General features: G+C 42.0%; 3 protein-coding genes across 7 annotated transcripts; all 3 read right to left on the bottom strand.

Moving 5' to 3' along the window:
• Positions 1-29,153: 29,153 nt before the first annotated feature.
• On the bottom strand, positions 29,154-37,585 carry LOC138591017 (retinoblastoma-like protein 2). Its single transcript, XM_069661503.1, has 14 exons — positions 37,276-37,585; positions 34,909-34,979; positions 34,510-34,616; positions 34,133-34,236; positions 33,802-33,939; positions 33,388-33,552; positions 33,164-33,227; positions 32,955-33,040; positions 31,967-32,143; positions 31,695-31,760; positions 31,533-31,593; positions 30,706-30,866; positions 30,431-30,586; positions 29,154-30,288 (listed from the first exon to the last, which is right to left on the bottom strand). The coding sequence occupies exons 2-14, from the start codon at positions 34,971-34,973 to the stop codon at positions 30,091-30,093; spliced, it is 1,548 nt and encodes a 515-aa protein (XP_069517604.1). The 5' UTR covers positions 34,974-34,979; positions 37,276-37,585; the 3' UTR covers positions 29,154-30,090.
• A 1,482-nt stretch (positions 37,586-39,067) lies between these two features.
• Positions 39,068-99,993, bottom strand: chd9 (chromodomain helicase DNA binding protein 9). 3 transcript variants are annotated; one of them, XM_069661272.1, is made up of 38 exons: positions 98,416-99,993; positions 80,943-81,352; positions 68,927-69,032; positions 66,791-66,934; positions 66,076-66,144; positions 65,778-65,833; positions 65,169-65,286; positions 64,771-64,857; positions 64,356-64,493; positions 63,342-63,463; positions 62,098-62,341; positions 59,862-60,038; positions 59,628-59,771; positions 58,333-58,588; positions 57,807-58,017; positions 56,251-56,446; positions 55,838-56,020; positions 54,580-54,765; positions 54,294-54,404; positions 53,930-54,129; positions 53,592-53,791; positions 53,307-53,466; positions 50,348-50,437; positions 49,400-49,503; positions 49,007-49,124; positions 48,777-48,834; positions 48,626-48,674; positions 48,166-48,412; positions 47,869-48,074; positions 46,672-47,547; positions 46,306-46,472; positions 45,835-46,065; positions 44,720-44,897; positions 44,218-44,366; positions 43,877-44,107; positions 43,617-43,766; positions 43,394-43,498; positions 39,068-42,961 (listed from the first exon to the last, which is right to left on the bottom strand). In XM_069661272.1, the coding sequence occupies exons 1-38, from the start codon at positions 99,991-99,993 to the stop codon at positions 41,963-41,965; spliced, it is 9,054 nt and encodes a 3,017-aa protein (XP_069517373.1). In that variant the 3' UTR covers positions 39,068-41,962. The 3 variants fall into 3 exon arrangements, with proteins under 3 accessions (XP_069517373.1, XP_069517388.1, XP_069517380.1); XM_069661287.1 differs by lacking the exon at positions 98,416-99,993 and adding an exon at positions 83,593-84,568 and having other exon boundaries at positions 45,886-46,065; XM_069661279.1 differs by lacking the exon at positions 98,416-99,993 and adding an exon at positions 83,593-84,568.
• A 5,096-nt stretch (positions 99,994-105,089) lies between these two features.
• aktip (akt interacting protein) lies at positions 105,090-110,641 on the bottom strand. 3 transcript variants are annotated; one of them, XM_069657975.1, is made up of 10 exons: positions 110,530-110,641; positions 109,662-109,783; positions 108,232-108,440; positions 108,013-108,077; positions 107,613-107,713; positions 107,202-107,290; positions 106,748-106,846; positions 106,324-106,431; positions 106,138-106,198; positions 105,090-105,940 (listed from the first exon to the last, which is right to left on the bottom strand). In XM_069657975.1, exons 2-10 carry the CDS (start codon positions 109,707-109,709, stop codon positions 105,833-105,835), a joined length of 888 nt encoding a protein of 295 aa, XP_069514076.1. In that variant the 5' UTR covers positions 109,710-109,783; positions 110,530-110,641; the 3' UTR covers positions 105,090-105,832. The 3 variants fall into 3 exon arrangements, with proteins under 3 accessions (XP_069514076.1, XP_069514077.1, XP_069514075.1); XM_069657976.1 differs by having other exon boundaries at positions 108,232-108,437; positions 109,662-109,786; XM_069657974.1 differs by having other exon boundaries at positions 109,662-109,786.
• Between the last annotated feature and the right edge of the window lie 33,538 nt (positions 110,642-144,179).

Raw genomic sequence — 144,179 nt, forward strand, 5'->3', positions numbered from 1 at the left:
ACACAGTTTATAGGTTTCAGCAATAAACAAGCCCCAGGTAAAATGCTGACATCTGGAAAGCAGCAGGAACCAACCATTGGGTGGAAATATTTGAAGTGTAAGTTGGCAGTTCAGTTTGTTGATACATTAGCCATAATCATAACTTTATTAGCCCCTGCTTGTAATGTAAGTAAGACAGCTTTAAATGTCACTTTTTTTATTTCAGGTCTGTGTTCAAACATACTTAAACCCCCATATGTACACTGACAGTATTAAATCACAGTGGTTGTAACTGTTCCTACTTTCCATGCTCACCATGAAGAGGGGCATCCCATACTTCTAATGAGACGGGGCACAAAATGTCTGCAAAATGTATTGTTGACTTCAGCCAAAGCTAATATGAGTCTTCAAGTGTGCCAAATCAAGGTCGTTATCCAAAGATACAGCATCTATTGTGACATTTCTACTTGAAGTGGCTAACTCAGGCTGCTGTAGCCTCATTTTAACACCAGGGGAACCTAAAGGGCCAGTTCACTGATTTCGAACCTCAGTCCTGTCATGCTATGATGGGGAGCTAATGCCATCATGGTAGGAAAAAAATGCGATTTGGCTCTGTGCCTTTGGAGGACGCAATCCTTCTCCAAAGGGCCCAAGAAAACCTCCATCAGACTATGTAAAACACGTCATCTGGCGGAGGCCAGGGAGCTCGCTAAACTACACTTCCTCAATCTAGGACGCCGCCTCCGATGTCTGCAGCGTTTAAAATCACATACAGTAAAATTTAATCATTTATTCTTTGAGGTGCCTTCAAACGCTGCCTGTTCTCCTGTTTTCCCTCCCAGACATTCCACTTTTATAACTGAGTCATGTCTCATTCAAAAAATCGCCAGGTTTGAAATGTAGACTGAAGATTTTTTATCTATTTAGACATTATATTCTCGTCGTATTTCGGATTCTGCACCGCTCTGAGCCATTGCCTGCAGCGATCAATGTCCTTGACTGGAAAATGGTTGTATTTCACTCCTGTGTCTCTCACTGGGTCGTTCCTTTCAGAGGGAGGGGCGCAATGCATGCTGGGTGTTGTAGGACTGTAGAATGGGCGAAACCACGAGCTGTTTGTACAACTTTCTCCACAGCTCTGGCGCCAATGTCAAGTATAATTGCTTCTATTGATTACAGAGAACACCAGCTTTGACTGACAGTGGATTTTTCAAGGGGCGAATTGCTCCTTTAAGAATGTCTCATGTGGATTATGCCCACCATCTCCACGTTAAAACAGATAGGAAGCGATCTTTGCACTGCAACTATGGAGAGAAAAAATGATTACAGCAACCAACAAGTGTTTTAGTTTACATGTTAGGGTGAATTAATGTTAATAATGCTTTAGCCTTAGAAAAGTGGTCCATGTATGTCTTTGCCATTTAAATTGTTTTGTAACTCAAAGATATCAGTCAATGCCTGAACGTTGTTATTATGGGGTCAGCCATGAGGTGCCAGAAGCCAAACCCTGCAAAAGCCACCTTGGCACTATTGCCTGTCTTCCATGTCATTGAACAGACCTCTATCTGTGAGCTCAGCTAACAGGACCGCTAGCTGAACGGCTAACTCATCAAATGAAGAGCCAAACACTTGAACCAGTTGTCTGTTGTTGTAATTTTTCTGTCATTTTGTTTTTTAATTCTCATACATTACATTTTTTACATTATTAATTTGGTGGCATTTCCAATTGTATTTTGTTACTTTCCCCCTTAAGGCCGATTTTCTTAAATAATAAATGGACATTTTGTGTTGTGAATAATAAATGATGAATGTGAGATGGGGAAACGATGAAACATGGCACTTTTTTTAATCATATCATGAATGTGTTAATTACATTGAATTTAAAATATTGAAATCTCTTGATAATTTATCACTTTATTTTACATTTCATATCCATTTTTACCGCTCTGTATCTTTAATTCATATCCATATTAATCACCAATTTTATCAAACTATGTTACCTACGTGATGTCTAATAGCTTTGACAATGGATGAATCCATACCATACCGACCCTACCTGGTAAAACAGTTTGCATCCACTAATCTCCTGATGATATGGATATGTGCGTGTGTCTCCGCTCTGCAAGAAGGTGCTGATTATTCCTATTAGAATCGTGTTGTGTTTCAGGCACAGTAACAGCGGTGTCATCTGCCAATGTTATTTCATGCTCGGTTGGGTGTGAATCAATTTCATTCCGGGGAACAATTACTGAAGATTGCAGATTTTTTTTTTCCATCCTTCCAATCATAACATTTGAATCAAATCATTATGCGCTGCTCAACATACAGTGCCAGAATGAAAACACATCAGCTGCTCGGTGCTGTTATCTGGTGATGTCTATGACAGGCTGTTTCTCAGAGAAAACCACTTGTTTGCAAACCGTTGTGTTCGTCTCAGTTTCACTTCATTTAAAACCACAGAGGAATATTCCTCTGAGTTTTTTCTACTCCTTTCTCTGGGTCAGTAAATACCACACATGACCTTGACATTGTTGGGGCAGGGTAGTCAAACAATACGCGGATGGAGGGAAGATAAAGCCTCGCACATTCTCCCATTACTCACATAAAGAATGTCGGCCCCTCGGCGATGCACCGAGAGCCTGGATTCCTGGAGCCAACGCTGTCAGTTATTTCTGGCCTCAGAATTGGAATGAGGAAGGCTGGAAGTTTGGAAGTCTACCCGAGGAGCCATGCTTCAACAGTTAAAGAGGCTGATCAGATTGAGGTTGTGCACCTTCACTAACGTGGAGGTGTCATTCAAGCCCAGCTTCCTCTAACTGGAGGAAAAGGGTCCATCCATGGATCACTAAACAACACAGACAGACAGGCTCGCTCCAATTAGAACCGGCTGAAATGCATCCGCCCCGGCTTCCACCGGCTTTTAGTTAGACATGGACCGGTATACAGCTGAGGGTAAGGATCGAGGTGAATGTAGTTAAACTAGCAAATCTTTAAGGGCACGGAAGTTACAGTTAGAAGCTTATTTGTTCTAAAACAAGATGTCTAAATGATGTAACAATAGACTAATGCACACTGTATAACTTACATTGAGTTAAATGGTTGGTAAGATATTTATAGTATGACAATTTGAAGTTCTGGAGAAACAGATGTAGTAGGGACTATAGTGACCAGTATTGGCTGGGTCAAACTGATCACAGTGGAGGATAATTATAACAGATTTTTTTGTTGTATTCCTCAGGCAGATGTCCCCGTACTTTATGTAATAATCTTCAAGATTTTCATTTATATAAATGTCTGATTAGTCACTATCTATCACAGAATGAGGTAACACAATGGTGAGCCTATGGCCCACTGATGAAAGCCTTTGCATTTGCAGTATATAGTATTATTACAGACGCGGTGTCTGTGGCGACATTTGAGGAAAAAACATCACAAGCAGCGCCCAGTTTGTGACGCGTTTTCCATCAGCCAGCAGTGGTTGGTCTGCCAGAGAGGGTAGGCGGAGCTAAGCGGCTGCTTTTCTGGTCTCTGTAAATGTTGCGAGTAAACAGTAATCTTCTATGGCTGAACAAACAAAGAAAAGATCGATGACTACAGATACAACTTCGGAAATAAGTGAAAAAACAAAGAAAAATAAACAAACTCGTCGCTCAGATGAAGGCCAACAGACTAAAAAGGAGAGCGACCGTCAGCAAGGAAAATAGTTACAAGAGTTACAGCCGTGACAAAGGGAGCCAACTGTAGACGTCTGGCAAGTTTACTCCCGCAATTACAGTTTATCGCCAAAGGTGCCGCCAAAGACAACGCAACTGAAATCTTTGAGATTGAATCTTTAACATTTGGATTTTTGTAGATGAGTATGAAGAAAATGGAAGGAAGTGCCTCAATATTGTCTGAATTTTATTAACTGTTTCATAAATACAGTTCAGTTTCTCTGTTCCCTCACCAGAAGTCGGCTCATGGGGCATTATATAGTCTTGAATCATCAATCCACTTAACGAGGGCATCTCACTCTACAGGTTCTTTCCTGTTGCACATTTGTTTTGTCCCATCACTAACCACCGTGACTGTTCCCGTTGTCTAAGGAAACTACAAAAGTAGCCTACAATTTAGCTGCACCATCACATTGCTCCATTTTGGCAGTTTGTCATAATCTTGCAGAGGACTTTATCTTTCAGTGAAAGAAATGAGTCTTTTCCCCAACATTATTAAAACGTGCACCCACAGCAAGGCCCTGGTTTCAGGAGGGCAGTCGTAAACCGACATGGCATTTTATTATTGAAGTATTATTGAAGTTAATAAATGGAGTGATGGTGCTTCAATTTTATTCCCTTATACTGTCACTTATGACAGACCCAAAAATGAACACTGTAAGAGGACTATACTTGATCAGCAAATGCTTAATTTTGGCAGCGTGCTTAAAATGGCTTCTTTGGACTCCGACCATGTCGCAGCAGTAACAGGCATTAAAAATAACCTTAAGATTCACCCTTTTTCCTGATGGTCTTGTTTTCTTTTGTAGATTATAAAGAGACATCAGTATTAATTTCAATCTGTTTAATTAACACTTTAAAACTCCTCACATTACAGGTGAAGCAAGCATTTGGTGGCAGTGATGTAAAGCTGACTATAAGCAGTCTGTACTGTATACTAAATGCTGCTTTATAATTAAGTTCAGTCAGATTGTGTTAAATGTTAAAGTGCCTGCAATAAAAGGTCCTCTGAAATCAAGCTAGAAGACAATAATGTCACACTCCCTCCAAAAAAGTCTGTTTCACATTGTCCCTTTGTCAGAGAGAAACAGAAAGTGTGCACACACAGCATACCCATATTTTCTTCTGTCATGCCTTTTGAACTACTCTTCCCTTCCTGTCCATATCACACAGATTCCCGACTGCTTTCAACAAGGCTGTGATCATCAGGCCCCGATTTCTGACTCAGGTCTCCACAATATCAAATTGACAAAGAAGAAGCTATTTCTGAAAGAGGCACAAGAGCATAAAAAGCAGCGGAGAACAAGAATCGATAGAGATTCTCTTTTTGCAACATTGGGGCTGTGTGATGTGCTGTATTGCACGCTACATCAACCTTCCACCCACACTTTGCAGATCTAAACAGACACTCGGCTTGTTGTTCGTCGTGTTGCCACAGCAATATTTCTATTTATCCTGTGAGACAGCTATACAAATAGATGAAGTGCAACAACATGACATTTTCTGTACTTCAATTACTTTGCGGGACTGGGCCACGTGGGTTAAAAGCCAACAAACCATAACTTTCCCTGACATTTCCTCCCCCCACAGTGACCGTTGATGGATTCTCCCTGACAAAGCATTCATTATCGCCGAGAACAGAGAGTGCACTAAAATCTCTTCTCTTTTCTTCTCCCTTCCATCCTCTGCCTCCCTGTCCAAATCGAGATGAACTCAGCTGCAGAAGCAGAATGGGCTCCATGCTCACCGTCAGAGGGGAAAAGCACTGAATCGCTGCAGGATATTCACAGGCAATCAAAAAGTATATCCTTATTGCAGGGCGGCTATTATGGTGCAGTGGGCAGAGGGGCATATCAAATGGAAACAACTGTTCGGTGCCAGCTCCCATTTGATCCTGCTACAATGAGAGAGGCTGCTATGGAAATGAGCTATGATGGCATGCCATTGAAGATTAGCTCCCTTTTATCGTTTATCTCAGAGTTCAATGCACTGAGGCTCAGTGGTCCAAGATGCAGCGAGTCACCTTACGTGGCAGGCATCCCCCCCCCCAACCCCCCAAAAGCCCTCTGGGAGGGATGCAGATGTAAAATGTAAAATGCTAACAGCTCAATCTGTGGAGAATCAAAAATAAAACCTGTGCTGCATTTTTTTCTATCTGTTTTGTAGTAGTAGTAACCAAAAAGGATGCAAGAGGAAAGACTTCACATGCAAGAGTTGGTGTCTTAAACACATCACTCTTACATGGATGCAAACACACACACAAACATACACATACACACAAGTCTTATCCGCCCACAGGCAGGGGACTGATTGTCTGATAGCATTAGCATTCCTGTCCAATCCTGATAGAAGCAACACAGGAATCAGGCTCACTTCAAGGGGTTCACATCACAGACAGAAACACATCCATTCAGCGCAGACAGCCTAATAAATAAAAGAGTAACCCTGTGGCAGTAACAAGCCTATAAAGTATAGCTATGTTTTACAAGTGAATGAGACGGACAGCCGAGAAAGATGGTTACCTTGCTCGAGCCGGGCGCTCTGTACTTTACAAGGCTGAGAGGAGTGTGTGACTCTATCCAATATTGAACTCTGCAGCAGATTGACTCCGTTCATCATGATATGAAAATCTCAGAGCGTCACAGCATGAGTTATCTTGTTTATACTGTAGAGGTGATGTACGTTTTTTAAGCCGATGTGCATTTTTCTAGAATATGAAACACATTCAAACGTCTTCATAAATCAGCTGCTTCTCCACAATCTACACATATTTAAATGTTTCAAGAAGGGTGCATAATATACAGCTCCAGGAAAAATTAAGAGACCACTGCAAAAATATGTCTTTCTTCTGGTTTTAATATTTATATTTTTGTGTTTGTGTAAAATTAACTTTTGTTTTATTGTATACAACAGTTCCTACTTCCAAATCAAATATTCTCATTTCGGCCTTTAATTTGCAGAAAATGACGACTGGTTAAAAATACTAAAAGTTTGTATGTAAAGTATGTCTTGACCTTGAATAATAAAAAAAAACGAGTTAATTTTCATCTTTAAACAACAGAAAACTAATGTTTAACTTAGGAAGAGTTCACAAATCAATATGTGCTAGAATAGCCTGGTTTTAAATTACAGTGTTCATGCATCTTGGCACGCTCTCCGCCAGTCTTTCACATTGCTGTTGGGTGACGTTATGCCACTCTTGGCGCAGCTCGGCTTTGTTCGATGGCTTGTGATCATCCATCTTCCTCTTGATCACATTCAGGAGGTTTTTAATGGGGTTCAGATCTGGATTGGGTAGGCCATGACGTGTAGAGAGAGATGCTGATTTAAGGACAATATGGAGTGGTCTTTTTTTCAGAGTATATACTGTATATGTATGTTAGATATTTACAAATCATTCATAAGATAAAGGCTGGATTTCAATTATTTGATTCAACCATGACAGCAAAAAGATAGATTCATAAATTCATTTGTGGCTAAAGAAAGGACATCACAGTTGATAGGCCCGTTATTTTCTCATAAATTCATCTTCACCGCTTAAATATAAAGTGAAAGTGAATCATGTTCATCACAAATTCTAGAGGCCCCAAGTTCACATAATTGCATGGCTTTTTTAATTTCAACAACCGTTACAACCCACTGATATTTAGTTTACTGCAGAAGGCTAGGCTTGGCAGACTGTCCATCATGTATGTATTCTGTCTGATTCAAAACCCAGATCAGTCGACCCTGACTCGTAGGGGGGTCATGACACCTGATGAATTCTTGTACAATAAAAAAGTGTGCTTCAGACAGATCAGACAATCACACAGAATTTTTGCAGGTGCAAAATCTTGGAACCAAAACATTTCTTTGTTTTCTGCTTGAAGAGTTAATGATTACCTAGTTATTGAATTAGAAATTCATTTTCAGTCAATTGACTTACTGATTGACCAGCATTGTTTCAGGTCCACTAATAACAACGTACATTGAAGATCAATCTATACCAGTTAAATTGATACCTCCCTCCTATTAGTTTAAAACAAACTGAAAATATTGTGTAATAAAGTGATCACTTTTTCTTCCAGTTTACATTTGTATCCTTGTTAATACTCTATCTACTGTAAATACAGTTACACAGATCCAAATACTTATTCATCAGACTACACAGAGTCGTACCGAGGAAATAAACTAAACCAGATCTGGCTACAAGCGAGCAGAGATTGCCGGGAGGCTCCAGTCTGGCTGTCATGCCACATCCACGCCTGCTGGACACAGCACAGATGAACAAAATGACTCCATGTCGGCTCCAACATATGCACGTCAAATTCTGGATCCAAAACACGCCTGGTAGACACAGCCCTTTAAATTTACCCAGCGTCTGTTATACAAGAAGAAGCCAAAGCCAACCAATCAGAGCGCAGTAACTCGGCGGCCTCAATTACAGGGAACGTCAGAGCAGCCAAAACATGGGCCTCACCATGTCAGCGTTAGCCCCTCTCCGATCCTCTGAGACTGCAATCAGCAGCACACTACACAAATATAAACACATTAGCTTTAATTAGATTGTGGCCAGCACTTTGACTCCATCAAATCTAATACATATTACGCTGGATGTAATCCAGCTGGTTGCCATGGTGTTGTTGCCTCTGCAGAGGAGGGGGGGTGGGGGGTGGGATGGATTATGTGCTGCTGATTTGTTTAACCGGCCACTGAGATGGGAGTCAGCGAGTCTGTGTGTGTGTGTAACAGTGTATCTAATGTAGGTGTGCATGCATGCTAGTATGTGTGTTAGTGCTTATGTCTAGGTGGTTAGAGTGAGTGTTTGTGTGTGTGGTTAAAGAGGTAGGGGGCTGTTTGTATAAATGCATGGCCACGCACATGTGTGTCAGTGCAACCATGTGTCACATCCAACATATGTTCCCCAGCAGCTCTGCCTTGGGAGGGAGGCCAAGCTGTGGCACACAGCGGGACTCTCCATGACATGATCCAGGGGGACATCACGGAGCGTGGTCCCAGGGGCCACGGGGCTCAGCCCGGGGGCCTCGAGAAGGCTGGAGATTTGTTTGTGGCTGCACTGTCACTGTCTGTGTGGCAGGAAGAGGACTGCAATACACATATTAAACCCACCACAACCATGGATACATGCAATTTTAATAATATATACATTCCTGAATAATGAAATGTATAGACGGTTTGTGTACACATTCATGCAACACTAAAAGTAGCCATAAAATGACCTTTAACACATATAAATGATCTCAGGATGTTGGATTATATGCTTCTTTTTTTTAACACTTTTTCTTTAAATGCAGGTTTACTTCTATAAAAAAAAAAAGAACAGTTTTTCTTGTTTGTATAGTTTGATACCATATACATGTACCACAGGTGTATTCTCTGCAGGTACATGCATACCCAAACACGAGCTGAAATGCAAATGACTGTTTACAAATGCATATGAACACCTGCTCACAGCCATAAACAAGCAACACAGCCTGCACACACACATTCTATGCACATAAGAATGTAAACACATGCACTATATTCATCATCAATCAGATGGCAATGAAAAGCATCAAACCCTCACACTTTTGTTGTTCAGACGAGCAAATTGGAAATTGGAAAAATAACTCGGGAACACTTTACATTTAGGTACAATTTATATACTTGACTAATGCATGACTCATGATGATATAATGCATGAATTAATGCAGGATGTATCATGAATTATTGTTACTCACCATTAAGAAATGATGAAGTCACTGTCACTTTATGTCATTAGTTTACACTTAAAAGTTACACTTGCTTCATACATTGATTGATAAGTGACCATTTACAAATGAGTATTACAACGTCACTTTACTTGGGGGGGACACAAGTCAAGGAAGTAATGGGGACCTCGTGTGAAGTGATGATTTAGTAATGATGTTTATTAATCATTTACAAATAAGTATTATGACGTGAGCAATGCAACAGCACCCACCACAGACAGAACTCGGTAAGTTTGTTTTCTAACTCGCATGTTTTCTAACATGCTATTCAATGTTAGCATGTAAAGCTAGCTAACGTTAACCCACTATAAGCTTTGATAGGTTAGCCTATCCATTGTGTCATTTGTGGTGGACACTTGTTGTGTTGTGAAGCATATGGCAAATAAACTCAAACTTGTTCTACTGCAAATATGACACAAATGAGACAATACATAGGCTAACCCATCAAAGCTTATAGTGGGTTAACGTTAGCTAGCTTTACATGCTAACATTGGATAGCATGTTAGAAATTGTGCGAGTTAGAAAACAAACTTACCGAGTTCTGTCTGTGGTGAGTACTGTTGCATTGCTCATGTCGTAATACATTTCAATCAATGTATGAAGTAACTATGAATGAAGTGACGATCTCTTAAGTGTAAACTAATCACATAAAGTCACAGTGACGTCATCATTTCTTAATGGTGAGCAACAGGAAGTCATGATACGTCCTGCATTAATTTATTGCATTAAATCGTCATGAGTCATGCATTAGTCAAGCATTACTTAAGTATATAAATTGTACCCTTAATGTAAACTGTTACCAATAACTCAAATAAATAATTGATTATCTAAATAGTTTCCAATTTCTGTGCTGTCATCAGTGACTCATTGATGAATTGGTATAAGTTGGAGTAAAGTTAGCTTTAAGTATCATATATGGATCATCTGTTTCATAGCTTGTTCTGTTTTGAAAAATCAATCATTGCAGTGGATACAAAGACAGTAAGAGCAACACTATCATAAGTGACTATTAAGCTCATTGACATCCTGCGTTTTTGACCCATCATGACACTGGGCAGTCAAACAGGTCTTCCAGTGCTGACACAGACCAGCGTCTCTCCAGAAGATCCTTACAGACATCTCCGTCCCCTTTGTCTGCGATTTATTAACACACCTCAGGCTTGTGCGTCTACAGCTCAGGCCATCCTTCTTACCCATATAAACCTCAGGGGGAAAACTGTGTCAAGTTTAAAGCTCCCAGTATGTGTCTGCATGATGCCCTCACTGTTGCCACAACTGCAAATGTTGATATCCAAAAAGAAATCATTAGATACACAGTGTCTAGTCTGAAATGCACTGTTATCATTAATCATAGTCCTTGCCCATGTTAACATATTTTTTTTTGACCAAACTCTTACACAGTCAAGTTGCCCTGAAGTTAACTTTATTGGCCGTGAAGGGGAAAGCCTTTAAGACCTGAGATGAATGTTTTCACACAGAGAAAAGCCTCAAATGTCACAGCCGCAGCCTCAGCAGATCTCTGGCCAATGCACACAATGAGTGACGTAGCGGCCTGCTGCTGCTTTAATGTGCAGGCATTACTGTTGGAGCTGCTCTGGCTTCAGCCTGCACTGGTCTCTCTGCCTCTCCAAACTTGGAGAGCAGCACCCAAAGCTGTGTGCAGTTACACGTCTCTAATCCTGTAATTACTGGCCCATCAGCGCCTAGTAAAACCATAATTGGAACCAGCTGTCTATTTGTTTTGTCTTTTCCTCGCCCAATCTGCACCATGACCAATCTGACATTTGCAAACACATCTCTGGACCTCCAATCGAGCCTGTTTTTTTAACAAGTTGAGACAATTTGGCCCAGATTACATTAGTCCAGAACCATGAGCCAGAGAGGGGAGGGAGCCGTGTCAATATGGCAACCTCTTCTCAAATATCCCATGATTCCACTGTGCGCAGTGTTTGGCTACGTATGAGTCAGCCATGAGGTCCAGATGTACGAGGAAGCAAACAACAGACCTGGCAGAAAAAAAAGATAAAACTAATGATCAGACCAACGCAAGGACATGCTTGAAGGGAGAAAATAAAGGTTAGAGAGAAACAAACAGAAGAGAAGAAAACCAAAAGTAAAAGAGAGGTCTGGCAGAGAGAGATTGGAGTTTCATTTATGCAAACATTTCCCAGAGGCTGCTGCTCTCAAGGCGAAAAGAAGCTCAGTGTTTGCTTTGTATTTGTTTTATTCACAAGACAAGCCTGCATACCATCAACTATTGAAACCACATATTTGTTCTTTAATTTAAAATACATACATTTATAGAGAAAACTTACTGATTCTAGAAAAGAGATCAGCCTTGCATGTTTGGCCGAGCTGCTGTGCATGCCTCAAGCTTTGTATGCCAGGTTGATATTTAACCATTCCAATGATCGTGACCTTTTCCCTATAAAGATTTTTTTATTGTAACTGTTCGGAGGAAGAAAGATCATTTATAGGTTGTTTTTTATGTTATGACATCGTAACATATTTTTGTTCACTTTGGGGCAGCAGAAACAAGCTTTAAACACGATACAGATTCTATCATCACCATTTTAAGTGATTTGGCCCATTTATACATCCAACAGATACAGAGCAAAATCTTCATTAATGTGTCAGCGTGATGGATGTAAGTCCAATATTTACTCTCTTTTAGCTTGGGAAGTATCTAAATGCTGCACTGCTCCCCCAGCTAGTGGCTCATTTGTTTGGTGCTAGGCAGGTACAGTAAAACTGGTTTATCAGAGCTTTTTGCTAAATATATCTGCTTGCTGTAGCCAAACAGTAACAACCAGAGCAATGACAGGGAAATAAGTTTAGTTGCGGGCCAGAAAACCAAAACAACGTGCTGAAAGATGCTGAAAAACAAAGATCAGCAGGAGTGATTCATGAATTTGAATTTTTAAAATTGCGAAGAAAAGGCCGGTCTGTTTAGAAACCTCTGCCTTAACATAGTGACAGCTCCTCCAGAAATTATGTTTAACCTTCATAATTTAAACCTAATGAGAAGTTTTACACTGCTTATGAAACGGTCTCATTTTGATATTGATGCCTCCATATGACCCACAAAAGCAAATTCAGACCTTCAGTGTGAAGACTGGCTACACAGTTATTCTTAATTCTTGCCATTTGATCAGATTCCAATGAAGCGAATTACGGCCGAATGTCCAGATGAGCCTTTGTTGACATTTATATCTAGTCAAGTGTTGCAGTGCGTTGTATGCCAATTAAAATGAAGTGAAAAAAGAAGACAGATTTAAAGAATACTATGCACACATGTTCAGGGTCAGACCAACTCCTGGATATAGTTTACCTTGTTTGAAACTGATCCTGAATCTGTCTTCTTCCTCCTAGACAGGTTTATATCGCTATTTTATTCATTGAATACATTGTGAGACGTGGCTGTGAACGGTCCCTGGAAGTCATGGTGGACTTAACTTTAATACAACTGGCTTATAAAGCAACATTCACGTCTGCCTTGCTACAGTACGGAAGCCGAAAGCGGTGATAACGAGTCATTTCCGATTGTTCCCTCGACATCTCGACTTATTTATCTCGTGATCTCGAGATAACAACGCTGCACCACCGTAACGTCAGATGATCATAACTCATATCCTCAGAGTTGCAGAGGCACAAAACAAACATAGGCTTAACTTACCTCATTAGTGTTGGCAATGGAAACATTGCATGTTCTCATGTGTAATATCACAGTGACCAGCGTGTTGTTTTGTTCGCTAGATTGTCAGATAATTATCCCGTTATCACAATAAAACCAGCTTTTTCTATGTTCATCTCAAGATAATAAAATAAATTAATCTGTTATGATGGGAAAACCAGCTTTGTTATCCTGAGGTAACGTGTAAAATAGGTAGAGATCTTGAGGAAAGTACTCGTTATCACGGGGAAACGGAGTAAATCAAATGCATGGATGCATGTCCGCTTAGGGCTTCCGTACCATAGAAATTTGTGTGTTGATTCTTTTTTTATGCACATAACGTTACTGAGGAAAGTTAACAACTTAAGCTTCATCAAAAAAAACATTATTATAGAGCAACCAATTCTGTTAGCTCTAGGCTAAACTTAGCTCTAGGCTAAACTAGGTGCATGAATGATACTAAAACAACATTTACAGTTTTGTCCAGGTGGGAATCAAAATGAACACAAAATGAAAGTTCATCGTAGCTACTTCAAGCTGAAATCTTACTATTTCTGCAATTGCTATTCATGAAGCATCCAAAAATAATTATCCCCAGTCAAATAACTTTGACAAAGGATAGAATACTTTAGTCATTTTCTGGGCATAGATAGAGTGAAGTGTTTACTACTCCTGGAAAGATGTTCCACACAGCCACGCTAACCTTCACTTTCAATCAGTTTCCTTATGAAGGTCACTGTTTGCTCTTCTCTCTCTGTATACATCACATTTCACAGTCTATTGCTTCATTCTCATCTAACCACTAGCAGGCACCTCTGTCTGATTTGCCAGAAATGAAAGCAGACATGACAGACTAAATGACTTCAATTCTGCTGCGGAGTAGAGCTACATACCCTCAGTGGAAAACACACACAGGAAAAATAACAAATAAAACAGCGGGCAAAACTATCAAGAAATACAGTTATGATGCAATAAAGCTGCACAACAACAGAACAGACATGATTAAAGTTGTTTATGAAATCAAAACGGAAGCAGTGACTAATTTATTTGTGAAATGTGCTTTTGGAAAATTGTGCCCTGAGGTGCATTTTGTCAAGGACTGTACATGATTATAATAAAACATCTCTGTGGAAAGTTTTCTCTTACAAATTATATCCAATGTTTCACATTGTCGCATGACATTTAGGGAGAAGCTGGTGCCACACACATTGGTTTTATTCTTTTCTTCACCGTATCAGACAGAACCCTTCAGCTAATTTCAAGCTTCATATTTCACTCTGTGATACCTGTGGAGTAGCTTAGCATAATTTACAGTTAAAAGAACTCCTCATTTGGGGCACTGTTTAGCTCAGTCGGTAGAGCAGGCGCCCCATGTACAGAGGCTACAGTCCTGCTAGGTTTGACTCCCGGTCTGCCGATCATTTGGTGCATGTCATCCCCCACTCTCTACTCCCAACATTTCCTGTCTATCTTCAGCTGTCCTATAAATAAAGCCAAAGGCCAAAAAAATCATCTTAAAAAAAAAAAAAAGAACTCCCTCATACAGCCTCTACCTGAAACTCTGTCCCCTTCAGAAACCCCGCCCCTACAAGCCCACTTTCTTATGATTGGCCTGCTGAGGCTTTTTGTGATGTCACAAAGTACAGCGTGTAGAAAAAACTGTGAAACCTGGCGTTCACAGCAGCCTGCAGACTGAGCTAAGAAGCCTGGGGATTACTCCAACATACTTTTACCTACAGATTTAAAACTTCACGTTTAGTCTGGACATCCAACATTGTAACATTATATTCATGTCCTAAAATATAAAACAGCATAATACCCCCTCGTTAAGTATCTGCAAGAGGAAACTAACTTACTTACTAATCATCACTTAATTTATTCGGATGTCTTTGATGTTTTAATCGTCTTAAGCTATAATGTTTGATCGTCTTTTTCCAGACTAATAAAGTTTTATTGATATGATTTTTTTAAAAAGGAGAGAAAATTCTGCAACCAGGTGTTGACTCTGTGATATTAAAACATTCTTCCGCTCCAAAAGGGAGTGCTTCTTTAATTTTCTATAAAACATTAAAGTTAGATAATAGCATTACTTTATCTCCAATTCAATAATAACATCATTCCATGGAGTTTTCCGGCTTTCTTCACCGTGTTTGATACTTTACCTTTAGCCAGCCTTGCCTCGGGGCTCATATTTGAAATGCTACAAACGCTGTAGCAACACAGGATCATTTAATAGGTTTCTGACTGCCAATCCCAGGAGCCAACACGAGACACGGGAAAAAAAGCAGCTATTCTAATGTGTGCTTGGCTCTCTTCCTTGACTCGGCTGCAACTAGCTCTGATAGGAATGATGGTTTTTATATGTATCGCTTTCTGAGCGGCGGCAGATGTTCCGCATTCTCCAGCAGCGCTCCGTTCCGGGGGGAAATCAGGGAAAACTACGCACTATAAAATTAAACCACTGACACTTCACCGGCCCTGAAACCAAATAGGGCCTGCAGCATCAGCAGGCTGGAGCGAATCCATCATTTCTCATTTTTAGAGGGTTCCATCTGTGCTAACTTTCATTAACACTGGCTCTATCTGCAGTGAACTGCTTTATAATAGATAAACAGAACTACTTATTCAGCAGGGCCCATTGTGTTTGATATCACATACAAACATACAGAGTGTTATGTGGGAGAAAAGGCATTGTTTGACTTCATTACATACAAAACAGAAACGATTATTTAGAGTGACATGATTAGTTAGACTCTGACTCGCCAAAGAAACAACCAAATGTGTGTGTCAGTTTGAATCAGATGTTTCTGGATCTGAATGACACGGGGGCTGCATGGTGGTGCAGTGGTTAGCGCTGTTGCCTCACAGCTAGAAGCTTCCTGGTTTGAATCCCGGTTCGGACCAAGTGGGCCTTTCTGTGTGGAGTTTGTATGTTCTCCCCGTGCATGCGTGGGTTCCCTCCGGGTACTCCAGCTTTCTCCCACAGTCCAAACACATGCTCGTCAGGTTCATTGGTGCCTCTAAATGTGTTCGTATGTGTGAATGTGAGTGTAAAAGGTTGTTTGTCTCTAAAACCCCTTTCCCACCAAAATTAGCGCATTGACGCGGGTTTTTTCAGACCTGCTTATAGATGCCGATTGTCTCTTTTCCCATCGCCAGCGGAGTATACTGCTTTCGGTCTCTTTTCAGCTGCGTCAGCGTCTGAATTCAAAAACGCACTGGAGACAGGGTAAGTAAACAGTGAAGATGTTACGGTGGTTAGGTGTTTATTGTATCTATTAGATTAGCTAGAGATTAGCGAGTCAACATGGGTTTTGTGTTATTACCCGGGTCTGAATGCTGATTGTAGCCTTTCCAAGTAAAAGCCGGGTGTTAGTGGGTGTTACTGGGTTTTTTGACCAGAGAGAAAGCGGCTTATGTGTCAGCCCTGTAATTGACTGGTGACCTGTCCGGGGCGCACCCCACCTCTCATCCAATGACCCCAATGATCCAATGATCTTGAATAGTAAAATTGCCTATTTATGACAAAACAGTTTTTTTGTACCAGGCTCTCAACATGTTTATTTCTTCTGTAAAAATTGGCATTTTCCCGTCTGCTGGAACGTTATTTCTCAGTTTCTGGAGCCAGCATCAAGTGGTCACTTGAGGAACTGCAGTTTTTAGCACTTCTGCATTGGCTTCATTTTTCAACAACGGAGGTTGCTGCTTGATAAAACCACTTCTCCTAAATGATTTTCTGATGAAGTTTTGTCGTTTAGTTTGCACATGTTTAGATGTGCTGTCTCAATTACAGAAAAGAAGCAAACTAAAGATCAGAAGAAGAAGAGATTAAAAGGAGATGATTGTCAGAATGGGGGCGATAACAGTAACGCTGCTTGTAGTAAACAAATGCCTGCATATTTGCATGATTATGCCGAGTAGAGAAATCTGTAACATCCCCTGTATGTGCTTTCCATCACTGTACATGTCCCATTTCATTCCATTATTTGTGTGCTGTTAGTCAATGCTTCTTTTGTATTTCAGTACAGTATTCAGATCATTCCTTTATTATTTGGTGTTCTTTACATTGTAATCTGTTAGCTGCCTCCACCAGTAGCCAGTCACACCCAGTTGAACCTGGATAAGGGGATTAGACCTCGGGCATTATGGAAATAGTAGAGATCAAAAGAGGACCAGCTACGGTCACACTGTTCACGCAGGTAGACTGGTGGAACAAAGCCTTTTTAATTACCCTTTTAATTGCCCCTTTAACAGTATGAATTAGCATTTTAATGATGGGTATGTAATTAGGGTGGAAAAGGCTACGAGAGCTGCAGGCTGCTAATAATGCCTCTCAGCTCAGAGATCACAGCAACAGGAGACAAGACCAGCTGCACCTGAGCGTCGAGCACACTGCACTACTCAGCACACAAAGAACAGATGCTACAGATGCACACACACAGACACATCTATGGGTACATATAGACACAAAGAATTAGCGGCCACTCGGGGGGTACAATTGGTGGACATCCAGACACACAGAGATAACAGTGGAACAAACAACTGTCATGGTGCAGGAATCATCACACACAGCAGGTCTGTTAAAAAGCCTGATTAAAGCATTAAGCTGGTTATTAAAAACATTTAGTACTGTGATTACATCCTCAGTCAACACTGTGTTTTGGAACTCAAGCCTAGCTTAGCTTAGCTTGGGTCCCACAGTTTTTTGGTTTCCTGTCAGACCGATGTGCAGTGTGACTGGCTGCACCTTCCCCTTTAAGGCACCTTTGAGGAACTTTCATTTTGTTTCAATTTTGGCGACTAAAACAGTATGCTGTGCGTCATACAGATCGTAGCGTTTGCTAGCGTGTTTCGAAAAAGATGCAACCTTTTTTTTTTTTTTTTCACACCAGTTCTCAGCTGGGATCAGCTCCAGCCCTCCCACTACCCTCAACAGGATAAGCGGTATAGAAAATGACGGGATGGATGTTTGCAAGATGCATCACAATGAGGTCATGTATCAGAATCTGTCTGTAGGTTAACATATAGGAATGTTTTGTCTTTGGTGTTTTTGTGCAAAGCAGGGAACATAGAAAAAGAATAAAGAACTACAAAGCTTGTAAACATCAGTATTCTCACTGTCGCGGATCAGATAGAAAATACAATTACATTATATAAAACAACATTATATTAAAACATGTACAATAAGTGTAATGCATCTGTTTCTCACTGTATAACATTAAAAACTGCAGTATGATAATGGTGAAATTACCCTTCATACACCTGTTTCACCCTCATCTAACAGCTCTGGTTGCTGGCTAACAATAATTTTGTTACTGACACTGGAGGTATACTATCCTGAGTAATGTTCTGTCAACATTATAATGAGTACAAAGCTTATTATCTCAGCAAGGCAGCAAGATTAAACTCAGAAGCATGCTAGGCCAACATGAATGTTACGTTACAAGCCTATTGTTGCTGACTAATGTCCACCATGACCTCCATGGACTGTACATCGCCACATCTCTTAATTTATATCTACAATATAACTGATACATTTCCTGACTCAGAGGAAAAGGACAAATTCAGGATCTGCCTGTGCAAAAGATATATATATATAATTAAAGTGCAACAACTAGTCAGCTAATGGCTTGAACTAGCAACTGCTAGGAACATCTTGAGTCTGACTTCTGTAGACAATGGTGCTACGGAGAAAATGATGTTAACAAATACAAGTCTATACGTATTTATGGACACAGACTCACACGCAGAAACATGTGTCTGCAGCATCATTGCAGCAGCCTCACAGAGGGAAGCTCTGCGAGGACATTGGCAATTACATCATTAACAACAGGCTTCCTAACAGCTCGCACGCAGAGATTGAAGGATGGTAAAGGATGAGAGTAGTTTAGCTAAAGGCTTTCCGGCTAATTAAAAGACTAACGTAGCCTCCAAATAACCGTCAGGATTCATTTGGCCTGTGTGCAAAAAAGGCAGAGATGTATATCTCATCATGACATGTGTGCAAGATGAAAGCAGGAAACATCAAATATGTCGCTTATGTACGCCGATCATTTTCCCCCCACAGAAACCTTACCTATGTTTACATGCTAATCAAACTGTTCAACCACTCTGGCAGCATCAAAGATGTTCTGCTGATGGTCTGATCTAAAGGGGTAGTTTTTTTTTTTTATATGAATGAGTAATAACTTAAAGAGACCTAAATGAGACGCAATGCAGGCACTAATTATGTGACATAATGGAACTACATGAAACAACAGGAGCACATATCTCATTATTATCCAGTATGACATCGGCAGTGTAATAATATCTTATGGCGCTCTTAACTCTGATTTGTTATGAATTCAAAGCATTCTTTTGTTCTGTATATGATCAAATATTCTCCCTCTTTTCACCCAGATGCTTTTAAGCTTTATGAAAGTCGTTCAGCTGCTTGTCGTGTTTATTTAGTATTGGACACTAATGGCATGCTGCAACAATGAGGCACATTTTTATGAGCAGAAAGGAGATCAAACCTGACATGTAGCCAGTATTTCTTTGAAACCTGTAATCAGCCTCTGCATTCAGTCTTAAATCTGCTCTTTCTCGGCCTAATCTTACTCTAATTGCTGCTGCCCTTTTACAGGCCACAAAGTTGGTTCTATGTAGCACCCGCGTTAACGTTATTAAGCCAGAGCGCAGACAGAAATATCAAGGCGGGGCTAGCATCAAGAACAGCAGACTGGCTCTGTGCAGTGTTGCTTCTGGGAGAGGCAGACAGGTTTAGTATGCTCTGGACGGCCGTCCTAATTATTTTTCCCAGAGATGAGGTCACATTCCTCATGGCCCAATCATGGCGAGAGGAGAGCTTGTTATTAACAATCTGCAGATATACACACCTGCTGGCTAAAAGGTATCCACTCAGCAGCAGAGGTTTAGCCCATGTTGTAATGATCAACTTCAAACAAACAAATGTAAACAACAAAAAAAGAATCTTCATATTTTGTCCATCATTGCTGTAAATTAAAACAATAGAGCAGTAGATTTTTCTCTTTTCCCCCCCGAGGCATGCAGGACTCTGGCATGATGACACAGCGTGCAATAACACCATTAGTAGACTATTACTGTTATTTGATGTGCATTAAGCAGCCTCTACAGATGGTTTAGTAATGTTCAGGGGTATTAAGCTTGTTGTCATGGTGAACACAAAGGCTCTGTCGGGGAAAATGATTGTGATAATTAGCGTTTCTTATGCTAATGGATGTTTCTAGTGATGTTAAATGTTGAACACACCAAGAAAAGAAATGTGTGACAAATCGAACCGGCATCCAATTGCACACATTTGCTTATTTTTCCCTTTGATATCTGGTATACATGCAATATGTATGTAATAGTTCTTTAAGGAAATGGTCTTTTCTCTATCTCCACAGGGAGGTTAGATGTCAGGTCCAACTATGGACAACAATCTATTAAATCCTTTTGATTTCATGTCTTCGTTAAAGACATCTCAGTAACTGACAGAGAACTGAGTTTATGATTAAAAGATGATCTCCTTGCCTCGTAAACTATCAACGACAAGCAGTAGACCCTTGGCTAAAACCTGCTCCCGTTAGCTAATGTTGCTACATCTGCCAGTATTTCCATAGAGAACAGCACCTATGGAGTTTAAGGTATAATGTTGGCAGGTTTAACACTCAAAATTCTTCATAAGGTTTTTGATTTCAAACAGAGTTACATAGAAGCAGGTTTCCCATTTGTGACGAAGGCCACATGTCGCTAGGAGACTGTAGCTGTAGCTGGCTAGCTAGCCGATTAGTGTGGGTCATTATTCACAAAATCCACTACTTAAACTTTCAACTGTTACGTTCCCCAAAGATGGTTAGGGGATGAGGCGAGTAACAATAAATTTAAACCCAGGAAAAAGAAGGGAGGAAAAAAGTATAAGCAAATTTAAAGGAATTTTTTACATCTAAAGCTAAATTTGAACAAAAAGTGAGCTTCTTTCAAAAATAACACAAGAAGTAAAGATGTAAAAGTCAAAATACTATAAACCAGAAACTGCAACTAACAATAAACAAACAGTAAGGCCTTGAAGAGAAACACACCCTCCTTCCATAAAAGAAGTAAAACTAGTGACTAGTCGTCGTCCAACACAGACACTGCCAAATGGCCCACTGACTGCTTCCTCTCTCTGCTGCTCTTTATACTCCTGCCTTGATTGCGGAAGTAAACACAGGTGAGTTTAATCACCTGCTGCAGTGAGTGGGAGAGCTGCAGCTGGAGCTCACAGATGAGAGAGACACAGAAAACACAACACTACAGCAACACAATTTTAAAGTTAATTTATATAAAATGAAGCTAGATTATTGTTGTTTTTTGGTTTTATTGCAAGTGAGCTCATGTTGTCTTCACTGCAGCGTAGGAGCTGTGGCTATCCAACGAACTAAACTCTTTCTAGCAAAAAACGATGACTTGAGCCGTGGTAAGATTTACTCACTCCTTACATCTGTACAACTGTAACAGACAAAATATAAACTACCGTTCTGCTGACCACATGTGTTTTTAATGATATAAATACACTGAACAAAAACATAAACGCAACACTTTTGTTTTTGCTCCCATTTTTCATGAGCTGAACTCAAAGATGTAAGACTTTTTCTATGTACACAAAAGGCCTATTTCTCTCAAATATTGTTCACAAATTTGTCTAAATCTGTGTTAGTGAGCACTTCTCCTTTGCCGAGATAATCCATCCACCTCACAGGTGTGGCATATCAAGATGCTGATTAGACAGCATGATTATTGCACAGGTGTGCCTTAGGCTGGCCACAATAAAAGGCCACTCTAAAATGTGCAGTTTTATCACACAGCACAATGCCACAGATGTCGCAAGTTTTGAGGGAGCGTGCAACTGGCATGCTGACTGCAGGAATGTCCACCAGAGCTGTTGCCTGTGAATTAAGTGCAACCGTGAAATTCTTTATTTATTCACCTACCACATTACCTTTGTGGCGTCTACAGTGTGAATTGTATTCAAGACATGAAGCCACGTAGTCATGATCAGCTGGGTTGCTCTAAATGGCTAACAAGTAATCTATTAATTCAAGTGTGAAAAACAAACGTCAAAATAAAAGTCTGTTTAAATAAAAGTCTAACCAACATTTTGCTCAAAGGGCAACACAGAGCTCTGTTGTAGTTTAAACATGCCAACCAATCCATTTTGTATGTATTGTAGTGTATCGATAACCCTTGTATTGACAGTGTTAAGCTAATGAACAAAAGCAAAGCAGAAACACATAATACACGACTACTCTTCCATGTATGATTGCACAGAGGCACATTTGAACCCACACTGACCATACAGCACCATCAAGCTTTCGTTTAACACCAACTTTTTTCTTATCAAATCTGATATTTTACAGAGCCCACTCGTCCACATTCACAATAGAGGAGCTGATTCTGCTGAAGGTCACCCCGACATCCGCGCTGAATGAATGACATTTAGAGTACATTTCCTATTTTTCACCATTTCCTTTGAAAGACGTTATTCTACATGTTCGCACCATGCACACGTCCACACATTCATGCACACAATCATACAGGAGGCTTTTAGCTCCCGCTAAACTCTTTTTACTGCAGTGAAATGACTTGGTCTGCCCCTCAGTCACCCAATTCTGTCACAAACACAAACCTGGATTGACTCCTCTTAGACTGAGCTACGTTCTAAAAATGAAGTGTGGTGACGCATACTGAGACAAAAAGCTGGACTGCTCAAAATGACAACAATCTGTGACAATTCAAGACCAGGAAAATGAATCATCTCAGTTGATGTTACTGAAAATGAGACTTACCAAGTAGCCTACAACTGTAGGTTTGTTAATTAATAATATCAAAGTTGCAATGTGTGTGTGTGTGGCTACAGGATAGAATTCTTCCATAACTCATTACCGGCAGCGCCATGGAATTGTTATTGGGTGATCTATTAGGGGGCTTGGTTGTTAAAAGCAGGAGCTAATGATTTTTTGACACAACAACCTTAACAAATAACTTTGCAACAGAAAAACGTGATTCATTTACCCTGGTTAAATAATTAAAATCCATAATACTAAATGTGAATCACAAGCACAATCAATCCTGTGCGACACCGTACAAAACAAAAAAGCCTACAACGGTACAACAACTCATGCTAGTTAGCTGCTGCCTGCTAGCTGAAGCTGACGTTAGCCTGAGGAAATTGAAGTAGCTTACTAGCTTGCTTACTTAGCTACTCACCACATTGATGCAGTTTTCAGTGCTTTTCTTGATCCTCCTTATCGTCCTCATCGTCCTCATCGTCCTCCATGTTTTGCATCTCAGTGTCCTCAAGCATGTTAGCAATTAGCTTTGTCATTGTTGGAATCAGCCGTGTGTGTCGCAGGCATCATCCCTTCCTCTTTTTATTTCAGTTATTTTATTAATCACAGAATATATAGTCATATATTATCACGGAATCGTTTAGTTGATTTTCAGAGGTGCCCCCCTCCTTCTGTTGTTGTTTGTTACTTTTTTTAGGAATTCACTTATTTATCTGAATTTTCAAACATTTCAAGCCTGCACTTTTGCTCCCGCTATTATAAGATGGTATTTCTAGTAACCCTGTTGTAAAAGGACATGTCTCTTTGTGCTCCCATCCAGGATAATCAAGTCATCCTCGTCCACATGCCTCCCTCTATCTCTCCTGCAGCGCCCTGACCTTTATCTTCAGCTAAATCTTATTTGCCTTCAGGACTTTATAGGGTTTTCCACTCGTTCATAATCTATTTGCAGTGTCCTACAGACTTTTCATTGCTATGACATTTGACAAAAAACTTAATGGTAAGATATTTCAGTCCCTGCATTCATTTTCCGTCGACTTTGAGTGAATCCTTTCTGGAAGCAGAGGGTAGATGGATGGTGAGCAGCTTTGTCCCAGGGGCATTTTTTGCCTATAGTTCAAGGAGATTACCTTTCTTTTGGAGGCATGCTCCATTAAGCTGCTCCTCAAATCATACAAATACTCTAGTCCCCAAAAGTTTGGGGAGTAGCTTTTGTTTATTATCCACTAAAGGGAGAGTCAAGTAGAATATGTAACAAACCGATGAATCATCAGTGTTTCCTGTTTGACGTTGTCTCTTAAAATGACATGAGGACTTTTAATCCTCGGCAGAGAGGAACTGACCGTGAAAACCAAAATACACTATTCAAATGGTTTAAAATGTACACAAGCTTTTCATATGAGTATTTTGCACTATATACTGCTGGATGTAAGGTTCTTAACATTTTTTCATGTCCAATTTTGTACTCTCACTCCTGTTTACTTTTACAGGCTTTTGTAAAGTCAAAGTCTCAGTCCTGATTGGCTCAAACAGCCAGCTATAAATGTCTAAAAAAAGTTACCATCAGCGTTAACCAACTTAAAATTGTTAAGTGTATGAGGATTCATGTTTACAACTATTATGTATTATTTGCATTCTTCACAAATGGACTGCATTAAACACTGCCACTAATGCAAACGCATGTAAATTATGAGAATAAAAGCTCTCAATGTAATAAAGCCCATTACTCCACTGCCTTTAACTATGACCTTTTATTCTAAACGGTTTATCATCAGACTATGAGCTTCATGAAGAGAGTTATTCTGACAGGGCTGTGGTTTTGGATGATGTACCTAATAAAGTGGCTAAATGTATTTAAAAATGAGAACACCACAAATACCAATACCAGTCTGATCAGTCACCATCACCATGTTAGTTTGATCCAGTAATGTAACAGTTATGTTAAAATAACAGGCTAATTTAACTGGCTAAATTAATCCAGTGTTGCATTAGTGCTACAATCCCACAATGGGTCATTTCTAAAGATCAAACTAGGCTTTAAAACTCTTAATAGAGCCCAAAACAAACGATATGACTACATCTAAAGTGAGCAGCCTGCGCATCACGTCAAAACAGAGAGAGGATGACTCTGTACAAATTGCCCTCACACTGAAACACGTAGTCTGCCAGAGTGGTCAACAAAACTCATTTAAAAGGTGTGCTGTTCGTGTTATGAACCAGCACTCCAAAGGCCTTCGTGACACTTCAGGATCCGACGGAAGTTTTGTATAAATCTGGTGTTTTCTGAAACTCCAAATAAAGAAACTCATACCCTTCTGAACAGCCAGAGATGCGTCGCTGCACCGCAGTATGAATAGGATGGTGTCTGTAGCTTGCAGTTGTGGTGGTGGTGTGGTAGAGGAGGAGGAGGAGGGGGAGGAGGTTGGAATCAGTGACATTCTTCAAGGCCAGTGTAAGATTAAAGAGCGCGGCTGTCGGGCCTCTGATCATATATTCACAAAAGATACCCTGTGAAGAACATATCTTTAAAGAGAAGCTGGCTGAAAATAAGACCACTACTTGTGAATATTTGTGGCAGCCCATTATACATATCATATAAATGGTCCATTACTGAGTAAGGAGATTACACCCCGGAGAGTTTTTTTTAGTTGCCCTTCTCATTTTCTGTTTGCCCTCTTTTTTTGGCACAATCCTGCGAGCAGCTGCCTCCAGTGGCACGAGTTTGTCCTCTGTGATGTTTTATGTGTGCAAACTTCATGGATCCTAGGTCCTGGACTTGGCCTGGAGAGCTTTATCTTCTTTTTTTTACATTGTGCAGAATCACTCCAACATTATAGCAGAGTGGCATTGAACTCTAAGAGCACTGATAAAAAAAGAGAGAGAGAGAGAAAAAACTAACAGCCTTGGGGCGTAATGTGCGACCAGAAGCATTTATGCAGAAATGAAAAATGTCAATAGTGCTCCCTTCCATAATATTGCCTATTTCACTGGCACATAACACTGGCCTGTGACTCATGAACATAAATTCAGTGCGCACAGTACAGTAAAGCGAATAATGATTAATATAACTTTCATCTTGGGTTTGCTTCACTTGGTGTGGCCTTGGGTCCTTTAATAGTCATGGCACAGTGGAAAATTTAATAGCTTGCTACTCTGCATGTCCTTCAAATAAAATGTTTCCATAATGGATTCCTACTGGTAGCTTTATGTATATACTTAAACTGCACCATAAGCTTTGCCCTTTTTTCTATATTTCAGCAGAGAGTCCATCAGAATAAAACGCGAGCAGATCTCAGGATTACAGCCCCTGGAAAGAAACAGCAAATGGCTGAGTGTCTGAGAAGTATTCATATAATAATCAAGTGTCTCAGGTTGCTCTTAATTCAATTGTCTCTCTTAACATTTCCCCGCTTTGTCAATCATTGTGTGTGCCTTGTCTTTAAAGCAACAGAGGAGATATCCATTCTGGCGCCATTAAAACATCAATGTCTCATTTTTGCTAAATGGCAGAGGAAAGATAATTGGCATGTGTGCATGCATATTAATTAACTGATAATGAGACGATAAGGCCTCTTCTCTATCTGCAGATGTGGAACCTCTAATCAATTGGCAGTGAAATGGGCTAAAAATGTGCTTCTTTTATCCCACTACTGAAATTAAAAACCTATTTAGTACCACGTTTTCCAACAAAGTGCTTTTCATTTATCTTCCCCGGCACATTATTCAATCACAGTTTCCATTTGTATAATGGTAATATTTTCATGTAATTTCCCACTGCCTCTGAGATGGGTATTTTTGATATGGCTTTGTGAAATGGCTATTCCATTCCAGCTCCATTCACCAGCAGGTAATAAACTTACAACCTATATTTCAGATTAAATGTCTTCAGCAAATGGAGCCAGCCTCAGATGTCTCACGGCAACGTGGACAGATCACTTCTGCCCTCTGGTGGCGGCAGAGCGTGCTCCTTAGGTGTTCAACAATGCCCCCTGGTGGAAAAGACTGGAAGAAGCCTCAATGATTTAGTAACCCAACTCTTGGCAGCATGTCATTATTTGCTGTTTAAAGCACTCACTGTGTCTGACTGTTCAAATGAGCAGCAGCAGCAGCAGCAGTCGTCTGATATGCAGAGCATGTTGGAGAGCTGCAAGATATCCACAGCTGAAACATAAGCTGACTATCTTAAAGGGTTGTTACTGTAGCCTGGAGCCGAATTGGAAGCATTTGAAAGAGCGTGTTGTAACTATCAGCCCTGACCAGAGGTGTGTGAGCGCTTCAGAGGAGGAGGAGAGGAGAACATATAACAGCTGTGGAAAGAAACAAAAGAGATGCAAAGTGCGCCGCTGGGGGGCTTTAAAGAGATCTAAATGAAGGCTGAAGAGGAAGAAAAAGGCTACGCAGGTACACAACAACACAACATGGTATTTGATTCAGTGTATTTATCACAAAATAGTTTCATAGGAGCTGTATTTCTTCACAAGTGTGTGTATTTGTGTGTGTGTGTGGCAGGCCCAGATGACACAAAGGTTGATGGACAGTAGTGCAGCGTCGCCTCCTCCTCCTGCTGACAGGCCCTCCTTCACCCCGGACAGGCCAATCTGTACACACTGCGACACAGACACACACAGCCCGTCTCAGTCACCACACAGCCCATTTGTCATGTCAAATAGCTTCAGAAAAGACATGGCGGTCAAGTTATGGAGGTGATTGTATCAAAGTGACCCCAATGCGATGGTCATAAATTGCTTGCTTTGTGGCGAGGTGCTTTAACCTTGTTCCATTGATAGAATTGAAAACAATGAAAGGACAAAGTGAGCTGATAGGACAGGTTGGAAAACATTTCTCATGTAGAAAGAGGATATTTAAAATGTGATAGAAAGTAAAAGGTGAGAAAACTTTCAGGTGATATATGATGTTTCTTACTTTGACTGGAGTTGAGGATGAGGTGTGAGGATGGTGCTCAGCTGGTACTCTCCGTTTTTTCATCCTTTTCTTTGTCTGTGGCTCCGTTAGTTTCCTCTGTAGACGCCTCCTTGGTGGAAGCGGCTGTCTTCGGCCTCTCCTCTGGCTTCTCAGAGGGGTCCACCACTATTCCGCCCCGGCTCGTGTTGCAACCCATGATTTGGAAAAGTGTAGGGCCCTACAGTGTGCTCTTCAGCTGATGGGAGTCCAGAGGTGTATAAAGTGTTTAAACACTGGTCATAACCTTAAAACCTGCATACATGTTGTGGACTCCGGTGCCTTTGTTCCCCATGGCAACCTAAAGGCTTCCTGTTGAGTTCAGACACCTGACTGTGCGCGGTTTTATTTTACACCCTTTGTCTGTGGGCTGTTATTACCTCCTAAGCAACACTGGTGGAGTATTAACCTGTAGCGTGCCAAAACATGGTTACAGATAAACACAGCGGGGGATCATGTGTCAATCACAGGGCAGCCATGGTCACACAGTTGAGGACATTTTATTTAGAGTTTCTGCTTTCTTTCAGTCACAGGGATTTATTCATTTGATTCAGGACCTGGCAGCTCAAGTCAGAGCAGATTCTTATTGACAGGTCTAGTGGCTCTTACAATGAAGTAAAGAGAAACACGAACTGTTGTTAGTTTGACTTAAAACCAAATATATTTAATCACAAAAAAAGTCTGTTATATAAATTATGTTGGTGAGTCCATCGCTGTTTCGCTACTACATTAGCGAAGAGACCAGACTAAGCGTCTAGCCCCTCTACAATTTAGACTAATATCTATTTGACCCGATTCAGGTCAGGCCAATCACAATCCATTTTCTAATTTGGGGCAGGTTTGAAAACCAAGATGGCTCCCACTGATGTGAAACATCAAGTCAACCTGGACAGTAGGTCATGTTACCTACAAAGGATGAGTGTGTGCACTAAATCATGTTCTACCAAAATGCCTGTTCACTGCATAGGAACATTTACACAGCCCAGCATCCTACTGCGACGTCAAACGTCTTGTTGCCCTGATTTGTTGTAGCGTCCAGAGACATTTTGGTTTGCACCCACTGATAATACTGCTTGGAAATAAATAATTAACTAAAAGGTACATACAAATAAGTCTCGGGAAGGTGGGCTATGACTATAGAGGGCAGCACCCCTAAAAGAGAGCACAGCAGAGCACTATCATAAACACTACAGCGGGACACGGTGTCAAAACAATGCATGTTTATTGTTAGATTTTCTTTGGCAGCAATGGTTTATAAAAAACAATTCACACATTTTTTAAGACATTTTACTCAGATTTGAATAAAAACTTTTCGTAAATACATACTAACAAGAAACAAGAGACCAGAAAAAAGCCCCGAATGCAAACCATGTCATTGAGAATACACACGCATTTCAGCAAGTTGAAGTCTGGATCATGATTGGTTTTTTAAACCGTTATTCTATTCAATTTTTAGAAACTTTGTCTCTTCAGTAGATGAATGTGAAAACAACCTTCTGTCATACATGTTCGTGCACAGTGAAGGTTAATCTTCCTAATTGAAAAGGACATTCCTGAGTTGAGATGACTTTTATGAACATCCACAGCCATGATTTAAGGGTCGCAATCAGTAAAGCCTGGGGATACATCTTTAATCAAACTGATTTAATCAGTTTCTTATATAAGCCGAACAGCAGCTTTGTAGTTTGTCTTTAAAAATAATAAAACATTTTTAAAGAGATGTTTTTGGAGAGAATGGGAAATGTCACGCGGCAAAGGCCTGAGGGTGGGAGTGGAACCTGGGGACGCCGCATCGAGGACTAAAGTCTCTGCACAAGGCCGGCTGATTTAACCTTGACTTCTGGCCCTCTCTGCCTGCTATTGGTTTGGTTGACTTCCTGGTTCAGGAGCAAACGGGCAGAGTTGGGAAGGACATCAGGAAACTACTGGGACCTGAGTTAATTGGTCCTCAGCTTATTTAAATAGCTTCCACTCTAACCTCTTTCTCTCCTCTCTTCCTCCCAGGCCTCCGCCAGCTGGTTTGGTTGTTTCTGAGTCGTGTTTGCAACACTACACGCTAACGTACAAAACGTGACAAAATGTATTCAGAAAAACGTGATTACAGTATAAAAACAGGGAAAAAAGAATAAAAATAGCTTTAAAGTGGCTTTCACTGAACATCTTACAAAATAATCCTTCATTAATCATAATCTAATCTGTCTATCGTTCAATACATTCATCAGTCGCCTCTGCAAAGCTGATGGACCGTCCAAACGAGGCCTTCTCGCAGGAGGACCATCTTCTCCCTCTTCCTCCTCCTCTCTATCCATTGGTAGGGCGACATGGGATCGCCTGTTCCTCGGGGTCCTGCCCGAGACCATGTTATTGATCTCACGCAGACGCTGTGGAAACATCATGATGAAATAAATAATCTAGCTTTTTAACATGTAAATATAATATATTGAATCTATGATGTACACAAATTAAATAACCACATGTCAAGGTGAAAATCACTTAAAAGGTTGAAACATTTTATCCACAGACCTCAGAGTCGTCTGAGTTAAAGCGGTAGGAGAGTCCGGGTGTTTGTTGGGGAGGGGTTCCTGTGTTGTGAGTTGAAATGGAGATGCGGTTGGACAGCTGGTATCTACGAGTAGATGGTGTGTACCGCCTGGGTGCAGGAGACACAGGAGTGTTGACCTACACAGGAGTGACACAAAAAACCATCTTAAGAGATATTGTATATTACTTTTTTTTGTGACCTCAGCTCTTCAGTTTGTCCAAAACAGCAAAATTTACACTTAAAAGGGTTCACTTACTCCAGCAGGTGCTGCAAACTTCATGGCAAAATCCTTCATCTTTGTCCAGTAAACTTTGTTGTAAAAGTTCTTCAGAGTTCCCCTCTCCTCCTGACAACGTGCTGGATAATGTGCTGATGGTGTGTCAGGGGTCAGGAAACAGGAACTGGGGACATCTTTACCTGTAGTCAACAAGGGAATACATTATCGCTTGTTATTATGAAATTACAGACTATTGTCTCCTCTGACATTATTGAGAAATTCTCTAACATGATGCTGGTGATGCTCTTATGTTGGCGAGTCCATCTCTAGACGTACATAATGTTTTTACGTCATTGAAGTGGCTATTTGTGCTTTATAGTGCCCTCATATGGAGTCGTGTATACCCTGTTTACGAGAGAAGAACTTACAGGTGGACTCATAAGTACAATAAGTCAATTCAATTATCTGATCAGTAAAAGTTGCAAGTGGTAATGTTTGTTTAGCTTTAAGCACCGGTTTATCTAACCATTTCCTCTTATTTCTGCAGCTGTGGAATAGGAAATGTTTCATTTGGACTAACAGGATGATTCTTGTCACTTCAACAGGAATTAATGGCCGATCTTATTAGATTTAAATTACTTTAGTAGCTTTGCACAAAATAATTTGTAAAAAAATCTAGTCTTGTTTGCCAGTGACTACGAGGCCAAACATACAGGCACTTATTTATGTATATGGAAAAATGTTAATTAATTAATTCGTATATTGTATATTGAGATGTATTTGTCAATCTGTGTAAATCAATTGTATTACACTATAATGCACCATAATGTCCTGTATCAACCTGAACCTTATCAAGGGTTTCTTACTGTTGTTTCCAGTGAGAGAATTTTCTTTGGTTTTTCCAGAAATCAGCACATTTTGGCAGACCTGAGAACAGAAAACGTCTGCTTTTACTGAACTGTTGAACTAAAAGAGCTTTTTACAAAACATGATGGCAGGAGTATTAAAAAAAAAAGCAAAACACTTACACTTTTGCAGGCAAATGGCAGAGACTGGTAGCGCTCCATTATTTGATTGAAGGTTATGTCCCCATTCTGTAATATCAGTACAAATTCCATCACTAAATAAATGATGTATTTTAATGGTTAGCAAAGTTTTTAATGTTTAATTACTTTAATTAGCAAGTCTTTGGTCGCAGATAGTGGATTTGAAATAGTGAATATTTGTCTTTACATTAATACCAATTCAATAAATGATCATTAGCAGCGTTGAGACTTCTCTCACATATATTTTAGCCCACCTTGGCAGTGATGTAGATGCCACACATGAGCAGCTGGTCCAGATGTCTGTCCACCATGAGGTCAGTGAAGTGGACCAAAGAGTGCTCAAAAACGGTCCAGATCTTCAACCGCAGCTCATCAGAAATGTCTAGTTTAGAACACAGCTCCCTCAGACGCTCGCTCGTCAACATGTAAACCTTAGACAAAGAGGAAACAACACAGAAAACATCAAAGGACAATCCATGAATTAGATGACAAAGTAAAAAGCTGGAAAGTCATTGCAGCCAGGAATTGTTGAATTATTCTGTATAAACAGATATCTATAGATAAATCCAAAATCAATTTATCTGGCTTCTGTTTGTAGGCCAGTTGTAGTCCAAGAAGAATAATCATTTTGAGCTGGCATTGGTTGTTTTAGGAAACAAAGTTCTTGTGTTCTCAACTCTAACTCCATTCTTACATTTTAAGGTGCTAGTCAGACTGCAAACAATGACCAGCAACTTGGTACTGGCTGTCCACTGCCTGGATATCTTTTGGGTAGACCTGAAGCCCCGAAATACCGACCATAGCCCCCAGAAGGTAATTCTACTTCAGATAATAGTTCATAGGTTCAGAGATTGGCTTTTTGTCAACAATATGCATTGCAATTGTATTCGCTGGCATGCCTTTTGTTCTGTCTATGCTAGCATGCATAGTAGCCAATTACAGGAAGTGAAACGCTGCTGCATGTGCTTTGACATAAATACCAAGGTATATACAGAAGATAAAGCTGATGAAAGACGGTCTTGATTGGCCATTTGGTCAGCTTATCAGAGCACACAATACGATTTGAACTGCATCATTTTGCGTCATCTGAAAGTATCAAAGAGCCCCTGCTTGCACATTCAAAAATACAATGATCTGACTTTTTTCTCTTGATAGATACGTTAAAAGGTACTGTTATCCGGAGCCACAGGACAGAATATAATTTTATATAGGAGTCTGTTATGAGGTGGTAGATTAACTGACCTTGCGTGTAAACAGAGTGAGGGAGTTGCTTCTTTGAGGCTGGTTTTCAGCTGATGTGGAAGGCTGTTCGACAGGGTTGGCAGACACTGGCAAAAACAGAACTGCCCCGTCAATACAGACACTTAAAAATTAGGTGTCAAATTGAGCAATGTATTGATACAATTACAATAATGAAATCAGAAAGAAACTGTAATCCACTGCATCATTACCTCCTGGAAGGCTTCCCTCAAGTTGGGTTGTACTTGGGTCTTCAAGCTTCTGAGGAGGCATCACCTGAATGTGACACAAAGCCTTTATTAAAGCTGCACATATGCTTTGAATGCTTTGATAACAATCCACAGTAGAAAGAAAAGTTCAAATTACATATTGAGGATTCATCACCAGCACCATTTGGTGTTGATATTTATGTGTTTCTGTGTGATTTATTGGCAACCTGTTGGCAGGTCGGCAGAGAACCACCAATGGCTCGGAGTATCTCCCACAGTGGCGAGTCGCTAGTCCAGGCCAAGCTCTCCAGAACTTTCTTCTCCAGTTGGGCAAGATGTGTGGTGACAGAAAGAGGCAGGCGATCCTCAGCCCGCAGCACCAGCTCAATCACCTGTCACACCAAAAGAAAACAACATGGATGAAGGAGGTGTCCTCAAAGGTTAGGGGTGGCAGCCATGTTGCCCTTAGGTTTAAGTATAAATCAAAAGTTCTGCGTGTAAAAAACAGTTTACTTGTGTACACTAAAGACTATATTAGCATTTATTTTGGCTTATGAAAACTATGCTGAATATTAGCAAAGTCCTGGCCTATAACCTGGACATTTATTGCAAACATATATTGAACAAGCTTGGAGACAAACATTTCCAAAGTGGTACGGTGCGAGTTTGAGGATCTGAAGGAGCAGAGGGAAGTCATATGGCAGATTGTTTGAAGATGTGGTGATCTCCAGACAGCAGACCACCAGACTGTTATGGCAATGTTCATTGTTCAACTGGCTCTGCAACAAACAAGGCACATTAAAAATGTATGTTAAACTTATTGATTTATATAAGGCTACAGAAATGACATTAACATGAAGTTTAAGATGTTCTGTATCACTCTGTCACTGCTCATACTGTGCTCCTAATTTGCAGTAAAGGTTTTTTCAGACAGCAATTCCATCTGTAGCCACAGGAGGGCAGTAGACTCACTGAGATGTCACTGGTGCCCAGCCTTTCACGCTCATGTATGGCGAGCTTCTCCAAGAGCCTGTAAAACAACTTCCCCGCTTGATAGCAGCATCGATCTGCCAACTCTGTGAACAATATCACACAGATTATATACAACATCAACAACAGGGGCTGTGTTCCAGGTAGCTGTTAAAAAAACAGCCCACTTATCCTGTCGGTATTTAAAATACTGTAGGTATTGATAAAAGATGTGTTGTACTGATGGATCCAGTAAATATTGAAAATGTGTTCTTGGTTTCTAATGATCATAGTCATAAAATTCTGGGGTATAAATCTGAGAACAGCAGAATCATCCTTCCCGTCCCATTGATTAAAGATCATTGAATATGTTAGCATACCGTTGGTCCCCTCATTTCCTGCATGGCTTCTGTGGTGTTGCAGAAACATGTTCAGCATGCCACTGAGTCTGGACCTTATTGCCTCAGTCGGATCTCTGGAGCAGGACCTGATTATGAGGAATCATAAAAGTTGTTATAGTAGCTCCGTAGTTTAATGAGTGCTTTTACTGATACACTACATGTAAAATGCACTGGCAGCCTTTGTTATATTTAATGTAAGTATCATGTAAGTAACATGCATGGTGCATGTATAGTGTTGTGGTTAATTGTAACTACGAGTAACAGTAGCTTTGTAAACGTGCTGTGTTCTAACATACAGATAATGGTGTTTTCTGAGATCCCATACAAACAAAAAGGCCACTGCATGAGGAATTCCAACTGCAGTACTTTAGTGCTAACCTGAATATAGCAGTCAGGCGATCACTGGGGCCAAACTCAGGGTTGATATCAGGCTCGTTTGCCATGGTGACCTGCACAGACACACACACAGATCAGGAATGTTCACCTTAACAAGGAAAGCAACCTCAGAAATAACGAACGTACAACCCCTTTGCCAAAATTTCAACATAATGATGCAGATTTTTAAGAAGTAAAACTGAATCTTTGTCAGGTCCGTCCTCAAGAGAAGAAAGCTTTTATAATGCTTATTTGTTGAATGGAGGTCGACTGAACGGCTTTCGTGACACAGCGTCAAGGGAATTCATCTCAAGTAAAATTTTAGATCTAGAACAGATTGTTAGCTGTTAGCATGCAGGTGTCTGTTTATAGAGATTAATAAGAAGCTAAAACCGTCGTCAGATGACGCTGATGGGAGTCGGGATGTCATTACGGTGGGTTACGTTCCGCCTGCTTTTACTCTCCTCACAGACTGTTTTTTCTGCATACGGCGCAGCCTGTTGATATGTGATTGATTACTCTGACTACAAGCGTAGTACAAACAGAACACTTGCCTTCCCCGAAATCCACGTCCCTGCCTACAGATTCTACATTTCTATGTTGAATCTGTAAATAGAGATTAAGGAAAAGCTACAGACCCAATCCTTTCATGAACACCTCTGCACTTAATGATATTGATGCTATTGATGATGATGATATTGAGGATGTCGTTGATGTCGATTAGGATATTCATGATGATGATGACGACTATATTGACCTTGTTGATGTTGTTGATGTTGTTCATGATGATTAACAAACCCCTCCCCCCCCAAAAAACGCCTATTAACTCTCAGATGTACGTCGCTTCGTCTGCTTAATGATATTGTAAGATTGTGTCTGTGGTGTTTTTCATTAGTTACTGAGGGAACTAGAGGAAATAGTTTAGCCTTAAAAGGAAATGCAAAAAATAAAAATAAAAAGTAGCGTCAACTGTCTCATTTAACTGTCAGCAAGAAAGCAGATGATGGTATGTCGAGCTGTTCAACAAAGCCTGGAGTTTGGGTAAAATATAGTAAAACACAGTTTTGAAAGTGTAAGATTTGGTGGCACTGCATCATCTTCAGCACCACTTTTCAACCTGAAACATGATTGTTCTCCTTTGTAGGTCTTTATGTAGTTTTACTTTGAAAGCCTTCTCCTGAATGGAGACCCTGTTACTCCAATCCTTCCCACATGCTTTAGATGCGTGGGTATGTCCTCCCTGATTCAGACAGACCTCTGTAGTGATGTGTGTGTGTGGGCGTGTTTGTACATCACAGTAAAAGGTCAAGTTCGCACAGAATGTTGGCTACTGTAAGATGTTTTACATTAAAAGGGCTCCTCGTGTGCCAGGGTGTAACCTAAAATCCACATGTTGCGTTTGTTTGTAAATGTCTAAGTGGGTGACAATTTAAGGAGGGTTTCTTGTGTTTAGATTAAGCATCTTTTAATCAAATGACTGTCGAAGCAGATTGTAAATAACAGATCCATCTTCACCAAATTATTACCTATTTGTAACAGATTAAGCATCTTTCACTTACACTGTGTTTCTGTATTAGATGTTTCCAGTTTAACTTTTTCACGTCACTCTTGTGGCTAAAGTTTTGTGCCCTTGATTGTGACATGATGACACTTTCCCCACCATTGTGATTGTGTAAAAATACATTGTTCTGTGCATTACATCTGAAATGTTTAATTCCTTTCGGTCTATGCAGCAGCATTTAGTTGTTACTCATACAGAGGTGGACGAGTGTCACAGACTTTGGAAAAACTCTGACATCCGTCCAATGCACGTTTTACACGCAGTAAAAGATTTACACTAAGCACAAAAACAACAATAATATGGACTTTAAACCTGTTAGCTCAAAGGGGAAACTACGGTCACTATCATCATTCTGTCTCTTTATTGTAATAACTTTCTATATAACATAACACATTTAATATATTTTTCCTGGAAGCTCAGCAATAAACCAGAAATCAAATGACACTGTTAGTAACTTGATATGTAGAAAATGTGGGTTACACCCATATCCGGGAGACGAGCCTGCGCACTACTCCTTTCTTTAACTTTCAGTCACGTGTTAGGAACATAGAAACACTCAAGTTAATAATTTACTAACGATGTCCATCATGGTCAATACAACATAATCGTCAAGTGGAATTTTCGTAAAATATGTTTCATTGTTTACTTTAGAGGGTCAATCTACATACGGCATCGTCCAGGTGGATGATGAGTGTTACATTCCGCGAAACAGTCGGCTGACTTTTGGCGCGAAATTTTCTTGTCAGCCACGTCAGCATGTGTAACGCTGGAGATCGAGTGCAAGAAAAAACAGGTTCTAAGTCACTTACCAGTGTTGCTCGGTGCTTTTGGTGAGTTCAAGAGCCAGATAAGGATCCTCTTTATGTCCGGCTGACAACAGAGAAGAGGTGCTGCATCTTTCAGTGCTGTCAACCTACTGATTAGCAGGGTTCTCCGTAGCCAACATACCCTGACGTGTGGTTCGTGTGGTTGCTATGGTTGCTTCTCAAGTCTCTTAAATTGCATCCATGCTTCCTTCACTTGCGTCGTTCACTTGCGTCTTAGTCCCTCCCACCAGAGATGCATGGAGAGACGCGAGGAAACCAAGAGAGGAGAGAGGAAACGAGGGAATGTTTTTTAAGAGACATGAGACGTCCTTTCCGATGAAGCGTCACGTGCTGCGACGTCCGTTTGTGATGATCGCGTCAGCTGATCACCGCTTGCAGCTGTCAGTCGGCTTTAACAGCTGTTTGTGTCTGCACACATGTGCTCTGTATTAATTCTAATAAAACACACAGTAACAGTGCTTTCTCTCTGTAACCTGTTACCTGCACATGAAGAACAGGCTGCAGTCTGTGTTCCTGCTGCAGAGCCAGATGGACATTTCTTACCAGCACTATGCCTTTATATTATTTGTTCATTATTTACATTTTCGATCACTGATCATCTGATCTGAATTAATGATTTAATAAGCCCAAATACTGTCTGTTCATGAACTATGAAAATGATTTATTAGGCTCAAAGTTTCAGGATAAATAGAAATCACGTCAAGCTGATCAAACCCGACCTCATTGATGATCACTCTCACACGTAAAAAGTGTTACCTGCTGACAGAGAGACTTTCCTGCTCCCTCTGAATTCATTCATTCATCCGTAATAAAAGTTAGCAGGGAAATAACTGATAATGACGAGAGGTTTTTTGATTACATTTAATAGAAATTAATCTGTTTTTGCCACTTTAGATTTTTAGACAACTTATTTTTACTCAGATGTTGACTCAGAAAACAAATCAACAGTGATGTTGTGAAGTTTCACATGAGTCCGATCTGCTGCAGCGTCCAATCACTAACTGATATCTGATAAGGGGGCGTGTCGGCCAGTAAAAGACTTCGATGGAGGCTGCTCTCGTGTATCCTCGCTTATCGCTCCTCGGAACTCCCTCCTCTCTCCTCTCTCCTCTCTCCTCCGAGCAGCGATAAGAGCTTTGAGCATGCTTCTTATTATAGATCCATGGCTTTGAGACGGTCCTCAATATGGCGGCTCCGGAACTACTTCCGGTTCGGGCGAGGATCGAGGAGCTATCAAATAAGAGACTTGGGAAGCAGCCTATGATAGAAACTGTGAAGGAAGTGACTTACAAAGGTCAATGGGCGCCATCAAGAGGTGGAATATTGAAATACCTCAAAAGAATTTCTTTAATAAGAGTCCTCTTACGTCAACCAAGTAGGCTTCTTTGTATTTGTAAATGCATTTTAACATTTAGACATCTTTAAAAACAAACAAACAAAAACAAACCTTAATGCAGTAGGCTACTTGGGGCATGTACTAAATTACAATAGCTATAGTTTGCACTGAGGAACCATAAAGTACTCCTCCTTTGCTACTTGGACTCTGAATATTGTTATTATACCAGTTTTTTATACAACACTTTAATATAAAAAGGAACAATTTCAACCAAGAAGTTGGAAAGTTTTCTTCAGTAATGCCAGATTGATAAGCAAATTGCAGTGCAACATTTAGAAAGTGCCGAGAAGTAAGGAGGAAGAGCACCAAAACGTTTCTGATATAGAATGTCCTGAATGAGGCCCCCCAGACAAAGCAACAGGCAAAGGCACACTCAAATGATAGTCAGAAGAATATGTTTAATAAAAATAATTAAACCTCAATTTCCTCTATAGAACTTCATAGAAAGTAATCCAATAAATTACAAATGACTTTTAAGACGAGTTGTCCTGCACTACATAAAGAATTATTTTGACTACACAGACCACATCTTGCAAATATTACAACTGTCCAATAAAAAAAAAAAAACAAGACAAAAACTGACCAGGGTGACATTTAGGATATTATCAAGCTTGAAACAAAAATACAAAACCAATGATGCTAGTTTTGTCATCTCAGTGATTACATGTATGAACTGAAAGAAAACCTCCCTGTACAGCAGTAGTGTGTTTTGTCGTTCCTCTTGCATATTGGTCATCGTTTACTTTTGTCTGATTCAACACTGCCTCTCCAGCACTCGCAGTGTTTTGAGAGTCATTGTACAGTACAACATATGAAAAAAACATAAGAAAAAGGAAAGCAAAATTAAAGCAAAAAGTCCAACTTTTTTGTCTACCACCTTTTCCATTTGTGTCCTATAGAGGTTTAGCACTGTCATCAAACCATCAACACATCGCTGTGGTGCAACAAAAAATAGCAAAAGTCCTCAGATCAACAACAGCAGAAGTAGCAATGGCTGGGTGTTTGCATAAGGGCACTACTAGTTTAAAGAGAGCAGAGGTGCAGATATACAAAATGACAGTGGCATGTTTAAGTTCATTGCTCAGACATAGAAAAATACTGTACTGTTAGTAATAATATCAAAAAATGCAATTGCATTGCAAGCAAAACCCATGACAAGGTCTATATATAACAACAGGCATACAAGAAAACTGCTTAAAGCAACATTAGAGATCAGACGTGTCTTCGGCCGCTCCAGAACGGTGCTACAGCAGGACTTAAGAACTAAACTGAGATAAGTCAGTAGGGTTTTCCAACACTGAAAGGGCCCTGTGAGTCGAAACAGAAACCTGACCTCTGAAATTATATTGAAAGGTGTATCTAACAGTCCACTGTGTAACAGCAGTCCTAGAGCAAGCACTGTTGTGCTAGAGAAGGTTACAAAAAGGTACTTCGGCTTGAGTGTGTGTGTATCCTGGTTACAGCTGAACATCGACATGAGCAGAGATGATGAACAAAACGCACAAGCATGGACGCTGTTAGTTTGTCAGGCGGAAGTTGAACGACAGAGCGAGGTACAGGATAAGGGCACTTCTACACCTAGCTGAAGCTCCATTCATTAGCATAACACAGTTGAGCACTAAGTGAAACACACACGACAAGCTGCAACTGCTATTATTTAGCCTTTCCTGACGTTAGCCCGTCTGGCACTGTGTAAAATTTAACACTCAATGACAATCACTAAGATCTTAGGCAAGATTTGAACTATTTGTGCTTGTGCCATGTACAGTAAGACTTGGTTGACAGGCAGTCATGCAACACAGAATCCAAAGGGAGATGGACTGTCATTTCCTCCGTAATTCTAATGAATGTGTTCAACGTTTAAAACATTGGTGATTGTTTTTCTATAAGCTTTCAAGGCCCCTCCATTAGAGACAACATTCAGACTGAACTTATGGAAGCAGTAGATACCAGGTGAGAGGAGCAGTCCAGCCACGAGAAGTCAACACAGTGGAAGCTCTTAGTAAAAGAAAAAAAAGAAAGAAAAGAGGACTCTAACACACAAATTCTAGCAGAGACATTATGTACATGGACAGCAAAAGACACACCCATGCGTAAGTCTGCACAGTGAAGCCAATCAGTTTAGCACAGTTGAGGTAAGATGCAGTCAAATACGGCGGGGCTGTAATAATAATATCCATGTCATGGAGAATCCTGAATTCTTCCTCCACACAGAGACCACTAAGCTCTGTCAGGACCTCAATAGGTCAAAGGGCAGTTTTTGGCACACAGTAAAAGGTTGTTTTCTGTCCCCACAGCTCGAGTAGTTTATTTAAATCAACAGATGTGCAAGTGAACGGCGTAAGCCTACTGTGAGTAGCTAAAGTGCGCCTCGGACATGTGACATGTTCTTAAGGTGATGGTGAAAATGAGGAGTTTCTAAAATGAGAACTCTTTGTGGAAAATGAAACCTCTGAAAAATAAATCACAGCAGAGAATTTTTGATCCATTTTGAAGGATTCAAGCGTATACAGTTTGACTGAAAAGAGTAATACTTGTCGAGATCTCCCTCAAATTAAAGCAATGTTAAAGTGAGAGCTCCATGTGATTTTGTTTCCATAAAAGGACACGAACAAATGCAGAAATTAATCCTTCAACAGGATATGAAAGTAGGTGAGGTTGCGCGAGTTGTGCACTGGGGTGGAACATGGCAGACAGAGAATCTACAGCTTCAGTGACATTCATTAGCTGCCCAAGTTATTGCTGACATATCCAATGTATGATCTGCAAAGCATAAGTGTCAACATACCTGTAAAAGTACTTACTATTTACAAGAGAAACCAAAGTGTTTGTCAAGTCTCATTCTCCCAACCCCCAACAATCAAAATATATTAATAGTACAGCTCAACGAGCGTGTTGATGTAGTTTCACTTTTTTAATAAAATTAAATCCTGACATAATTACAATAATGCCTTTTTTTGTTGCAATTGTACATAACTGTGTGGTACAAGTTCACAGAGTTCAGAAATCTACTAAAGTCTGACATGCAAAATGTCTCAAAACAAGACTGTACCATGTGAACAAGAACTGAAATCTCATTTCAGTGTCTTTTAAGTCAGTTGTTCCTGTTTTTTTCATGTTTTTGTAGTCTTTATTACACAACATTTTAGTTAGTTCTTGTATTTACATGTAAAGAAATCGCAACATAAGTGCTGAAAAATCCATATATATGTGAATATATGTATACATTTCTAGGCAATACATAAATAAATCTATTATTATATATTCATAGGATCAGTCCTCATCACTGGAGTCTGAATCGTCTGATGAGGAAGAAGAGCTACCAGACTCTGATGAAGATGACTCGGCTTTCCCCGAACCTTCAGGACCACTGTTCTCTTTTTGTTCCGCTGACTCCTCTTCTTCGTCTTCGTCCAAAGCCTCTTCTAACTCCTCTTCATCCTCCTCTCCGTCCTTGTCTGCCGCTGGCAGCTCGGTCTTCTGTGGCAACGACTGGGAGGCTGCGGGCTGAGGAGGAAGAGGAGCAGGAGGAAGGGTGGGGTCACTGTCTGAGCTCTGCGGCTGTGTGGCAGACACAGGGAGGTTAAGGCCTGGAGTGAGAAGCATCCCTGGGTAGAGCATACTGGAGAGTAACAAGGGGTTAAGAGACAGTGGGTGACTGGAGGCTGCAGAGGCAGCTGAAGCACTTTGTGGTGCGGTGGCAGAGGAAGAGGAGCTGGAAGTGGAGGAAGGAGTCGTGTTCAAGCCCTCTGTCCTTTCTCCTTTGGTGTCTGAGGTGTGAGAGTGGGCTTTAGAGGCTGACAGCTCTCCTGTAACACCGCTGATGGTTCCCTTTGTCTTCTCTTCAGAGCTTCCTGTGCCCTCCTGAGCTGGCTTCCCAAGCAAGCTGCTCATGCCAAGGATGTTTGGGATTCCAGCCATACCAGACAGCATCATGGGAAACATGGCAGCCAGGTTACTCGCAGCCAGGTTGCTGGCATCGGACGGCAGCCCCATTAGGCCTGCGGTGAGTTGCAGGGACTGTAAGCTCTGGAGGTTTTGCTGGAAGGCCTGCAGGCTGGTCAGGTCCATTCCAGAGAGGAGGCCGTTGGCCAGCAGGGGGTTAAGACCCAGGGCCGAGACTGCTGGGTTTGGTGCTGCTGCTGCCGCGGCGGCGGCTGCCGCTGCTGCCTTGGCCAGTGGATTTTTAGGTCGGCGTCCACGTCGGCTCACCTCCTCAGGAACGATGGGTCCTGTTAGGATCCTGTCAAACATGCTCTCTGGGAGGTAACCCTGGAGAAAATGTGGGTGATATAAGCAGGGTCAGCAGTGTTTCGCAGCATCACTAAAGATGCATAAAAAAAAAAGCATAAGGGCTAATTAGGTCCACCTTGTCAAAACTAATGCAGTCTCATACAACAGCCCCTGTACCAAATCCTACATTCACAAAGGTTATAATCATTATTTGTTGGAACTGTTAGTCTACCCTCAAATATAAAAAAGAGCTGGAAAATATTCTACACACTATAAAACAATAGAATAACAAAGAACTGCCTCCAACATGACCGTACAGTTGAATCAACAGCTCCATGAAAGAACTGTAGCAGTTTTATGACATTGTATTAGATTTAGTTAAGTGAATCTAATGAATTGACAGCTGACTGTCGATCGCCTCGATCATAATGGCCCTTCTTTGCATGGTGGCTGTGCTACTTCTTGACTCACCGACTGTTTGACAACATCAGCCCATTCAGGTGGGACTCCGTACTCGGGGTTCTCCTGAAGGAAGCGGCACAGATCCTTCAGAGGAGGAGCAAAGGCTCCACCGACCTACAGAACACATCATAGACAACATGAACTAAAGTGCCAGATGCATGCATGGTTATTAACAGGGCGACATCCCAGTTTTAAGCTATTCTAAGTGTTTTGAAGACACTCTCAAACAAACCTTGCGTGCATTCCTCCTGTTGATGATCTGCACCCTTTCTTCTCCCGTCAGGCTATTCACATCTATCTTGTTGGGGTTCCTGCAGCGGTGCCTTTTCTGCTTGGGTCGACCGTCCTGGAAGTGGAACTGCATTTGCATCTTATTTACCCCCTGGACAGGATATGGTCGCATTTATTAGGTGTGTTTTGTACCTGCAGGAAACATCTGCACACAAATCTATCTCTCTAAACGAAGATGAAATGAGAAAAAAAAGGACTCACAGGGATGAAGGCTCCTGTGTCTGCCACAAAGCCAGGGTGCTCTTTTAGCCACATATCTAGATCTTTCCTCCTCGGTGCGTCTTCCCCAGCCAGCCGGGTGCCATCTTTGAGGTTAATGACAGGGACTCTGCTGTCTGTATCTGCAGGGGCCTGAACGGCGCTCTGGCTGAAGCCCGGCACGGGGGCCACTGCAATGCCCACCTGGCCAATACCCCCCCACCCTGGAGGCACCTGGAGATACATGGCCACAAAAGAGTGTTCCAGTTATTCTGTTATTAGGATACAGCTCATCATATCTAGCACACACAGGCAAACAAAAACCTGTATATTGAGCTGCTTACCTGATCATGCACAGCAGGGACTCTACTCCTGTTCATGAAGAGCAGGTCCATCCCCTCCACATTCTTCCTCCTTCCCCTTCGCCTCTTTACCACGGGCTGGCCTTCTAGTGCTCCGTTCAGCCTCATCTGACCAGTAAGATCTTGAGGCGCTGCAGGAGAACCAGCCTGTTAGCTGTGCAACAACCTTTACAACTTTGACTCATCATTCCACTTAAAATGAGTCAGAGATCAGGAACTTTTATTAGGTTAAGTTTCAGACTTGTATTAGTTGTTTGAACTTTTGCCACCAGTTTTTTAATGTAAAGTTCAAATGATGTATTTCATAATTAAAACACATTTTCTGTTCAATAAATATCTGAAGAAAATACATAAGATTACGAGTAGTCACCAAAAGTAGACTTTGCTGCCATCTAGTGGAGATCAACCAAAACAGGATGGATCTCTACTCATTCAGTATTCAGAGGTATCTTTAGGTATTTTCTACGCTGTTAATAATACTCACCAGTCTGGAAGCTGCACTGAGGCTTGGTGATGTCGGCCAGGCCCGTGTCCGAGGCGCTCTGCAGCTCATGAAGCCGGGCCAGGTACTGCTGCTGGGCCTGGGGACCCTCCTCCGAGTCCAGGGGCCTCTTCAGAGGTAGACCTTGTTTCTGGAAGGTCAGCTTGAGACCTCCCTCCTGCTACAAAGAGAAAAACAAAGGTGTTGAACAAGTGGAAGGAGACAAAACAGTCAGGGAGGAAACACATAGACAAGGAGAGACTTTTGCTATTTAGTTTCCTCCTCAGACTTCTTACATGAGGGAGCTTTACCTGCCTGTTAATCTACACAGAGATCTAAGAATCATACTGTGAATTTGTCTTGTGTTATTTTTCATATTGCTAATGCTATATCCTGGAAATTATAGTAATGAAATTAATGTCATAAAGTCTCATTTGTAATCATTTCTTACACTGATGTGAGAACATTTAATTAGGCCTTTCTTGTTAGTAGTATTGGGACACATGGACACAGGAGTGGGAAGTGGCTAGCAGGGCGGTGGGTAAAGGCTAATCACTGTTTGGACTGAACTGGGAAGCCATGCCAAAGAGATAGCGGCTGTCAGCGTTTAAGATTTTAAAGGTAACAAGCAGCAGGTGGTATGATTTTGGAAAAGATCCTCATCAAGAAGCAACACAAAAGCAAAGAAATAAATGAAAGCAAACCTGAAGCCCGACGAGTTAATGGCCACATGCCTCGAAGCACACTAGAGAACACCCACAGCCGAGGTCTCCATTTCAATCAGATTATAACCACAACCCCTTCAGTATAGAGAGGCTTCAAACTGAACTCATTATGTTCTCATGACTGAGTGATTTGTGCTCATGTAATCACAGCCTCAGAGCCCAATTCAAATTGAGTGTGTGGGAAAAGAGAGGAAGCCTGTTATTAAATTAATCTCTCCTCCTGCCAGGCAGTCAAAGCCACTAATCATACCCGAAGGAAAGGAGGAAGAAAACCAGAGAAACATGCTGAACACGGCAGCTAACACCAGTCATGGCAGCAGAAGTGGAAGGGTCCTACGATTAGGGCGAAGCGGAGGGAGGAGGAGGACGGAAATAAGGGAGAAATCAACATACATCGTTCAGTTTTACTGAGAACTCCTTGTTTTCTGCAACATGCTTGGTCACCTTTGACCCCTGTGGTGAGGCAGAGGGGTCCTCGCACAGGCTGTTGGCGTTGTCCAGCAGCTTGGTGGTGTAGAAGGAGGCCACCGCGCCTCCGGGCTCGTAGACCCGCCGTGTTCCTGGCCACTTGCCCTTTAGCACTGCTTGGCAGATGCTGTCCAGGCGGTTGATGATCACACGATCCTGAATAAACAACAGCAGACTATCAGCACGCTCAAACTCTTTGATGTCCTTTCTGTTCAATGATTAAATTAATACCCTTTCTCTAAAATTAAACGATCAAATATTCTCTCTATTTAAATACCTTCAGGGCCAGTGCTGTTGACCAGAGTATACTGAGTTCACCTGCTGTGTAAGCCATGCAGGTATTGTTATATGTAATTATTAACAGTGACTGGATCGCACACATGTACAGTAGTTCACCTTTGGCCAGTATGATGCAGCGAGCATGTACCCTCCTCCCTGGAAGGGGTGTGAGGAGTTGTTGATGCCGTTTTCTGCCACATGGGTGTCTTGTGTTTCATCCTGTGTAGTGCTCAGAGACGCCACACTGTCCTCATCGAAGCCTTTAACACTTGCTACTGCAGGCACTGACAAAGTGACAGGACAGAGAGACAGACATTAGAAACAGTGTGCACACTTATTGGATAAGGTGTTATGGAATTATTTAAGTAAAGTTTTAAGTATTCCGATAGTAAACTGAATTTAAACAGTATATCTGGTTAATATTTCTGTACTCTAAACTAAATATTACATATAACAGTTCTTTGAATTCTCAGATGTACTCACCTTTCTTCTTCCCGTTCTCTCCCTCACTGTCACTATCGTCAGAAGAAGATGAAGAGGACGATGATGATGACGAGGAGCCAGAGGAACAAGACGAAGACGAGGAGGAGGAGCTGGACCCGGAATGTGACGAAGAAGAAGACGAGGAGGATGAAGAGGAAGAGGAGCGCGACGAAGAGCTGGAGGAGGAGCCATCCGAGTCGGACTCTGAGCCTCGCCTGGCCTCCCGGCGGCTTCTCTTGCTGGCCTTCTTGGGTTTCCTCTCAGAGGAGTTGGGGGTGAGAGGTTTTGTTCGTGCCGCCACCATCTTCTTTTCACTGTCCTTCGCCTCGGTAACAGGCTTCTCCTCTAGACCTGTGGGAGTAGCCGGTGCTCGGGGAGGACTCCAACTCTCCCCTGGCTTCTCCCTGCCCTCCTCTCCTTCTGAGGCTGGTTCCACTTTGGGCACGACTCCCCCAGGCTCTGAGTCCCTCTGGGCGGGTGGAGGCAGTGGAGAGCCTGTCACCACTGAGCTGGTGGTCTGGCACTGAGGGGGTAGAAGCGGGGTGGGTGTGCGTGTTTGCTGCTGTGTAGCTTTTGTTTGGCTGTAGTTGCGTTGGGCAGCCATAAAGCTGAGCTCGGGGTCTCGCAGAATGTGGTAATCTGTGCGGCTGACGCCATGCTTGGCAGCACCGACTAGCAGGTCACGGTCATGAGTACCGGCTTCCCACCACACGGGTAAGTCAGAGCTCATCTGGCACAGTGGCAGGCGCTCATAGAGTAATGAATGGCGGAGGACTTGCTCCCTCACCTGGCGGAGCAGCTCTACCCTGTACAGGGTACGAGACGCTCGTTCCTCTGTGATGGGCTGGATGGTCAGAGACGGGTCCACCGCAGAGTCTGGAACAAAGACGGAGAAGCAGGTGGAAGAGAAAGTGAGTGAGAGTAAACACAGGCTTCTCTGCATGTACAACCCAAAGACCTGTCTGTGCCTGGAGTTTAAACATCACACTGTGTGTCTTTCAATGAATGATTAACCTTAGCAACCCCTCTACCTCAGTACTGTCGAGCCAACGTTTTTACTAAGGTACTTCCAACTGCTCTCCATTTTCAGCCAGCAATGACATGCTCCACTAAGCGTCCAGGCCTGACAATTGTGTGTGTGTGAGTGTGTGTGTGTGTGTGTGTGTGTGTGTCAGAATAAGCTGGTAGACTTCTTACCTCCTTCTTTGGGTGGCAGGCGACACACCCTTCGGCACATGGCGGTAAAAGCACACAGGTATTTCTGCAGGCTCTCGTCAGTCTTCTTGTGCAGCCGAGCCATCGCCCTGAACTTGGTCCAGTCGAACCGACCAAGATTGGGGTCAAAAACAACACCAAAGGTGGAGACCACTCGGTAGAAGTCGGCCTCTTCCCGCCTGGTCCATCTAAGGAAAGGAAAAAAATTGTCATCTTTGTCTACATTTTTATACACAAAGATCTTCTTTCTCAAGGTCCGTTATATTTATATGTTCTGACCTTTGTTGGCGTTCAATCTTGGCCGCCATCTTGGGGTTCAGGGTGTCATTGAGAGTTGGGGGCAGGGGGCAGAGTGGAGCGGACAGTATCATGGTCGGCTGAGTCTGAGACTGAGTCTGGTGGATGTGGAGGATCTGCCGACTCTTTGTGAAGCGCTGCGAGGCTGTGATCAGACGCCTCAGTCTGGCTGTCAGCACAGACGATGAGGGCCAGTAGACAGTAGACCCCCCTGGCACTGGAACTGCATCTGGATTAAAGTATTATACAGTATAAAGAACATTCAATTCCAATAACCAGAGAGCTGTTTTTTCTATTTTTTGTTTGGATAAAAAAGACAAATGCACATGTTTCTTAAAATGTCATGACTTAAGACTCACAACTTTTCAGACTTGCCTGTGGGAAGCCTGTGTTTAGAATAATCATGGTAACCGACCGTGGATTTAAAGCATCTAATACTCACCTCCAGCATTGTCAGTGACAACCAAGTCTCCAGGTGAAGAGGCGTCATCCTGCATGAGAAGAAAGGATATTTATGGCAGGATAAAAACATACTTTAACCACTTTAAAAAGTTACCAGACTATGATTATAACTTTGGTTCATTAGGTCATACCTCCATATCGTCCTTTATCAAGGCCGGAGCAGGCTTGTACTCTGGATCATCCACATCCCTACACACACACACACACACACACACACACACACACACATAAAGTCTGTGCCATTTCTCATAGTTGACAATTTAGCTGACACAGTTTCAAAAGTTTATAATGTTGAACAAAACACAATAAAACAAAGTCCCCACAGTGTTTCAAAGACTCAGCACTAGTATGATATACCCACCCATCCATGAAATCATTGCCTCTCTGTTCGGCAGCGATGGCCTTCTCATCCGGTCGTCCCACGCGCTCTATGAAGCACAGGGTCGGGTCTGCACGAATAGTGTTGTACTTCTCATAACCTACGAGCACACAGGAGGATAAGCAAACACCAGAGTTAGCTAAGGATTGTGCATGGAAACTCTTAGATAGGGACAAGGTAATATACACAAGCTGTATGATTTCCCACAATCACCTGCTATCATTGAAAAACTGGCCAAGACAAATACTTGGACTGTCACATAGCGTGTTTTAATGTTTCATGTTTTAGGGAAGAACAGCAAAGACGACTTCAATTTTCTCTTTTGAATTACCTCATGAAATAAACCAAGTCACAGAATGAGCTGACGTTTCCTACCATGCTTAAAGACACCCAGCAACAGACACTTGTCAGAGATGGCATCCCACCACAAGGCTGGCAGCTCCGAATGGTCGGGATCTGGCACCCAGATCTTTATCTCACTGAATAGGAGGAGGAGGGGGAAGAGCGTTAGACGGATATCATTGTGGGAATCATCTTTATTTACTGATATCTGACACTAACAGGGAACCGGTTGTCAACACAGTTCCTCTGTTGTAAAAAGCATGAAAAGCAATGAGGTAATCAATGAATATAAACTGTGGCAAGGCGCCCTTGGTCTGAGGACTGAGAGCTCGACAGAGTTTTATTCCTTATTTAAGATACAGAAGTACAGAACAGCTTATTGATAAAACTGCATACTATATCATCGTTCTAACAGAGGCCTCCTTGTCTTTAACTGCTTTAATTCTCGGCCTCATTTTGCTGGTAATTCTTAGAAAAACCCAACAATATTATATATGTCAAACAATAAAAGCCTTCCTTCATTTTCAATAGTGATTTCCTTGTAAACGGTGGTTTTGATTACCCTTTTGAACAGCACCGTCTGGTAGAAAACGTTAAAAAACGACCCATCTTTCACCAGCAGGTGGAGCTCTACAACCGTCTTGTTCATTCAGCTGATCAGTTGGTTCTTCCTTCAACAGGTTGATACCAGATGCTAATTACTGAACTCGCCACTCAAGCGCCAAAATGAGGCCGTTATTTCAGCTGGATATGGATACTCTGCTCTTTCAATTAGACAATTGAAGTGTTTCCTTAAAGGTGCTCAATCCATCTGACCTTATTTGAATGGATAAAATAGGTATTACATTGTGGGACATGTATTAAAATGCTGAATAATGTTTTTCTGTTTGAAGCATCTAAAGCAGTCGAAAAACTCTCGAAATGACACAGTATAGGACAGGAAGTTGTTGTAGAGTCTGAGTAGGTGGAAGTTGAGCTCACCTGGCGTCCGCGCCGTCCAGCACATTCTGGGCCTGGCTTCCTATCACCTCTTGTTTCAGGTAGTAGAGCATTCTGACCCTGAGCAGCACCCTGCGCAGAGAAAACCCACTGGTCACAACAAAGCCCTGACCACGCACAAACGCTGAGCGAGCAGTACCAACACACACACAAACCTCAGCTGCAACCTGTTGGGACACAATGCAAATGAGAGAAATGTGTCAGCTGTGATCCTAAAATTGAACTGTGTAGGCCTCGTCCTGTCATTTCACTGCCATACGATCCAGCGACAGCATACACTCTGATGAATTGATGTATAATGTGCGAGCCTGTCATCTGGGATGTGCGCTTTTGCCTATGAATCATAAACAGGCCTTCCAAAGAGCTCACCAAGCCAGATCAATTAATGTGAATTATGGTTTGACTGAAGTCTACATTACTGTATAGACCTCACAGGGTGCCATGAGCAGTTCTACAGCTCGGCTCCGAGGACTGAATGAACAGTCAACAGTCTCTCTCCAGTCGTCATGTGGTCGTGCTCTGGCAGTAGATGAAGGCTGGGAAGCCGAGGCTGACAAGGTAGAGAGAGGCTGACTCACAGGGGAGACATTAGCTCTGTGATGCATGATCACACATCACAGCCAGCAGGCTTTGAGCGAAGACACAGTCAAGTGGTGGGAAATGTGTTTGCGCTGGTGTGCCAGGCTGTAACGTCTGGTATGCCTTGAGATTTTGCGTTTTTGTCTGAACACAAAATCATTATTAAATTTCGTCGTGTAATGTCTGCTGTTGGAAAAATTGGGCACGGAGGTTTTAAGGATTTCTGGCATGAGAGCAAAATTCTCCGAGGAGGATTTGAGTAGCTGTGTAGTTATTAGCAATTGTTCATCGCAGTATGGTGTCATCTCAGAGGATACAGTTTACTGCTGAGACGTTGTCAAATGATCAGAGACATTTCTGAATGAAGCACCCTAAAACCCGCCGAGTAAAGCGACTGTTTTAAGATCAAATTAGATGAGAATCCTTATTGAGCACAATCAAACTTGTTGATAACTTGTTGCTTGTCTTTAGATAAACCACAACACTCTACTTTGTATTTGCAGCCACTTCATTATTCATTTATCACTTAATGTGGACCTGTGGTCTCTTCTCCAGCCAAGGCTTCTTTTAAGAGCTGCCCCTCTTTAAGCACTGAAAGAAGTGTGGACTGCTACTCTAAAAAAATACTTGATCATACCAGGCATTCCTTCTCTTTCACGCTGTAATTCAGCTGAATATTGTTAAAAATGAGCCCAAAATCCTTCCCCGATTCACTGACAGGAAAAACTCCAGGGCTCTCATGTCTGCCTGTCTGTTTGTCTGTCTGTCAGAGTGATGGATGTCTGTGGTGACCGGTCTGGACTTGTGGCTCTGGTAAATCAAAGTCTTGAACTTCCTCCCTCCTCCACCCTCCCTCCTCCATCCTCCTGTGTGACTTGACCCGCCCAGGAGCAGCTGCTGCTTCCTCTGCCTGTCAGCGCAGCCCTTCATCGCTCTCCTTCCAGGCCTTTGTTAGTCAGTGTGTGTGCATGTTGCGTGTGTGCGTGCGATGTGGTTCACTCAGAGGGCTGCAGCGGATCTCAGCACAGTCATACGCTGTCTTTCCCAGCAAATAAGCCAAGTATGCATGACATGAGTGGCATGCAAAGATCCTTTCACAGAAAACAATCTATTAAAATCCAGCGTGACTGAGTCATTGCTGAAATTCTGATTCAGAAAAACAGCATAAACTTGTTCAGTGCTCTCTCAAAGCTGCCAAAGCAGATCTAGTAACCACAGTTTCACTTATTCTCTACAGTCTGCAGTTAAGGATAGTACAGACGATAAACTGCTGGAGGTACAACCTGTTGGTCTTTTAATCTTTTGGAAACTGAACAAAAGATGTTCCTTTATTTGCCACGTTTGTGCCAAAGCTCTGTCCCAACTTGACAACCCTGTTAAGGACTGCAAAGTTGGTGAACACCACCTCCCCAACCCCCCCCCCATAACCCCACCAGTCACATTCCATGTCCACGGACTGAAAACGCAGAAGTCAGCAAACCCTGCTGGCTGTGTGTCCCTGTTTGCCCGGCGTGTCACATATCAGACAATCCCTGGATTCAGCACAACTGGACCAGGAAACAATGGAGAACTTTCTATGGAAGCTGCAGCGCTCTGCGTCCTAGCCCAATGAACACAAGCCCCCCCCCCCCCCCCCCCCCCTTCTAACCAGCAGCAGCCATCTATTTGGCTTTATATCTCAGCGGCCCGAGTTTTGATAGCAGCCATCTTTTTCCTTCTGTCTGTAAATAAGAGAGATCTATGACGGCCATTAGCTGGGCTGAAGTCTCATTAACAATCATATCAGTCAGCTGGTCTCAAAGTGATGCGCGTCCGTTAATGAATCAGTGTGCTGTCGGCTCCAATAGATGTTTTAGTGCCTCCTAATTACTGTGGCTTGGAGGTGCCATAGTTAGAATTTCAGCCACGTGCAAATTGTATTTTCATTTTTCACTTAGGCTTCATTCTATTAAAAATAAACTGATACAATCTGTGCTCGAAGAGAATAATGACCACCTGCCAGTTGCTATAATAGCACAAAGGTTTAAACACAGACAAAAGAACGCACACACATACACACATTCGCCCACAGGCAATAAAACAACACAACCCTAGAGTATTAGTCACCATGTGCGCTGTAAGCAAGCTAAATTCTGAAAATTAGAAGACATTACAACCATCTCTTTTTATCTAATAACACTATTTTAGCATATTTATACTTTGTATTGTGTTGCTTGTAACAAACTAACTGCTTTCTTATACTGCTGAGGATGTGGAAACATACTAACCTGAACCAAATCAGTTTAATAGTGTCTTACGTGATGTAAAGTGAAGTGAATCAAAGTATCGACTACATGTTAAGGGGGTATAAGAAGCCACCTACTTGTTGCAGTGGTGTTTGAGGTGTTTCTTGTAGCCGTCGTCCTGAAGCATGTGCTCTGGGTTGTGCTTCCTCAGCCACTCAGCTTTGTGGATGTCGAAAGAGCTCGATTGGGTCTTCATCTTCTTTCCCTTCCTGCCCCGAGGGACTGGGGCAGACAAACCTAGTGAACCCAAGGAGGAAGGAAGTTATAGGTGCAGTGTAGAAATGCAAACTTAAACCTCTTTATGTTCCACTATCTTTGTTAGTAAGGCCAGTTAAATACAGGCTGGATGTCCCGAGACTCACCCAGGTGGTTCTGCAGCTCTTTGGTTTGTCCGTCCTCAGTAGGGGCGATCAGGTCCCACATGAAGCCTTTAATTTTGTCATCTCCACGGTAATGGACCAGGCAGTAAGACAGCAGAGCCCTGCAGATGGACTCCACATCCCACTCCGTCAGCTGCTTCTTAAATCGCCCGTGGTTGAGAATATCTTTCCAACGACCCCATCTGGACAACAGAAGGGAAAACACACATTTATTACAGTGTTCTCAAAAAGAACGTTTCCCTTACTAGTCAAGATATATTTTTCAGAATACACCTTTATTGTGAAATTCAGGATATGCACGGTTGTTTTAATCATCTCACCCATAAACAAGCAGGTTCTTCTCTACTCTGAAGCACTCTGTGCGGCCATAGCTGTTGAGGCGGTCGTGGTTTCGCCTGAGCTTAGGTTTGGTCTCGTCACTCTCGCTTTCCCCCTCTGAAAGCTCGGCTAACTCATCCTTGGTGGCGCTGAACGGCCTGGTCTGCTTTCTGACACGAGGGGTGTCAATCACTAAGCTGTTCTGCAGAGAGGGAACGGAGGGCAGACCAAATGTCAGCAAAGGGCTTTCCAGGACTTTAATACGGACAAAGCCACCTAGAAGTACATCTTAGTGAGATGCAAGAAATCTGTGTAAGCAACGTCCCAATCATGCATTAAATCTATTATTTGTGGTATAGTACATACTCTGCCATTGACCATTTCCATGTCAATATCAGCCTTTTTGGCCCATTTGTCCCAGAAGTTGGGGTCATCCAGAGAAATGTCTGTGCGGTTTCCAGACGCCACAAAACTAGCCTGGAAGCAGATTCATACATTAGGAGACATAAAAAACAAACAAAACAAAAGTACAGTATCTTATAAAATCTATATTTTATAGCTATTCGTTCAAATTACATGATGAGAGCTACATTTAAACAGCATTAGCAATTTGATCCACTTTTGTAAGAGCGGTTATATCATTTTCAATCACCTTAGCAAAGGTGGACCCTCGTCCCTCAGACTCGATGGTGATGGTCTTTGTTCTGCGCTGGAGAATCTGGTCAATGTCCTCCTCACAGAATTTGGACCCTTCGTCCTCCTCATCCATGATGGCCCCGTATGCACCACGTCGCAGCAGATCCTCGATCTCTTTCTTCGACAGCTGCTGCTGCGCTGCCTGAGGGTGTAAGACGGATTATACAACAAACACAAATTAGAGAAGTTGGCAAACTGGTTTTCACATGGATTTCAGGGGCTAAATGTAACAGTATGGAAGCTAATATTGCATAATGCAGGAAACAGACAGTCACCTGCAAATTATTTTTCTCAAACAAAAAAAAAAATCCTGTTGTATTATCTAAATCAACATCGGCAGCCCTCTATCTAACCCCAGCAGCTGTTTATTATGTAAATATGTGAACTCAGACCGGATGTGTGGACCTGCTAATGGCTCAACCTCCTTACACTTTAGATAATACTCAGAGGACACCAACCGCAGCTAAACATCCACCTACACACTTCACATGTTGTTGACACACTCCCTCACAAAGAGATTAGACTCTAATAGGATTGGTTACACTTTAAGTAGAAATTTTGAGAGCGAGCTCTAAGTTTGAGGGTTTGTGAACATTTGTTTTTCTTTGTTTGGCATCTTCTCGTCGTCTACCATCTGTTACAGCGTTCCTCGGATATCATTCAGGACTGATGATAGGGGAAACTGTTGACTTTTCTTATTGTTGGAATGACAAATGGAAGGAATCTGTATTTTATTTTTATCACTCGTTCTCAAACAATCACAACAGGAAGAGTTGACTTAAGGAGTGTAACAAACAGGTTCATTTGATTTCCTGGTGTACACAGTAATTATGGCATGACTGTTAAAACCTGGAGTGAAATTAGGAGTTTAAGCTTAAGCAAAGTAGGTAGACTTCAAAATCCACGTTGATCTTTGATCACTAAAATGATGCTGAGTAGAGGAAAAAAGTAGATAAGATAAACCAATAAAATAAACCAAAGCAAAACTGCTCTCTGTAATTATCCTGGTCCCGTGCCAGGCTTTTGTGGTTTCCTGCTTGTTGCTGTAACCATTCGATGAAGAGATAGTTGAACTGAAAAATGTTCATGCCCGGCCAAAAAGGAAAATCACAAACAAACACTCTCTTTGAAAACGAACTGAACATAATTTACATGACCAAATGATTTAATTCCCCATTTCTATTTCAGATCCTCTGGAAAATCCTCAAACCTACCCCTCCCCCAGTGCCTCCTCCCAGGCTGTTATCTCGGCCACTCATGCTCTGCAGCACCGCTTTGTCCAGGCCCAGCTTGAGGCTGGCGCGATCAAACATCTCTCGCTCGTACGAGTTCCTGGTGATCAGACGGTACACCTTCACTGCCTTGTTCTGACCGATCCGATGGCAGCGAGCCTGGGCCTGTGAATGGCAGGACAAACCGAGTGAACATCATCTTTATTTTGACACAATAGCCACCTTATCTTGAATGATGGTATCTTTTATCATTGACTGAAATCTAAACTTGTTCGTCATTGGACACTATGGAAAGCACTATCTTGGTGCTCACATGAACAGATGTCAGGCAGTGCCAAAAAAATGACTGGCAGTTTGTTGCATTTGCTTGTAACTGAGTCTTTGTCATGTCTTACCTGCAGGTCGTTCTGCGGGTTCCAGTCAGAGTCAAAGATGATGCACGTGTCTGCTGCTGTGAGGTTGATTCCCAGGCCACCAGCTCTTGTACACAGGAGAAAAACGAAGCGCTCTGAGTCAGGCTTACTGAAGCGGTCGATCGCTGCCTGCCGCAGGTTCCCTCGAACACGTCCATCTATCCGCTCATACAAGTACCTGCAACACAGGGGAAAAAAATGCACGATGAATGTGTATCACAATAACCCAGTCAGTACATGGCTGGTTCTGTGGGATATTTTCCCTAAAAATATGAAGCAATACACATCAAAATGTTGGTCATGCTTTTATTACGCTGATGAGAATTAGTTCAATTAAGCTTTAAATAACTGATTTTAACTTGTAATAACCGAGCTATAGCACTCTGGTCTTTAAATTCACCCAATACTACACTCATCTTTTGCTTCTCTTCCACACCTTGCAAAGAGTATGCTCAGAGATAAAACTGTGGAGTGGTTATGCTCTTTCATCTTGTGTCCGTTCTACTCCCCTCCCACAATCCGACCCCCTGCCCTCCCCAGGGTAATCCACTTCCAGTCAGGAGAAGACTCACAGAAAGCATCGCTCCTCTAATGTTGCGAAGCCCCGAGGGCGTCTATAACCTGCTGCTGAACCCTGTCTGAGGTCTGTGCTGCACAGCACCTCACATGTTTACAATAGTTTAGGGTTTGCGCCAGCTGCTGGTGGGAAGCCAGAAGAAAGAGAAACAACACAGACAAAGTCAGGAAAGAGAAAGGACAGAGGGGACATGGGAGACTTGAGAATAGAAATATGGATAAAGATAAGATGAACACCACTGATCTGTAATTAATAAAGTCCTTAATGACATTAAATTCTAAACCTTATGGATAGTATATATCTACCCATGATTGTTCCTGATCACAATTTCAGCTTTTTAGGCCTCACTCAAAACATTGCTTACACACTGACAGAAGCAAATACACAGACATCAGAGCAAGGTGACATTGGATTCATAAAGTGGTCGTACAGAGAGAGCCTTAGATTGAATAAAGTAGCTCTATGGATGTGATACAAGTCCAAATCATTGCCAAACACCTGGACTATTTTCTGCTAGGCTCTGTGAACATGTGCTTTTTAACTCTTCACATTCAGTCCCATTGTATCTGTCAAAATGAAACATTTTGCACTCACGCTGCCTAAATCAAGAATGCCTAAAATCCTTTGTTTAAGAGAGTGAAATCACACCATTGTTTCCCCTTTGAGTTTAAGAAATGAAACTTAAACTGAGAGGTTATAGACTTAGAATGCTGAGGGAAAGATTAAAATGGCAAAGTCACAATATGGAAAACTGATTTTATTTGTCTTATCATTGTTTATTTGTTTTTGTGCTATTTTGTGTGATGTGTTTGGTCACACCATGATAACGGAGAGTTACTAAAATGCTTAAAACAACAACAACAACAACAACAACAACAACAACAACAACAAAAAGACAGGCCTGTTTAGGAAATCTTAAGTCTGAGCTATAAACAACAAATCCATCATCTGTCATCATTACCTTCTCTGAATGAGGTAGTCTTCCAAGATGTCCAGGCAGCGCACCATTTGGGAGAAGATGAGCACTCTGTGCCCCCCGGCTTTCATCTTAGGCAGCAGCTTATCAATAAGGACCAGCTTCCCTGCAGACTGCACCATAGCCTGCAGGTGAAAGTCCATGGCAGTGGGGCTATACACCTCCCTGAAGTCCTCCAGGATCTTTTCCTCTGCTCCTGATACAGCAAAGACATGGAAACATCAGCAACACTGCTTTTGCTTCTCATGGATTCTACAAAGTCTCATGAGATTTTAGTGACTCCTTGCAGGTACCATTAGCAGGTGTGCAGTCTCATGTAATAATCACTTAAAGAACCAAATTGTAGTGAGCACCTTAATCTTCTTAATTGAGCCCACAACATCTCCTGAAGACTAAACAGGAAATTGTGTAATTGCAGGCATTCAGCTGCTATGCCTGCCAAGATCAAAACTATACATTTCTGCAGTACCTACATTAACCTGTATTTAAGGTAGAATAGGCACCCTCCTACCTTTGATGAGGTAGGGGTGGTTGCAGCACTTTCTCAGCTCCATCATGGTGTTGACCAGGTTGGGCATGTTTGCCTGACCAGCTCCTTTAGCCAGGAAAGAGAAGTTCTTCTCCAGGATGGCGCGGTAGTATTTCTTCTGAATATTTGTGAGCTCAACCTCAATGATCGTCTCCTCCTTAGGAGCCAGCTTCTTCTCCACATCCTCCTTTAATCTACGCAGCATCATGGGCTTCAGGATGCCCTGAAGCTTCTGTACCTGTGGACCCAAACATGAAAAGAGAGTTAGAGTTACCAGGTTCAGTAAATGCTTTGGGACACTGTACACTACACAGGCATGGGATTACACGTGCTGTGTCTGTACTGGTTCTGATTATAACCTCCATGAAAGCAGGAGGTACCATGATAAGAGAACTTATCTACACCAATGTATGTAGTATTCTTATGATGTCATAGTCTGTATGTGATATCTGGCTCACATATGTTTTTTAAAGCAGTGTTCAGTTATTTTTTCTCATTTGATACAGACCCACATTTAACTGAATCAAGAGTTCATGGTAACAGTACAGCATAACAGCTTAGTAACCACTAGACCCCAGAGGCAGGCCAGCTTTCCTCAACCGATTTCCTTTTGATTCACACACAGGCCCTTGTCTCTCATCACATATGTGTTGAAAAAGTTCCTCATACAGCACCAGCAACTTTTACTATAAAAAGGATTTCACATTCCCACCGGCACAATACGCTTCTAGATTTAGTACAGCGTATTGAGCACTAGATGTTTTAACTTTCAGCCAGAGTACCACACTTACAACATGCTTTAATGCCGTCCTCTCGAGCATCTATTTAGGACTTCTGCCTACAGACGAAATGCCAAGCAGCAACGAGTACAAGGCAAGGTAGATAGCCTTTTCCTTGTGAGCAATTGCGTCAACACAACGCGCAACCAAGAGTAGCATTAATGCCCTATTATCTGCCATCACTGTCTGCCATATGTTGGGAGTGTGTTTGAGTGTGTTTGTGTTTCCGTGGAGAAAATGTGTGGCCTAGTTAGAAAAAGCCACACTTCACGGGTTCCATCAGTACCAATATGACCTTTATATCCGAGCAATGATGCGTGCTGTGGAGCTCTGTGAAACATTCATTTGGCCATCCTTTTATATTTAATTTACCAACACTAACTGACCTGAATGTGTGACATGTAGAGAGCTGACTTACATTTTTATGGCAGATTAGACATTCAGGATTTTCACAGAACATAGAATGTCAGGATGTTCTCCATGTATCAGCGGACTTACCTGCTCCTCAGTCTTTAGGTCTCCAAACTCCTGCATGAAGGTGTTTTCTGAGGGGAAACGTGCCGGCTCCAGGAAGTGGAGCAGGCTGAAGAGCTCCTCCACAGTGTTCTGGAGAGGGGTACCTGTCAGCAGGACTTTGTGCTCCTGAAGGAGAACGGAATATGTCATCACTTGCAAAAGCACTCCTGCATTAAAGTGTAGCAACATTAACATCAAACGTGGTGGTTTATGTACCAGGCTCATGAGCTTGAAGCCTTCTAGCAGCTTGCAGTTCTTGTTCTTGAGGCGGTGGGCCTCGTCGATGATAACACAGCGCCACTCGATGGCGTTGAGTTCGGGACATCCTCCCAGGATCATCTCAAAAGTGGTGATAACAGCCTGGAACCTGTAGGCACCTCGTATCGCACGGCCCTGGGACGGAAAATAGGAGACATGCAGGACATACTTTAATTATACAGCATCTATAAACATTGACATGACATGTGTGTAAATATTGTGTCTGTATTACAAGTACAGGTGTGTAAAAACATGTTAAATGTGTTGAGTTGAAAGTTTTCTGAGTTTGACTGCTGAAGGGAATGTTCTTGTTAAAAAGGGGAAGACTGTGAACACATTAATACTTCAGCTTCATAGTTCTCCAACATCTCCTGGGGTTGCTCTTCTTACCTGTTAACCTTTGAAACCTACTAAAGTTGCAGCCTCATGCTGTTGGCAGCCAAACACAAAGCGTATGTTTTTTAGGTTTCACTGTCAATCTAAAATCACACCTCTTGGTTCAGAAGCCATCCCCGGTACAACCAGCACATGGATGCACATGTAGTAGTGAGTCTAGCTGTTTGTTTATTTGTTTGTTTGTATGTCTGGGGAGGCTTTGCTTCACCCCGCCTCTCCATTTGTATCCATCGCCTTGACAACAGTCCTCGAGGGATACTCAGTTATCCAGTAACCCCCTCCCACAGCCAGCCAGCCTGCTGTAGTGGAGCCTCTCTCTCCTCTCGCTCGCTCTCTGATATGCCTGAGCAGCGCTGACAGAGAGCTCCCCTTGGGGCCTGCTGCTGTGACATCACAGGCTGCCTGGGAGACAGCCTGGTGGCGGCGTCGCTCTGTTCTGCTCTCGCTCGCCTTAATTCCTCCCACGGTTCGTCGGAAAACTAAGAGCTTCTAACTGCCTGTTGTGACACATCACATGGCCCGCCAACTACAGGAAGCCCCTGCCCAAGGCTCACTAACTACCTAGCAGCCTACTTATTGTTGGGCACGTGCCCTTCTTTGAATGCGGTTAATGCTATGATTGTACTATGAACCACTTATAAAAATGTTCTTATGCACAACAGGATATGCAAGCACTGCCTTCACTAACAGTTACATTTAACTCTAAATTCAATATAAACATTTCTCCTGAGCTCTCTTGAAATAACTGTAACAAAGCTGTTTAGGGGAAAAAGTGTTGAGTAAGTGTTGCTTTAACAACATTTTGAGATGACTGAATGGAACAAAAGTAACCAAACATTAGTCATTTTCTGCCATTTCTTCCACACAAAGCATAGACTATATTATTATTCACTACCACATATTCACTTCCCTCGACTGTGGCCTGCTTTCCTATTTCTTCAGGTGACTCTGCCTCTGAAACATCGTGCTTGGTGAGTTTGCTGCATTAGTTCCAGAGTGCCTGTGTATCCAGGCTTTGTGCTGCACACGGTAATCACGTCCTGTCTGTTTTTTTGTTTTTTTTCCAATAACCCACTCCTATTGTCGTATGCATGCCTCCTGTTTTCAAACACATCATTAGAATCACTCACAGGACTTCATCTTGCAGCCGTTTTCTAAAAAGCACTCTGATCATTTTAATTGAAGTGAATCACTGCTTTCCAGTCTGAAGGTAAGCACAGCAAGGTTGATTTCTGCCCGTCTGTCTATAAAAAGAAGGGGAGGATTGGGTATGTCAGGATGAACTAAAAGGCCTGTCGATCCTCACGGTTTCATTTGTGTTAGGTACGTGAGACAAGCTGAACGCATGGCTGTGAATCGATAGCTGATAGCTGTAGCCCGGCTCCTCGAGGCTGTCCTCTGATCGAAACAATTACTGTGGTGAAGAGACACGCATACAACGCTGAAATGTGAGTAATCTATACATTAAGTGTTACATTTTTTTTTAGCATTTTCATGATGAATAAAGGCTTTTTCCTTTTTTCTTCCCAAAAGAGTACATTTATTTTTCCACCTTTTTATATAATAGGCTATTTATTGTGGAGGAAACATGATGGAGGGACAGAAATTTACATGCCACAAAACGGCAGGTGTGCCTTAAACCTTAAGATATAAATATTGTGAGTAAAACAAACATTTAGAGAGAAATGTGCTGGCAACTACAACATATGCATTTGTGCTACTGTGTTATATATGTCTAGGAAATACAACTAAAGCTGTGCTAAGTGAATTGTGCATTCAAGATTAAAAGGCCATTTACCTGTGCATCCCTGAAATGCATCTCATACTGTTGGAGCATCTGCCTGCTGACCATGCTTCCATGGTACACGATGACATTGAGATAGGTCCAAGTTCGGAACTCGCGCTCCCAGTTGGCTATAGTAGAGAGCGGGGCAATGATGAGGAATGGCCCTTTAATGCCCACGCGATGGATCTCTTCTAGGAATGTGATGGACTGGATGGTTTTTCCCAGGCCCATCTCGTCTGCCAGGATGCAGTTTCGTCTGACAGGCGGAGATAACAATCGGTATTAGAGGTAAAGTGGACTACAGTTGGGGTTACTTGTACCACTTCATTGTGCGCAAAGTGATGTGTTGTGGGACAAAAAAGGGGGTGATAAAGTGGAGAAACAGAGGAGGAAAGGGAGGGCAACGAGGAAAATCCCATGATAGAAGAATAAACAGAGAACAATGGAGGAGAAAACGACATCATCAGCAGTAATAACAGAGCAAAGAGAAAAGATACAAGATAATGGCAAATACAACAGCCTCTGCTGTGTGGTCTACTCCAGCAAACCATTTATTCAGCTGTCCAGTGGGTGGGGGTATTATATCTTGATGCTAATTGCAACGTGCAGATATTCCCACTGGCCTCTTAAGCAGCTCTCTACTTTTGATGAATCTCTCTGCGTAGGCATACACAAAATCCTGCATGCACACACATAAAGCCAATTCCCAGGGTTAATGCAAGCAGCCTGACACCATGTACTCCGGATCTACACTGTGCAGCGCTTCTTTTGTGATCGTAGGCGAAGAAAAGCAATTGTTTTTGCAGCAGTGTGCACCTTGACAGGAAATTTGACTCTGCTCGCAGGCCCAACCAAATAATGTGAATACAGCCAGAAACACAGCATGGTCCACGCACACAACAAGACTGATTCATTATTCATTATCTGCAGCCTGAATGCACCCAGAGGATTCCTCTTGAAATACAAAATGCCTGTGTAAAATCTCTGAATCTATATCAATAAAAATGATGGAGTCTTTCTTGTAGTATCTGCTTTAAGCTTTACAAGCATATACAGTCTGTTATAGTTGCAGTTATGCTTGGTGTAAGATGCTGAATCTTGAATTTGTATTTAAGGTGTGTTCCTAAAGCTGCAGAGGCTAGTTTACTATGTGGAGTGGCAGCATGTCCCTGTCACAAGGAATTAGCTTAAAAGGGGGTGTCTTTGTGAATGGGCTGCTGTTGTGCGCATGTGTGCGTAAAGTATTTCAAACTGACCTGTTGTACCAGTTGAAGAGGAGCCAGTTGACCCCCTCTAGCTGGTAGTCCCTGAGGCTGTTGCTGTTCCTGTATTCCCTCGACTGCTCCCTCTTCTTCCAGTGATTGGCCGGGGGTCGCTCCTAAGCGACAATTCAGACAAAATGACGAAATTATGAATGAAATAATTCAAAGTTTTAAATTAACTCTACAACTACTTTGAAGAGAACATGTAACACATTATGTTTAAAATGACAGACAGGCGGAAATCTTTGGAAAAGAGACGGATGAAGAAAGCCAGAGAGTGTTGCAGTTTTATAGGAAAAAGGTAAATAGAGAAACAGTGGTTTGCTGTAGTTTGTAATGTGAACACTGATCTCAAAGTTGTCTTGAACCTTGGAAATGGGCATCTACATCAAGACTGGGCAACAGTTGAACCTAGAGTTAAAACAATTGGTGTGCATACAATGAACTTTCCGAGAGGTCACAGAGGTGAATCTGGCAAGATGAAAGAATCAGGGACAAAAATCTTGGTGGTTCTCTTTAAATGGTGCTTATCAAAGTAGAAAGACAAAATAATAGAGTAGAAATTATAAGTCTGTGTGTAGGATGGCTACTGTACTATACTACCACAACAACCATGTGTTTTGCTTCATAGAGCAGAACTTACAGGTTACAGTTTAGACACATTTCTCTTCAAGCCTATTTTAGTTTTTCTTCCCTCTTAAGTATTAGCTCGGGCTGTTTAAAGTGAGTTCTTATTTAGGATATGCCTTTTAAGTCGTATTTTTACAGCAGAAATATCATTGGCTGCTCTTAAAGTGACAGGAGAATCAGCAAAACCCCTGCTGCCAAACTTAAATAAATTCTACGCGAGTGTGGTTGTTTTTATCAAGGTTTAATGGCTGACTTCTAACGCTTCACTTCATCGCACAGAACTTCAAAACGGCTAAAAAAAGAAGAATATAGTATGAGAGCAATAAAGAAAGATGGAAATACAGTGATAATTGATGACTGTCGGTAGGCATGGCTTACCATCCTGCGCGAGTCTGGCTTGACTGCCTGCAGCAGCTCAAACTCCTCAATCTTGCTCTGATCCACGTCGTCTTTCAGCTCCCAGGTGCTGTCCTCATAAGGCAGAGAGCACCACTTCACCAGGTAGTATACCACCTCCTGCAGCAGGCAGACGAGAATTAGCACTGTAAAAGACTGGAGCGAGGCCACGCTCTGCTTTTATAATATTAACAAAGGCTGCGAGGGAGCCCATTAGGATGGCCTTGGGCACTTCTAGTATACAAAGAAATCACTGAAGTGGAGGATTTACTGAAAGGAATAGAAACCACAAAAAAACTGGAAAAGAGTAAAACATGTTCAGGCACGTAGACACAAATAAACACACACTCAGTCTGCGCACAGATATGATTAACAAATGAAAGAAGATTCACTTTACCTCTCCTGTGTCTTTGTCCTCACAATATGACACCTCTAGTACTCTGTCTACCTCTACATAGTCAGGGTTAAAGGGGTCCTCTTCCATCTGAAAGAGACGGGAGATAAAAAAAAAGAGAAATAATAAACCTGAGTGCCCACTCACCATCTGGAATGTGAGACAAGCATCTCTGCTGTATCGACTGAGGCAGGTAAAAAGATTCAAATATATGCACACAGATGTGCCTGCCCACAGAAAAAATAAATTAAACATCCACACACACACACACACAATATCTACATGCATGTACTCAAAACACACTTGCCTAAGAGAAACCAAATTGGAAAAAGCGCATCGTCTCACACATTAACCCAGCACTTAGTATGTCCACAGACAAAAACACAAAAACACAGGCTTACATCTGCAAAGAAGAGTGCCCTCTGAGCCTGTTTCATCTTGAAACGTTTGATCTTCTGCTGAATCCTCTTGTCCTTCTCCAGCTGCTGCTCTGTGGCCCACTCACAGTGTAGGTAGGAACTGACACACAAAACCACAACACACAATTAGACTACAGGTGAGAAACCCTGAAAAACACTTCTAAATAGCATGTGGGCTAAGAACTGAGGCCAGCAGGTGTGATCACTGGTCGCTCTTTTGGTCACAAAGACTTGGTCACTGCTGACATTTAATTTTGAAAGTTGCTGATTTCCTCGTTCATCTTAGGGTTACAAAATGTGTTTGTATGCTTGTATGATCACATATTTCTTACACGTCATCCTTTGTCAATGCTTTTAATCAAAATATTTTTTATAACACATAATAAATCTGTTATAATGTAGAATGTGAATCATCAGTAAAATCTAAACCAGTTTCTTTGAAGAGATCTCACTCTAAGTGAAATTTAGATGATCATGTGAATAATTCACGCAGAGCATTACACCATTTCAGTTCAAATATTTCCTTAAGGATTCATGGCAACATTTATAAGTACAGTTGCTACCCTCGACCTACTACAGAGGCTTACTTACTAGTTTTTGTATTTTACAAAAAACTCCTCCACTTCGATCACCATGCCCGGAGAGACCTGTCGAGAGATTTAAGTAACAGAACAATATATATTAAAATTTTTTTTACCATCATTATAGAACCACAGTAGTACACAGGTTTAAGATTTTGATAAAGATACATACATCAAGTACAATTATCTGTGGTGATAAATATTTCACTTCTCACAATTGCTCAAGCCATTTGCAACCCACTTGTGCAGAAGTGTCCTGTATCTTTAACAAAGACTAAAAATAAGAGGCTTAAAAATGAAAGCATTACCTCATTTTTGACGACACGAGAAGACATGATTTTGTCAACAACTGCAGCATCCTCCTCACTGGGATTCTCCTACAAACACAGTGGACAAGAACAGTTCATAGTCTCCCACAGCAAATATTTCTCCATAGGGAAAAAATACAAAAGCTACACAGCCAAGTCTCCATTAAAAAGAACTAAAAACTGCATGTGTTCCCCACTAAATACAGGACGCTAAGGTTGGAGACTCGTATGCTGTAAAGCCCTCTGGATGCCCACTGATTTTAAGTTTCAGGATAATAAACTGTATGTGTGTAGAAAAAACGTTTCGTGTTAGAAGAACTGTTGTAACAATACTGCCCTTCTAATTTCTCTGCTGTTGCATCTAAATGAATACAATTGGCACTGAATGTGCATCTTTCCTCTTTGCACAGAGAGAGACTGCAGGGGTCCTGGTTTGCACGTCACAACGTGGTGATGAAAAGAACAGGCTGTGCTGCACTTTACTGGGCATGCTCTTCCACAAAATGTGTTTTTGTTTGTCAGTACATGAAGTTCTTTTCAACTATATTTACATTGCCTCAGAAAACAGACCATTGAAAGGACTGTTGTTTGTAAGACAACAAAAAACGAATGCATTGTCATTGTAAGATTTAACAGCAATGAAGATTATTCTCTAAAAAAAGACACTTACACTTGATTTGTGAGCTATGATGGAGTCGTAGGCGAAGATACTTACTACAAAGAGTTGAAGAGAAGGCTGCTTGGATGCTGCAGTGGCTTTCTTGGCTTTCACAATAACCTTGACTTCCTCATCTGACAACCTGGCCTCCAGCTCTTCAGCATATTTCTTTCTCTTCACCTGGCGATTAGATCGCCTCTTCTAGAAGGCAAAGTGAAAGAAGCACAACATTTCACTGATCTGAATTATATAATACATCAGATTCACAAGTGAAATATAAAAAATCTTCTATAAGTGATTGTGTAAAACAGAATTTCTTGAATCATTACTGTGATGAGTAAAAGTGAAGAAGGGGAAGGTTTTATCTGTTCGGAGAATGTGAAAACTTTAGCTACTGATGTGGTTAGAAAATGACATTTGTGTTATTTCCTGTCTATATTTACTACTATAATGTGTGAAAACAGGAAGCACAAAAACAAATCGCATTCACACTAACCCCCTTTTGAAAAGGACAACATGGGTTTCCCTATCCTCTTAAAGGCATTGTAAAAAAACAAAACATAACTGACCTAAATCTCAACAAACCAGGGAAGAAATTCAGAAAAAGTTCTGCTCAATAAGTGAGAAACGCAGCAACAGTGCTTTAAAAATCCAGCCACTTTCAACTCGTTCCTGTCAGGCCTTTCTAATTATCACATGCGTGGGCTGCTGTATCCTGCATCAATACATGAGCCCCTCCTAATGATAATATGTAGTTAATTAGGAATAAATGCCACTGAGCCAAAGTTAATTAGGTGTGGAGTACAACGTCCCCATGGAGATCTACCCTCACATCCTCGAGCCCGAGCTGACCAGAAGCTGCAGAGTCAAAGCTGCCACATGCCATGACGATTGAACCCCTGGGGCGGCCATGCTTCCATTCTAGCTGTCGGCCACGCTACCTTGACTTCTTCAGCGAGATCATCCTAAATGAGTCATCAACAGACTGTTTTAATTAAGGCCAGGGGCGCCACTTAACGAGCGTAATTATATCATAGGCAATAGTCCGGATAGGACGCGAAAAGGAGAGAGAGGGGTGGCGGGGGCAAAGTGGATTTTCTTCCCCACTTACTCTGACGTGTCACTCCTAACAAAGCAGCTATCTGTAATGACTTAGCAGTTAGGGAACACACTCTGACCACAGGACTGTGCTTAAAAACATCAGCTAAGCTGTCACATCGCATAGAAACCAGACTGCAGGGATTCATCAAAACCAGACAGCAATAATTCATGTTTAAATGCATGTATTGTATGAACACAGCATTGTGGCAGAATTTTGAACATTTCTGACTTGAGTTTTTAATTATGTCTGTATATCCAGGATTTACTAAATATCCCAACAACTTCAACGTCCAATAAGATCATTACAAATGCAATTTCTTCACAAGAACTAAAAAAGCTCTGTCTTTATCTTCAATCATTAATTCTAAGGATGGAATCAAATCATGTTTAAACACATTTAACAGACATTTAAATTTCAATTCTCCTTCAAGTATTCTATTCATCTGCATAGTATCTAAATCTTCTTCAAGCTTCGGTTAATTGCTTTAAAGTAAGGTTAAAAAAGTCTTTATCCATAGTTGTGTTCATCCTGTAATTCCATTAGGATGTGCTGGAAATCCTCCACCTGGTATTTGTTTTCATAACCTGAGGTGGGAAACAATTTCTATTCACACAATATCTTGTGTTTAGCAGAAAATAGAAAAAGTGGCTATCACCCTGGATTAAAAAAAATCCAAAGTGATAATTCAATTTGGCTAAGTGCTCTGTTATCAAACTTACTATAAAACCCTGCAGGTTACTAATTTCCTTGGCTGCTGTGGCAACAACGTTTCCTTTCCTTTCCTTTGAAAACTGATAAATGCAGGTATTTGCATGTTAAGTTTCTATTACTGTGAAGCGCTTGCTGTGTGTCTGATGGAGACATCTTCCACACGGTTGAGATTGCACACTTGATATAGCCACCCACTGCATGACCTCCGTGTGAACCACAGAGCCAATTCTCACAGGCTCAAACTAGAGCTGGGAGGCCTTCCTCTACACTGAGCAGCAGTGTGAGCAGTCAGACTGAGGACACCATTCAGCAATCATTGGTATTGTAGGTTTATGTGTCTGATGTATGAAATGTGTGAGCGTGTGTATGTTGGATCTTACAGAGTCGACATCTTTAGAAGTGTGTCGAGGGGGAGGGTCATCATCCGACTCCTCTGAGGACTCAGGCTTTCGTTTTTTCTTCTTCCCAATCTTGATGACAATTTTCCTAGAGGAGGGAAACACACACACCATGAAAAAACAGGAAGTCCTCTTTGTAATACATACAATGTTTACGGTTTCCAGTTATTAGGAGCATTTGATATGAAAAATTCATAACAAATTTGAGCTGACTAGTGTTTGCGAATCTCAGTCACTAATGTAACCATATCAACAGTTCTAAAATTATACTGACAATGCAGAAAAAACTGCCCTTAATCCAGTGATCTCATGCGTGTACATGGGGGAGCTGCAATTCATTCTTACAGCATTGAAGGATGGACAGTGCATTTCAGATTAAGCTTGTGTCTCCCATCACGATAGAAAGAGATCTCTTTGTGGCCATTAGATCAGTAAGAACAAATACAACGACCAATTAACCTCGTAATGTACATCTGGGCACATGAGAATTGCTCTCACAGAGATAGATATAGACTCTGAAGTGCAAACCTCCGCCCGTTAACAGGTCTTTACAGAAAAATGTAAAAAGAAATTGGCTTTTATTTGAGAATAAACACAGAAAGATTTCAGTTATTTCAGCACTACGTCTACATTCAGACATTTTAACTTCTTTGTCAGTAAGTGGATAAGGAGATGCTTGTGTAAGAGACGTTTTTGAAACGATTATGTGAAAAAGGATGAGCCTGAGTAGTCATACAAAGATAAAAAAGATGCACACACTGAGAGACCGTGGCCAACAAGTTGCACATCCCCTGAATATGAAATAAACAGACCTCCAAAACAGTTTGTTCAATTGATTGTAGACGACCCCTGCAGGAGTACCGGAGTGAAACAAGGGATCATAGATTTGCATCTGCTGCACTGCAGTCCATAAACAATACATGCATTTGCAGCAGTAGCCTATATTCTAGAAGAATGGCTCTTTGTGCTGCTGTCAGCATAACATTTTTAACCCCAACATACATACAAACAACTGCTTGGAGAGCAGCTGAAGTATGTAAGGAAATGCTTTAACGCATTAGGCTGCTCACGACGGGAGCTGCCTCCGTTTATGGGGAAAGGAATTCAGTGATTTGCTAAAGCTCCCACAGAGCCGGGGGATTGAGACCGGCATCATTTGATCGTCAATTGGCAAACATTTCTCCCTTTAAGCCACCATTTGTAGTTTGTGAGTTTTCAAATTCTCACCATGGCCTCGTGTGCAACTGCAATACCAAGACAGACTGCTGGGATGAAATGATATTAGATAACAGCAGATTGCTTCATGAACAGACGCGAGCTTATACTTTTCGCCAGTGCTTCATCCTACAACTCCTCTCTCTTTCACACACAGCCACATATTATGTCTGTGACCTTTCTCTATATATTTTCTCACCACATATGCACACGCTTCCTATCGTGCGCCTCTCCACATGTATTATCTCTTGGAAGGCACAGGCGCCAAATCTCTGGCTTGGTGTGATCTTAATGGGAAAAATAAAATAAAAACACTGCTATCATACTGACACACAGCAGCATCTTTCCTCTCACTTTCCAATGCCCTTGCATACACATAACAAGCCAACACAGCCTTTCCACAAAGGCAAACATGCTCTGTACTCCACACACACATACAACCACAGGCCTCCTCAGAGAGACAGTTGCATGTGCAGGTATGTCTCCTGTGAGGAAAACGTCCCTGTGGGGCTTGTTCACATGAGATAACATTAGAGCCTCATATCGTGTGAACAAAGATTCCCACGCTAGCCAATATCTTCTTCTGTTAGCCAACAAGTCATTCTGTTAGACACAAAGTCGGCACAATAGAGAGGATGTAAGCCCACAGAACAACAAATAAGCTTGTTCAACGAGTCAGCCATCACAAAGAAACACCGCTTTTTTTGTGGTTGCATGTTTAAGGCGTAAAAAGTCATGGGAGAAGATTGACTGAGATGTTCTCTTATGCATTTGTTTCTCTCATATGTTTATACAGTGTGGAGATAAAACAGTAAGCAATGACCACATCAGAAAAGGAAATTAGCACCTGCAGCCTGCAAATTGCAGGGTAAATGTTGGCTGTGGCAGGTAAAAATGTCAGCTCACCTGCCACCATGGCAGAGAGGGTATTCATTTCTTATCATACTTATATTTCAGAAGAAGTGTCCAAAATAAGTGGCCAGGAGAACTTAATTTTAGACCCTGACCAAAACAACAGTCTGTGCTCTTTTACAAGAATATAGTTTAGTGACAGAGAGTGTTTAATATTTAGCTTAAGTTCAACTTTAAGATCTCTTTCAAAGTCAGTTTCTTGCTGTGTTTATAGTCTTCCCAGTCAGAGACAGAGAAGGACAATTTCTTGGTCTTCACCCTTATCCATGTAGTTAAACAATGTCGGTATTCGGGATGGGGACAAATACTCGAGTACTCGTTGGTGACGTCATTATTCGAGTAACGTTACAAGACTCGCGCACCTGCGCATGCGTTGTTTTCGGCTAAAGTAGTTTAACTCAGTTAGCTTGCATGCACCATGTCAGCTGTGACCAGGAAAAGTGATGTCTGGAAGTACTCTGAGAAAAAAGACGATGATAACGTGCTGGGCAAGATATGTGGTGTTAAACTTGTATCATAGAAATACTAGTTCGATGCTTAACCACACACGCTCAAAGCACAAGGCAGTCTCGCATCACATCATCTGCTAGCCCTGTTAACGCACGTTGTTGTGATGATACCAGAGCGGAGAAGATTAGCCTGCTAATAACAAAAATGGTGACTGGAGATATGCTCCCATTAAGTGTTGTGGAAGGAGAAGGCTTCCGTGAGCTGATGGCGTTTGTTGAGCTGGAGTACAAGCCACCATCACGCCGGACAACAGCTACGAGTGGAAAAAATGTGAGTTACGTGTGAAGCAACAGAACATAAGTCCAAACAGTCCGCTACCGCTGTGACGTTTGACAACAGAATGTTACAACAACGTTAATTGAAGGGCCTGTTAAGGTTCTTCAATGCATTTGAAATTGCACTTGCTTATTTACATTTATGTAAAAGCGTTCGATTGAAATGTTCTCTCACAGGCATACTATTTCCGGGCCGGGAGGTCCGTGTCTGACGTATGTTTTTTTCTATAATTTGCGAGTACTCGATTACTCGTTCATAAGGTAATTAGGTACAAACACCTGAAAAGAGCTGTACATTTTTTTCTGTCATGGAAATGTAAGCACAAAAACACCAGTTCTCCAAAAACCCAGCAGAAACACTGGGCTACACTTCAAACAAGATGAACTTGTCAGTCTAACTTGTCCAGTTACTGTATTCATAGCAACACCTGGTCATCGTGGCTGTCAACATATCACTCACAGCAATGCAGTTTCCATCAACAAAAAAGCTTTACTGAGGGTTTGTGTGTATCAAAAAACATATTACCTCACAACCACACACCTATTGAAATGTCTGAATGTGGAAATAGAAAACAGTGAATTTCTCCAGCAGCACCGTGTTAAACAGTGTCCCATCTTTCTGGTGTCCCTGCCCCCTCTGGATGATATTTAATTTCACAAATCCTCTTTACAATGACACTTTATGGTTGCCATGCAACGTGCCGTAGGGAGGGTATTTAGCAATGTGGGCGTCAATGTCCAAGGTGACATCACTTCCTGTGAAAAACAACACCAGCGCATGTCCACCAACAGTATGAATGGCAGAGGAATGTGCCAAGTCAGAAAGTAACACAATGAAAAAACAGAAAATTAACCAGCTGTGCCACCGAGAAGAATAGAGAAAAAAAAATATTATAAAGCAGCTGAATGGCACAAAACACAATGTTCTTCCTCTACCAAATAAAAGCTGGCCGGGATACGGGCCTTGCAGAATAACAGTGTCACATTACTAGGCAGCAGCTCAGCAGCTAACAGAATATAACAGGGCTAAAGCATTTCTCTGATCCCCATATGGGAAAACCTGAACTGTGAAACAAGAGACTTGTGAAATCATCGGTTGAGCCAGTACAGACAGAGAAGGCTGGTGCGGTGGCTCCTCGGTGCTGCCATTTACTGCATGTAAGCATGCTGTTTACAAGAGCAGCATGGCGTAGTTAAAAATGTATATGATGAAAAGCCTATATTCTACGTACACACAGAATCATGAGCCACATCTTAGTGATGGTTACAGCCTGTTCCACCCGGCTGTGGCTCCTACACAGGACCACCCAGGGGTTTACTAACACCCGCGCTAACGCACAGGCTCCGTTCGACAGGATAGCCTCCCCGCAAGCTGAAATATATTAACTGTAATGACAGGGAGGACACGCAGGCTTTCACATCATCCTCTTACTGAGAAAAAGGCAGTCAGTTCTACTCTTCAGGGTCAGAGTCCCCCCTCATGTGAAGAACGGGATGAAGAGCTTCAGCACAGGAAGTTCAGATGCTACAGAAACCATATCTTCTGACCTTGAATTGTAAGAGAAGGATGTCTTAGTGTTGTCATACAAGCAGCTTACACCCCGACAAGCTGAAGAGAGAAATTTGAGATTCTGACAAAATAAGCACACAAGACTGACCTGCTGGTAAACCACACCAACACATGAAAAAGTGCCACATTGTCAGGGTCAATGTAAACAATACGATGAAGCATTTCTCTTTAGGGCTTATTCCGGACTAAATAAAACACGTTCAGGGTCTCAAATGTTCAGCAGTATAATCTAAACGAGAACTCACTTCACACAGGCCATCTGCCCTGTGCAGCAGAATGGGCTAATGTTAAATTCTGCCTTCTCAACAGGCTGGATGTTTTTGCAAGCCAGATTTAAAAACTGGTTTTGGGTACACCAAGGCACACTATTAAATGCCAAACTGTTTGGCAGGGAGCTTTGCAACAGCTGCCATGTAATTTTTGTTTGAATCAAAATAATACGAAGAGAGAATAACTGTAATGAGCCGGTCCTTTGTCGTCAGAGAACCGATGCAGAAACGCACAAAAAACATGGCACACTGATCTGTATTTAAATAATGTAAAAGGCATGTAATATACATTTTACGTTAATTCAGTGATTGATCTACAAAAGGCATATAATCCAGCTGAATGAGGGAACCAGTAATATTCCACTAGTAACAGTAGAAGAGTAGCCCTACTTTTGTATTATTCCCAGTGTGGGGGACCTTCTTGGATGTAGCATTGTATTTAAAATGCAATCAAAGTGAAATTACGTGCCAGATATTAAATGATCCAATGATTCATCTATATGACTGTCTTTTTGTGGTAATTACTGATATTATAGAGCAGTTAAATAATTGTCTTTCTATGATTAAAACAGTAAGACACAAGGAGATTGGAGTGTTGACAGCACTTATTAAGTACAGTTTAATTGGGATGCTGTGCATGATTTATGTTTAATTATATATTGTATAATATATATGATGATATTAGAAAACAGCACGTGTCAAAGCCTGTTTGCGTGCTCAAAATACATCTTATTTCCTTTCTGTTTAACTTTTGACATGACATTTTTAATATTATTTCCTTGGCAAAATTATAAGAAATTAAATTCCTCATTGTACTTTTATAATTCCCAAACACCAAAATAAAAATCTTTCAGTTTTCACTCCTTCGGATGTCTTCAGCTTACTGGAAATCTAATTTCACAACCACACACTCTGCTACGTCACCTTGTTTCATATCTGTACAGCGAGTTTCTTTTCCATCTGGACGGCCCCTTAGTGTTTGTTACTGATGGAGAGGAGATGATTTATTTGCCTCCCCACCAGGATTTAAAGGGGCCATCCTCCAGACATCATCTTGCATCTCTAATTAGACTACAGCTGCCCCTGATCTGACATTACAGAGCGATTCTCCATGATAGGCTACCACTAGTGTTTTTCCTGAGAGCGATAGCCTAGTTGCTGTTGGAGGCTTACTTGGCTCCCATCCTCCTATTGTGCCAAATAACCTCCATCCCTTGTCCCCCCAGTGTTGTCCTGCCCTACTTGGCACTCTGCCACTGGGAGTGTGTGTGTGAGGGGTTTGGTTTTAATAGATTCAAGATATGAAGCTCTGCAGGCCCAGCCTGCAATGTGGTGCTGGAGCATCTCAGAGAGGCCGTCATCGCCTTCAAGTGATCTACCTCAGAAATTCTGATTGTGTGCTACTGAGTCATCTTGAAAACTGCGGTTAAGTGTGCCGTGTTTGTGTGTGTTTTTCTCATCCTGAGGGGCTTATTGAGACAGTAGTGCTGGTTCTTGACAGGAAATCCCCCTTCTTATGAATGGAAGGCTATAATCTCAGTGCCACACAGCACACAACTGGAAACAGTAGTAACAACACCATCAAGCCTCCTCTCAAAGACAAATACTGTATCAGCACGGTGCACATGGCCACACAGGGGACTGCCGCTTTACACAGCAAACATTTTAAAATGGGGAACGCTCCCTCTCTCGTGCACACACATATACACACACTCACAAGAATGTGTACATGTGCATGACTTTCAACACAAAGACATGCAACACAGACCCCACAAACATGTTAATACACACACGAGCACACGTGTGAACATGCACACGTACACACCCTGCGAGGGATTAACTAGGAAAACACTCAGTTTTTCATTAGGAAGGGCTAAAGCTGTTTTTTTAATTGAGGGGAAAGAGATTAGACGGCTAGCAGGCAAGCACTGAAATATGAACAGCTATACGCTGCAGCATATACGCTAGACTTGAACCTCCATTTTCTATCATGTAATTGATCTCACGAGCACCATTTTGTTTGATATTTTGCTGCAACCCTGCTGCTTTGTAGTATCAGCACATTTAGAACATGCCTGCTAACAGGAAACATTGGATGCACGGCTGTGAGCAGGCTGGAAGAACCAAATTTATATTAGGGAAAAAAATGTAAAGGAGGAGGGGGAGGGAGAGACAAAAAAGGGAATGAGCGGCACCGTGCTTTCATCTCATGATTACATGAGGTTATTTTTCAGCAGGTAGGCTGCCTAGAAAAGCAAATTCCAGCCTGCAGAGTGGTGTGATCAGTGAAGCCTGGCCCGCTAAATAACCCTCGCCTCACCCGATGGTGGATTTTGCTGTTAAATAATTAAATGCACAATATGTTACTTGAAACTACAATTTCATTTGTTTCATTTGTTCAAAGTTAAATGGAAGAAGGTTAAAAACTGAAAAACAGTCTGCATGTTTTAAATATTGCAGACTATAAAAAAGGGAACAGAGGCCTAAAGGCCACCGTCCCTGAAAGCTGAGGCGACATTCGTAATACCATTTTACCAACAGAGACACATGCCCAACATGATGACTTCCAGTTTTTTGTTTAATGAAAAGAGGCCTTTAAATATTAAAGAGAGAAAAAAAGAGTCAAATGGCATGACCTAAAATTCAAACTAAACTCTCGTTCTTCAGATAGCATAGAACAGAGACATCACTGGTGTTATTAGAAACATCGTTAGAAACACATTATGTCTTATAAAGACAAGTTTCTAATAATCTACCATATAATGAAATGCATAAGAGGCTATATAAGGTTAGATTTTTTAAACAAACTCTGTCTATGAGTTAATTATAAGTTTCAGGATAGACCCCCCTGCATTATTTTTCAATAGATAATTCCCCGGTGTTATTCGCCCTTTCCTCTGTGATTCGTTGTAATTTGTCTGAGGGCTCTGGATCTTAGAGTCTGTGTAAGCTTTGAGGTTCAGCACCTATTAGAGTTAATTTAATGATAAATAATGTTATCAACCAAATGCACATTTAAAGCCGTTTCTACAACTCCACAGCAGCTGACTTTAATGTACTACATCTATTCAGGCAAACTGAAACATCAGTTAGGACTGGAGTAATGGGAATTAGTTATGTGGTTGCATTTTCCTCAAAGGCCTCCGGATCAGGAGCTTGATATTAAAGCACTTTAATATCCAAGAAAAGATGTTATTTTTTTTTGTCAGTGATCTTTTTCTTGGCGATGTGTTGTGTTGCTAGTCCACCTGTCAAAGCGGCTGCTGCATCCATATTTTTTAATCATCTGCTTTCATTGATGTTTCATCAGTCAGACACATTTTCCATATGATGATGTGACCCCGTACTTGCTTGCCAGGCGGCTGGCAGAGTAAACTAGCAAAGTAATCCAGAAGGCACTTACTAGCAATTAAATGGAACTGATGATTCTAGTGGAAACACAGGTAGTAATGACAGCAGAGTGGTCTCAGAGAAGCAGACCCTTAAGCACAGACACAATTAGGATAATAGTCTTATCTCAGGCCTCATTCCCTGCTTAAAGAAGGGTCAGATGCAACGCAAGAGTGAGCATACAATGAACACACACACTCGCACACACACAATGTCTAGCTTTCTGAACACAGGCCTGCACACACCCTCAACAGAGTGAAGTAATGACTCCAGTGGAAGGTTAGTACCTCTGCTGCTGAGACGCATTAATATTGTATGGGGAGATCCTGGGTGGTGCATGCATACGAGCAGGACTCTCCTTCAGCATGTATCTCTCCCTGGAGCTTCTTTGTCATCATGCACGCAGGCTGTCTCATTCAACCCACATTGCAACAGAGCAACCATCCTTCACTGTAGCTGCGTGGACACACACTTCAACAGCAACTATGCAGACGAGTTATACGCTGTAGTTCTTACTATATCTGGTGGTTCAAGCCAAATACAGTCATGGCAATCCAAAATGAGTATGTGCGCTGCCAGCATAGTGTCGCTGACTGTTTTGGCTTTGTCTCCACTCGCAGCAGCTGTTCTGAAGTCAAAGATAAGAGGGCCGCCACAGGTAAAGAAAACATGAAGGTGCAGTCAGAGATAGTGTTAAAAACAAAACTCACAGCCTTGATGTAAAAACATTTGCTCAACTGTTTTTGTAAATTATGCTTTAAAAACACAATTATCTTATAATTATCTTTACAAATTCACAACAGCAGATGTTGCCCTTTAACTGGAGTGAATTACGGCACAGCAATGTATTTTATTACACCTGCTACAACTTAGTCAGTGTTGTTTTATGGCTTGATTTTTTGTTCCGCTAGGCTAGCAAGCTTCCCCCAGCCTGTCTTGTGTCCACTCGCAGTCAATGTCAGAATAGGAAGTCGTAATTATGTACAGTGTGTGTGTGTGTGTGTGTGTGTGTGTTTGGTAAGACCAGTTTCACATCTATGGGAGTTTTCTTCTTTTTTATGCAGTTTCTGTCACATTCATAAAGTGACGATACATTTAAACAAAAACGATACATCTGCTTCCTTGTTCAATTTAAGTTTTTCTTTTGCATAAATATGTTACAAAGCAAGCAGTAACAAATAAGGAGAACAATGAGGTCAACTGGTGTCCAATATGGTGGTATTTATGTTTTAGTTTAGTTTAGTTAGCTCATGTTTACATCACAGTACCGTTAGCCTGTGACTGATCGTGCTCATGCTAAGAACCAACTGCATAAATTAAACTTTCCCTTGAGGAACAAAATACTAGGCTTATTATGTACATTTTTATATGATTGATAGTTTGAAATAAAAAAGGAAAAATGACAATCCGATCATTGGGAATATTTTCCACAACATGGGCAAAAAGAGGTGTAAGTTATTAAGGCCTCAAACCTTCACACAGCTCTTTAAACAAACTCTGATCCAAACTGTCTGTTAGTTTCTAATTGAAAAGAAGAGGCTCGATCAGCACGGGTATTTGCCATCTATGAATCTTCACACCTCAGATGAATCTTCACACTCCCACACGCCTCTTGTCATATACAGACAGAGATATACATCATTGTTACTTTTGCACCGGAAAATTGACTTCTTTCTCAATTAAAACAAACTTAGAGGGACGCAGAGAGTGTGATCACTGCAGCCACATCCTATAACACGGAGAATCACACATAACCACTGAAGAGAAGGTTACAGCATCCCAGCATTCAGGTTTCATTAAGCAGGGCAAACTACAAGATCACATTCAAATGTTTCCTGATCCCTTTGTTAACTTTGTGACGGTTGCAGGATTTGGTTGAACTTGTGTGAGGATCAGTTTAGATATGCAAAACTGCTAACTGGGACCTCCCCTGTTTTCTTCATATGACAGCAGATTCCTTAAGATCTTATATTAGTCACTGAAACGAAAGTGGGGGTAGTAATTATGCTTTTTAGCCCTGTAAAGTGGCCTTCTATTAATTTGACTACATGCAAAGACCTGTTCTGTTCTAAGAATGTAGAAAATCAATACACGTAAAGTACACAATGTTCAAATGTATCCTTTTGATGTCACTAAGCTTGTGATTAATACAAAGCAGTCCAGGAGCATAAACAGCAGCTCCACGGACTGAAAGCATTCGGCTGAGTTGACAAACCAGAATAACTTAAGAATAATAATAATAAAAAAGATATCCAACATGTATAAAGGGCTGGGCCTCTCCAAAATGTTCTTGAAGATTGTGTGAGTCTCTCTCATGTGAGTGAATGTGTGTTCAAAAGGCTGGAATGCATGATGTAACGAGCACTATAAAAGGTTGACTGAGACAACATTAGGCTCCATAAGCAGGCTATGTTGCCTTCACCCTGATTTGATGCTTTTTCTGCATGTAGGCCAAGTATGGTTTCAGTGAGTAAAAATAGGTTACACAGCACATTTAAACGAATGCAGACCCACTGTCAGCTGCTCTTTAATACTAACAAATGTAAAGTTGTATTTGATTTAATGCTGATAGTTTAATAAGTGTCTGATGTAGTTAGAGGGGGGAAGGATTGGGGTGTGAGCACTGAATTACATGATTGAACTGTGCTTTTATTTGCTTACTTCAGTGATGCCACCAGATCATCCGAACAGCTAAGAGGCCTGAGTTACTGTCAGCATCGCACGGCATCCAACGTGCATTCTCGTAAGCTGGTGAGCCAGTGGGACTGTATCACAATGACTGACTCCTCCATCATCTCACTATTCTCTCAAACATCAGCACCATAACAACTTCCTCATTCATCACACACACACACACAAACTACAAGCCAAATCCATTATCTGCCACATCCCGTCTCCCTCTGCCTAGCTCATCTAATTATTAATCAACACAGCTGCCAGCCAGATATTATTGTTGACCACTGTCAGTCACGCTCACGCTATTTCTGAAAAAACACAGGCCTTCTCCAACATGGTTAAAACTGATACTGGGTTTTTTTCAGCAGTGTCTAAATATTCGCCCTTTTTCTCCAGCTCCCCGCCTGGGCCCTCACGTTTGCACCAGCTGATATTTCAATAGCTCGTGTTGGGTGTGGCTTAAAGCTACACGCTGCTTATAGCAGTTAAACAGGGGGATGGGAGGCGGATCACGGTATCTATACATCCGCACTACTTGCCTGAATATACTCGGCAGCAGTGTCTCACATGTAAATGCAGCCTTTGTTTGCTCCTCCCATGTCTGTGCTGATGACTGAGCCTGCTTTACTGTTATTGCGTGCAGTAAATTCTGTTGAACTTTGAGCTTGCATCTTGACAACCACAGGCAGAAAGTGTACGCTTGATAAATAATATACCAGCACACAAGCAGGTTAAATCAGCAAGCAGGCAAAAACTGTACATGCATCAGGTGTATGTATTCAAACCAGACATCATGACATGTATGTGTTATTTCATGCCTATTGTGTTATTATTATTATTGCTTAATTGCCGCTTTACGACTGAATAAAAAAATGTCTCAGTTTAGGCAATAGATGTGCTGGTTGTGAAATAACTGTTGACTGCAGCCCTATCTCTGTGCGTAAATCTCCTTAGGTATGGTAGTACAATGACAGGGGGTTTTCCACTGCAGTGGCACATGTCACTTGTTCATTCGGGCTCATTAAATGCCACAGTGGTTAGGCTCTGGTTGTGCTAAAAGAAATTCTACGCTGCTTTAGGGAGGGAAGGACCTGATCAAAGCCCTACTTACAGGATTATTTTTAAAAATAACGAGCATTTCAGAGCTTTACAGAGCAGTATTAACGGCTGTGATTACATACCCGATCTTGGCCTTCTGCTTGGGCTTCGAGGAGGGTACAATGCAGACCTTCCTACAGGCCTTCTCTTTTGGCCGTGCCTTACGGTTTCCTTTGTGCTCGCGGTCACGGTGGCTCTTGTGCTGCGACGAAGAGCTGGGGAAGCTCTCGGGGCTCATAACTCTGGGGATGTTCTTCTCCCCGCGCTGCCGGGCCTTAGCAATAGCCTCGGATATTATTCTATTGGCCTTCTCCTGCTTGTCCTGTATGCATGACTCCATCTGATGGTGCGTCCTCCGCTGCGTCCTCTTCTCCGACGGGGAGCTGGATGAGGATGAAGAAGATGAGGAAGAGGATGAGGACGATGAGCTGCTCTTCATTGGGGGACTCAGGACCCGTACCTGGCTGCTGGGGCCATTAGCATTCTTTCGAGGCTGAAGACAGAGGGAAAGATAAAGACAATGAGATTTAGAACAATGATCATCATTTAGGCAAAATCCTCTCAACACTACAGACATGATGTCATCCATTGGAAACGATACAAATCCAAATCAGATGTGGTGCTATATTTGCTATAGAGGGACCTAGTAACACACAGACCTATAAAGTTGACACTTGACCTTTAAAGCAGACCGGACTAACTGAAGCTCACAGTATACAGAGACTGGAGCAGCAGCAGAGTGTCTCCCAAAAAAAGGAGACATAAAAACAAAAGCTTTAGAACACATTGTAGATTATGCAGCATGTGTAGGTGCCACACGCAAATGTCTTAAAGCACCTTATCATTACTCATTACACCACATGGAGAGGAACCAAATAAGCTGTTTTCGACCCCACTTTAGCATTAATGTAGAAGGTATAGTATCATATAATAGCTGATCTTAGAGAATAAGAATTAGTGTTTAAAACACCTGCCTTCATGATTTGTTGCAACATGCAATATATAGGAGGATATAATTTAAAGGATGGTATTTATGACTGCTATAAACATATGAGGCCATTATTGCATGAGTCACACAGCTCAGCTTAGAGGAGAGTAATACAAGCAAACACTGGTATACTTTAGAGAAAATGGTGCCAGCACGTCGAGATGCCATTTCACTGTACAAGAAAACAAACCCTCTAAACCACTGCTACCCTGTTATGGAATTACAGTACGCTGTTATGATGCGATGTGACTGCTGAGACTATCAGTCATTCAGAAAAAGCCAAAGTACTGTAGGCTATGTGAACCTCTCAGACAGCAGAGCTTGTCCCAGATGCTGGCGATGGGGGTCGCATGATGCCCATTCAACTTTCCGCCTCCTATGTTACACAGCGAGCAGACTTTCAGCATGATAAGGGCCACGATTTCCCAACTGGAATTATTTTATTTCAGAGGACTATGAAGTAAAATTATATATAAATCATGTGACAAACGCTTTGTGAGGATGATTCAAGTGAAATGAGGCTATTCAAAGGTACGGTAAACACTGACTCAATGTAGCAGGTTAAAGTGGGCCTTGCAGACATAAATAATCCCCCCTGGCTGATACATGATAATATGTGAATAATAGATGGTGTGACTGCAGTTATGCCTACACAAGCGCCTTGAGGTGGGCCTTGAGCCCAGCAGAGAGGGAACCCATAAATGGATGACCTAATCTAAAAATGTGTTGCGTATGCCTCCATGGCCCAGGCACAGCCGGCTGCTTTTTTTTTTTTTCCACATTGCTAGCTAAGTAAAGAGAATTAGTTTGAACCTCACCAACAAAGTGGGGGAGGGAGTTGAATAAGTAGCGATTCATTTGGAAGGAACGGGTGAAAACACACACACACACACACAAGACCTGCATTATGATTTTCACGTGTGCAACAGTGCTGAGGCTATTACGAAGACATTTACTGGATCATGCTGGAATGTTCTCATTCAAGTATAAAGGTAAAAAAAAGAGAGAGAGGGGGAGGGGTTGAAAGTAATGCTTGAGAGCGGAAGAACATGAGCACATGAAAGAACAGCAAGAGGAAGAAAAAATATGAAAATAGGCTCCTATCAGAGGGGGGGAGAGAGGGAGGGAGGGAGAGAGAGAGAAAAGATAAAATGCACCAAATCTGAGAGCACTGCAGCTGTGTAATACATCTATAAATAACTGAAATTACAGCCTGCCAGCACTGCAGTGATTTCAATCTCTCGAGCAGCACGTAGTCCCATGGAAACGGTGGGGACCATTACAGCCCATGAAAAGGTAGAGTAAGCTCCATTTGGGCCGGCCCGCTTTCCCTCGCTCTCACCCCCTCATTTCCACATGTAGTGAGCTCTCTGCTGACTGACAGGTTCAACTCATGGAGGACACACACACACACACACACACACAGATGCGCAGGCACACACACCGTTCACTGTGCACAAACTAGAGCGCAGAGCAGCGCGGGGAGAGGAATTCAAAAGAGCATGGGAATGGGATGTATGGAATGAACAGACAGTGGGGGTGGGGAAGAGAAAGTGTGCCTTGATAAGGTCTAGAGAAGCAGAGCAAATGAGTATGGAGGGGAGGAAAATAAAGCAGCAATGAGTTCAAGATGGCGGCAGTGCAGCATGAGCCAGTAGCAGAGGAGGTTGTTCAGTTCCTGCCGGCCCCTCCTCCTCCTCCCCCTCGTCCCTCCTCCCTCTCAGCTCTCAGAGCAGCTCACTTACCCTTCCTCTTGGCCTCTTCACTGTAGACATGGTGTTTTTTTTTTTCTTCCTCTTTCCTCCCCCTCTCCAACCGGCTAACAAAAGCCTTGCCCTTTCGCCGGGTTTTTTCCTCTCTCTGTTGCTCGCTCACGCTTTTCCCTTACAAACACACTCACTCTTTTCCCTTTCAACAGTCGTTTTCTCTCACTCTTCCTAGAGCCGTGCTGTCCCCCCCTCCCCTCCCTCGCTCCTGGTTTGCCTCCCCTCCTCCTCCCAGGTCAGCTTCTCTCCTCAGGCAGTGCGAGAGCGCCGGAGCCGTTCGTCTCCTCCTCCCCCAGCGGGCAGGGCTCAAGAGGAGCGCATGGGAGCTCTCTCTCTCTCTCTCTCTCGCTCTCTCACCCTCGTTTGTCTCTTCACAGGGTGATGAGGGAGCAGCGCTGTGGGCGGTAGAGGAGGTGCGTGGCAGTCCAGGAAGCTCTCATTCTGCTGCTGCGTGCTGCTTCGCCGTCGTCCGGCTTCATCCAAGTCTCCCTCACTCTTTCACAGTGCGTGTGTGTCAGAGTTGCCTTCCCCTGCCTCCTCTCTCCTCCCCTCTCATTGATTCCTCTTTCCGCCTGCCTTCCGAGTGCGCTCTCTCTGCCTCTCTGAGCCGTTTCCTTCTATTTCTTGCTCTTTCTGCTTTGCCGTTTCCCTTTTTGCGCCTCTCCTCGTCTTCCTCACCAGCCAGGTTAAGGTAGGTTACTCCATGTTTTTACGCACAAAAAGGCTTTTGTGTAAGCTTGCTTGCTTGTTTGGCCGGTAGTTTTTTCCTCCTTTTCCCCTACTTGTCTTTTTCCTCGTTCTCCCTCGCTGCCCTCCCCTCTCCCTGGCTGGGGCGTGTATGGCGAGCTCGAGACTCTGGCAGGCAGAGCGGCGGAAAATGAAAGCACAAAGCAGCAAAATGCATCAGCATGAATATTAGAGATGTCGTTAAAACCCAGACTCGTTTTTCACTCTCTCTCTCTCGCTCACTCACTCGCTCTCTCACTCTCTCTCTCTTTGTAGGGAAGTAGGCCAGCAGATGGTGCTAGCAGTTATTACATTAACTTTCACAACTTAACCCCCAAAGTACTGGATTTCGCCCACACCACAGATTGTCAACATTGGAGCTTTTTTTGTCCCCATGAAGGTCACTGCCAATGATTTGCAGTTTTATTTATGGAAAAGGCTCTATAAACAAACAAACAAATTCCCAAAGGATTAACATAACTGATAGGAACAGCACATCAATCACCACTTAATATAAGGCAGCCTTTCTACTCCTTAACTAAGACACAGCGTCCAGAGTGTAATGCTCAGATTCAAGCACCTGTGAGGTCAAGGCCTGGTCACCCTGCTGTGACTCTTGGAAAAAAAAAATTCCAAGAGGAAAATGGGATGTGTCCAAGACATGCAGCTCTTCCCCGTGCCCCAGAAGAGACTTTTGTAGGAGCGAGCCGGCTTCTCGGGGGACTCCTGACACCGTGATGCAGGGGCCATGTGCACCAGCTGGCACATGGCACTGGGAGTATGCAGAGACTCGCGGCTGGCCTGCAGCCAGGTACAGAGCACAGCACTACTGGGTCAGGGCCTGAGTTACTGACAGATACCCCATCAGCTTTTAAAGTCATTACTTACTCTGCAAAATCTGCCAGACAGGCGACTCTCGCTGTCAACACGCTGTTCAATTTACATGCATCTGCAGCAACCAGGACCATCACCAACACACCAAGAAGATAGGAAGGAGTATGCTTTTTCGAAGTCTCGAAATTGATCAAATGATTTAAAATATGATACCTCAATAAATATCTCCTTTACAGGTGAAGCTGGCTACAGGCTGTTGAGTTATCTGTATTATTGTCCCTGTAATGCATCATACTGTTAATTTCTGCTCTCTCTCAGCCCAAAACAAACTCCACCACTTGTTGTGAGTTTATTGGTGTGAATTATGTGGGTGAGCGTGTGTAGGCTACAGCACAATATGGCTTTTCATGAGCAGATAACCTTAATAAAGTTTTATGCAACTGACCAACTGGAATGGTGCGGACAACCTTATTTAAAATGTGTATGTGTGAAGTGTTGGTGTTTATCTCCCTCTTCTCTACATGCACACACAAACACGGGGATGATCCTGGCTTCAGAATCCCTTCTGCTGTCACAATGAGGAGTGTGTGGTTTTGCATTTTACAGCCTTATATCTCCGACCGAGACAGAGACTGCCATGTGATCACAACAACGGCCTGTCCTTTCCAAGTGTGTGCAGCAGCAGCAGCAGCAGGCATCGAATCCACCTGCCAGGTCGGGCCTTGGAGTTTGGACTTTAAAGCAGGACACATGCTTACTGGGAGCTGAGCAGCAGCCGCCTCTCCAAGCTAAACAAATCCACCGGTAGATAATGCCTACCAGGGTACAGTGCCTGGGGTTCAGCTTCAACTACACAGACAGGTCAATGGGTTTTTTGACTCCTATTGGCCCTTTATAAAAAATAGCATCTTTTCTAAGATCTTTTCAAACCATCTTTAACAGTTAAACTAAAAACAAAACCACTAATAGGTGTACTTCTTATGTAACTTCTCTCACATGCAGGAACACAAAATGTCCTTTCCACTGTTATGGTGAACAAAACTAACAATGTGTCATCTACCGTTTACAATCCACATTAATCAATGCAACAGCCCGCAGGCCATTTGATGGGTAAAAAAGTGACAGACGTGTTTGAGTCTGAATGACACCGCGTTTAGAACATGAAGAGACTTGGTGACCACATGTGGCAATAAAACATTTCTTCCTCCCTGGTAAGGTTTGTTTTTGTATCAGACTGAGAGCAAACAAGGAAAGAGACGGGGAAAGAGAATAACAGTCAACACATGCTTCAACAGTCACATGGCAAGAAGCCACTTGGCGACTAAACGGTTAATATGCAAACAAGCCTGGCAGCTCTGTATGAGGGGGTGTGGCTTCCTTTTAGAGCAGACGAGGGAGGGGAGAGAGGAAGGGGAGGGGTGTAGAGGAAGGGGAGGGGAGGAGCAGAGCTGGTAAAAGGAAGCAAGTGGAAAAAAAAAAAGTGTGTGTGTGTGAAGAGGTAGGGTGGCTGTAGAGGCACAGGTGTCTCTCTGTACACTCCATTACTTCCTCATCAAAGGGACTATATTAGCTGAAAGCTAACTGCTCTTATTTCATGGTCTCACCACCGTGAGAGCCTCAGCTAAGTCACCATTAGGGAAATGAGAGCTAATAGGTAGTACTGACTGAGAATGGCAAGATGGCTAACACACACCGGTGCTTCAGAGTCTACAGCTACCTGCTGCTCTCATAATAGAGAGATTCAATCCACAGCCAACTCTACCATAATGTCATCAAGTCTTAAAGGCATCACAGAGATGGTGCACTAAATGAAAATGCTGAAGACAGAGCAAATGTTTGATGCAGTTATTTGCATATTTCAGTTTAAACTTTCGCATTAAAGGGTTAAAACTGGGCTCTTTTTCAGAGCGCTGCTTGCACTGGTGAATAACCCTGCTGTAGTGTCCTTGAGCAAGTCCACACAAGATCGTGGACACTGTTTTGTAGCTGACACTCACAGCTTATATGGTTAAAGCCATCATGAGCCCTTTTTATACAGAGATTCCATAATAACACAGCCGGCTTTGTTTTCTTTCTTACACCAAACCAAAGAAGGCTGTCGTATCGCTTCTCACATGAGTGATTTGACCCACCATGCAGGAGTTACAGGAGCAAAAGAGCACTGACTTGTAACTTTCACACCGCTGCCCCGTCCTGCTGGCTCCTGCATTTACACAGACATTCTGTGGACCCCCGGGCAAAATTGATGCATGTAAATCTTCAAAAATAGATTATTAGAAGTGTTACAATTGATTGATTTTCAGCAAATTAACAAACTTCTAAAGTAACTATTTCCTCCCAAGGATGTAAAAGCTAAATAAAACAGCCTTTGCTAACATAATGGTGCAGCACTATTAAAAATGATAGAGCAACCAGTAGCCCGTTAATACACTACCAGTTCAAGGCAGGATCATTACGCCTCTGTTACGTTTTGTCTTCTTTGTAAAACGCACGGAGGCGAAATGATGGGACGAAGTCATTCCACCTTTGAGCCGGCATCGGAGGTAGTACCAGAGACCCAACAGAGCCAGCAGAGCGGCTGTGAAGCATGCGCTACATCTCATGCAAGTTTTACTTCCAGAACGCTGTGTATGTGGGGCGGCTTTATGCCGGCGTTGCTCGGCCCAATGTAAAATGACAAAGGCTGCATGGCGGCGGAGCTTCTTTACGGCGCTGAGGCAGAATCGCAGTGTAAAATAGGGCTAGAGTTTCACACATGCCGAATTGTTTTGTTGAGTTTGACATCCAACTCTTGAGTTGGCCTCAAAATTAACAGCTGATTAGATATGTCAATTTTCTCAGAGCCATTTTTAAGCAATTTTTTCCCCAGATGTTATGAGATACATTAAAGTTGTCCAACATCTTTTATATGGCAAGTGAGAAACTCTTCATGAAAAAGGTCCTCTACAACAAGTCCAGCCCTAAACAACATAGATAACATGAAAATATAAGCCTGATGAACAAAGTGTAAACACCTTCGCCCTGTGTCCCTTTGGTACACTTTTGACTCACTCTTCACACTTCATTGAAAAGGTGTCTCAATGCTGTTTACTAACAATAGACTTGGCCTTTCCTTTTTTCACATAAACATAAATATCACAGATGCCTCATCACTCTTACCCAGGTCGAGTACCTATGGCTCCGTTAATGAAACCGCTAAGTCGAGGTGAGAAAAAAAAGAAAAGAAAGATTAGGCCCCTATAATTAGGCTTGTGACTACAGGCCGGTCTGCAGCCACGCTGGAGTGTAAGGCAGCGGCAGGGTTGATAAATGAAAGGAGACATGATGCACAGCAATGCTTCCTCAACCAATTAAATACAGCACCACACATTAATGATCCTTTATTCAGGGCCAAGAGTAGCTGGGCCGCGCATGTTGCCCTCCAGAGAAGCTGCTGAAAGTCTAACAGAGCATTATTACGACAGTCTGGCCTGCTCCACTGTGACCAGACGGCCTTACTGAGCCAGAAAGAACTGCGCAGGGAGACACGGGAGAGCACAAGCAAGGACACAAAAGAGTGCACCTTAGAGGCGATGTCTTTGTAAAAATTAACAGAAATATGTTTGGTTCAAAGGTTTCTGCAGCATGGATTTAAAGTCATACATTGCTCCAAAAAGCTACATTCTCCACAGACAAGGATAAACACATTCAGAGTACTGCGCACCATCCGTTATTGTTACATAACGACAAGCAGCTGGGGGTTAAATGCCCTGCTGCCATGCTCAGAGGGGGTCTGGTCTGCAGGTAACACATTCACCTTCACAAACTACTTTACAACTGATCATGGACACACATGCCCTTGATGCTGTTGTGTAGTTTCTTGGTGACAAAAAAACAATCGAATCCTTCAACACTACACATGCATAATTTAAACTGCCAGTTTCAGTATTGTGCAGTCTATTTAAACAACAAAGAAGACGATTAAAGCCAAGAGCCACTATAAACATTTTTCTTTTAGTTCTTACAAGGATGTTGCTCCTTATAATGACTGTTAGTCATATGGGAATAGTCAGCCTATTATCAAGTCAAAACCTGCAGTAAGACAAAAACTAATATTGCTGCATTTTCAGGGTTGATCATGCAATCATTCTAAACTGTAAAAAAAAGAGGAAATAAGTAAAGTTCAAGTGTAACAACTGTATTGATCTCAGAGGAGGTGTGTGTTTTGCATCTGTCAGAGATATTTTTAGTCACACAAACACACACAGACATGTAACGCCCAAAGGACCATAGTCACAAAGACAAACAGCGACATGTTTACATGCAAACATCCAGTTTCCTCCCCTCTTTCTTTCACACACACAATCATTTTTACACTTGGTTAATTTCATGTAAATACAGCATTAGTTCAGTGGATACATTTACCTAAACGGTCCAGCTAAAGCAGCTACATCCTTGCTGCACTGTGAAGAAACTCCAATGCAACAGGCTTTAACAAACACAGCCCATTAGCTGCCCATTAGCTGCCTATTAGGCTCTCAGCTAATTGACTGTCGTTAATCAGTTAATGAAGTTCAGAACAGCCATTCCCACTGCTCATAAATAGCTTCATGTATGCAGACAGATCGATGTGAGGTGCTACAGGTACAGTATGTTGCGCATGGTCATCTGGCTAGGACAAAAGTGAACACTAGAGGGTGACTGTGAGGAGTGAGCAGGAGTGCATGGTAAAGAGAGAAGAAGTGTGCCATCATTACATTTGTGAGGGGGCTGCCACATGAGAATCGGTCCAGTGAAAATACAGACTTTTTTGATGAAAAGCATGAAAAGGTAGGTGACAAATTGTGATATTATTCAGCCAGCCTAACCTCTGTTTTGAGTCTCTCCTAAAGCTAATTTTCTTCACCAACCACTGGGGGAAAATAAACACAGCTGTGGCCTGGGTTTGAGAATTGTGCAGAATACAGAGTATGGCTTTAGCCTGGCTCTGTGTCCATCAGGCCCAATGACTGAGAAGAGCAGGCAGTGATTCTAACTAGGGCATCTGCCCCTCTTGCATCTTTAAGTGTCAGCTCGGAGGGCAGTCACTCAGCAAGATCTATGATGATTTTTTAAGGGTCAGCACGGTGTGCAAGAACAAGCCAGCATCAGCCAAAGTGAAAGCAAGAGGCCATCCATCCACAGGGGGGACACCCTTCAGGATAAGCAGCTAACTCCTGAACTACAAACCAACAGACGGCGGTTGTGGATCATTTTCAGATACAGTTCCTCCTCTGCAGGTTTAGTGTTAAATAAAAACACAAGTACACTTTGGTTCTGAGGTAGTCAGGATAGCGTTAAAGCAACCTGTGTAGCTACTATCAGTTCTGACTTTTCACTCCAACAACATAGAGAAGGAAAAGGTCCACTTGGGCCTAAAAACTGATGGATGTTGTGTCCTGGTTCCCAGATCTCTAAAAAGTGGTCTGCGTCCTTTTTACCGGTGCGACCAAAATACCAGAATAAAATGCAGAGGAAGGTATGTTACCCAGACGATGGCACTATCCGGTTGATAAGTTGTGATGTCACGTTTCCGCATTAAACCGTTTCCAGGTCCAAGCCGCTACAACGCCTCCTATTTACAATTTGCCGCAGTGTTGAAAACGAACTTGATTGTTGTTAACGCTACGTTACGGACATACATCGTCATAATCACCATTTCAGCTGCCACCCTCACAACAATCAACGTAACCGTAGGCTGCCAGCTACCACTAGCTACAGCACCGTAAGCTAGCAAGATTACAAACTCGACGTGGCGAAAACAGACGTAGGCTGTAATGTATGCGAGTTTTAAATGAAAATATATTGAAATAGTGTTGAAATAACTTGTATACACGTTTTTATTAATAAATAGCTATAGAAAAGAACAGACTGCGTCTTATATTTCGATGCGATTTATATTCCGGATTTCACGTTATTATAATGTTGGGTTCATTGGTATCATGATGGCCAAAACTAACCTATAGTTAAAAAGATAGTCACGTTATAAAAAACTACGCTTTAAACCACACATAAAGCCACCTCAATCATAAATCTGAACAAATCAGAAAAATAGTAGTAAGCAGTGTTTGATTGGTCCTCCCAAAAGAGACTCTTCTACAGACTAAAAGTATCAATGGCATCTAAAGAGTGACGCTTCTTTAGGTGCTGTATGATTCATCTTCACCAGAGCAATGAAATGCGTTTTGCATATTGAATAGCTCAGCACTTTTGTGTGCTTTTTACGCTGTGTCACAAACAGAAATTGGTAACCCTCTTCTATATGGCTTGTTTTTTTCGCTGCAGATGTACTGAGGGATGACGCAGTGCTCTCTGAATCAGAGATGGCACAGCAGGTCAGACACCAGGCAGCGAAGTGAAGCTGAATTGTGCAAAACAAGCAAGCCGGATGATGCCATTCATTAATGGGAACATTGGTGCAAACTAAAGAGCGGAGCTGAGAGGAGGTCCCTAAGGATGAGAGAGGGAGAGAGAGAGAGAGCTAGACAGAGACAGTGAGCGAGGGGAGGAAAGAGGGAGGGATGAGAAGGAGGGGAATTCAGCAAGGGGCTGACTGCCAGACCTTTACAACTCCTTCATTATTGAAGCAGTGCGAAGTGAGAGCAGGGCCAATGCCGGCATAAAAAAGGGAACTCACACAGAGGCAACTACATACATCTGCACACTAGCAAAACAGAGCAGGTCAGCCAGCCTTCAGGATATGATGAAGTAAGGATTTTTCTTCTCCTGCTGAGATTTCCACCTCCTGCTCAGGGCGAGGCAGGTGTCTGTGGAGTGAATCTCTGCTGGAATGGTAGAGGCATGGCACATGGGTTTCTCCAGACAGAAAAAGTGAAAATCATGAACTAACAAATAAGCTTCAACAGAATTTCTAAGGGTGATTATTTAGTCGACACAGGCAGATGTAATCACTGAACCCTACATCCATTTGATCTGAGAGAGAGAGCTGTCTTATGTGGACTGAGATGATTCAGAATCCTTCAGTTTCTGCATTTCATCCGATTGCAGTTGTTAATACTCACAAATCCACTCATGTCAGCGCAGCCAATCATCAAGACAATCAGAGTGACTGCTGGGCTGTGAGACAGAGCAGACCACGAGCCGCAATTGACAAAAAAAATCCAAAAACATGTTGATGGAATAAATGAAAATTCAATGCTGTTCGTGGAAAAATGTACACTTACCCACCCTGCCCACAAATACATCTAATATCTGTCACTGAATGGACAAAAAGGGATAAACAGAGAGATCAAAGGCCTCTCTTAGTTCGGTTTCTCTATGATTACTGAATCTTATTCCTCGGGTATAAAACCACTTTAGTCATTAACAAATTGTGTTAATGAGCGATTGCAGGACAAAGCAGAGTAAACAAGCTTTCGGCTTGTTCTTCTAGGCAGTCAAATTGTCCTCTGTATTTTAAACTACAACAAAGTATCATCGTTATTTAAGCCTACCTTTCATACAAAAAAATAATAAAAGTGATTCACATTTTTTTGTATATAACATTGGCAAAAAAATACAGTCATTTGGAAATGTATTAGAATACAATGCCGTATTTATCACGTTGTGAGTTATTAAACGTTACGTTTATGTACGTCTGGAATTGAACTGGCCCTGGCTTTCCTTCAGACTGCACCTGCAATGTGTGAGAAACTCTACCATTGATAAAATTATATCTTAATGTTTTTGCCTCAGTGAGCCCAGATACAATGTTTATGGGGTGTGTGAATCAATTCAAGACAATTCAACGCACAAAAAATAAAATCATTTTGCAAAAGGATCCAGACAATTTAAAGCAAAGCTAAACACAGAAGCTGAAGCTAAACACAGATTTGATAGATTAAAACGTTATGATGCGTTGTAAGTTAATTAAAGTGACAGTAACTAACTTTGAGTGCCACATTATTTCAGACACTAAAGAGACAATAGCCCCAATTGTATGTCTGCTACGTCAACAATAGTGCACACTGAAAGATGCTACGTGCAGGGAACAATTGTGGATAGTGTTCTTTAGATCTGTTACCTGTCTTACTACCTTGGATCTGTTTCCAGAGACGCATGGGTTGATAAACCTTTGTATCTTGTCATAAAAAACAATCATCCATCAATCCCTTCCAGCTCAGCAAAGTGGAGGCTCTTTGAACTGGAGGCATGCTAACACAACATAAAGCTACATAGAGGCTACACTGCTACTGACAGAGGTGGTGATGTGTGGTTGCACTAATGACTTGAGGTTTAAGAGTCAAGCAAAGGAAGCCATCGCATCAAGAGGATTATGAAGATGGACTCTACAATAGAATGACTTGTATAGTTTTGAATCTTTCATCTTTGCTTAACCTTCTTTGTGAGCCTGTATGGCGGTAACGTAGCTTGACGCACTACAAAGTGAGTGATGACAGATATAAACACAGTTTCAATGGAGAGCTTTCTTCTTTAAAAGTTAACAGTCAGTTCAAAGAGTCGATTGCCCTGTCAACAGAAATTGAACGTTATAAAACGCTAGCAAAAGGTTCAATAAAAAAAGTCTCCACTGACAACACAGGCGTCCATGGCAACTAGCTTATGACTTCCCCCAGACGTGAACCTGTTTGCTGAACTTACAAATCAGTAACCAGAGAGCCAACCGCCGTCTCTGTTGACAGTGTGACTGACAATAAGATCTGTCAAAGTCAAACTGTGTTTGAGAAAGCATGACATGAAACAGAACCACAGACTTATCTTAACTATAGAAACTTTCACTTAATATCCAGATGTTTTATTCCAGGACTGTCTAAGACAATCCCTCACTCTTACCACAACAGGGCAATCATTGTGTCAGTTGTAACCACAAGGGCAAAGGGGTCATAACATTATTCCTTCATGCCATTTTACTGTCCTCTGTGGCACCTTTCACTGAAGCCAAATGATAAGTGATTCCATATCATCTTCCTCAAGAGAGTGTACAGTCTTTTCTACACCTAGGCACACCGTGTTAGTCCGACCACCCAGCTTCACCCTCTCTGCCAGTCAAACACTAAGATAAGTCCAAGAAGGTTGTGTCACGTCACAACAAATAATAGCATTCCAGTCACACTCACACAAAAAAATCCCTCCATATTTGACTGCTGAGCAAACACTCACCCACCCATCACCCCCGAAAAATATTCAAAGCCATTTAATCCCCAGAGAAAGAGGCAAGAGAGAGAAGGAAGGACAGCAAAGCAGAATAAAAGAGCATACTTTAAATTCAGACCTACTGTGCACTTTGGGCTGGCAGCGTTCCCACATGCTCCTGACACACTCAATCCAAGTACAACTCCCTCCTCCCTCTCTCTCTCTCTCCCAGCTCCTCCCCCGCCTCCTCCGCTGACCCCTCCTCCCCTTCCACCCACAGCGAGGACCGCCTGACTTCCTGTTTACCTCTGACCCTAAGTTATCTCCCGCCCCCCGCTCTTATCTGGCAGGTCTCCAAACAGACAGGCTGATGAGGCCGGATGCAAACAGTCAGAACGCTTGACAGAGGGAGCACGCCAGAGAGAGAGAGAGAGAGAGAGAGAGAGAGAGTGAGAGAGAGAGAGTGTGAATGGGTGTTGGGGGAGGTGATCAGGGAAAGTGTGTGAATGACACAGCCTATCACCATGTGGCCACTGAAGCAGCAGGTTTCCCAAGGGTTTTGTATGCGTGCAAAATGTGCATGTGTGTGGCGCATGTGGGTGGCGGGGTGAGGGCCAGGGTGATGCATGGTGTCGAGTTTCAGGGCTGATTATGGCATTGCCTGCCCAGTGTGGTTAGGAGTTATATAAACCTTAGAGAGGTCAGTAAGCAACAAAGCTAGAATATCAAACACACGTACACCTGCCAGCCCTGCTCCCAAGTGCACACACATATCCTAAGTCGCTTACTCGCGACACAGCTCGGAGGCCATGGCAGGGTAGAGAGGAGCGAAACCCAGTCAGATAATAAATCTAACCCAGCAACACGAGCAGACAGGGAGGAGGCAACTGCTCAGTGTCACTGCCAGGGGGCCTGTAGCGGCTACAGCGGCCCAGGCCATCAGTATCCATCAGTCTCCACTTCCATCTCTGTTTCTGGTCAGCAAAAGGAGCCGTTCGCACTATTTGAGCCTGAGCCTGATGAAAATGTCTAAATTAAGCAGGGGAAAGGACTGCAACACAGGCCATTGAGAAAGTTTTCTGAAGAATACTGTCACAACAGGAGAACATTTGTAGAATTTTACCAGAACAGACTGAAATCTAATGCAGCTTATATCACATCATCACATAGGAAACACATAACTACAACAGAAAGCAAGGCTAAATGGCAACATGGAAACAAATCAGACTTAGTTTTTTTATCTGCAGCATTGGATAACTGATACACTAAAATAAAAATAAGTCCTTTTAAGAAGATAGTAGGAGATGGTAAGAAAATGTAAAGAACCAGCTATACAATACAGATTTTAGAGTAGTGAAAATTACTCTTAAAGCTCCGAAGGTAAAAAAAGGGGTGATACCACGCCGGTTTGTTGACACCGAAAGAGGTTTCGCTGCTGTTGCTCCACAAATCTCCAGAACCAGTTTTCCTTTCGCCTTTGGGGCTCAGTTACAATTTGTACCCATATATAGCTCTAACAGATCCGGAGGGACTGTGATCAAGTACGCAACACATGAAGACGCAAATCTCCCATTGACAAAAACCCCAACTGGTTGTCCGAAATTGAATTCCTAAACTTAAAAAAAAACAAACTCTTAATTTCAATTGATTTTATGCAGTTCATGTTACCTGCTTTTTTGCAGGTGTTGCTAAAATGCTTCAGCCGTCTTGTGCAACTCAAAGTGCCGCACACTCCCTCCCACTCGCTGTCATCCTCTGCGGAGATGCTGTAATAAATTAGTCATGCTGCTGATTCAGTTGCTCCAGCCTTAATACAAACTTCACAGCTAATAGATGTTTGCTCAAAGTTCGACTGAAAAGTGAACCAGTTCCAGACAGCTAAGGAGCCTTTTTAGGAACAAACTCCAAACTTTGAGATTAGTAAGCAAATTCCAACATTAAGTTAAATAAATTGAGTTAAAAATTCAACTCTTGCATTGCTATGAACTACCAGAGCTCAGGGAAGCAGTAGCAGCTCTGTGCCGTTATTTGAATTTGAATTTTTAAGCATCGTCCTAAACAATAATTTTGAATGTATGAATAAAATCCATTTATTAGCAGCTGTACCGCAAAGCACTCAAAGGAGTATTGATTTGCAACATTGCCTGCAATGGTCTATTTCAACCATCACATATCAGATCTCACAATCATTTTGTCTGCAAGTGATACTGAAGAATTAAAAAATGCCATCCAGCTCAAGAGGGTCTAACTATATGCTGCTTAAATGAGAGGAAAGGCTTGAGTTCAACACAGATCTGTTCATTTGATCTATTGCAAAATACACTTTTAATCTGTTTAATCTGTGAATATCGCAACCTGGGACAACTACTCAATCTTGAATCCTGTGTGCTCATCGCAGCAGCAGCTGACCATTAAAACCATTGGAAATCCTAATTAGCCACATTCACCGCAGGATTGAGGAGTGGGCAGATCCCCTGATGCCTTGCCTGTTCAGCAAACACACTATCAGCAGGCTCTTCACACATCAGTGCACATGAATAGCACAGTCAGCCTGTAAGCATCAACACAGGGCTGGATGTTGACACAGACAGGGAGAGGCTCGCTCGTATGGCTGTGGTTCATGGCCCCATTTCAATCACGGACCTTTGCAGTGGGCAAATGGCCGGTGTGGATGAGCGCTAGGCAGACCACCAGTTGTGTTGTTGCCTGCTGCCTGTTGAGGGATAGTCGAGGCACTTCTCAACACACAGGTTTTCGCTCATGTGCATAGGTTAGGTTTCAAAAGAACGCCTGCTAGAAAGATGACATGGTTTAGAGAGATTAAAAGGAGTCACTTCAGTAACTTTACCGTTAATGAAAAATTAACATTAACTAGGGTAAGTGTATACTGAAAAGGTGGGGTCAAACAACACCTCTCTGATGCCAGAGGCAATAAGAACAACGCTGTCAGCCTTGTCAGTTACAGGGCCATGGAAAACTCAGGAGCTCTTATTAAAAAAAGTGTGAATTAAGTACAACAGCCTGGTTTGGAATCATATTTTGAGCACAGTCAGCAAAATGTGTTTAATTGGACACCATGTGTTTTTTTTTTTTTTTGTAATGAGATACTATCAAAAAGGAGGACAAGGAGGTGTTCACATCACATGTCTTTTTTTAAGTGGGCAGACCACGATGAAACATCTGTTGCTTTTGCTGCTGGTCATGTGTTACTCGTGGGCAAGGAGGCTGTGTGGATGCTGCTAGGTTACTATCCAACTGAGGTCCAGAAACCGCCTGAAGCCTGTTAGAGCCAGCTAATGCATTCTCCCAACCTCCCCCTCTTCTCTTCTCCCTCTCATGCTCTTCCTCTGTCTCTTTCCGTCCCTTTCTTTCATTAGCTCTCCTTTTTCCATGAGCTACAGCTCTCTCCATCTCCCAAACCCCCTCCCCCTCCCTGAAGTGCTAACCACTCTCCTCCAGCACGCTCTTTTTCTTCCCGCCCGCTCCCTCACTTGTGCACGTGCACTCAAACACACATATACTGACACACAGAAACTGTGGCAGCTACCACAACAGCATGCAACCTCCCCCACACTCCAGCGAGGCAGTGTGCAAGTGCCTCTGGCTTGCCCTGACCCACATCTTGATATAGCCCTAAGTATGCTTACAGCTAAGTCCTGAAGACACTCCTGCCACTCTTAGCCTAATCAGGCCTGACCTGCTGTCGGCACACAGGGCAGATACAGGCCAGGCTGGACAGACCATTATCATATTCAGAAAGCTTTCAGATGGCTCTAGATTCTGGCTCTCCACCTTCCCCCAATCCACCACTGAGTGCAGGTCTCCTTCTAGACCAGCACGTGTGCTATCTGGGATAGTTAGTTAAACATTACACAATGGCCAAATTCTCGGCTATGCTTTGCTGGGAAGGACACATAAAATAGCTTAATGTGAGCAAAGAAATACGCTCAAATATGAAAGCAGATGTATATGCAAAGATAACACTAAATCCTTCAATTAATTTCAAGTTGTTAACAGTTCCCCTCAATGACAACTCTGCTGCAGTTTGACTAAAATATTCTACAAGGCCTATTTGATATTGTAAACAACCAAAAAAGGAAACAAATACTGAAATCTTTAACATTGTTTTACCTTCCCTCCCTTGTACTCAACAGGTGGGGGTTTCCTATGCTCATCTCCCCTCTCCTGGCTGGAGTCGGCCCAAGAACAGTTGGATTCATCCTGTTGGCTGAGAGCAGCTTCCAGCTGGGGCATTAGGTCAGGCAGGAGGTCAGGAGGCTCCAGGCCTTCCAAGTCTCCACCCTGAGCCTGTGATTGCAGGAGATTGTCTCCCAGTGCTGGGTATCCATTAGTGTTGATGGCCCCGCAGCTCTGAGGCTGCTCAGAGGGCAGTTGGTTGATCATGCTGGGGTAGCAGCTCATAGATTCGCCAAACATCTCAGATGACTTGCAGTTTCCCTGGGTTTCTCCAGAACAACGGAGGGCCTGGAAAGGACATTCCTCTGCCTGGCTGACTGGGGCCCGAGTGTGTTGCTGACTCATAACAGCTGTGGATGGAAACTGACGTACTGTCCCCGATAGCTCAGGCACTGTAGAAGAGAGGGGTGCAGTGGTGGTGGAGGCGAGCCTAGCCGCTGAGGCAGTGGACAAAGGCTGCTGACTATGAGTGGGTATTTCTGGCTCTCCCGGGTAGGAAGGGTACTGAGCCGGCTGATAAGCAGTAGCAGAGGTAACTGCGCATGTTGGCATGGAGTGAACCATAGAAGAAGAATGCATGGGGAAGGTCAGGTGAGGGTCTTCAGGTCCTGATCCAGAGAAGGCTTGACCTCCCCTGGTCAACTGGTAGTTACCCTGCTGCTGCTGTGGTTGTAAGCATGTCCCACTCACAGAAGCACTTTGATGATTCAAATAGGGCTTACTTGGTAGAGCCCTTGAATGATACCTTGGTCCTCCTATAGTTAGTTGGTGGTGAACCTGCTGAGTGTGGTGAACTTGCGGTTGGCTCTGAGATTGACCTCCCTGGTGAAAGGAGAAATTATGATGTTGCTGTTGCTGCAGGGACAAAGTCTGTGTGTTCATCTGATGGTGCTGTTGCTGGCTTAACAGCTGCTGCCGATGACTTTGCTGTGGATGCAGCTGCTGCTGCTGCTGTTGTGGATGGTGACCCGGGTGGTGTTGTTGTTGCTGTGTTTGTGGTTGTCGGACATGTAGTTGCTGGTTGTGCAGTTGCTGCTGCTGATGACAAAGCTGTCGTTGCTGATGTTGCTGCTGTTGAGCTAAGGGGTGGTACATATTCCCATTCTGGTCTTGGTTTCCCCACATTGGACTGCTACTGTTACAGAACAGCCCATTGGATAGAGGGGCTTGGCCCATGGCTGCGTTGTGGTACTGGCCATGCTGATCTGCAATCATGCCACTGCCTCCACCACCTGTGCTCCCAGGACCAGAAAACACCTGCCCCATAGGATTCTGTCCCTTCATGCCAATGTAGTGACCCATCTCCTCACCGTAAACGGGCATGGCTTGTTGGGTTGAAACTGGTGGCATCATGTCTTGGTGCTTCCCTGGGCCTAGAGGCCCCACTTGGAGGGGCTCAAAGTCAGCACTGAGGTTTAGCTCATCCACGAGTGATGGTGCTGAGGGGAAGTGTTCCTCATCCAGCCCTTCTAAACCCCCAACAAAGAGGTTGGGGTCATTAAAGAAGTCCATGGCACAGCCCAGAGGTGAACTGGAACCTTTGAAACTCCACTGGATCCAATCTGGTCCCAATGAGCCTCACTGTCAACTGAACTACAGCATGTCCATTATAGTGTGCACCTGTCCAAAAACAGAGGGAAAGAATATTAAAACACAACGTTATTATGATAAGAAGTCATTATAACTGAGCATTAACCCCATCACATTAAATCATTTCAATCTGACATGACAACGTATTAAGTGTATTCTTTTCCACCATATCTATTTTGAATCATCCATTCCTCATTAGTGATACCTCTCTGCTGGCTAGTAGTAGATGCATGAATGCCCATGCAGCGGCAAAAGAGGCCTTCAAATGGCAGGTAATAGCTAGGTCAGAGGATCTGAGAGAAATTTGGCACTGTCAATTATCTATCAGCATTGCCTTTCATGTCTGTAGCAAAGCAGCTGGTGCAAACCAACCGCCAGTCATCAGCAGGTGCCTCTTCCTGTACCCCCTCTCATTTCACACACAGACACACACACACACACAGACTCACACCTCAACCCCCAACCACCTCAACCAATGAAGCAGCCTGCCCTGCTACTGCAGAATGTGTGGGAGGTGCAGACAGCTGATAGAATTTCAGCAGCTAGGGACACAGGCAGATGAGGTTCTTTGAGTGTGTGTGTGTGTGTGCGTGCGTTCTGCAACCACAGACCAGCGGAAGATGACAGAAGCTTACCCAGGTCAGTCATTATACGCTGACTTGCTATGCACCCAGGCACAAAAAAGCACAAATGAACTGCATTTCTCCAGAGTCTAAGCCTGGATTGTTGAGTTACTGGTTGTTTTCATTAGCTGATATATATTTCAAATGACAGTCAGGCTGATAAGCACTTAAACATAAAGAAATGTGGTATTTTCAGTATACCATTTTCTTAACCACACAGGGTTTTGTTACGACAGAGGCCTCTCTAAAATGTAAACAGCTGCTGGATAAATCCCAGTGCTGTTTTCAAACATATTTACACCTATAAACTAATCTAAATAACAGTATGTTTTAGTCCCAGCAGTCAATCCAGAATGTGGTAAATTAATTAGAGTCTTTCCACCTCTGATACTAAAATGTGGTATCGGAAAGTATGCCAGTCATGCACCAATCCTATGCCATATATTCGTTAGCCTCCCCACAAATCAAGAGGTTTAAGGTATATTATCTTATAGTTATGACAAAAAACAACAGTGTGTTGCTTAAGGAGAGTGTAATTTTCGTGAAAGATATGTTACTCATTCTTTGTATTGGAATTGGTGTACGGAAGGAAAAAAAAATCTGCTGTTTACTGTAATTAAGAGCGCACACAGTTCCTTCTATGGCTCACTGCCATGCAACCAGGCATGTACAATGTGCATTGTCACTCTTCCCAACACTATTGTCAACAGATACAAATAAAAATATTTGCACACAGGGATGAAGTCTGTCCTGTTTTCGGTTTGGGTTGTGCTTCCAAATTCAGGTTTACTCCCGTGCTTTGTTTACAATTCTGTTTATTGGGGAATCACAGGAATGTCCTGATATGTGACTCTCCCATTGGTTCCATTTTATCCTTTGGATGCCTATCCTCATAGACAACATGCTGATGAATTGTCTAACACTCTGTCAACAAGCAAAACAGAAGGACTGTGAAATCACTGCCTAAGAAGAGACAGACAATACTGCTTGAATGCAAGTTAAGAGAGGAATATGTGCGAAATTGCCCAATCTCAGGTCAAATTTAAATTCAATTTCAGTGTGTCACACAAAGTTTTGACACAAATTATATTAATTGAAGCTGTTCAGAAATAATTTCGGTAGTCACTCTCGGGTGTGTGCCAAAAGCAGGACAATGTAATGTGCTTCTGTCCTTATCTTTCATAAACACAGAAAACTTGACAGTCAGGGTGCTGGTATATCTCAATTGGTGGAGCAGGCACCCTACCCAGAGACTACAGTTCTTGAAGCATTGGCCACGACTCCCACCCTCGGCCCTTTGTTGCGTTTCATTCCCCACTCTCTCCTCCTATTTTTTCCTGTCTATCTTCAGCTGTCCTGTCAATAAAGGTGAAAATAGCCACAGAAAATAATCTTAGGAAAAAAACGTTAGTATCGTTATCAATGATTTTCAAAACGTCTTTGTTTGACAGAAAATTTGCTGTTTGTTAGATTCACAGAAAGTCTTAGACACAGCTGCACATGCGTGTCAAGCTGAGGCGAAGACAGAAGTTCATCCAAGCAGGGATTGACAACTGTAACTGCTGGTAAAGCAGTATGAACCATATGAAACCTTTAGTATAATGTGTTTAAAACCAATATATGAATAGCATCCTTCCTGGTGACCGTTTATCAGTGCAGTTTATCACTGCACAGCCTGCTAGACAAGATCCTACTAACCTTAAAACACCCCCAATCTGCCCCTGAGGCACAGACTTGTTCGCCTTCCAGCTGTTTCCTTCATCATGACGTTGAGAGAACCATCCAAACACGTGCAACTCATGTCTTACATCAACAACACCTGTGTACATAACTGTACCTAGGTCGCCATTGCATATTGGGACTTACAGTACGTTACACAACTGGCCCCTTCTGAACACCTTAGTTATCAAACCAATAAGTTAAGGCTAAAACAAAATCAAAATTTTGGTATAAAGTTTGACACGTTTGGGTAAAAAGTGGGCTAAGAGTTGCTGTTACTGGTGGCGCATTTCATTAAGTAGCCTACTTAAGACTCTTAAATTGTTGTAATAGTTTCCATTCTATCAATTAACACAAGGCAACAGGTTCGTCGTGTTTTCATAGCTTCGGTCTTCCCTTCATTTAAATGACACCGGACTTACCTCTGAAGTCAGCGACATCCTTTAGCCTACATCTTCCACTCAGCAATGGCTTCAGCTCTTGCCAGCGCTGTGTTTGATAAGCCGGCGAGGCGGCAATTTGTTGCGCTACTTTAAACGCTGCTCGCGAAGTAGAAACAAATGTAAATGCACGCGGGAGTTTTGATTTAAAAATAAATTTGTTAGCCCCGGGTTGTTGAGACAAACGGTTAACACGTGCTCCTCACCGAAAGGTCCACTTGGAAATCCACGGGATTCAAGAGGTGTCGTGACGCTTCCTCACCGAAGAAGAGGAGGAGGGGGAGGAGGCCGGAGATGGATGGAGAGGTCGACAGTGATGGTGTCCATGATTATAATGCTAGTAGTGCTCAACTGACTTTCCTTTTAATTTGAAGTAAGGATACCAACGCAATGGCCCAGAAAGCGGTCACCGCGTCCATATACAAGTGCAGTTCTGACTGAGCCCGACTGGTCGCTGTCAGTTCAGGACCACCGCGTACCAAGAACCACGGAGGAGTAGGCTACTTTGTAGCCACGCGCATTTTTAAAATTTACCCGGCAAACTTTGCGAAACAACAATGACACTTACTGATTTATGAGCGAACATACGGGAAACTAGTGCAGACAAGTTTGGCAAGTCACCGGTCTTATTTCTGCGAGTAAGATACTCACTCAGCAAGGCGGTGTGTCATCAGACAGCTGAGGCGAGCCCCACTCACTGACTGTCACACATTTGACAGCTCCTTGCCTGAATGAAACTAAACCTCGCGAGTCTCAAACATCCCTCAAAAAACACAGAAAGAAGTGTTAATTCTTACCTGAAACGAACACTAAAGTAAAACTCCAGACGTGAATACAGGGACAGTGTTATCGGCGAAGTTGTGACTGTGTTGTTAGTTGTACTCCTGCTGGCGACCACGGCACAGCGGCTCTACCGCTGCTGCTGACGTGACTCTGATAACACTGCATTTGCATAAAAGTGACCCTCTCAGTGATTGGACCACGGGCAATTTGCCACTATTTAACCTTTCCTTTTAAAATTAAAAACTGGCTCCCCCTGGACGAATACTTTGGAATCGGTGCCGCCCACAACCAGCCCAAGAAAGCAGCTGATTAAATAATGGATTCGTGTCAAAAGTCCTTATGTTGACAGAGTGCATAAGATGGCCGCGTACAAGCCAGAGCCAATCCAGAGAGGTTTTACTTTCGCACATGCACCGAAGTCTCTCTTAAACGCAAACATGACAGGAGTGGTAGAGCTGCTCTCCTCTGCGGGTACATACCGACCTCTGCTGGCTAAAAAGGGCGACAGCCCTCATACTTACTTGATATATTTATAACATTTTCTAATCTCTTAAGGCAAAAAAGTATGAGAACACTTTTCTAATGTCCTGAGTTTGCCAGTGACCAAGATATTCTGCAAGGCCTGCTTAATACGTTAAATATTATTTTTTTAAATGTCCAAATTGAGAACTCATTCAACATTGTCTGTGTAATATCCTTATACAAGGTATTACAGAACATTTACAGTTGTCATGAGTTCAATGTGTAATTAGGGGAGACATGATTCTTGGAGTGACAGTAGAGACCAAAAATAACCTATTAGGATAAACTTTTAAGAGGTAAACTTTGCTTCCATGTAAAACACTGCCAATGTGCTGCTGTTAAATTAATATACATACAACTAAAATCACAAAAAAAGTCCAATTGTGTTTTTGATCACTTTATTGATTTCAGAGGAAAGCAATTAAATCTCATAATTCTTTAATGCAGAAATGTCTTCCAAAAACTGGAGCAGGAATGGGTCCAAAAAGTACACATTCATACTAGGGTTGGAAGATGTCAACAGCCCAAATGACAGCATATGAGGTACACTGGTATTTTGTAGTGTCTTTGCCTTTCGCTGCAGTTAAAGATTAAACAGGTAAAGCACCATATCTGCTATTCTTATATAATAGTCATGTCCATTCAGCCAGAGCCCTCTACAAAGTTGTCTGGCACAACAACATCAAAGAAAGGTATATTATTGTAGCTGGTTGAAAACTCTACTTACAACTAAACCTTAGCAAAATACATGTCTGATTTTTTGTCAGACCTTTGTAGGAGTCCTGCAGTAACTTCTTTGACGAAGAACAAAAAAATCTGTAAGGAAACTTAAGTAACATTTGCAAAGAAAGCTAAGAAACCCAGGATTCACGTAGAAAACCCAAGCATTGATGCAGACACATCTCTTAAAGTCAAATCCGAGCACAGCATCCATTATTTACACATCAAACCTTTAATAACCAATGGTACGTAAAACATTCAAAATGATTGAAATCAGACAAAATAAAATACACAAGCTTACTTATTTAGCATCTTATTAAAGATCCACACTTTCCTGCTCTGCTTTATATATTAGGAACTATGTAAGACAACAGTTTACACAGTGGAATTAAAAAATAAATCATTGTCCAATGAAACAAATATAAAAATATGTCAATAAGATTGGGTCATGGGAAAAGGTGGTGATTTGGATGCTTCATTCACACAGCTGTGACTAAAACATTCCAAGTCTGACAAATGAACAGTCCTGAGCCAATTTCAACAAGTGGTATAGATCATGTTGTCCACTATACTTACCGTATGATTGCAAATTGCTTCTCATACTTTCAGCTCCTTTTGGGACAGTATGTTACAACACCTTGCCCAACATGTGCATGGATCTGAAAATCTAAATGGAAAAGCTCTTTGCACTGCATTACAGTCTAAATGATGTTGCTGAGACATCCATTTGTCGTCATTGATTTACATATGATACAAACGTTGTTTCCTTATTCTAAAGCTGTTTGAGGAGATGCCTACAAAGCTTTTAAAGCTGAGCAATAACGTGGAGATTTCATATAAAGTTCTCCCAACTGTTTCGAGGACCCAGTTCCCATAAACAGCTGAGGCAAGCCAATAGCATGGCATCTGATGCCCATGAATCCCTCTAGTGGCTGCTGCTAGGACACTGCAGGCTCAGCTCTGGGGAGGGCTGTCATCTTTGCTGAAGGGCTGCGTCGATCCAGGCTTCACCCAAGACAACCCTGACACCTGCGTTCCCTTGTGGTGATCCTCCGGCCGTCTCTAGAGAAGCAAAAGCAATTAACAGTTACATAACAGGCACAGCTCAACCAATCAAAGTGCTGATGGCTCACACTCTGGCTTAACCAAACCCTTTGGGTTTTAATTCTCAGGAGAACTGCAGTAGACTGCACTCTCCCGCTTATATATGAAGGACAGCAATCTGAGAAGTAAACTTGCCTGATTTTTTTAAAACTTACTTTGTATGTGAACATTCGCTCTTTTGCTTCTTCATGAACGGCTGGGTTCCACGGAGAAAAACTATGAAAGTGGATAAGAGTGGTAATGTGAGATAGCACCTCTTACAACTACATACATAGGACCACAGGATGTTTATTGTAGTGGAGAGGCTTGAGGGATGTTGAAAGTGGGACCAGTTCGCCTACCTTATTGCGTAGGGATCATCTATCTTGGGCTGGTCAAAAAGATGACTGTTGCATAGTTTTACACTGTCCACCACTTTGCTTTTGAACAAATGCACATCCTTTTCGTATCTGAAAGTAAATAAACAGTTATGCTTTTGGACCCTTGTGAGACATGGCTTATACGTGTCCTCACCTACACATAAAAAGTAACATTTTTAAGACTGGTTCATGGTTCTTTTTTTTTTAAGATTAGTAGTACATTTGAGAACTGCCTAAAAATAAAATATGTGTAAATATTCTTAGTAGTCAAGGATAAACTAAATACTGGTCTGTACAAAACAATATGAAATATTCTAAGTGAATGGCTTATTAATATCACGTCACATTTTAATGGTTCATCTCTTACTTAAGGATAAAGTAATTGAGAGGAGGCTTAGACACTCACAGCACTGCAGCCTCTGGGTTCAGTGGTTCTGTTGTATTGATCTTGTAGAAAATTGTACGGGCGTACATCAGCACTTGCCAGATGTGGTTGTGATTCCGTCTACAGAAAACATAAGCATTTGACAAAACCATTAAACCCTTTTCCAGGAATTCAATCACGAGATGGTTCCCGTCTTCATGTGAAAAAACAGAGTCAACATATAAAATGACCACAATTAAAAGTTAACACCGGAAGAACTGTAGTTACAATTATAACCATATTCTGACGGAGTAAATACTTAAGTATAAGAATTTGGTTTATATTCCTAGATACTGTCACTCTGATTTGAACACAATTACTCTTGAAGCATTACACAAACTGAATAATTTAGTTCAAGAAAATATTTGTCTAAAAAAAAAAAAAAAAATGAAGGCAACAGGTGAGTTAATTGTGCGAGTTGAAAACAGAGGCATACCTCCATTTGGTGAAAGCCCTCCTGACATCAAGCTCTCCAGACACAGGGTCAACAAGAGGGTGGAAGACTGGGATGTCAAATACCAGTTTCTGGAACAAAGCATAAAAAACGATGACTTTTCTGTAAAACCTTAACTTGTTATAGCTCTTAAGAGTCATTTTATTTCTTTTGTAGTAGTCAAATTATTTAAAAGTTTACAGCTTTAACACAAGACCATTGACTCTGACCTTTCAAGCCCCAGACTATACGCAGAAATACATGGATGAATACGAAACCTTTTTCTTGTAAATAAAACTACACTCAGAGCCCTTTCATTGTTTTTGCCGTTTTGTTTTTGTACACAGTGAAAAGCACACAAAATAATGAATAATTAATTAATAATAACTTTTCCAGTGAGTACACTATACTTACAGGACATTCTCCATCTGGGTAGTTATCTGGAATATACACAGTGAATTTGAAGACTCCATCCTGGTACAAGCCATGTCTGATGAATATGACCCCAAACCACACTAAACAATGGGAAACAAAAAGGTATTTGGGTAAGTTAACTTTTATCAACACAGGTATAAAGTATGCTGAATCAAGTCTGGTAAGTGCACACGTTTTCGTGACAGTGCAGAGGCTGCACAGCAAAATCATATTTTGTGTAGAATATGTTCATGATGTGATTTTACAGAAACGGTTAATGCTATAAAAATTAAAATAAATGTTTGACTCAGTTCAGTTTTTTTGTTGTAAATGTTCGGGATAAAAACCACAATAAGTGTGTATATAAAACATGCATGCTCTTCAAAAAAAGGGTCCTTACTTAGTGCCGATTTGTAGGATGGCTGGACGTAAATTCCCGGGAGCTTCTGCTTGATCACCAGTGTGCTGCAGGCCACATAGCAGAAAGTCAGGTTATAAGCATTCCTTTAATTTGGTAACAAATATTTATCTAACTTAACACAGACAATGACTTTAAAAAATGCTACCATTATATTCTAAAAAGGACACCACGTATAAATGATACTAGACCATTACTTACAACTCAGCCAGCAGAGAGTACTCCAAGTAAAAGGGGCCGTAGGAGGCGTGTGTGCCATTGGCTGACTGGGCTGGAGTGCCAGTTGACGCAGGCTTAGTAACGGGGGCCGCATTCTTGGGGATGGGAGGAAGCTGTTTTTTGCCAAAGGACAGTCGGGCTGGGCTGGCTCTCTGCTCGTGCCCACTCTGTTCCTCGTTGTCAGATCTCTGCTGTTTTGTATGAGAAATATAACAGCAATTTCAACACATCAGCAGTAAAAAAAAAAATAAATAAATAAATAAATCAGGTTTATGTATAAGCAGACAAAGGGCCATATACAAAAACTCTGCTGTTTATGAGCCATTGTGCTTACTCCGAGCAGAGCAATAGCCTAGGCCAGTGACAAATCTATCAGGTTACGCTTTCCATCTTGAATGCAGCGCATCAGGAAGTAGTGTGTAGACAAGAACATGTGCAGTCATCATAGTTTCTTACTGATGTTAGGAATGATAAGACAATTTACAGCTCACGGTCACTGTTTACACCATCACACAGCTGCAGGATGCCAGGTATGCATCAGGAAGTCACAACCAAAGCTGCTGACTACAAGTATGCCAAGAATGCGTACAGTAATCGGCACTAATAAAACGGATCTAGCTCACAAAGTCATTGAAGTCAGACTTGACTGCTGAATGTTTTTGAAATGTTCCTCTGACTAGGCAGGACAAAAATTAACTCACACCCATACAGAAAGAACAATGTTTGCCTCCACCCTACCTCACCAGGGTTGCACCACCATGACAAATTCATCCCCCCTTTGTTTGTGAAAATTTAGTTGAGCACTGCCACTGTACTGAGTAAGTAGGGCTTACAGGTTTCCTACACATAGGAGATGGACTTAAGCTATCAAAAATTACAATGTTCAGTCAAACACACAGTATTGGAAAGTAGTCAATATCAAAAGGTGAATCTCTCTTCCAAAAATAAGAGACCAGAGAAGTACAGAGACTTAATCTTCATATTTCCAGAATTCTGATGATGCTGATATAGTATTGTTTGGGAAACTTATTGGGAAAGAAAGTTAAAACTTCAGCGCCGTTTAATCTCCCTTTGTTTTTCTGCAAACATTTATATATTGGTATTTACATATAATGCAATAACACCTTTGAGGAATCCTTCATGAATTAATATATTTGGCGCACGCATATCAATTTGATGGACAGTGATGTATAAAGCAAATAAGTTTTATGCATTTTTTTAATAAACTAAGTTGAATGTGTAAGCTGTCAAATGCATTTCAAGTCTCATTACTTTGAAAAGGGTCTCGTCTTCACAATAGAATGTATCCAAAATCAGGTGTGATGGTTTTGGCTTTCCCACACAGTGCGTTTGTTTTCCGGTTGGTTTTCAGTTCTTTTGAACACATCATAGCCCCTTGTTTTGAACTTTACCTTACGACTTGTATTGGCCGACATGCTCCAGAAGGGGTTAAGGTTCATTACTCATTAAGAGGTTCGGATTGATGTCCCTCTTTTTATGTCGGTCCCACTACACGTGCTGTCCGGGCCATCCGCTGCTGTGATGGAGACACGACACATGAAACAGGACTGTTGCTGTTAAGGTCATACATGCACAGAAACAACTTATTAAAACAGACATCAGTGATTAATGCTAACCCAATAAAATGTAGCCAAAATTGTGGCTACAGTACATAGCTGCAACTTGACAGCTACCATAAAAGTGTTTTCACGTTGAATGCTGATAGAGTTACAAAGTGAGAAACATTATCGGTTAAGTGACTAACCTGCAGTGACCTAAAAGGAGCGAATGTTTGGGTTAGCTTAGCTTTGTGCTAACTTGGCTGTTTCATGGGGTATGCCAACTGTATCATTGCGGTTGACATTGATAAAGTATGTTGTTAGCTAAATTATGCTGTCACGGGATGGTAACATTAAAGACCCTCTTTAAATACCATGAACATTTGCTCTTAACATAGTTATCTAGCATAGATAACGAGTTATAGTCATCCGACACAGCCTGGAGTTATTGTGCTAACGGTGCGTTAGCAAACATTATAGAGCTACGTTAGCTAAGCTAGTTAAAACCAAGGGCTCGGATCTAACTAAAGACTTTCCAGTGCCTTAGACGATCTAATGTTACAGTTAATATAAGAACACTGACGTTGTCACCTGTTTTCGTTCACTCACTTAACGTTACCTTTAACATTAGCTTACAGTGCTACCTGCTGCGTTGCTAATAACTTGACTATTCCTATAATTTCAATACTTGCACGTAAGACAGCTTACTGACGCAACTCACCGTATCTGATGTAAGCTGTAAAAGTCTCTTTAACAGAGATGTTAACGTGTCTCAAGGTATATTTTTTTCCAGAAGGTGCTCAGCTGTTCGCCATTCCGGCTAACAAGCTAACGTTGGCTAAATACTTTGACAGACACACAAACCGGAGTTCAATCTAACTTAATTAGGGGCGTTTCTAAAGTGAGAAAGGACTCTCATTGGTCTCTGAGACAAACGTCCTCGCATTTGATTGGCTGGCTCTTCTGTCATGAGAAAAGTGAAATAACGCGTTTCTGAGAAGGTATGTAGAGGGTGCAGTATCCCAGTATTTGTAGAGGTGGATTGCTGTCAATCAAACGGTAGGCTAAGTGCATTTGTACTGTTTCTGTTAAAAACCAAGAATCTTCATATATATAACCGTGTCATAGCCTATAGGATAATTAGAAAATAAAAATATACACTTTACGACAGGCATTTTTACTTGTCATAGCAGGAAGAGCAGTGGAGCAGGTTAAAACCTTTACATTAGCCTTATTCCATTAAGTTTCCCAGTTAGCAACGACGGAGGGGCCTTGGCAGTGGTAAGCCAAGTGGGATGCAGTGGTAATTGATGTTATTGAATCCACCTGTGCGTTTCCCACTATGACATGCCCAGGTTTCTGCTTTGGTGAAGTTTAATTGCCTATCATTTTCTGGCCCTATCTTGCCATTTAATAAATGTATATATACATTTTATATTATATATTTTTTTATATATTCTATATTTCGTTTTGGGTTTTTTAAGTATTAATTTTCCAATTGACCTTATTTTTTTTAATTGGCCTAATCTAATTATTATCTCAGTGGGCTACTAAAAAAGTTGAACTGATAGGCTTTTTGGGGGTAGCGCAACATATTTACACTTATTTTCACGTGTTATTTATGAAATGCAACGTTTCTTATATAAAAAGGCTTATAGGAATTTGGTTTGGGTAAAAAAATTGGAAACAATAAATTGTCTTAAATGACAACATTGATCAAATCAATGAATTATGTTAGAATTTAATGATAACAATAATCAATATTATAATAACCTATAGAAATTATCTTCCAGGTCAAGTGCTTTCCAAAGGTAAAAAAGAGCTTTCTTTAAGCAAGGATTTTTAAGTCATTCCATCTAGAGTTGGTTGTCTTCTCATTCCATATATCTGTTTCCCTAAAGTTAACATAGAATCGGCCAAAGGCACTAAGGGACACTTTAATAAACATGAAAATTATACACTTTTCTCTTGCCTTAATTGTAATGTTTCGGTGTACTGCACAGCAAAAGGCCCTTGAGGGTTAGACTCATCCAAGCCATCTGTGTTACACGTTTCTTTAGTTTTGACCACGCTTCATTGGCAGTTCATTCTGCTGATTGATTGATTTCCTAACAATTACTCCTAATTATTTTTGTGGGTGAGGGGAAAAAAAACTAATTTAATGCATGGGTGACTGTATTAATTAGCAGAAATGACATTGTCCAAGTTTCAGAGTAAATACAAATTATTGACTCCATTATTGTTATCTGATTGTATATTGTCCCAAGTACACTTCACTGACAAAGGTAATTAGTGTCCTGCTTCTTTATTGGGGCAGCCAACAATGCAAGGTCATCGTCACTCTTTTGACACGAACAATTTAAAGACCACCTCGGAACAAATAAGTTTATGCCTGCTTTGCCTCCAACGACATTGAGATAAACTGTTTCACACAAACAAGGGTGCACATATCCACACCATTGCTTTCGTAATGAGTTTTTTGTCTTTGCCATGGATTCTTTATCTAATCAACTATTGTGACCTTGTTTGGTCAAACAAATATACTAATGAATGCAATTAAAGTCGGGAGATTGAATGATTGATTGAATTAACTAATTGAATATGTGACCCATTGAAATCTATCACAACTCCATTTAAACTTTAAATGTTATTGTTTTTTTTAAGGGCTTTAATTTTTATTTAAGTATAAAGTTGAGAGAGTTGTAAAGGTTTTTTATGATTCTATTCCTTATGCAGATCTCAAGCATGCATTTAAGTAGGAAGCATCCTTTAACATCAGATCCTTTTATATGTATTTACCTTTATGAATCAGATAATATAAGGTATATATATCATTGTCTGATTGTTCCTGTCTGTCAGATTTATATATTGTGGTTCCAGCAGCATTTTCCAGCCACACACCATCAGCTGGCACCAGAATTCAAATGTAAGATGAAATATGTTCCCTTCGTCTGTCCATTTCTTCCGAGAGTTTTAGGCCCACTGATTCAGATCTACAATTTGGTTAAAATGACAGTAAAGAATTACAATTGGCAGTCCCTGGTGAAAGCTGTCTTGCCAGTGCAGACATAAAAGAGTGAAAAAAGATGACTCCATGTCCAGATAATATGTAATAACAATGTTAGTTTGAATAAAGAAAGCCATATCTAGATTCAAATGTAATATTCATTTTAAAAATATGAACAACCAGGGAGTAAAGGTTAAAAAAAACATCAGCCGTATCCTTCATATAGCAATAGTATTTCCTCATCCCTGAGGCTATGGCCTGGCTAAAACCTCAATGCAGCAATTATTTGCTGTAATGACTGCGGTTGAAATAAGCCTGGAGATTTTATTAAACCAAATGAGAGAATCATCTGTGTATTATCACCTCGTGATTGACAGTGACAAGTGTTAGGCAGACTCGGATGTGAGCATGATGAAGAAGCTCTCGGCAAAGCTCTCGATAATGTTACCCCTGATAAAGTTGCCTGGAAAACCTCAGCCAACAAATGGAGAGGGAAAGCTCCACGCATATTAATTCCAATTGTCAGATCCCTCCGGTGGGGGAGGGGGTAATCTGGCAAGAGGCCCTGGCTGCCCCTCCATTCACTGAGTGGCATTTTACACAACTAATGAAAAAGAAATCCATTGTGCTGATCATATGCATAGATTTCCCTCTATAATAACGACGAAATAGAAATATTCGTAATAAAAGTAAAGGTCACTCGCTCCCGCAACTAAGCTTCCTAAGCTGCGATCTTTGCAAGAGCAGTTGTCAGGTTACAGCGATAAAATAGGAAAAAAAGGAGAGGCGTCAAGTTTTAACCCTGCAGAGGCCAAGAGGTGAGACACTGCAACCAAGCTACTGCCATGTACCGGTGCTCCCTGGTCATTTGTTTATTTTTCTCCTACAGCAAACAGTGCAGATGTCAGTCCAACGATGGATCCAACAGATCAGTCTCCTTCAGCGTCCAGCGGAGAGGTTAAAGGTCAGTCACATAGTTGTGATTTACATACTGGGGTTTTCTCTCTGACGTACAGAATCAAAGCTAGTGTGTACACTCTTCGGGGATTTGTCTGCTCTAGTTAATAAAACACATGGAAATATGAACAGCCGCCTCTCCTCTCCTCCATCCTGCCTATCTCTGTATGTAGGTCACCTGGGCTTCTTCAGGCATATGAGCGGAGGAGGACAGGGGTGGATAGAGGCATGTCTCACCTCTGAAGGGCAGCCACAGCATTATTATTGCCCGCATGCGACTTCCTCACTGAGCCCTGTCTTCATATGCATCTTACATTGGCATTTATTAGTGCCATGCACTAAGTACAGGCCGTGTTATTGAATTTGAATATCAGCTCCTAGCCACATTCGCAGGCTCTGGAAATATATTATAATAAGATGAAGCAATCTCATTTAATAACACCCAAACTAATAAAAGGAGAGCAGATTGGAAATTAAATTTATGAATATTGCTTGGCAGCAGGAGCAATCCAAAAAAGCCCAGCTTGGTCTGTCATATGCAGATATTTCTCTAGCTGTAAGCGCAGGTGTGGATATTTCTGACTCTCCCCATGAGTATCGTGTTGAGAACGCAGCAGGTATGTTTTGGTCCTTTTGTTTTTGCCATCATTCAAAAGTTGGGCTCCTACAGTCCAACTGGACAGAGGATTTTTGATCAAATAAGACAGCATTGATGTAAAAAAACACATCAGAAGCAGGTTCGGGCTGTGATGAATAACAGTTCATCAGTTCTGTTCAGTGTTTGTATCATCTTATACAGAAAATGAACCTGGCCAGTATTTGAAAGGTCCTTATTTTGTTCTTAAACGTTGAAACACCGCCTTTCTGAACTGGTGTTCATCCAGCAGCAGTCATATGAGTCTGTGCCAGAGCTCAGCAGCTCAAATTATCGAACACCACTCCTTCCCTTTACTGACTCCTCGTCACATGAGCTCGTAATTTACCCTCTTGTGTCGTTGATGGACAACATTCTGTCGGTCCGATTTTCACTGTTGTGTGCGCACGTGTGTGTACAGCAGCTTTTTGCCAAGACATCCGACAGGGCCGCTCCATCTGTGTGTAAATGTTGACTCCCGGTGGAGCTGTGACTGTCACTCATTGCCCAGCCCGTGTAGTGCCAGGCATTGATCGCTACATATATCTTGCTCTGTACTTCGCGAACCTTCATCAACAGATGCGGCTGCAGAATTGATTAGCAGCAAGTCAATGACCAAATCTCTTTGGAAACATTTTTATTTATGTGTGTGTTTATGTGGATAGCTTAGAGGGCCATTAGCGGGATTACCTTTGAGGCTTGGCTGAACAACAGATGTTCAAGGACGACTCAATCAATTTGACTTGCAGGCTGCAGTTGCCGGAAACAAGTGATAAGTCTGTAAGGGGGGAAAGAGGGTTAAGTAAAACAGTTCACAGTGGTTACACACAGGTACAGCAGAAGAACAACAGAATTAGACCTACAGCAGGTCCATTATTCAGAGTGAGATCACTGAAGGGCTCCCTCACAGTAGAGCACACTATTATTTATAACCCTGTCGACATTAACAAACTAAACAAGAGATCTGATGGTGTTTAAACAAAAGTCAGCTTTAAACCCTTTTACGTTGTTGCTTTAAGTCTCTCTGCTTTTGTATTATACTAATACAAGTACTAGTTTTTATTAAAGTAAGCACATTCAGAGGAACTATGTATCATATTTATGTTCTTGGGTCTGTGCTGAAAATCATTTGGCTGACTCATACACAAACAAAGTTAGTTTGGCCATTTATTATAATAAATAGGTAGAGCACAAAACATGTTTATTAAATGGATTTCAGCCCCAGCAAAATTGCACGAGTAGAAGTGAAATATTTTCAATATAAGCAGCAGCAGCCTGCAGAAAGGCCCCTTTTAATTTGTGCTGATGCATTGTGCGAGCAGCGCATTCAATTATACAAGCATCTATATTGAATTCAAATTAATGTTTGATATGGATAATTTTATTATATTTAAATAATCTCGATTCAGCACAAAATGTATTATTTCTCAGAGAAGATCATGTTCTTTCATTCTTTTCAATTTCCCTCTTTCCTCTCATGAATCGAATGGTGAATAAATGTGTTGCAGACACTCACGATCTGCCTTTCAAGTCGCTGCTTATGCTTCCTTATCTGCAAACTTATTAAAATTAAGTCAGAACACAAAATGGTATTTAAAAAGTTTAAGTGAAACAATTTGCATTGGGAGTGTGCGAAAATGCTAATGCATTCTTTCACTAAGCCTCACAATCACTGTCATCCATTTCCAGCTCTGATTGTTTTCCACATGGATGCCTTCATTCATTATTGCAAAATTATAAACATAAAGAAGATCTCTGTATTAATATTTCTGCTTTTTGTTAAAGCTCAATCAACCATAATGTTCTAATTTTTTCTCTGTGAACCTCATTTTAAATTATCTCACTACTCAAGGAATGGATGTCCCAAAAGGGATTTATTTCATTTATCAGGATTATTGAATTAAATTAAACTAGACACTTACCGCAAGCTGAACAGAGGCACCTTATCCACTTAAAAGGTAGGCCTGCTCTTCACTGCTATTTAGGCAAACACATTAGGCAGCAAATGCCTTTTGTTGGCTGAGCCTAGGTTACTGCATAATTCATTTGTTCATTAAGGAAAAGCGTTGAAAGTGCTTGAGGTAAGTGGAAAAGGTCATGTATTGAATGGATCTTTAATTAAGCTACTTTACAACCACGGTTACACGACTGATGACATATGCATCATGTTTGTTTACATGTAGAATTAATGTGTGGGAAGACAAAAATTAAGAGAGAAACAATGGAAAAGAAGCAGACAAATTTGATTTGACCTAATTATTTGAGATTAAAATTAACCTTTAAAACGGATTAAACTATAAAAGATGTTACTCTGCGTATTCTTAGAATATACATTATAATATAAATAATCATTTAAAGATTCTGTAAATTACTCACATGCACAAATTGCATATAACACAAACAAAATATTTGATTTAGAAAGCAAGCCTCTAAAACACTGAAGTCTGCAGAGCTGTTCAAAAGCCTCTCTGTTATTCTTGTGTGCAGCAGCAGATGGCAGGCTGTTTCCACTCATGAACCGTCGTCCGACTACAGCACATGCTGAACTTCTGTAACCCGCTGCTGTGATGTTGGCTTCCCAGACCTCACTGCTCTTGCCTGTGAAATGCATTCCCATTAAAAAGGCATTTTTAAAGCCAACACCAGTGCTATAACAATCATCTCTGCAAAGCCATGCCTCCACACCCGGGAGCTCGGCACTGCCACACAGGCAGACATGTGGCGGCTGCCACAAACAAAGGCCCCGCACTCTCCTCCCCGTTCCTATTCCCTAAATCTCCACATGGTTACAGGCCGGCCTGCCAGGGCCAATTACACCCACAGCCCAGTGTGTGAGGTCTCACAGAGACCCCAATCACAACTAACAAGATCAAGGCTAACTCCTTATCACATGCACAGTATACAAACATGTTTACACCTGAATATGTGCATGCAAACAGTCTGTCCGCTCGGTTTTCATCCAGACTCTCTCTCCCTGTCTCTCTCTCTCTCTGGCACGCTCTAAAATCATAACACATTTTGAGTGGCTGTGGAAAGAATATAGCTTTTTTAAGAGCAACAAAAATAACAGGGTGACAATCATGCTGTCAGATGTGGCTGTCTCATTTCACTGTATGTCACCAAGTTCAGGACTTTGTCTTGGTGACACTGCCGCAGAAATTCATCAACCTGTTTCATTGTTACACAAGGGCAATAAACAGTATATTTAGATAACAGTCACATGACTAACTGAACCAAAAAAGACATGTCACCCACACAGAGAGAGGGTTCGGTTTTAGCTTTAATTTCTTATTAAATAGTATTTAAAAATGCATCAAAATCCCCCTCTTTGAAATATATACCATACAAAGGAATATAAAGAATCTGATGGTGTACACTCGCTCTAAATTTGTTGTGCCTGAATCATTCAGGGTGTACATTTTACCTGTCTCATCAGGCCTGGCCTTTGCTGACAGGCTGGATGGGTGACTGATGAGAGAAAACGTATCCGTACCCTGATACAGCCATCAATACCCGCGAGCCTGTGTGTCATGCAGTAAGCAGCCTGAGCAGAGGTTCACAGGCCCCCTATGATACCTCAGTGAGAGCCCATTCTTCGTGTCCTCACACCAAGCACTGATGTGGCAGCTTGCTAAATAATTTGTGCTTCTTTACCGGGGTCATTGGATAGAGAATCTGGTCCTTTAATAATTAATCGAGACACAATCTAAGCAGCCGACTTCTGTTTCCTTCTCGTTTCAGCCAGATTGTCTGTCCCTGTCCGCCCGCATTCATACCAACTCGCGGTCTAATTCATCTGCACTGGAACCGCCATCACATTATTACTGTAGGCAGACTGGTGTTAGGAAGAGCATGTCCTGAGTATGACCCACAAGATCTCAAAAAAGAAAACCACACACAGCCGCGGAATCTATTTTCATTTAGTGGATAAAAATAAAACAAAAGCCTATTACCGCCATGGCTTTGTTTAGCTACATAATTGCTTTTCATTATTCAGTGCACAGTTGATACCCACAGTGTAGGTTGAAAGAGCCGCAGTTGTTCGAGTGCGGCTGGAAATGAGATCTTTTATTGATACTGCTGTGTCTCAGATCTGATTCTTACAAATGCTGAGTGATAAAACCGGAGCCTGATTGTCTGTCTGTCTCTGTGAATACTAATGGCACTCTTCAGGCTCTTACACTGGCTCATGGTAGCCTAAAGCTCGGAGAAGCAGACTTGTTATGGAAAGAATTTTCATTTGACGAACCGAACTGGCTGCAAAATTCTGGGGCAGGCAAAATGAACAAGTTATGAAAATCATAACTTCCCCTGTATGGATTTTTTCAACATTTTTGTAAATGAGCTTCTTTGCTTTATGGCTGGGAGTTCGAGATGAAGATCAATACCACTCTTTATACAGCTTTACAGGAAAAACGTGAGTGGTAACTGGTAGCCTGATTTTGTTACCCACAGACAGATTCAGGCAACCTGTATCCCCCTATTTCCAGTTTTTGTGCTAAGCTAGCTGCTGGCTGTAGTTTAATATTGACAGAACAGATATAACACTGGGATCCATCTTCTCTTTTAATTCTTTGCTGAAAAGCAATTGTTTTCCCCAAAATTTTAATTCCTAAAGCTCACTTAAGTAAGGCATGGGTGTTTACATTAATGTTAGAGGGATCTGGTAAGTTTCTACATGTGATTATATAAAAAAACTGATATCAATCCCACCCTGGTTAAACATACTGCACGTCTGAATTTTTGTTTTCCCCCATATCTACAGAACATTAGCATCGAGCATAACTGCAACCAGCGGGAATCACATACCAAAACTGGCAGGCCCTGTTTACACCTGGTATTAACTTGCGTTCTAAGTGATATGATCACAAGCGTACAGCTCTAACTACAAAAGTTCAAACCTGGTATTAGACTCTTTATGCAAATAAAGTTGTACGTCATTTTCATTATAAAAACCATCAATTGTTATGAGTGTAGTGCAGACTGGCTACAGAGACAAGAGAGGGAGCAAGCTTATGCGGACAAGCGAAAAGGAGCTCCTGAATATGTACAGAAGTGTCAACATGATCTAAAACTTTCCTTTGATCAGGAAGCCAAAAGTCACTCTACAGTTGTGGTTTATCAGTAAAGTGTGTAAAACACTGCAGACTGGGATCTTGGCTAACAGTGACAAAGAGATGGAAAGGTCTGTGTATATGCTTTTTGTCAAGACAGGAAAACTTAACTGGACATTTGATGTCCAGTTAAGTTGGACCTGGACTTTCGTGGACATCCTATTCTTGTGCATTGACTATAATTTCCCATGCTTGGAATATTTAAACCAAAAGAGTTGCATGAGATGTAGTGGAGACAATTTTCATCTGGCAACGAATGTTTTTTCATTTAATGTCATCATTAACTCATGGTACTCATGGAGATTCTGCTGTCCTTCAATGTGGCCCAGGACAAATTCCCCCAAAAACTGCTTCACAGGATGAGGCCGTCTGCACTGAGTGATCAGATCTTAGTGCATCCTCATTGTGTCTTGGGTGCATTCACACTTGTACTTGCTGTCTATTTGCTACCAGATCATATAGGAGGATGCATGTTAATACCAGGTGTAAACAGGGCCGTGCTATAAGTGTCGTCAATGGTAAATCAGACACCAAAAGCCAAACCAATGTCAACAGGGCTTAGCGACATTATTTTGGCCCGCAGACCCAACTGTCTGATTGTCATGTGTGTATTTCTCTAATACTTTACCATCACTGATAGCTTTCCACATGTATGTAAATCCATGCGTATTTACTCTCATATTTTGATATGTTTGGTTGTTTCTTAGAGAAGTAGTGTCTGACCAGGGCCATCACCTCAGGATAATACCCCAACATGGTTGTCAGGGTCTGTGTCCCCTCAGAGCAGGCATGAGGGAAATGGCTATAAGTCTGAGGCACGCAGTAAAAAGGACAGTATGAGATAGAGCTCTTTAAAAAAATACTCCAAGACAGGAAGAATGACACTTAGCCCTTAATCATCTCTGTGTCTGCAGGGATCCCCTGTACTTTTGTGTCTATTGCAGATAATGGTCTTTCCTTACTTGACAGCATGTCTTTGCCGAGCCAGAGCTCTGTAACCAATGCTTAAGTGTATCAGGGTGACAAAGCGTTGCTAGATTCGGTGGTGTCACGGCTCATCATGTAGTGACATTGCTGACAGCTGCGGTGTTAAGACAGGGAGGCTGTTGAATGGAGTCAGAATAGATTCTAGTGCAGTAGACCCAACTTTCATAACAATGCCTTCCCTAAGGATCAAGCTACAATATGCAATCCAACAACACCAGCTGTAACCACTGGAAGACAGGGAGGGGAAGTAATGGAAATCTTGGAGTGCACACCAAATTGCTGCTTCAGTTATTGGAACGCATGGATGCCTGTGTTTCAGGAGAAAAACCAGAGGCAAGAAGAGTACAAGAATGACAATGTTTTCTGTGGGATAGATCTCTCACGCACTATAGTATCTGGCTGGCTTTCCAAGTGTACTGGCACTTTCCTTAGAAAAAGTGTGTGCGGGGGGGGAGGTCCCTGCCATCATATATAAGCACACCATCTTGAATCTGTCCAATCCCATCAAGTCCTCTTCTGTCAGAGGAGACGCGTCCTTTCCACGTCCTCTGCTTGGTTTGTAGGAACTTCCTGTATGTTGAACACAGTACAGACAAATTGTATAATGACAAATGGTGGCCCAAACATCGTGGGAGCATGCTGTCTCAGAACCTCAAACTCAGTTGCGACTAATTTTGCTCCAACCCCAAAACAAGCAGCATGACAATGAACAGGCTTTGTCTGTTTCCACACAAGAAATGGTCTCTGAGGTTTGGCTGGATGTTTAGAGAATTATACTGCTGGGCTATGAACAGTTTTTAGAATAAGTGCAATTCAAATGAACAAGAAGTGCACATTCTACCTTTTTTTGCTGATACTTGAGGCAGGCAGAACACTCAGTTTGGCCCTAAAGTGTGAGACCTTACTACTAACTGGATTTAACTGCCCAAGATGCTGATCTGGAGCTTGGATTAGATTACTGTCATCCCCTATTAAAGGCGAGACAAGAAGAATTACTAATGTTAAAAGGTGATTTTCTCGGTCATATTTTCTATCTTGCAGTATCAAATGATAGTCTTGCCTGTGTACTCCACTGTTGAACTGTTGAACTTGAAATTTATCCTGATTTAGAGTCTTTGGCTTGTTCATCTCTTTTACCAAGATATATGGCAACATGAAGGATGCCATTAAAATTCCTAATGGTTAAATGTTCACATATTTGCTATTTGCACTCTTGAGTCTGTGTGTTTAGCTAGAACTAGGGGGCAATTAGCATAGCAAAGCTAATGAGACACAATATGCTAATGGCATATCTTAAGAGGTGTTGTTTAATTTTTTTCAGTAAGTCTTCCCAGGAGTTTGATTGGGTTGATATCAGTTTTCTGTTTGTGTGTTTAGTGGACAGACTGGTCTGGTCTGGCTTATTTCTTTCTTTGCTAACACTAGCTACCACTTTTCCAACATTCAAGAATGAGCTGGTTGAGAGTTAGCCTATGTGTGAACAGGTGCAGTTAGCAGGGCTAAGTTAGCTGGTGATGATCAGTTAAGACCATAGACTGTATGAACGTAGCCATTGTCACGTCACTCATTGGTTTCTTGACTGCGTGAATGAAGCCTCGAGTTAGGGATATGGCCGCCACCACGTTGGTTTTCTGGAGCCAAGTGACCATATTTGGATGAGAGGGAGGAGTTGGCAAACATTATCAAAGCAGTGGTGTGTCTGTGGCTGATTCATTAGCTGGTGATTGAGCTGGTTTAGCTTTGTGATTTCCAATGAGGAGATTCTTTTTGTGGTGGTGACAGACTGCAGTTGTGTATTTAACAGACTAAAGAAGTAGCAGACTCACCGCTGGCTTGCACGGCGAGAGAGCGGCGAGGGAACGACATGTAACGGGAAACATAAATAACTGGTCTTCTGATCACTGCAGTCCACAGTAATCTCTCCGGGGAAAAGCCAACGACTCCTGACTCCTATGTGCTGGCCGACCAATAAATAAATGTTTGATAAACACTGAACAGGCAAACAAGCCAGGAATGGCGAGGACAGTATATCTACTACTTAGTGCAAAAAATATATCAATACAATAATTGTAGAATTTAACTCACCGAAAAGCTGGAGCTCAGGCTTCTTGCAGAGACAGATTATGTCTGATTTTTGAATGAAATAATCCCCAAAAGGCTCCAACAACACAAACAGGTGAAGTTAAGTTCAGTGACTTTGTGTCTGTGTTGACGTCTAGCAGACAGCCAGCAGTATCCACCTGTCAATCAAGGGACCATGCCCCAATAATTTAAGGCTTACTATGATTAAAACAGGTGACTTATAAAAAATGAATCCCCCGTACAGTTATCTTGAACAATAAAATTAGCTATTTATAACAAAACCATGTTTTGTACCAGGCTGTAAACATGTTTATTCCTGCTGTAGAAAAAGGCATTTTCCCATCTGCCGTAATGTTATTTCTTGGCTTTTAGAGCCAGCCTCAAGTGGACACTCGAGGAACTGCAGTTTTTTGCACTTCCGCATTGGCTTCATTTTTCAACACCAGAGGTTGCCACTTGGTTAAGACCTCATAACTGCAGGCTGTGTGTTTGACAAATATCTACTTGCTTAATTTAAGTAGCCTACAAAGGACATACATGGCATGTGGGTTTGGTGGCTTTGGAGCTTTGGAGTTGTTTAATGACACCTTAAAGAGAGCTGCACTGATTAATTCATTAAAATCTCTTTTCTTTTTCATTTGAATATATTGCCTCAACTTATCGTTAGTTCCTGATAGCCATTTAACATCAATATATCAGCATAAATCTCTCCTCATCCCAACATACCAGAACCCTCCATACTAAAAATAATCCATCTTGGGAGGCCTACAGTATGCTCAAACAAACCTTGGTAATGATGGTGCTTACAGTGTGCTTATATGTGGCTGCTAAACGTTGTTGCTGAACTGTAATGAATGCTGTGGTAATCTATTTCATCTCCCCGGATGTGAACACTCTCTAATACCAGTGCCTCATTTTCCAGGCCTCTGATCACACCAGAGCAGTGGGCACCTAATTCGCTCAATGAAATGGGGCTTGCGATTACTGAGGTAGAGATTTGATATAGCACGGAAAATTAGGTCGAATTTAATAAATTACCCATCCCACAGAATAGTCCACATATGCTTACGCTGGAGGAGGGGCTGTTTAGCCTGCAGAAAGACCAGTTGTTTTAATATGTGAAATAAAGATCAGGGACGAGTGGTGGAGGAGGAGCTGGAGGGTGGGTTGGCTCGAGGGTGCCGCCATGCATCCAAAAAAGGGATGGCAGCACTTTAATAGTTTCTAAGTGACTTTTGAGTCCTTGTAACAGGAGCAATTAAGACTTTGGTTTATCTACATCTTAATGGATTCCACGGGCCTTCACCTGAATAATCTATTTTCATAGCTTACTGGACCTCCCAAAAAGCCAGGAGCCCTTTCATTGTCAAACAGCGACTTGTCACACAATGCATGAGTAAATAAAATATGAGTTAGTACATTGTCACCATGTAGCACAGGGTGTACTTTACTTTTACGGCAGCATATTTTGCTCATGATGGAGAGTGAGCGCGAGAGAAGTCGAAACGCCTCCATAAATCATCCCTTGCGTTCTACCTCAAAAATAGTGCTCACATGATAAATGCGAGTTTACTGGAAGCATTTTAAACCTGAACAATGAGTCTGTGTGTGTGAGAGTGTGTGTGACAAATCTGGAAGCAGTTTACGGTCAGCCACAGAGGCCTCTGTGATTGGACAAGCTATGTCACTCCTGGTCTTAAAAGGCTTTGCACAACAGCGAGGGCATCCGCGAGTCATCCCGCCATTTGTGGGATGAGAAATTCCTCAGGATTCACCACACCGTTTGTTTCTATCCAAACTGCTTATTCTATCACTCGCAGACACATGACTCAGCTCGGCAACTTGTGATCGTAGTCTATAATCAATGTAACAGCTTTCTGGAGCTTCACACTGACTAATCTGGAAATGGGTTCATCAGCGTTAGAGGATGATAGCTCTGAATAACATCACTCACAGCTTTTCTCCTCCAACAGTGTTAAAAACGCTGTATACTTTAAAAATGCAGGGAAAATGTGAAACTGTGTAAGATGAGGTAACATAAAGGAAAAAAAACAAAAGTAATTTAAATTTAAAGACATTTTTCATAGATACAGTTTGAAACAACTCACTTTAGTAACATGTTTACACATTCCCTATTGCTGGAGTGTTTGTTATGAGCTCTGCAAAAGGCACAAGAGGCTCCCAGAAATCTTCATATCACCACATTGCTCCTTCTGTGTTTCACAAACCCATTCCAAATAGCCCCCTCCCTCCCCATTCAAGATAAATATGAAACCAAAAGGAGAAATTCATGCTTGAAGCAAGGGAACTAATCTCCCTCCTGCCTGTTTCACTCCTCTGTGTTTAATTGATAGAAATTGCACGCATCAAAGAAAACGCACACTGAGATTTAATGGGCATAAAATGGACATTAGCATTTTAAAGAGGTGGATTAACACATTAATCCGGGCAATTTTCATCCAGCACTTCCAATGAGATCGTCACAGCGCGCAGGCTCCTAATGGGGCTTAACTGGCTTTCTGCTTTAGTGCTGCTCTCACGGATAACACCAAAACTTTTAGTTTTTGGAGAGGGGGAAACGAAGGGGCTTAATTTTGTGTGATGGCTCTTTCAGAACTGAGCTTTTTTCTTCCAAGCGAACAGACGTCCACATGACAAATTACACAAGTTGCAATAGTGCGACGGGTGTACTCCAGGGTTTGTGCGGAGAGGAGACGAGAAGAGATGTGGGTTTGAGATGATGAAATCGCCCGTGCTTGGAAAGCAGCGATCAAAGGGACTGCTGTTGGAAAATCATCCCGGAGATGACTCTTCATCCATGCTGAACATATGTGGTTTTACTAGAAGAGGCCCATTAGTCTGTTTAGCACACAATAGAACATGATTGCACCACGATGTGCGGCACCTAGTTTTGCATTACAATCACATGACATCTAATATGCTCAATAGATCCTGCAGATGAAACTAATTTAAACACATTTTTTTGTGCATCACACCTACAGATACACGTTAGTTTGAGACTGCCGTCCCTATAGAAGCACTGCACCACTGTGGATTGTTTTTACATATAACTTGTCAAACTCGAGAAGGAAGTGGCTGGCAGTTGGTCCCAGAGGAGCAGTCGCTTTGTTTCATGTGTGAGGGACGAACTCATGATGAGCACGCACACGTCCTGTATGTATGCATTCACACTCTGGTATATAAAGCGTGTTCAAACACACGTCGCACCAGCGCGAGCCACCATCAGTGACACGAACCCTCAGTGGCTGTGTTTAGACTACACTGAGCTCTCTTGATGCACTGGGTCCCCTACAATGGTGCGCACTTTCATTTCCATCCCCGTACAGCTGCTCCTCCCTTTTGTTCCTGTCATTTACACCGCAGTTTATGCACACACAACATGTAAGCCCGCTGTACCTCCATGCAAAGAGAATGTAATGTAGGTCATCAAACAGAGCCGACTGGGAGCGGGCTGTTGTTTGTGAGCAGCGAGGAAGCCTCCAGAGTAAAGGCCTGATGTGAAAGGAGGGGTGTAAAAAAAACAACAGAGGGAGAAAACACAATGGAACAAACAAAAGCTTCTTCGACAAACTGTTAAAACGTAGAGTGCGCCTGTTTTGGGTGTTGTCACTGGTGGGTAGAGGTAAAGAAATACAGAAACACTGCTTTCTCTCGCTCCCTCCCCTCCAATCTCATGCACCCTGGTGAATAGTTTATGCTACGCACCTTCTCCTCACCTCCGTCCCATTATCACTCCAACATGAGATTGCACTCAAGACAATGTTGGAATTTTTGATAACATGGATTGTGAAACTGAAACACCGTTTTGAATTAATAAACAACATAGTCTGGAGCTTTTAGAGCGGAATCCGCGCTTTTCCTGCCGCTCGCTGTATTATAAGTAATATTACTTTTCATCCTCTGCCTGTTGTCCGGTACCATCTGAGTGTTATTAGAGAAAGCTCTTAGTTTCCTGGATGGGGACCGGAGATGATTGTTTCCTGAAACATGCCATGGCAGGGTGCTGTGATTTGAGTAACCCCTGAATGTGCAACACAAATGACATCTGAAAAGACAGGCTACACTCAAAGCATGCTTTCCCCATTCTCTCTCTGCTACCTTTTATTTTTTTAAAAGCCTGGGACATCTCCATACACAGGTGCCGTGCTGAACGTGTCGGAGTTGCGCTTTGGCCTAGATTTTGAGCAGAGTGGATACACGGCACTCCCATCCAGTGAGAGATCTTTCACTGAACATAGCATGCATTTATAGCAGTTTTATGAAGCTCTTTTCACTCTGCCACAACCTCGTACTTCCCCAGCAAATACAGTAACTCAATCAGCCTCCCATTTCCAACACGTGTTTACCAGATCTCCTCTGTGAGAGATAATGTTCAAATTCCTTTGGCAACCGCTCTCTCATGGTCAGCGGTTTCTTGCCAGACAATAAAACACACAAATGATGTGCGCTGAGCCAAGATATGGAGGACAACAAAAACCCCAACCACCTTCTCCAGAAGTACAAATTTAACTCTGCTGATCATGATCCACTTTTGTTTTTATAAAGGACTCCCTTTATGGAAATAAACCTTAAATTAATGTCTAAACTTTAATATAAAAGTGCAATAAAGTCTGGTATTTATTTGATCCTAGAGAAAAAGACTCATACATACACAGGAAGATGTTCACCCAGGGGCTAACTATGTCCAGTACTTGAAACGCCATCAAAGATCTGGTCCTCTTTCCATCCTTTGAGAATAATTACACTTACAGTATCTGCTGCTCAGTCTGATTCGCGTTAGCAGCTTGAGAGACAGCCAAGGCACTTGGACGAAACGGGACAGAAATTTATGGTGCAACGCTTGTCTTCTCATTTGCCTTGGCCAGGCTTTCGACAGCCTCGAAAAAGCTGGTAAGCTGGGATACTTTGAACTGTATGATAAGGATCAGCTCAAGTCAGACAGACGCTATGCTAAGAAGAATCCAATTTTACATAAGGGCTTTCAAAGAAGTGTGACATCCGTAATTGAATATAGAGTACCACGATAAAGTGATCAAAGCAGGGAGCTTGCAAAGTTAATGAAAATAAATAAAGCTAGAAAGTGTGTTTCTCTTTAGTGACAGAAGGGTTTAAAGGGATGCTGTTTTATCCTTAGTGCTGAGACCTGTCTTTTAATAAGGATCATAATGAGGGGTTTCCTTTACCGCAGAAAAAAAAAATCACAAGCTTGTGAACAGGACAGAATTTGATTAGGACAGCCACATCTCTGCGATGTGTACGTGTGCACATGTGTGAATGTGAGTGTACGGAATAGATCCATCCGTTCCTGATGTGGCTCCCAGCAGTCGACAGCTCTGCCAACCGTTGTCATTTTCTGGCAGCCAGATTACTCTTGGGGTGGCATTTTCACAGTTGTCAAGTGAGGATTTAATGGCCAATTATCCTCAGATAAATATATCTCTGCTGAGAAGAGGGAGCCATCGTAGGAGTGGGAGACTATTGCTTCTAATTGTGGGCTAAAGAAAGAGGAAAACATGTCTGGTCAAAGCCTCCAGAGACTGTCCGACTTCCTATATCTCTTCGCTGCTGCTTCATCACCCAAGAAGGCAGTCGGATCCCTTAAAATAAAACCCGCTGCACTGTAAATCACGCGTTGCACTCACAGCACAAAGTACACGCCGTCGTTAAACAGGGTGTCGCCATTCTCACTTTAACCAGAGCCGGGCTGTCGATAGTGTTTTTTTTCCCAACTGTTGTTCATGACAGGGTAGGAAATCGCTCACTGAGGAGACCAGCAGGATGACTGAATGATAGGAATGACGGGATAATGGAACAAAATCTTTAAAAAAACAACAAATTTAGCTCCTGGTTTCTGTGCTACACGTTAGGGACAACACTAAATGACAAGTAAGATATTTCGGAAACGCTACTATGAGGTTCATAATTTAAATAATTCAGAAACAATTGAAAAGTAAAGATAGAAAAGACTTCTTGGGGGATTCCTGCAGACTTCCCTTAACAGGTTCAGAGCATTGTGAAGCAAAAAGACAAAAAGGAGTTTCATCACGATCATGTCCATTTCCAGGTGTTTTGTGTTTAAAAACGCTACTGCAAACTATCTGACCTGAAACTTCTTCTTCTTCTCACTGAGATAAGTAGCAGTACCTCCTATAGGATAAGCCTAACACTGTGACTGAGTAAAGTTTGGCTCTGGAGCCATTGGAAACAGCCGCCTGGTCTCAGACTTAAGCATTATACAGACATACGTCTCTGTTGCTGGCAGGTTAGCAGTGTGTAGATGTCAATGGGGATGGCGGCTAACAGGCTGAGCGGCCGGCACCGAAGTCACCTCAGGTTAATGACAGTGACAGTCTCAATCGCCGGGGTGGTGGAGAGGATTTAATGCTTCCCCTTTGGCACCAGGAAGTGCCTATAATGATGCTGGGTGGCATGGAGCGTGTCCCTTCTGACATCAGCAATGATTTAAGCTCCTGCAATGGTGAGCTAGTTCACACGCACACACACAAACACACACTGCCCAAATGTTGCCTCCCATAACCTAACCCATTGTCTTACTTCCACATTAATCAACCGAACAGCCAGAACTAACAAATAACCTGTGTCATTATAAACCTTTAAAATGTCAAGAGGCCACTTACAAGCTCTATGAAGACGCAGTAACTGTAATGTGACAGTAAACAACTTCAGTTCAGGCTGCAAATGTTTAGAGTGACCCAAAAACCCAATTCTGCTAACATGTAGGCTATCTAGGCTAGCAAGAGCTAAACAGATGTTTTCCCTCCATATCATTAGCCCAGAAAATATAGTAAAACTTCTAGAAAGCCAAATAGAAACTAGGTGAATTTTAAAATGCAATTGTTTGTTATAAACCGTGTTTTTTAAGCTAAACTTTGTGTAAAAAGGTTTTTAGTAGCTGAATTTCTTAAGCAAGAGCTTTTTATTGCTTAGTCCAGCGCTAGCAAGCTAGCTCTGACATATTGTAACATACCAACAGCAAGAATATTCAAAGAACGACAAGGATGGCTCTTTTGATTATATTTCAATGGTTGTAATTGGCTTTTTGTGACAGGAGTCTTCAGCTTTTGTGCGGCATTTTTAAGCTAACAAGCTACTTTGCTAACCAGCTATCAGATACAACCATGTGCAATGACCTGTGCTACACATGTCACAGTCTAAGCATGTCAAAGTAGGAGCCAGACATATTTTATGCACATAGCTCATTATTTCAGATTGTTACATACAATTGAGTGGTGTTTAAAAAAAGTCCAATTACAATTCAACATTAGGCTGTCACACATCAGAAAGCTGTGAATGTGTTTGACTACTTTTTCTTATAATAATTGAACATTGCCTAGGCCATATTGTATTGCTAATAGTTTTATGGTACTATTGCAAAGGTAACAGGGTGCAATGATTTATTAACAATGATATTTTGACACTCAGTGGCATGGCTATAATTGCATCACCAAAACATGAGGTATTAGGAGTACCAGTGAAAAGGTGAATGGTATTTCTGTCAGCTAACCGACTGTAGCTAACATCTGATGCTGACATATTTGCTAAAAGTTACCGGTAAAAGTTTCATCTAACCTAAAATGTTACATGTGATCTTCACCATAGCACAAGTGTGATGTCTGTGCTTTTCCTACCACCTCATGTAAAGTAACCTCAGTGTATCTGATCACAATTAAACTAAACATTTTCCTCCCCATTGCTACATCATTTAGCTAACAATCACTATTTCTACTCTCTCAGCGAGGCTTTGCCCATCTTTTCCTGCTACTGTCTCCTTCCTCTTCTTTTCTACCTCCACTCTTTATATTTACATTATCATCATTGACACTGTAATGATCGGTGTGATTATGCATGCGGACGGGGCTGTGAACGGGTGTGTTGACACGGTGTTGACAGGCTGGCGCGGTCACATCTCTCCCACTGTCTCAGGTGGGAGCTCTGGTTATGCACAGCCTTCATTTAGATTCGATTACAGTGATGCACGCCTTATGGGTGTCACTTCTCTTCCGCTTCACAATTTAGGGAGAGAGGATGTGCAGTAATTGTGCTACCTGGGTTCCGAAGCCCTGGTGGCAAATCAAGCAGCGGGTGCTCGGTGGCATATCGTCTGGCTGCCTTTCCACAGCTCATTTATTTGCCTCCAGTTGTCAACGCAGGAATATCACTGTGTGCAAATTAGTTAGCTGGGCCTTCAAGGAGCCACAATGCTTCTTCCCGCCCACCCCACCCGCGTGACGCCTGTTATGTCCAATTAAACACCCAGTACCTGTGATTAGCATGTGTAACTAACAGCTCCAGCATGCACACATACAGGCACAAACAGGCTCACTGTATGCAGAGCAGTATCACCTCTATGTTGTCATCTCTATTATTAAGCCTTCGAGGGACCTTCATTGTGGTCTGCAATAAGCTGAGAGAAGCTAATAAGTGACAAGATGTATGTACATTTACTTCACATCTGAGGCACATCATCTGCTCTTAAAGGAAATGCAGGTGAGCATAGACATCCCACTTACAAACAATACTATTATGTGACACATGCCACTATGACACATATTCCCAAAGTAAAAGAATCTGCAGGGAACAGTAAGATCACAGTTTCTTCTCTAGTCAACAGAGTGAATTCTCATCTTACCAGCTCCAAAGCCTTTGGGTATTGCATATTGCAAATAGCCCACAGCAGTGCAGTTATGTGGAACAGAATAGAAAAGCACGCTGGTTTGTGCTCGGTTAGAAATGAAATGTTAGATCTGTAGCGTTTACTGTCGTACAGTTGTTGTTATTTCAGTCTGTAGATTCTTGTGGCGCGTCTCTCGACATGGCCTGACCAGAGAAGCAGCATTACTCAAGCCCTGGCCACATGTGAGCCGCACATTACGACGAGCTGTGCTAGCCTCTGACCACCCCGTGTTCTTAAACTGCAGCGAAAACAAAAGAAGACAGAGAGTTCAAAGTGGTGTCTGTTTTGTGTGTAGTCATGGTGGCCTGCCTCTGGATGCTTTCATCATATCGCTCAGTGATGCCACAGTGCCCAGAGGGGGTGATGTCACAGCAAGGTCAATGTCATATATGAAAGAGGAAGAAGAGGCTGCCAAGGACGTGTGGGAAGAGACAAATTTAACCAGAAGTGTCCTGAGATGGGAGGCAAGAAGGCACCATGTGGCACGTTCTCCTACGCGCCTGCATGTCAGGCCTGTATACTGTCAGCCGAGCAAGGCCTCGAGGCCGGGGGATGCAGATAGTAAACCACATGCTTCCGTTTATGTCTCTGTCAGTCTTTGTCTCTTCTCTCCGTCGATCTGGAACGCAGTCAAATGGACAAAGTGCTCCACGAACAAAGGGAGCATTGGTATCCTCAGTTCGACGCTTACTGCTCGGAGCAGCTGTGGAAATGTCAAACAGGGCTGAGATGAGAGAAGTGTCGCGAGTGGAAGAAACTGCTGACACCTCATTTCCTTTCATTCCCAGTTCTGAAGCTACTTTTGTCACAGAATGTTTTATATATACGTAGGTCCTATCTCTCGTCACCAGCATCAACCGAGGAAACACAACACATACTATCACGCAAACTGCTTCTTGTGAGACATTTGTTCTGCCGTGGTGGCGTGCTCTTTGTTTGAACCTGTACCTTCTGTTTCTCCCCAAATCTCCTTTATAGAGGGAGTACAGAGGGAGACACTGTTATTCAGACCGTCTCAGGGTTGTTCAGTGTGAGTGTGTTGTGATTGCTGCCTCTACTATCACTATTCTTTTCTTCCCCGAAAACGTAAATCTCATGTTTTAAAGATTCCTTTAATGGGAATCAAAGTCTAAATATTTCAATGCAGCTATTTTATTATTCAGGAGACTCACAGGCATTTCCAGCCATCTGACTGCGAGAAATCCATGTGCCTCACGTCTTAGCGGCGCAGGTACATGGCTTCAGCCGGCAATATTACAAGGATTAGCATGGCATATGAAATATTTAGTGGATTTCTTCTCCCCTCCCTCTAAAACCTAATAAATCAAATGACTGCCAAATGTCATTAAAGTGATGGTCTTTGACTGGGTAAGAGAGAGTCCCTTTTCATATTCAAATTTGGGCTGGAAGAAATGAAAGAGCGGAAAGGTTACTTGGTTTAGCCGACAACCCCCAGTGCCCCAACGCTGGTGGGTGAAGACTCGAGGAAGGGCAGATGGAAGGAGGAAGAAGGAGTAATGGGGCGCTGCGACAGAGAAGGTATTGTCTGACATGCCAGCCGGGCGTCCTCATGGCATTGGTCTCCTGTTGGCGCAGGCAGGACGTCTGGCCTGCTGTTTTGATTAGTCAAAGATGTGTTTTTTTTCCCCACTTTCCTTTTCTTTTTTTGGGCGAGGTGTCACCTCACAGTGGATCACAGGCAGGGGCTAGTGGGACAACCAGCTGTCTCTGTCACCAACTGTCACCAGCATTGTCTCTCCTCCCTCACTGGCTGAACAGATGACGGACATCTGAATGGCAGGCACAATTCTGCAACCCCCCCCCCACACACACACATCTCCCCCGAACGCTGCATACAGAGGAATCATCGATATTCATTCCCTCGCCCACCTCCAGCCTCCCTTTCTGTGTTTTCAGTCATTCATATGTAAAAGCAGAGATAAAACATATGGTGCTAATTTGCAACAAATCAACAGTGACCCAGGCTGACTTTCTACTCGGGATATTCATAGTGAGAGTTACTAGACGCCCAGCACCTGTCTGTGTTTGAAGCCTTGCCTTATTCATTACCAAAATGTGTTGGCAAAGAGTGTCAACAAAGGCACAGCAGGCCTATAATTTGCATTCTTCCTACAAGTTGACATAATGATGTAAATTATCAAAGAAAACTGATTTTGTGTCAGACGCCGAGCTTGTTGTAATGCCATTGGCGTTGGTCTCACGAGACTGTTTGAAAAAGAAATTATAATAGATACACAAGGCTCTGTTTGTTACCTTAACTCCAAAGGGAAATCAGCTTCAAAATCATCTCCACGTGAACCCGTTGAATGGCAGCTGTCCTCGTGTCGACACCTCATCACAAATGACAACATCGATCTAAGCGGGATGCAATGAGGCAAACAAACTTTGATTTCTCTTCACTTACATCATTAGAACCACTCATAAGGTCACCGCATAGGGAATCAGATGGAGGAACATCATGAAAAACATCGCTAGATTAAAAGGAAGCGGCGTTGACAAAGTTAATATCCATTATACATCAAATTGATAATGTTAATTTTGAATAAGTCAGAGGTGTGAAATATTCATGTGGAGCTGTCCAAAGTTTTTTTTTTATTCCTTTTCTCTCCTCCTTCTTCTTCTCTTCCCGTTGACTTGACTTTCTTCTCCATTAATTATCATGCCCAGGAGGTTTTTCAGGGAGAGGAGCAGCCATCAGGCTGAATCATCTTGACAAGGCGGCATGGCCCAATTACACCAGAGCTCCGCCGGGCTTTGATGTGGCGGAAAAGCGGAGAGATAGGGGCAAATTGCACAGCCATATTATGGTAATGATCTGATTTAATCCTGCCACTAAACTTTATGTAGCTTGTTTAAAGAAGATGCTAACGCTAATTACAGAGGTGCACAGAGGTGCTGGGTGGGATCGGATGGAAGAGGCTGAGCCGAGGGGGCTTGTGGCGATGGTGCTGCCACCGTGGCTGCTGGGAGTTTCGAGTCTACAAAGTGCAGCTCATAAATGTTGTAAATGAAAATGAGACAAAGTGGACTCATTTCCGTTTAATTATACATCCCGCACAGGTGAAAAGGTCAGGAGTATAGGAGGGCACGTGTGCGCACGCTCCAAACCTGTTGGGCTACCGTTGTTAATTAACACATCTGAGGATGGGAGGTAGAGCAGGTTTCAAGAGAACGGGACTGAGACTGAGACAGGAGGAAAGGGAGAAGTGGGGAGGGGGTTAGAGAGGGGTGTTACAAGGAACGCACGATAATATCAGCCTGTAATTAACTTGTCACTTCAATTACAGCCCCTCAGATTGGAATTGTCTTGGGTTATGGCGCTGGGCCCTGTCTGTATGGTTAATTAGTCTGACGAGTAGCCACCATGCTCCTCTCCGCTCTCCGTTCCGTCACGCCTGCAGCAACTTGGTTTATTGTTCCTGATGATTGACTAGCATGCAGCAGAGAGCCAATCAGACTCAAGAGAAGGAGCGCGACCGATCAGCCGTCAGAGGTAAACCGACGTCATACTGTCCTCTGTAATATTTTAACGGCTGTTGTGACTTTAACCTCTTTGGCTGTTATTCTTTATGAATCTTTAATGCCTGTTTAAAGCGATTGTGACTCAGAAAGTGCTTTAAATAAGCTCAGGTTGATTTTATCTCCAAACACGAGCAGACGGATAGATTGGCAGTATAGCACTAAGGGCCAGTTAAACCTGAAAGCTTTGCATTTAAAAGATGAAACGATCAATCATTTAGAGCTCCTGTGTTTGATAAGAGAAGGCAGGCTCGCTAACCTTGACCCGAACCCACATGTGGACCAACTCCAACTGTCTGACCATTTTTTAATTGTGAAAGAAAGAAATAGGGCCAGTGAAAAGGAGAAACATTGCATGGATTCGTAGAGGAGTTTTTTCTGTGTTTACCACAAGCCATTAGCGCCAGTGAAGATATGAAAGGGAATATAAATATCACACTGACAAATTGCAGACTAGAGAGCAGTCACGAAGCTTCCTTGTAGGAGCAGACTTACCTTTGATACTGTCTGTTATATTCTTAAGCAAAACAGTGTATATATCAATAGGCAGAAAAAAGTAAACATAATTATCAGTTTGCATTATGCTCAGAAGCAGATCAAAGATATTTAGCATACTTAGAAAGGTTTTTAAACTTTTTAAGCACAAGTGAAGTGCTATAAATATACATTAGAGAGCTGGTAGAAGTATCTGCTATGGCTTGTCCTCTGCGTTACCTCTCTCCGTGAAGATGAGGACATCTCCTGGGACGCCGAGGGCCTCTTTGTAAGGATTCATCACTTACACAGGCAGTTGTGTGTATTATCACAGCTCATGGTGTAACTCTTTGAAATCTCACTGTTATGCAGAGCTTGTACTTGTGAAGTGCTTGTGAAGATGTGTCGAGCATTTTGACACAGGTATAATCCGCGCTGGGCCGGAGCGGATCGCAGTGTTTTTCGCAGAGTCTCGGAGGAAACTTTGACAGTTCTCGTTCCATCAGATACTGAGTCTTTGCATTTATTTTGAGGAACAAATGTGAGATTAGGATTCAAATTAAAGCTTTGCTTAATATCTTAGCAACAGTTTGTCACAGTTAATGTCATATTTTAAATGAAGGACATGCTTTCTTGTTCATTACAGACATCCCGGGAAATCTTAAACATGTCTCAGTGAATTCATGTCCATGTAATTTATAGTGTTACAGATTCTTACAGATGGACACAGCGCTCCCCACAAAGAGTGTAATGTCAGACATCTTTAAAGTGAGGAGTTGGTGTTAGCTGACTCATTTCTTTATCTCTTTTTACTGTTGCTGTCTGCAACAATATTGAAACTCCAAACAGAAAAATATAGGACAACCAGATGATGAAACAGCAATAACCACAAAGCCACCTTTATCACAGGAACTTTTTTGTTTCATCTTTGCCAACTCTGGATATATTTTGAATGTCAAATAATTGTATCCATGTTTGTGAATGAAAGAAAAAGGGCAGCAGCATTTCCAAAGTTAGATCAGAAATCAAATCGTCATTAGCATCATTTTTTACTTTTATTCATTAAAACTCCTCTGTGTTTCACAGCAACAGGAAACACTTAAGAGGGTGCCTTGTTGTTTTGCCTGTAGACATTATAATAGAATATTTGCTGAGACAATGAGTCTACAGTCATGCTAGTCCCACACTCAGCATTAAATACCACTGTAGATCAGTAACGTCACCATGACAACATGCTCATAGTGCTTATATGCTAATGTTTCACCATTTTAGTTTAGAGTGTTAACATGCTAACATTTGCTATTGGCACTTACCCAAAAGTAAATGGTAAATGGACTGTACTTATATAGCGCTTTTCTAGTCTTGACGACTGAAAGCGCTTTTACAGTACATATCACTTTCACCCATTCACACACACATTCACACACTGATGGCAGAGGCTGCTACATAAAATGCTCAACTGTCAATCAGTCCTCACATTCACACACCGACAGGAGCAATTTGGGGTTCAGTGTCTTGCCCGAGGACACTTCGACATGTAGACTGAGGGAGCTGGGGATCGAACCACCAACCTTCCGATTTAAGGCTGATGAGAATGTCATTAGTTAAGCAGGTTTTTGGTCACAAACCAAACTACTGAAATAATGTGAAACTGTTGGTGGCACTAGTATACAAAGAAAATACCAAGATGTACAATGTATCCTGAGTGGGACATGAATGTGTGTATTAAGTCTTATTACTAACCAACCAATCATGTTTGAAATAGTTCACTAAAAAACCTAAAATATCAATTTATGGTGAGAATAGAGGAAAATCAACACTGAGTGACACTTTCATCTTTGCAGCCAAAAGTTTGTCTAAAAAAATATATTTGAAAGGATTGAATTGGGATGAAATAACCCTTTTAATGTTATATGTATTGTGAGCCAATAAGTTCAAATAAGGACTTGATGGAAGTCCTATCCAAGAATCTGAAACAAAGATATTCAGGCATCAAGATGTTAAATCATAACTTCTTTCCAAGTGAAACAAAGTTGGACCTTGATGGCCCGTATACTGTGAATCTGTGCTTAAGTAATGGTAGCAAGACTAAAGTTTATTTAAGGAGAATATTAATCCGTTAATCCAATTCAAACTGCAGACATGTGGTAATGCATTTCACCATACTTCATCAGTTTGAAGAGGGAAGTTTTCGAGAATGATAGATTGAAGTCACTGTGGAATCACTGGTGATAAAAAACAGCAGTTACACCCTTGAACAAAAACATTGTTTTTATATGAGCGCCTGCCATCAGAATAAGTCATCCGGTTGAGGTTATGTTCTCCCGGTCACTGAAGAAGTCTTGGCTATGAGGAGCAGGGGTGGTGGTTGCACAAAGTCATGATGAGGCTTCCTCTCTGCCTTGTTCCCCAACATGTTTCTGTCAGCCTGCGGCCTTCAGAACTCAGAGCCCAGAAAGCCCTCTGGGGCTCGTTGTGTCTGACATTGTCATTACTGGACAACACACAAATGCTGTGGTTTACAAGATTGACAACAAAAAGAAATCGTGTTTCTTTTTCTCATTTCAGTGAGGCAGCGTGATTGTGCACATATTTACTGGAAATATAATGATCCATGACAAAATGGCTGACCTATCAATCAAATCTGGCTACAGCAAGTAAATGAAATAAGTCTTGTTGATTAGACTCAAACCAAGGAAAGGATTTATTGCACACACTCAGCTTCAGGTTCATTTTCTATGATTTTACTGCCTCGATTTTGTTCTGTTTTACGATTTGGTGCTTTTCAGTCGAGTAAAAACATAAGCCCTCAGTTTTGAGAAAGTGATAATTGTCGGACTGGTCTGGTTCTGATATAGTGGCAGTCATCCATATAAAATCTGCCTCACCAGCAATGACAGCAGCAATGGGGAATGCACACCTCATGAATACGCTGGCATGCAAAACCTCTGTAGTAAGACGGCTACATTCAAATGAGCTCTGTTATCAAGCTCCTCCATGGTGGCTTGCCAATAGCTGGACTGCTAGCATGGCCGTTATCCAGTATTAAAACCCTTTGATCAGTAATAACCAATACTGCAGCAGCATCATGGGGCTAGCTGAAGCTCATACTATTCTTTTTTCCATTCTGCAACTTGTTTACAAGTTATTAAGGAGCCTCCTCCCTCTTAGTCGCTGTCAGTCTGTGTAATTATCATTGACAGCGCAGTTTGGCCCACGACTCCCGGGACATGACTAAAAAGTAGGATGAAGACAAGCCGTTGGAAAATTCTTAAGCTGCAAGGGTAAAAGGCAAAATTAGTCTGACAATTACTTTGTGCCGGTGCTTTTGAGTCCATGCGAAAAACAAAAGGTATTGAACTGATTAAAGTTTTGCCCTTTTTTTTCTCCTGCCTGAGAGGATCAAACACTGAAGTTCAGCCAGCTTCTTTTAGTGCTGCCATAAAAGTGTCCCTTCCCCTGCAGACATGATGTGAAAGCTGCAGAAGTCCAATACCTCATATTGTTTGAAGATTACAGTATCTTTATGTGCGTGTACCAAATGTTCATGTGCACTAACAGAGCTGTAGCCTCATAATGAAATAGCCAGTGGCATTTGAACCTGCCATATGTGAAGACATTCCATGATAGTACTGTTTAAATGAGGACTTTTATGCATGTTTTCAAAGCAAAACATGGTAATATAGGAGTGGGACAAAATATCGATACAGCAATATATCGTCATCCTGACTCGTGCAATACAATTATCGATAGGCTGGCGCCAAATATCAATATCTTCATTTACAGATACATGGCGCTCTAAACAGATTTCCCTGTGATTTTGACTCATCATGTCACTACTTAATGACCCCTCTCTGTGGCGCTTATGACATGAATAAGGGTAATGTTAACGGAAATTAAGTGGCAGAAGAAGTTAATCAGATATCATATATCATATGATTGTCTTGCAATATATCAATTATCGCTGTATCGGGATATTATCGTTATCATTGACCATGTATCGCGTATCGTATCCCGTATTGTATCGCGTATCGTATCACGTATCATATCACGCATCGTATTATATTGTATCGCGTATCGTATTACGTATTGTAACGTACCGTGTATCGTATCACGTATTGTAACTTATTGTATGGTATCGTATTGTAAAGCGTATCGTATCACATATTGTAACTTATTGTATCGTATTGTATTGTAACGCATATCGTTTCACGTATTGTAACGCATATCGTATCGTATTGTAACGCGCATCGTATCACATATTGTAACTTATTGTATCGTATCGTATTGTATTGTACCACGTATTATATCACGTATTGTAACGTACCGTGTATTGTATCACGTATTGTTACTTATTGTATCGTATCGTATTGTATTGTACCACGTATCGTATCACGTATTGTAACGCACCATGTATCGTAACTTATTGTATCACGTATCGTACCATGTATCGTACCACGTGTCATGTGTGTGTATCGTATCGTGTATTGTATCACATATCATATTGTATTGTATTGTGTATTGTATTGCGTATCGTATTGTATCGTATCGCCTATCGTGTTGTTTTACATATCATATCGTGAATTATCCTGCGATTTCCACAGCTATTGTAATATGAGAGAATAGTGTAGTGCATGAATAGTTCAAGTACAAAAGGGTATTCTATTTTTGTCTGAAAATGAGTAGTGTTCTCATAATCAAAGTTATCCTAAAAAGAGTAAATTTCAATCATAAAGTTGTCACAGTTAACAAACTGTGCAGAGCTGCTTTATGAGATGACGCCACAAATACCAAATCTGTCTGTTATTGCAAGTGACATTGTCATTATGCACTGACACAGCATCCCTGCTCTAGTGGGGCATAAAAATGTCCTACTAAACCGGCAACATAAACACGCTGATAAATTACATTTATATGCCATCAAGCTGCGACATTTGCTGACACCAAAAATGTTTCTCCAGATCTGCCGAGGCGATGGTTCTCATTATCCAGCCGAGGAGTGAGCGGCGCTGGGTTGTTAATGAAAAATACACAGACAGTGACCTTTGTAAAGTCTGCCTGCAAATGACAGAGTTAACAAACTCCAGTCAGGGTGCAGAGAGATCTGGGAAGAGCCAGAGAGAGCGAGAGAGAACCTTGCTGCTCAAGATACATAGACTGAGCGAACGTTTAATCCGTCCGAATCCTCAAGTTATCGCGTTGGACGGACGCTGACGGGGTCGGAAAGGTCACAGTGGTCGCTTGTTCCTGTCTCTGCTCCAGAAATCCCAGCTGCAGATGGAGAAAACCTCAGGCCTGAGCTCTGCCCAGGCAGCGGGGGAGTTGGAACAAGTCGAAAGACTACGGTTTAACTCCACAAAGAGTGCAGAGGAATTTCTATAATGGCTAATGTCTTAATTAGCCCATAAGAAATAATAGAGCCCAGGACTGAAACGCAGCCCGCCAAATCATGACAAAATGGCGGTAACGGTTCACTGGGATTCCTAAAAAACATGCAGCTCATTAAGCATCAGGGCAACACACTAATTTCCTATTTTGCAGACAAGGTTTATTGGACTAAATCAAATGCAAGGTTTTATTAAACATAGGTGTGTCCAGCAGACAGCACATAAAATGATTTTTTGTTTCCTTTTATGTATCCAGAAATTCAATTTAGTATTCTTGTGGTATTATTGTACAACTGTAAATGAGCATTGAGTTACAATTAGAGGATTTACTGCCAAGTATGAAATTAAACCGCCTGTGACCTCTGGGTTCACTCGGTCCTTTACATAAATCCTTGCATGCACTGGTTTATTAAAAGACCTTAAGACGAACTGTGAATTTGCTGAGTTGACGATGGCACCATGTTTTTGTTATACCGCAGCCTATTTGTCTCCTTTGGAGCTTAGCTGATCGCTGATGAAAGGGTCAACACAATGACAGTTGCTAAATGAGGAGCAGTCAGCCCTGGGACAGTTAATGCTGGGTTAATCATCCTTTATAGTGGTACCGTTTTGTATAAGATGCAAACAGCAATATGAGCAGACTGTGCAAAAGTTTTATTGTCGATGCAATTAACGCAGACGAGCCATGGGTGGAGCCTGACACATCAGGATAATTAAGATAGTGTCCAATGCGTTGTCAATCCAATCTTCATTTCCTTTAAACTGTCTTTGTTCTGTCTGCTTTTATACATCAAAACCCATCTGGAGCACCAGTATATAAAAAGACTCAAATTATTTTCAGATCCGAGCTCACCGTGTCTGCGCTCTGATGCCGCCTCAGAAGTTTTTGGGAAATGTTTCAGCACTTTGTTGAGTTGTTCTTTGCTCCATGGCAGGTGCCCTTTCTCACGCTCTCACCGGGACCATATGGGCCTGTCCAGCCTCAGCCTCAGCCTGCACCCGGCTCACTGTCTGCCAAAGCCCTGTCACACCTGAGTACAGAAGATCAAAGAGTCCTGCAGTGCCTACAACCACACAGCTGCTGCACGTGCCAAACTTCCCTCTCTGCTCCACTTCCTTTGCTTTCAGCACATGTGTTTCCAAGGTTGACCACTAATCCTCTAGTTATGTGCATTATCGGCTCTCTAGAACTCGCTGGAGTGACAGCTCTGGAAACTCTCAATCATGTTGCTGCGTCTTTGGCATTGTTGCCCCCTCTGGTTTGCCTGTTTGCTTGTTTTTGTTTGTTTGTTTCAGGTTAACCGTGGAAAGCCACATTCGGAGAAGGCCTCTGCACTCTCACTTGGCCAAACCGTAACCAGTAAGGCATAATTGTCCTTGGGGTTTCCACTTGTAAAACAATGGCTTTGGCCAGTTATGGACGCATAGCATAGCAGGTTTTTATACCAGCCAGCTGAAGAGAGAAGAGTTTTCCACTCAGCGCTGAATTAAAGCTTTAAATTGGGACTGTCATTAGAGAATTCTACTGGGACTGCTAACGATGCAAAACACCGACTCAAACCAAAGCAAGAGAAATCTCCTGGGGAAATAAATATTCTAGATACCGCCATGTATCTGAGCAACAAACAAACAAACAGATTAAAAATATTGCTGTTTGATTAAACAGGAGAGAGAAAGCTATTGATTGTCACTTGGCTTGCTGAGTTTCTTAAATTGTGTCTACCACTTAAACAAACAGCCATTGGCACGGGGAGGGACAAGTTGAGATTAAGTTCATGTCTCCTGCAGCTCAGTCCTCATCTAGCGAGTGGTGTTTAAGCGCTCCTATTGACTTCTGCAGATGCACTCAATCTAAGTTAACTTTTTGTAGCCATGATTGATTTAGAGGAATCACCAGGGGTCCTTTAAATAGTCTGAGCCACATTAATTTCCACTGGGAAATCCATCTTTGTCCTTTTACATCAAGTAAAGGGAAGATTTATTTGTACTTTCAATCCCCGTAATGAATCTAACACCAAAGAATATTGCCAAGTGTCTGATGAATTTAGTTTTACTGAATTAAGATAATTATACATATATATAATACATATACATACATTCTAAATATATATATATATCATACTGTAGAATACTTTATGTTGCAGTAGTAGTAGTGGTTTATACTCAATTTTGAACATGTTAAATATTGAATTATTTACAAATACAACTTAAAAATAAACAAAACTCTCAATTTATTATTATAAAATTGACTTAATCTGACAGGACAATCAAAAAGTCAAATCAGCAATTGGTGAATGGTGAATAGACTATATAGCTCCATTCGACTCTTCCGACCACTCAAAGCGCTAACATGTCACATTCAACCTTTCACACACACACATTCACACACTGATGGCAAAGGCTACTACGCAAAGTACCAATCTCCAGTCGGGATCTATTCACATTCATAGGAGCATTTCAGGGTTCAGTGTCTTGCCCAAGGACACTTCAACATCTGACTGTAGCAGTCAGGGATTGAACCCCCAACCTTCCTAGTGAGAGAGGACCGACTCTACCTCTGAACCCCAGCTGCCAACGAAGGCCAAAAAAAAAAATTATATATATTATATATTATCTTATATATATATACTATGAACAAAATCCTACATTTCCCACAGTGCAACGCTACAACACAGTAATGTCTTTACTTAAGCAATCTCGGATCCTATCGGCTATAGTCTGAGACGATATAGCCTCTGAGGACACCGGTGAACGTGCTGGGCGGTAAGCGATAAACGACTTCCCGGCCCGACTTCCTTTTCCGCGTGCTGCATTGGTACAAAAAGAGAAACTTTTTCTTGTGATTTACTTGTTATTAACGGGTCTTACAACATCATGATGCAGGTTTGTAAGAAGTAAAAATTCAAGCTTTGTCAGGTCTGTCCTCAAAAGGAGAAGAAAACTTTGAAAATGCTCGTTTGTTGAACAGAGGTCGGATCGATCTGATGTATTCGAGGAAGTCGGGAAATCTGAATGCTGAACGGCTGTTGTGACACAGCGTCAAGGGAATTCACCTCATGTTAAAGTTTAGATTTAGAACAGATTGTTAGCTGTTATGCAGATGTCTGCTGATAGAGATAAATAAGAAGCTAAATCGTCGTCGTCGTCGATCACGCTGCTGGGAGCCAGGATGGCATTACAGTGGATTACGTTCCGCCTGCTTTTGCTCTTCACACAGACTGTTTTTCCTGCATACGCCGCAGCCAGCTGATACGTGATTGGTCAATATTACTCGGACTACAAGCGTAGTACAAACGGAAACCAGAACACTTGCCTTCCCGGGAATCAACGTCCCTGCCTACAGATTCTACTATGTAGACTATTCTACGATAGAATCTGTAAATAGAGATTATTCCTTTAGTAATGTCTTTTCTGTCTTGATAAAAAATGTTTTTTAACCAACTGTGACATCATTATCGGGTTATTTTCTCACA

Source organism: Semicossyphus pulcher, unplaced genomic scaffold (assembly GCF_022749685.1).
Source record: "Semicossyphus pulcher isolate SPU_LCO1_2020_fin unplaced genomic scaffold, fSemPul1.0.p SCAF_1, whole genome shotgun sequence".
Classification (NCBI taxonomy): Eukaryota; Metazoa; Chordata; class Actinopteri; order Labriformes; family Labridae; genus Semicossyphus; species Semicossyphus pulcher.

What these genes read in the sequence shown, in the direction of transcription:
- LOC138591017 (XM_069661503.1), bottom strand. Translation starts at nt 34,973, where the DNA reads ATGGCAAACGAGCCTGATATCAACCCTGAGTTTGGCCCCAGTGATCGC. An exon ending in TCACTCTGTTTACACGCAAG is followed by an intron (nt 32,144 to 32,954) that starts GTCAGTTAATCT and finishes TCTTTGTCTAAG; the next exon opens with GTTTACATGTTGACGAGCGA. An exon ending in GCATCTACATCACTGCCAAG is followed by an intron (nt 31,761 to 31,966) that starts GTGGGCTAAAAT and finishes CTGATATTACAG; the next exon opens with AATGGGGACATAACCTTCAA.
- chd9 (XM_069661272.1), bottom strand. Translation starts at nt 99,993, where the DNA reads ATGGACTTCTTTAATGACCCCAACCTCTTTGTTGGGGGTTTAGAAGGG. An exon ending in CTTCTAAAGATGTCGACTCT is followed by an intron (nt 66,935 to 68,926) that starts GTAAGATCCAAC and finishes TTTGCCTTCTAG; the next exon opens with AAGAGGCGATCTAATCGCCA. An exon ending in GAGGAGGCACTGGGGGAGGG is followed by an intron (nt 54,766 to 55,837) that starts GTAGGTTTGAGG and finishes TTACACCCTCAG; the next exon opens with GCAGCGCAGCAGCAGCTGTC.
- aktip (XM_069657975.1), bottom strand. Translation starts at nt 109,709, where the DNA reads ATGAACCTTAACCCCTTCTGGAGCATGTCGGCCAATACAAGTCGTAAG. An exon ending in CGGCCAATACAAGTCGTAAG is followed by an intron (nt 108,441 to 109,661) that starts GTAAAGTTCAAA and finishes CATACAAAACAG; the next exon opens with CAGAGATCTGACAACGAGGA. An exon ending in AGGGCTTTCACCAAATGGAG is followed by an intron (nt 106,847 to 107,201) that starts GTATGCCTCTGT and finishes TGTTTTCTGTAG; the next exon opens with ACGGAATCACAACCACATCT.